Source organism: Lissotriton vulgaris, chromosome 5 (genome assembly GCF_964263255.1).
Source record: "Lissotriton vulgaris chromosome 5, aLisVul1.2, whole genome shotgun sequence".
Lineage (NCBI taxonomy): Eukaryota > Metazoa > Chordata > Amphibia > Caudata > Salamandridae > Lissotriton > Lissotriton vulgaris.
The window spans coordinates 1,771,399,293-1,771,543,471 of NC_141693.1; the positions used below are offsets into that span (position 1 = coordinate 1,771,399,293).

Genomic DNA, 144,179 nt, shown 5'->3' on the forward strand with positions numbered 1-144,179 from the left:
ATTTAGCTAACCAAGCTAAAAAGTATGGTATAGATTGTGCCCAGAGTAATGACTACTGATTTAGATTCATTGAAACATTTGCATCCGTCAGTGGTCCTGGTGGTGATGGTGTGCTCAGACATAGGTCTCCTGCTCGCCGTTCCATGGGGACTGCAGCTGTTCCTTACTGAGGAGGTCCACTGAGGTCAAACCTGGTGTGTTCCTATTCAGTGAGTTACTTCCTGGAAGTCTGCAGAGATGGGGTGGTCTTGCAGTTTGCCAACAATCCATGCAAGTAGGCTCAAGTGAAGGTGCGTATGGTGGTACCGGCTGTCATTAGATTTTGGCATGCATATAAGATGTCCACCATGTAGACATGGGCCTCTTGCTCGCCGTTCCATGGGGACTGAAGCTGCCCCCCACTGAGGCAGTCCACTAAGGTAAAAAACGGTGTGTTCCTATCCAGATTGGGCACGACCTAGCTGCTGGGCTGGATTGTTATTACTGAATCAGGATGAAAGCTAGTTTACCTATGGTTGGTCCCTTTCTCTAATCAGTTGAGCTCAAATTAATTATTAGAGGGTCTGAGCAGTCTGTGCCTTTACATCCATCACTTTTTTGTTGTACAGTGTCTACTCAGCCCGTCGTTACCCTGCACTAGGAGCAATTTTGTACTTTCAGCAAGAAGAAATCTTGGATTTGGACGATTGTCTGTAGGTTTGTTTTGTTGTTTTAAGAGAAAATATCCGGCCATAGAAAGCGTTCATCTCAATATCCATTTCATGTGCTTTTCTGGCTTTTGCTCCCCTATCTCCCACTCCTTTACCCCCCACCTTCCCCACAGTGGGACCCCTAATCTAGAGCCTTGTTTTCTGTTGAAATGTGTGCCCTTGTGTGTAGTGCTCAACCTGCTAACTGGCCTAATCGACACTAAACACAAATCCTAAATAAACATGTAAAATATCAATCGTTGCAGGTCTGCCTTTCATGACTCTGGTCCTATTGCCCATCAAATATATTGCCCTCTTCTTAGCTTTATTTGAATGAAATTCTTTTTACTTTAGTGTATCATTGCTGACATTACATAGTTTATTTGAACTACACTGATGCTGTGTTTTGATCCTTCCACTCCTTAAGAGAAGCCGGCGGTACCCGCGTTAGACTCGCCCTTACAGAAAGTCACGCCAGTGGAGGCTGCTTTCATTCTGGCCCTGCAGCCGCACTTTCTTTATTTTGTTTTTAGGTTTCGACTGGGGAACGGAGGGTAAGCTCCGCCCCCAGAGAAATCTCTAGTCTTCAGTAGGGACTCTTGGAATACGCCCTCTGTCCCATTGGCTAGCTCCATAAATGGAGGCTAGCCATTGGAACAGAGAGGCGTCCGTCATGGCCGGACCAGATTCGGGGGCGTTCCCGAGAATTTTTGGCTTTTGGTACGTCATGCTACGTCAGCCAAAAGCCGGGAACGCCCCCGAATCTGGTCCGGCCGGGCCGTGCTTGCTGCTGTCCTGCCTTCCTCCGTGTCCCTCCTCCCGCCGTCCCCCCTCCCGCTCTCCCCCCTCCCGCTCTCCGTGTCCCCTTCCCCTCCCACAGAAGCAAAACATTACGTTCTCACAACCCTTCCTCCCGCTGTCCGTGCGCCGTTCCCGCCCCCCTCCCGCTGTAAACACGCCCCCGAATCTGAAAAAATTCAGGAGTTGCCGGCCGCCATTTTTTTTGGGTCCCACGACGGAAGATTAGTCACCCGGCTCACGGCAGACAATGGAGTTGCTCGGCCTGCCCTGCTCCCTCCACCCCGCCACCCTCTCCTCACACTGGCTCTCCTAACCCGGGCTGCTGCAGGCACAGTCACCCGGCTCACGGCAGACAATGGAGTTGCTCGGCCTGCCCTGTAAGCCCCGCCGCGACCCGAGCCGCCCTGCCAGCAAAGCTCGCATCGTAAGCCCCGCCGCGACCCGAGCCGCCCTGCCAGCGAGGCTCGCATCGCCCTTGCCCAGCTGCAGCCCCCCCCCCGCCCATGAGCCCGCAGCGTGTGAGCACAGCCGCGGTACGAGCCGCGCTTCCAGCGAGTCTCGCACCGCTCTTTGTCCCCTGGGCGCCCCTGGTACTCTCCGTAGCCTGCGCTCCCTCCTGACGTCCACACCGGACACTCCCTGTATTGGAACCTTCACATCCATCGTCTGCTACCTCATCCTGCCACAACTGGTGAGTCTTGGAGGAATTGTTGTGGAAAATCAATGGTTAGTTGTAAAGTTATTGAGTGAAAATTGCAATTTTCTTTAACATTCCCATCTATTTTTACCCATATTTCTTTTTGGCTAACCGTGTATATTCATGTTCCTTTTGAGTTCTGCTAACAACGAAGTTGAAACTAATAGATTTCCACCTTGATTTAGTTGCTAGGTTTGCATTCGGATACCAGTGACGTTTTAGCTCCGTTATAGGCCTCGTATTATATACCAACACTCATGAAAACATTAGCATTATTGAACAAACATTTTACAGCTGCATTATTTAAGGACATCTCATTCTTTTTAAACTCCTCATTGTGTCTGTGTTCACATAGAGACTAGCCTTGGAGTCACGATAGAGAGCATGGAGACGCCTTAAAAAAATACAATTTTCATTTCTTCCCTTTTTTAGAAATTGTCACTGAAGAGTAAATACATTGTTTTTCATTTTTGTCGCTGTGTAAAATCATTAAAAACAAAAAACCCTGCCCCGTACTATGTGCACGTAACGCCTATGTAGTCAATCCAGTTTCACTTGCGTAGTCCCTACTTCTGCCTCCTGAGTTGGGCAAACTGAATGGCCACTGAGAGAGCCGAAGAGATGGGAAGAGGAGATCTTTTTCCTGACCCTTGTTCTGATGGTTGAGTGATTTGGGAGCCTGGACAAGGCAAATCAGTCTTTCTTACGAAGGGGCAGGTGAGCAGGAATGAAGAGCACTTTTAGTTGGTTTAACAAACATCAGTCAGGAGGAGCGGTGCATCATGGGTAAATGCCTCTCCTCCAGATCACAAATTTCCAGTGATCCCACACCCTTATTAAAGGGGAGCTGGAACACTAGTTCTATTTTACCAGCAGGAAAAGCCATCCAGTAACATTGAGTGAGGTTCAGGTTGAGGCTGCTGGCCCAAAAGCCCCCTTGGATCCCCTCCTCAGGCACACGGGGCAGTGAATGCTTAAAGCAGGTGGTAAATGAGACCGCATTGTTCCCAGAGTGTGGAATCCACATGCAGGCAAGGACTCTCCAAACCGGATCTGCGTGTTATTCCCCATTTTTGGGGAAACGTGTTATTAAATGGGGCAGAGGTACCATTAGCAGCCATGTATGCTAATTCCGAACCCAGTAATTTCAGCATCCTTGCACTGTACAACTCTTAATCATAGCCTTAGTGTTTACAGTGATTGGAATAATATAAAATAAAGAACACAATTGTGAAGGCTTTACTTTTTGTGAGGTCCGAAATGCATGGTAATCAGTGGCGCACCCACTTGGGGCATCATTTCGAGTGGCCTTGGGGATCCCGATGGAGGCGGTATTGAGAGTTACCAACCACATCTGGGTTACAGGGTAGACTAGTTTGAAGAGATACCATGCATTTGTCGTCTTGGCCGTCACCTATATAAGACTATTCTTGGGAGTAGTGGACACATGAATGGAAAGGATTTTGCTGATGAAGTAGTCCAGCAATATTTTGCATTTATTGGGTGAGAGATTTTAGATTGCTTTGGGAGCAGGGGAGATGCTGGCATGAATGGACTGGAATAGTGATCTGGCTGGGTTAGCAGACAGCTGAAAAAGGGACAGTAGAACTATATTTTGCAGCTGAGATGTTCGGCTTGAAAATATTTTTCATACCCTGGAGTTTCATGCAGAGTATGGGATTTGTAGAGTCTCTGTTCACTTTTTTGAGACATTATTGTCCTCTCATGTTTAGATTAGGGAAGAATAGTAGTTTGGAGGGTATTGGACAATGGGGTTTCAATTTCAGGGATGCAACTGTGACCACAGCATAGAAGTTGGCTTTACTGTACATGTCAAGCATGGTCTCATAATTGTATTTTGGAAGAGACCCTGCCCCCTGTTTGTGCCTGTTCCTTAGATGTGCTTGCTTTCCTGCCCCTTGTTCCCTCGTTGTGCTTGCTGCCCCCTGTTCCGTTGTGCTTGCTTTCCTGCCCCCTGTTCCCTTGTGCTTGCTTTCCTGCACCCTGTTCCGTTGTGCTTGATGCCCCCTGTTCCGTTGAGCCAGCTGCAGGCCGTGGGCGCATGGAGGGACCAGACGACCAGCTGCGGGCCGCCACCATGCTGCTCTACACCGTGGAGGAAGGGGCCTTTGTGCTGGCGGAAATAGTCCAGAAGAACACCGACAACCACCGTGAGTACCACTTCCGTCCCCTTTTAGAGTCACACAGCACGACTGAGGGCACAAGCACACTCCTGCCCAGCAAAACTTAAACTGCACATTTTCTTACGAACTGAAAACTAGCAGCTTTGTCTTTTTTGTGCAAAATCTATATTGTGTAGGTAGCAATAGCGTTTATTGGTCCCACAAATGAAGCAAAAAGTTTCTTTTGAAGGTCTAAAGAACGTTATCCAACCTCTGTCAAGTAGAATTCGTCCCTGAAGCACTACAGCTGAATGAGTTGATTAAGTGAAACCATCAACACATTCTTTGACTCACTTATGCAGTGATCAGCGAGCACATACACACTGCATTTATGTTGTCATCAGGCCCTGCTCGGACAGCACACAACACTTAGGCTGTCTGACTAGCACATGGAAAGTCATGCCATGATCACTAGATCTCTTGAAGTTTGACCAACAGAGTCCACCTGCTCAGTTGATTGCCTGGACAAAAACATTTCATGTGCTCGTGATTTGCGCAACCATCCCAATGTATGTCTAAAAAGGTTGTGTTGTAATCATGATTTCTACAGGTGATGTTTTGGGGGAAATGCATAAGAAGGTGGTCTACCTGGCCACACTGCCTTAAATTGCTGGAGACTTGTGCCACCAATTAAATCTTTTGTTTTTGAATGGTGCTATCATTACCACTGCACTAAACAGAGGTTTCAAATGTGTACACAAAGTCTATATTGTTGAACTGCTGCTCCCTAATTTATTTTGCCTCCAATAATTTAGCAAGTAGAGGGCAGTTTGATTCTTGTGATGTCACCTAGTGTTACCCCTTCTTAGTTCTCCTTTCTAAGGCATTCTTTCTCATCTGACTATTCATTTCTGTCCCTCCTTCCTGATTTTTTCCCTTCTGATAATCACCACTTCTAAAATGTCTTGCCTTTCTTCTCTCTGTCCATTCAAACCGTGGCCACTCATTCCTTTCTCTGATTATTTATTTAATTTTTAAATTGCAGGAAGAGTACTTCGGAGGACAGTGTATTCTTTTAACAGCTCTCCCACCATTGTATGTGTTTCAGGAACTTGGCCACTGTATGGCTCTGTGTGTGTGTGTGGCTCTGTGTGTGTGTGTGGCTCTGTGTGTGTGTGTGGCTCTGTGTGTGTGTGTGGCTGTGTGTGTGTGTGTGTGGCTCTGTGTGTGTGTGTGTGTGTGTGTGTGGCTCTGGGTGTGTGTGTGTGTGGCTCTGGGTGTGTGTGGGTGGTGTGGCTCTGGGTGTGTGGGTATGGCTCTGGGTGTGGCTCTGGGTGTGTGTGTGTGGCTCTGGGTGGGTGTGTGTGGCTCTGGGTGTGTGTGTGTGGCTCTGGGTGGGTGTGTGTGGCTCTGGGTGGGTGTGTGTGGCTCTGGGTGGGTGTGTGTGTGTGTGTGGCTCTGGGTGTGTGTGTGTGTGTGTGTGTGTGGCTCTGGGTGTGTGTGGCTCTGTGTGTGTGTGTGTGTGTGGCCCTGGGTATGTGTGGCTCTGTGTGTGTGTGTGTGTGTGGCTCTGAGTGTGTGTGTGTGTGGTAGTAATTGCTGTCTGCTGAGCTCGTCAGTAGGGTACAATAGGTCTTACATTTGCGACAGATTAAGCTAATGGCAATGTAAATGACAATGCCACTAATTTATCTGTTTTCAAAACCAACACATAAATACAAAATTTGTCATTTACAATGCCAATAGCTCTAACTTTTCCAAAGGTGAAACCATTGCATTGTAAATGCTTGTTTAGTTTGAACTTCATCCCACTGTCATTGGCAGAGGCAACAAACCTGACTCCTGTGTTTTGCTTCTGTGTTGGGGGGTGGAGGAGGAGGAACAGGAACTACCAGCTGTTATTTTGTTGTTTGCCGGTGCGAGGGGATGTGTTGAGGACGGGGAGGGCAGAGTCAGGGCAGAGTCAGACCACAGTATTTTGTGTTCGATTAGGAAGCGTGGACGCGGTGAGGACAGCAGAACTCAAGTGGTATATATAATATATATAATAATCCACATTTGTAAAGCGCAAACAATCACCCGTAAGGGTCTCTAGGCGCTGGGGGCCGTCGGGAAGATTAAGCACGCTATTGCCCAGAGTCACATGGTGCTGGGTTAACCTGCCGCCGGGGATTGGACCGTGATCCCCAGATTCCAGCGTCAGACGCCCTGGCCGCGGCGCCACACCTCTCCCCTTCACATTATATATGTGATGTGTAGATTCCTGAGACCCCCCCACACCCTTCCAATGAGTCTCGCTGCGCTACTGCACTGTTAGGACAGTTCAAGGAGAAGAAAGAAACTCTGAGGTGGCCGATACAAAATATAGCACTATGGCTGGCGCTGGTATCCACTGCTCCGCACCTGTGATGCGGGCGCCCACAATAAGGACAATGGCGCAGTGCCATAAATACACAGTACCATCTATAATAAAGACGCACCGCAAAAACCCCAACAACCATGGAAAAGAACGGAATGCCCATTAACCTCACAAGGAAGTCTATAGATGTTGCAGAGGAGCAAAAACTGTGCATAAGATCACAGGCAGGTCCATTTCCTGAAGCCCTATGCAGGTCGTGCCCCACCTCAGCGGACTTGGCGTGAAACCATGATGTTGGGGCTCTTGGCGTGGAAGGTTGTGTCTTTGAAGGCTGAAGAACTTAAGGACCATGCCATGGCGAAGCATAGGTTGTCCCTTTTCTTGATGCATTGGCTGGCATCATGACCCCTTTTGACTTTGCCCAGGCCGATTAGAAGTGGAGGTCTAGTGGACCGTCATCTTCCTCTCTGACCTCCCCATGGCTAGGGGACATGACACATGGTAGTCTCCAAGTAATCTTCTGAGAGATGCAAAGGAGGCGGAGGCTTATATCTTTGAGGTATGGCATGTCCATGTGTTCTTCCCAAACACACTAACAAGGGACGGATACACGCATGCGCACACACACACACACCTTTAAATATCTTGCTTGGACCTTAATTGGCCAGTCTGCTCCAGTTCTATGCCCTTGATGTGTACAAGTGACGGATGTAATTTTCTGATTCACACTTCTGTGGCTTGATTGCGATATGTTATGTCCAAATGCATCTAGTTACGCAAGCAAGGATGTGACCTGAGTGAGAATGTTCCGTATAGTATGTGTACCTTCCACTTTTTGTTAGTGACTCTTAGATAAAAAGAAGCCAGTTCATAGATGTTCAGATCAGTGGTAACGGAAGTACAATAATGTGATGAGTAATTTGATTTGGTATATTATTTGTATAGCGCACATTCACTCCTTGGAGTCTTTTTTCACTGAAGTAACAGCTGCAAACAGAAACTCAGTTAGTCTGGGTTGCAATGACAAGACATCCATTACAAGAGAAGTCAGCAGAATCTGGAAATGTTGAGGACTTTCCTGAAGGTTAGATGATTAGAGGATGTTGCCTAATGGTTAGGGCGGTCAACCTCTAAGCTGGGGAAATGGGTTCGAGTTTAAGTAGGGACCCTCAACATCCTGTGATTCTGGGAAAATCACTTAATCTCCTTGTGCCTAACAAACAAAATGAATGTGTCCGTCTGTAAATCAACTGGTGCTCATGTAAAGCGCTCTGATACCTTCGGATCTGAATACTACAGAGATGTATGTGGCAGAGTTTTTGGCCCAGATGTCTTAATGACCATCCTTCACCTTGAAAGAACTTAAACCATGGGATATACTGAGGAAGAAGAGACCTAGAAGGAAGCAGTGTTCCAGGAGGCACACAGACGTAACAATATGGCCATTCGCAAACATTGGTAATGCATTTACAACTGCATTTACTTTCAAACTTACTCCTGAATGTGCAGGCAAAAAGTGATGCCTAAACAGAAAGTGCACCATTAGTCCATTTTCTTTTTAAACATGGTACGAAAGAATAAATCTTTTTCATTGAAAAATCGTTTCCTATTTCAGAAAACTATGTAACAAGATACATTTTTTTCCCTCTAATTTTCGAATCCTATGATATTTTATCGTGTTTTATAGAGCGCTCAAAAAACACATCATGACACTAGCACCCAGATAATAGAACAGAAAAAAACTACAACGAGGGTGCAATAAGCTAAAAAGACGACCAACAAGCAAGACTATTAAAAGTTAGCAAAATAGATACGTCTTTAATGTCTGATTAAATGGCCAACAAGTGGATAATTGATGAATCCCAAAGGGAGGGGGAATATCTTATTTGTGTTTGCATTCTGTCTTCACTGTACATCTTTATGACTATATGCAACTCTGGTTGTGATGATTCTAAATGGGGTTTGAGCAGTTCAGGTGGATTCTGGTCGCTGCCTGGTTTGGATGATATTACCTCTCCAATAAACTCCAGTATTTCATCTTCTCTGTGTGTGGACTTCTTTGTAACAAACTCCAAAGTTGAGGACCTAACTCCTAGAAAGCTTTCACAACGTGGAACTGTCATCACCAGACTTTCATCAAACTTCAAAGCCACCATATATAACTGCCTCAGGGCCATTTTGAGGTTCATAAGCCTGGTGATGTGTTAATTAAAACTGAGACAGGTCTCGCGACCCACAGTCTTAATGTAGATATCTGTTCATAACTTTAGTTTAACTGTACTGCCTAATCCTGCCAGTTTGTTCCTTTAAGTCTATTTTTGAGGCTTGGTTGGTTGGTAGTTGTGGGCTCTCAATGTTATTTTCTTGAGCCCCTGGCTGAAAACCTCGGTGAGTTACCCCTCCCCCCAGAATTCTGGCTCTAGTCTTGCAGTTTACTGTCAACCCATACAGGAAGACTGGGATGAAAGATGTCTGTGGTGTTACTGGCTTTGTCATAAGCTTGTCGCATGCATACGAAATGTCTGCCATGTAGACACTCCACACACATGTTGTTAAGGAGTAAAAAACACCTACAATCTACGTAGATTAAATACATTCACACACATAACTCTCCCAATTCAGTAGATTTCTCCAATATTTCTCTTTGTGAAATTGGCCAACCAGATGTAAATCTGGGCAATATATGCAGGCACATGCCCAAGCATCTCGAAACGTACGAGTTATTATTTGTAAATCAGATTCAATATGTTGTATTTCCAGAAAGAACACATAAACAATTAAGAATGCGTGAAATTATATTGTCACCAGCGATGTGTTGGAAAATTTCAATCTTTTTCACCTTCATAAAAACTTGTGGTGAATTTAAGTTTAAAACAAAGCTGTTTCAGGGAAATGTTCTTATCAAAAAAGTTTTGCAGGAAAATGTTTGTGCAAAAATGCAGGTTTTACAACATTACTCTGACCTCCCCTCAAACCCGACTTTTTGTGAGACTTCGACATGTTAAGTTGCAAGGCTTAAAAAAACAACCTTAAAAGGCAACTTTGCAAATTACACTCTTGTTTGGAAAATAGATAATAAACAGTGAACCTTTTAGTTAAATGTTGCCTTTCTTTGATAATAATTGGAATTACCTCCACCCAGGAATAGTAAATTTTAAAGCAATTTCTATCCTAACGTTTGTCTTTTTTTCCTCGAATGGAGTCCTCACGATCCATTTGTTCTTGGAAAACAGTAACAGGCACACAGCCTGACCTCTCACCCATATCTCAGAGCTTTGTTGTCTCTTGTCTGTGCAGAGAACTGACATCCTGACGTCATGGCGACGCCCCAGGCTGAGGGAGGAAGCTGTACGTGCAGCAGATGGTGTTGAACTGGACACGTTTTGGCCAAATCTGGAATTTGTTTTTCAGGTGGGGTGTTTCAGTTAGGAACAGTGCATGCAAGGTAGGCATTTGAAAGAAGAATATGTTCCTGGTTGAACAAGTGCAGTGTAATATGTAAGGGGTCGTTTTACGAAGAAAAGTATAATTTTGCAGCAGGTAATAAGGACTCCAAGAGCCCGTCCCGTCGCTAACCCCCCCCCCCCCCCCCCCACACCCACCCCCACCACACACTTAGCTGGCAGTGCCGGATTAAAACCCTGTGGAGGCAGCTAGACAGTCGAAATTTCATAGCCCCCCCTTGCAAATGCTCACCTAATACCCAATGCACCAGAATTGTGTATAAACTGACAGCTGCCAGAGGATGAGCTTTTAAGAGACAAACTGTTAAGTGGATCTGTTGTCTCTTGTTTATGTACTTTAAGTTGTTAATGGATAGTTACATTGATACAATATTTTTCTCTCTAGAGTCTTTAATATAAAGTTTTCGTTTCTCTGATTCATTTTTTCTATCTTTTGGAAACAATATTAAAGAACGCTTGATTGTAATTTTCTTTCAAGATCAAATCAATATTATTTTGATCTTCTGTTGCGGGTCCCCTAAAATGTGTGGGGGCCCTTAGGCCGGTGCCTACTTTGCCTATTCGGTAATCCAGGACTGTTCGCTGGCATGCCCCTGAAACGGACTGTGATGTTGTGGCACCGTCTGGGCCAGTTTTCTTCTGTAGATTTTTAAAAAAAATTCTAAGTATTTTATTAGTTTTATACAAACAAATACAATAGCATTCTATTACGGGTTAGCCAAATGTTGAATGTAAGCGTTGGTTACATGTACTTTAAGATAAGATATCTGTTTTACCTAATCCCCTCTTAAATTGACTTGCTGGGAAAATAGGCAAAGGCTGATAGAAAGAGAGAAACAGGAAAGAAAGAGGTGAAAGAAAGATATGAAAGCATTTTTAGACCCCCCCACAACATCTGGCTCATTGTTGAAGAGGAAGAGCTAATCCCAGTCTGCTGGCTACTGTCAGCCAGGGATAAGTGGAACCATTGGGGTGCCCTGCCACTGATCACACCTGACCCCTGTTGTTCTGTGATCAATTGCTGCTGACAGGTGCAGGAGGATCAGGATTTCTGATTGGCAGGGTAGAGGGAGGTGATCAAGTCCTCTGTAATGCCAGCATCTTCCCCAGACATGGCCGTCCTGTCTGACACATATATTTACACTTTGGCAGATAGACAGTGCCACGAGAACGCTGCACTGTAACGATTGGCCGACAGCCAAAAAACACGCAGTGTTGTTTACCTGCAGCTTAGAGGATTTTTTTCTACCCTTAGGGCATGCATAATCAGATGAAAATAAGAAGATAATTGTCAGTCATTTTCGGATTATCAAGAAAGTAATCCACCTGCTGACATTCCTGCAATCGATTCCAACATAATGAGATTTTAATTCCAAAATCTGGATGCACATTCAGCTCGACGGGAATTATATAATAATAGCATTTATGTGCTTGTGACATACACGACACACATTGTGTGAAAATATTGCAAAGAATGAAGTTGTGTGCTCAGTGAGTGCTATGGGCACTTTTGGCGTGGGAATGTGGCCACCAGAGCCCTCAACTTTTCTAGTTCCATTCGTGAGTATCTCATCCGGTCCAGGTTTTTCTATGCATTTTGGAATTTGTAGTTCTCTTTATTCAATTATGAAATGTGAACTACAAGTGCCAGAATGCAGAGAAAACACACGGATTGGATGAAATTCTCATGTACGGACATGGATCTCTTCAGAGCTCTCGGTAGAGGGCACAGAACACTGCCCGTTTCACTCAAGGTTTTTTTCTGGGAGAACATAAGGCAGGAGCAACAGCCTATCGATGCCAAGGTTTAAGCATACTCTTTATTTTCCCTCACTCTCTCGCTCCATCCCTTAATTTAAGAAAACATAGGTAACATTAAAAAACAAACATTAAAAACAAAAAGGAAATAAGAAACCAATAAATCCCAATAGACACCAATATAGTTCGTTCCACAGTGCAATGGGAAAGACCAAATCACCAAAGATCAGTACCTGACTTAAACCGATATTCTAATAACAGGATCCAGTGCCATCAGTAACCTGTGACCTGGAATTCTCATCAGGGGAGCGCCACGAAACATGCAACTACGTTGGAATACACTTTTACTGTCTGGACTTGTGCATTTTAGATGCAATTAGGTAGTGCTGATTCATTCTGAATGAGGACTGTATTTTTTAAATTCTATGTACATTTATATGGATTGCATGTACTAAGGTTTGATAACTCTTTCAATAAACAGGGTATTTAATTGAGTCTAAAATGCAAAGCTCAAGAAGCAAACATGTCTGATGCACACTTAAAAATAACATTTTCGATAAAGAAACTTATATTAGGAAGAAAGCAAAAGAACTATGAAGACATCCACGATGTTAAAAAAATCGCAAGTTTCCAACAGGGCAGCTTTTTTAAATGTGATGTTCTCTGTTAATCATCTCTTTGTAAGATAAAGTGTTTGTTGGCTTTCCTCGATACTCTTAATTCTAACTGGCCTGGTAACTTGGAACCAGAGCTTTAGTGTTGTTCTTGTAGTACTGTGCTATTATTTTCTGGGCGGTGTTGCTGCATCATAATGATTGCCTTTCAGTTCAGCACAATTCATTACTTCCCCGATGTACATTACATGGCTACACCATTCCTGCTGAGCTGTTGCACCTTTTTTAGGTCGACCCTACTAGCAAGTGAATGACCTGTCTGTTCCGGGGCAGGGTGTGGTTTACCAGGAACATAGAGTGGCTTGGAGCCCGCCTATTCTACCATTGGTTGGCTTTACTGGTCACTTTCACTTGACTGCTTCTCATTTGTGCCGCATCATGTCAATCTTGTGTTTGCTCCCTTCCCCCATGGAGCATTGCCTCTTTACAATTTCTTTTATCCACTACTTGAATATCTGTTACCATTGTTTGCTTTTCAAGTACCACTTTTTCTTTTGTGGTCAGCACTCCAGGAGAGTGCATGTGTTTTCCAGCTGTCCATCTTGTGTACTTCTCTCCCTGTGTTGCTCTCTGTCACCCACGCCCCTTTTGCGCTCGCCTGTGCGCTTCTCACCATTGCCTCTTCCTCACCAGTGCTCTCCGCATTGCTTCCGTCTCCCCTGCCCCTCGTCTTGCTTCTGGATTTGTTAACCCCCTAGCATCCCCGTATTCTTTCAGTCCTTGTTGTTTCTGTTCTGGCCACCATGCTCATTTAAAATAAAAAAAATAAAAACGTATGCCCATTTTTTAATTTTTTTAGTAACTGATTCAACTCAGATCAGCAACTAAAAACAAACAAAAAGTGCCCATGACATTTAAGCATTTATGGTGAGCACGTCTACAAAATGATGTTGTGGGCCTCAATTTTTTTTCTATTTTAAACTTTATCCACGCTGTACAGCATCGGTGATGGTGTGCAGCGTGGCCAAACCCCATTGGCAAAGCTAAAGGTCAAGGTCACACTGGCTAGACTAATGGGTTGTACCAATGCTTGTTACATGCTGTGCCCCTGTCAGCTGAGTATATCGCTGGCATAATCTACCTTTCTTGCTTTGCTTTGTTCATGTTCCACGGTGGTATGTATGCTGTTGCACATGTCTGTAATGCTTCTCCAATATTGCAGAAACTTAAAATGCAAGGATAACCTAACCTAAAAGTCTGGGGTCGCAGAGAGGAAGCAAACCTAGTCGCCCTGCTCCAAAATGGCGGGAGTGCGGTTGAGTCAACAGAGCCAGGAATGTTGTTTTCAAGAGGATTTAGTTCATGGCCGTTGCTCGCTGCCTCCGTTTTTCACAGACAGTGAGGCGTTATTTGTCCACCGAGAGAGCAGGTGCTTCCTTGCAGGTACACAGAGTGGCAATCAATCAAACTCAGGAGACCTGCCATTGTCAAGACGCAGGTTGTTTGCACGAGTTCGACACGACGGAACCCCCGCAGCACAGCACGTACTCTCCCTCTGAAGCAGGCCGAAGTGATAAGGTCAGGTCAAGAACGCCCCAAGGCACATGCCGAGAGTTCATGAGTTGGGTTTTGTCAAAAACACTGTGTCTGGTAAACATGATGTAGCCATGTTGTGCAACACCCTGCACGACTCACTGATCAAGTCAGAGGTAACTAGAAAAATGTTACATTCAGTTTTGTAGGACATTATAATCCTAGGGTACTCCTTCCTTGGACAACCTGAAGTATCCTGGGAGATGCAGTCTTTAATTGCTATCATTGAGTAAATGGACCAGAGCAACTGATAATGGTTTTAACAGAAAAGTTCAATGACCGAAATTATGAATGTGTGTATGCATATATGTGCATATATATGTGTGTGTATATATATATATATATATACTAGCAGCCCGTCCCGACGTTGTTCGGGTATGAATTGCTGCCAGCCAGTAGTATATTGTTTTGTAGGATTTCGTTTTGATAGCATTTCTTATCTGTGCCAGGCCTGTGAAACGCTCCGATTCACAGTGCACTGCTGATGCACTTAAGAGTGCGCGTTCAGTAGTGTGTGAACTCGAGTTTCCCTACTTTATTTTTCCTTTCAATATTATATAGCGTGAACTCGACAACATGGCATGAGCACAATTTACATTACAGAAGAACACATTCATTTGTGTTAGGCACAGGGAGACAAAGCGATTTGCCTGGAATCGCAGGATGTTGAGCTGATGCCGAGATTCGAACGTAGCTCCCCAGCTCTAACGTTCGCAATTCTAGAACTTGTGGCGGGAGGTGTGTCTAAAAGTGTATGAAAGTGCTGGCCATCAATGAGAGAGACCTGTGCATTTTTCAAATGGGTGGTGAAAAAATATGAGTATGTTGCTGGAGATATGGGCCTCCGTGCCACCAAAGTACTTACCGGGGGAGGGTAAACACCCATTATTCCACAAGTTTGTTTCCGCATACCATCACTCCGCATACTTTCATGACGAAAGTTATATGACTCCGCAATGCCATTATAACGCATGGCATTACATTTTATATGCTTTTATCACGCATACATTTACAACAAAATTCGTTGTAAATGCATGAATGGTAAAATCATGTTTTTTTAGGTCTCGCGACCTATCAATGCGCGCAAGCGCATTGAGCGGAGCGAGAATTCATGTCTCGAAAATCCTTGTGAAACCAAGGGCTTCTTGCGCTGCGGTTTTCATTGAGTTCTCATGAATCACGTGACCAAACAAGCACGCTCATTCACGGCCGCACAGCACATCAAAGGGCTTCGCCCAGCGTGCGCTCTGCGGCTTCTCCTCTCCGAATTGAATCATGGCCGGCCGCAGGCCGGCCGTACTTTCAGTTTCCCGCTCTGCATTTTCATGCACGTGTTGTTTTCGCTTGTACTTTCTTTCAGTTTCCCGCTCTGCATTTTCATGTACGTGTTGTTTTCACTTGTACTTTCTTTCAGTTTCCCGCTCTGCATTTTCATGTACATGTTGTTTTCACTTTGTCTCTGTGCGTGTGCATTTTCATGTACATTTTGTTTTCACTTTGTCTCTGTGCGTGCGTCTCCCTCGTGGTTTTCCCCCACCACTCCTCACAGTCCCCGATTCGTGACAAACTAAGTTGTCTTTGCCCGAATTGAAACCGCAACACATTTACTGTCCGATTCGTCTTTCCTTTGTTTCTACGTTTGAAGCGGATTGGTTTGCAATAGGATCTTAATAATGAGGGGGCTAACTTTTATTTGAAAGCACAAAAATTGAGTGTGCACATGCTTTCCATTTTTTTCTGGTAATTTTTTGTGGAAATTACCAGGGCAATGAAACCTCCTTTATGCAAGAGCGTCTTCTAGACTTTCATCACACAGAGACCCTCTCCAGCAGTCTTAGTCAGCAGTAAACAGGCGATCGCTGCATTGTGTTACCACTGGCCGTTGGGCAGAAGTGACGACATTGGATGACTTTTTGAGTCTTGAAACGTTTTTCCGGTCAGTGACGCAGCAGAATTGTGGAACCAGCGTGGTTTTTATCGATCTCAATTTTTTGCTACCTTTTCAGTAATGTTCTTGTGGCAGAAGCACTCCTTCCGCTGGCTTTTAGAATAAACAAACCCTCCACACTCCTAAGCTTCTCGTGCCTGCAGTAAGCACCACCGCCATAATACACAACAATGCTACACTACTAGAAAACAGCACTACAAACCCGCAAATACATGACAACCAAAGCACTGCACCTATTATTCACCAGTTATAATGCTACTGTACTGTCATTACGGCAAAGTTATACCACAATTACAACACGTCATTTACAATACGAAAACTGCAGCAACAACAAATGCATGAGCACAATAATACAAAGACATCACTACAACACCACCTACAATACAGCTACAAAATTACAATTGCAACCTTAAACCAACAGAAACGTTGTTTTACTAACACTACAAGCACTATGACGAAACGTCAACTACAGCAGTACATCAAACCGTTCACCACTAATACAATATTACCACTGCAACACTGCGCCCATAACACTGTGACTGCGCCACTGCATTTACAATGGAGGAAAACAGCTGCAGCAAAGGTGCCTCCCCTTCCAACAGTGAGAGGATTCTGCTGCCCGGAGCCGGGCCGAGCCCATATTCATTCCAATGATGAGAACCACCTACTAAACGTAAAGCATTTGTCAATACTTATTTCCAGACTTGTTTCGCTCACAGGGCCCAGTGGCACTTTTATCAGCGCCGCTCAAGTCATTTTCCCCCACTTGCTCTGCTCCTCGGGCCGGCGCGCGGCTCCTCCCAGTTCCTGCCCAGTGCATGGGGAGGTCGTTGGCTGCGGGCACCGTGCCCTGTGTTCACTCCGCCCCTCCCCATCCCCACGGCTCCCCTCAGCTGCACATCTGTAACTGGTTTTTTCGTGAAAGGAACATCTCCAGCAGCCTTAGTCAGCAGTAAACAGGCGATCGCTGCATTGTGTTATCACTGGCCGTTGGGCGGAAGTGACGACATTGGATGACTTTTTGAGTCTTGAAACGTTTTTATGGTCAGTGACGCAGCAGAATTGTGGAACCAGCGTGGTTTTTACCGATCTCAATTTTTTGCTACCTTTTCAGTAATGTTCTTGTGGCAGAAGCACTCCTTTCGCTGCCTTTTAGAATAAACAAACCCTCCACACTCCTAAGCTTCTCGTGCCTGCAGTAAGCACCACCGCCATAATACACAACAATGCTACACTACTAGAAAACAGCACTACAAACCCGCAAATACATGACAACCAAAGCACTGCACCTATTATTCACCAGTTATAATGCTACTGTACTGTCATTACGGCAAAGTGATACCTCAATTACAACACGTCATTTACAATACGAAAACTGCAGCAACAACAAATGCATGAGCACAATAATACAAAGACATCACTACAACACCACCTACAATACAGCTACAAAATTACAATTGCAACCTTAAATCAACAGAAACGTCGTTTTACTAAAACTACAAGCACTATGACGAAACGTCAACTACAGCAGTACATCAAACCGTTCACCACTAATACAATATTACCGCTGCAACACTGCGCCCATAACACTGTGACTGCGCCACTGCATTTACAATGGAGGAAAACAGCTGCAGCAAAGGTGCCTCCCCTTCCAACAGTGAGAGGATTCTGCTGCCCGGAGCCGGGCCGAGCCCATATTCATTCGAATGATGAGAACCACCTACCAAACGTAAAGCATTTGTCAATACTTATTTCCAGACTTGTTTCGCTCACAGGGCCCAGTGGCACTTTTATCAGCGCCGCTCAAGTCATTTTCCCCCACTTGCTCTGCTCCTCGGGCCTGGCGCGCGGCTCCTCCCAGTTCCTGCCCAGTGCATGGGGAGGTCGTTGGCTGCGGGCACCGATCCCTGTGTTCACTCCGCCCCTCCCCCTCCCCAAGGCTCCCCTCAGCTGCACATCTGTAACTGTTTTTTTCGTGAAAGGAACATCTTTGTGGTACAGAAGGGCTGCGCTGGCACAAACTCTCGCTCTCCGTTCACAGGGACAGAACTTACAACAAGCACTGGCGTTGCCAATAGGTCTCGCAGTAGGAAAGTTGGAGCTATTACAATTGCAAATAACAAAGCCCTTTATGTTTTTAAAATGAAAACAAAAATAAAAGGCATTGTTATTTGCAATTGTAATAGCTCCAACTTTCCTACTGCGAGACCTATTGGCAACGCCAGTGCTTGTTTTAAATGTTTGGATAAGGTAAGTATGGGTATAGGTTTTGGGGTACTGAGGTATATGTTTTGGGGTGTTTGGGTATTTTAAGGGTTCAGATATAGTTTTGGGTTACGCGGTACAGGGGTAGTTTTAGGGTTTAGGGATAGGTATGGGTTTTGGGGTACAGGGGTATTTTTAGGGTTCAGGGCTGGGTTTGGGTTTTGGAGTATAGGGGTATTTTTAGGGTTCAGGGGTAGGTTTGGGTTTTGGGGTACAGGGGTATTTTAAGGGTTCAGGGCTAGGTTTGAGTTTTGGGGTACAGGGGTATTTTTAGGGTTCAGGGCTAGGTTTGGGTTTTGGGGTACAGGGGTATTTTAGGGTTCAGGGGTAGGTTAGGGTTTTGGGGTACAGGGTTATTTTTAGGGTTCAGGGCTAGGTTTGGGTTTTGGGGTACAGGGGTATTTTTAGAGTTCAGGGGTAGGTTTGGGGTACAGGGGTATTTTAAGGGTTCAGGGCTAGGTTTGGGTTTTGGGGTACATGGGTATTTTAGGGTTCAGGGGCAGGTTTGAGTTTTGGGGTATAGTGCTATTTTTAGGGTTCAGGGCTAGGTTTGGGTTTTGGGTACAGGGGTATTTTTAGGGTTCAGGGGTAGGTTTGGGTTTTGAGGTACAGGGGTATTTTTAGGGTTCAGGACTAGGTTTGGGTTTTGGGGTACAGGGGTATTTTTAGGGTTTAGGGATAGGTTTGGGTTTTGGGATACAGGGTATATTTATCGGGTTAAGATGGGTAAGTGTGTAAGGGTGTTGGGGTATTTTAAGGAGTAAGGGTGGGTTATGATTATGGGGAGCAGAGGTATTTAAAGGGAGCAGGGTGGGATTAGCACACAATAGGAGACATGGCATGGAGGGCGGGAAGTACCACATGCCCCCAGCGTTTGTCACGCCCCGAGCACACGTCCACAGCACAACGCAGACACGCCCAGAAGGGACTACATTGCTGGCATGGTTCTTTTACCTTTTAAATGTATATGGTGGGCGTCTGCATAGCCTATGTCCTTCTGCTGCAACTGCCCTTTCCAACGCTGTATTGGGTGTTGTGATTGGTGCTGTGGTTCCTGAGATTACCTGTCCCAAAGGTTTTGGGCTCTCTCTTTACTATATTAGTAAGGATATAAATATATATATATATGTGCATATATCTATATATATCTAAAAACACATACATATATACAGGCACGGCCCGTGCCGGGCGTTAAACTGGGGCGGTGACGCCAGGCAGGGGAGGGTCAGGGTTGGGGGTTGTAAAATGCGGGATATGGACCATTAGAGGTAAGTACCGATAAAAATAAATAAAACAAATTTCGTTGCCCACGCTGCATCACATTTGGCGATGCAGCCTGGGCAACGAAATTTGTTTTATTTAGCAACAAACAGAACCACCATGCAAATGCAGTCCTCTCTTGCTTGCCATGAAATAGAAGCTGAGCTTCTGGAGCTATTTAAAACCGTGGAACATTGACAATCGGTTTTCATCACATAGCATTTGATAAAGGCCTGGTGGCTGAAACGCGTCATGCGAGATGAAATAAATGGTTAAGAAATCAAGCCTGCGTGTGCTCCTGTAACGTTCCTGGGTGAAGGGACAATTGTAAAGAATTAACTACGTGCAAGCCAAATGCACGAAGGAGGCACCCGTCACGTAAGGAGTTCGGCGGTTTGTTTGGCATTTGTATGAACATAATGGAAAACTGCTTGAACCACCCGAGCAAAATGAATGATGTGCCTGCTGACCTGGAGCTTCTGGAGCTATTTAAAACCGTGGAACATTGACAATCGGTTTTCATCACATAGCATTTGATAAAGGCCTGGTGGCTGAAACGCGTCATGCAAGATGAAATAAATGGTTAAGAAATCAAGCCTGCGTGTGCTCCTGTAACGTTCCTGGGTGAAGGGACAATTGTAAAGAATTAACTACGTGCAAGCCAAATGCACGAAGGAGGCACCCGTCACGTAAGGAGTTCGACGGTTTGTTTGGCATTTGTATGAATATATATATATATATATATATATATATATATATATATATATATATATATATATATATATATATAATACCTATCTATATGGGTGTATGAGTGCCTGTACGGATGATTCAGTGGGTGTGTGACTGACTGTATAAGTTAGGGATTAGGTGTCTCAGTGAATGTATGGATGAGTGACTAGTTGGGTGTATTTCTGTATCACTCTGACAGTTGGTGTCTAAGTGGCTGCATGGGTGTGTGAGTGGGTACGTGAGTGGCTGTATTATTGAGTGATTAGTTGCATGGTTTACTGAGTCTCTGTGTAGGTGGGTGAGAGGGTGTGTGACTGCCTGTATGGATGAGTGAGTGGATGTATGGGTTAGTGAGTATGTGTGTGAGGGGCTATATGAGTGAGTGTGAGTATGGCTGTGTAGGTGAGTATGTGGATGTATCTATGGTATATGGGTGAGTAACTGGGTATGTGAAAGGCAGCATAGGTGAGTGATGGGATATATGAGTGACTGTATGGGTGAGTGCCTGAATGTAGGAGTGGCTGTATGGGTGAGTGACTAGGTGTGTGAATAGCTTTATAGTGCTCCTGAACCTGACCTGAGCGGACCCTGCTGGACTGCGTGTAAAGCTTGTTGCCACTTATTCTCGGCACTTTGCTCCTACTTCTCGCCGGACCCGCTGCGCGGATCCCGCTTCGACGAGGGAGTCTCCGGGGGACCTGTCATCTGTGTGGCGGCTGGGGAGTGTTGGGGCTGCACACAGGGCTGAGAGCAGATCGGCAGGGACTCCATATCCCAGGAGTCGCAGACTGGCCAATTGAAAACACCTGGCCTGCTCTCCCTGTTTACCCCGCCCCCTACGCACTCTCCGACTTCTATAATTGACTGCTTCCACGCACTTACGGGATAGTGCTCCTGAACCTGACCTGAGCGGACCATGCTGGACTGCGTGTAAAGCTTGTTGCTACTTATTCTCGGCACTTTGCTCCTACTTCTCGCCGGACCCGCTGCGCGGGTCCCATTTCGACGAGGGAGTCTCCGGGGGACCTGTCATCTGTGTGGCGGCTGGGGAGTGTTGGGGCTGCACACAGGGCTGCGAGCAGATCGGCAGGGACTCCATATCCCAGGAGTCCCTGACTGGCCAATTGAATACACCTGGCCTGCTCTCCCTGTTTGCCCCGCCCCCTCTGCACTCTCCGACTTCTATAATTGACTGCTTCCACGCACTTACGGGATAGTGCTCCTGAACCTGACCTGAGCGGACCCTGCTGGACTGCGTGTAAAGCTTGTTGCTACTTATTCTCGGCACTTTGCTCCTACTTCTCGCCGGACCCGCTGCGCGGGTCCCGCTTCGACGAGGGAGTCTCCGGGGGACCTGTCATCTGTGTGGCGGCTGGGGAGTGTTGGGGCTGCACACAGGGCTGCGAGCAGATCGGCAGGGACTCCATATCCCAGGAGTCCCTGACTGGCCAATTGAATAAACCTGGCCTGCTCTCCCTGTTTGCCCCGCCCCCTCCACACTCTCCAACTTCTATAATTGACTGCTTCCACGCACTTACGGGATAGTGCTCCTGAACCTGACCTGAGCGGACCCTGCTGGACTGCGTGTAAAGCTTGTTGCTACTTATTCTCTGCACTTTGCTCCTACTGCTCGCCGGACCCGCTGTGCGGGTCCCGCTTCGACGAGGGAGTCTCCAGGGGACCTGTCATCTGTGTGGTGGCTGGGGAGTGTTGGGGCTGCACACAGGGCTGCGAGCAGATCGGCAGGGACTCCATATCCCAGGAGTCCCTGACTGGCCAATTGAATACACCTGGCCTGCTCTCCCTGCTTGCCCCGCCCCCTCCGCACTCTCCGACTTCTATAATTGACTGCTTCCACGCACTTACGGGATAGTGCTTCTGAACCTGACCTGAGCGGACCCTGCTGGACTGCGTGTAAAGCTTGTTGCTACTTATTCTCGGCACTTTGCTCCTACTTCTCGCTGGACCCGCTATGCGGGTCCCACTTCGACGAGGGAGTCTCCGGGGGACCTGTCATCTGTGTGGCGGCTGGGGAGTGTTGGGGCTGCACACAGGGCTGCGAGCAGATCGGCAGGGACTCGATATCCCAGGAGTCCCTGACTGGCCAATTGAATACACCTGGCCTGCTCTCCCTGTTTGCCCCGCCCCCTCCACACTCTCCGACTTCTATAATTGACTGCTTCCACGCACTTACGGGATAGTGCTCCTGAACCTGACCTGAGCGGACCCTGCTGGACTGCGTGTAAAGCTTGTTGCTACTTATTCTCGGCACTTTGCTCCTACCTCTCGCCGGACCCGCTGAGCGGGTCCCGCTTCGACAAGGGAGTCTCCAGGGGACCTGTCATCTGTGTGGCGGCTGGGGAGTGTTGGGGCTGCACACAGGGCTGCGAGCAGATCGGCAGGGACTCCATATCCCAGGAGTCCCTGACTGGCCAATTGAATACACCTGGCCTGCTCTCCCTGTTTGCCCCGCCCCCTCCGCACTCTCCGACTTCTATAATTGACTGCTTCCACGCACTTACGGGATAGTGCTCCTGAACCTGACCTGAGGGGACCCTGCTGAACTGCGTGTAAAGCTTGTTGCTACTTATTCTCGTCACTTTGCTCCTACTTCTCGCTGGACCCGCTGCGCGGGTCCCACTTCGACGAGGGAGTCTCCGGGGGACCTGTCATCTGTGTGGCGGCTGGGGAGTGTTGGGGCTGCACACAGGGCTGCGAGCAGATCGGCAGGGACTCCATATCCCAGGAGTCCCTGACTGGCCAATTGAATACACCTTGCCTGCTCTCCCTGTTTGCCCTGCCCCCTCCGCACTCTCCGACTTTTATAATTGACTGCTTCCACGCACTTTAGGGATAGTGCTTCTGAACCTGACGTGAGCGGACCCTGCTGGACTGCGTGTAAAGCTTGTTGCTACTTATTCTCGGCACTTTGCTCCTACTTCTCGCCGGACCCGCTGCGCGGGTCCCGCTTCGACGAGGGAGTCTCCGGGGGACCTGTCATCTGTGTGGCGGTTGGAGAGTGTTGGGGCTGCACACAGGGCTGCGAGCAGATCGTCAGGGACTCCATATCCCAGGAGTCCCTGACTGGCCAATTGAATACACCTGGCCTGCTCTCCCTGTTTGCCCCGCCCCCTCTGCGGCGCTTTACCTACAATAGAAGAACTCATCGCCGCTGCGCGGGAGCGTCCCGGGAGCGTCCCGGGAGAAGCCCGGGACAAGAGCGGGACCGTCTGAGGCCGTCAGAGGCTGAAGCAGGCTGGGCTGGGCCCAGTCCCTTTGGGTTTTTGGTTTTGTGATATTTCCTACTGGTTTTATTCTCTTTTTAGTTAGAGTTTTATGTTACTGTCTTGTCTTCTAGTTGCCCTTCCTTGTAGGAATTTTGTTTGTTTTAAATATGACGGAAAAAAACTTCGCTCAGGTCTAGTATTAGTGGGGAGAACAGGTTCCAAAACAAAATCTAATCCCCTGCGGAACAAAATTAACTCTACTTTACAATTGAAAGGTCAATGTCAATTGTTTAATCTATGGGAAAGGGGAAAAGAGAAAGTGTCATCGGATGTTTGCAATCCTATTGATCTAAGGGGCGTAGCTTCTGAGGTAGCTCCTCTCCCTACTAAAGATATTATTAATTTGTCTGATATTCCATTATCACTGCATCCTGGGAACACTTCCCGTGATGGGGCTTCCGGTGCTAATGATTTAAAATCTAATAACGGTTTATCTATAAAATCACCTGAAGTAACAGAAATTAATCTATTTTTTCCGACTGGTGAGGAACTAAAAGTTTCCCCTGGCCCTTCTCTCTCTAAGTCAATTCTGGAGGGTGACTTTACTTTACCTGATATTGACTTACAGGTGCAAAAGAGGTACTCAAAGTCTGTTCAAGCCAAAGCCACGGTCACTAGAATCGATAATGAAGTCCCCATTACCCCTAGGCTCCATCTCTACAGTAGTACCCCTTCCAGTAAATCAGATCTCTCTCTACCCCAATTAAACCTCTCTTCTAGCCATGGCACTAATTTGAATAACCTCCTTCCCAGTTTTCCGATTGGTAATGGTAATTTAATTTCTAAAACCATGTCTTCTTTAGAATATTTGTTATCTTCCATTCTCAGTTTATTGGAGAAATTTGTTGGAGGCTCTGATTGTGTCCTAGATACGGTTACCCAAATCCTTAGGGTTTTATTACATAAGAAAGGGGGGTCCATTCTTGAGTCACATTCTGAGCCTGACAACTTATTGTTGAATCAAAATAAAGACAATATGTTACTCAAGGAGATGGAAAATTTAGATCTATCCCAAAAGGATATGAAGTCAGTAGCTGATGGGTTGATTGGAAATAATTTAGCAAGTATCCCGGATGATCTCAGTGTCCATAATGTAGTGTCTGCCGGAAGTAATTGTATTGCCATCCTTGATGATGTGATAGAACCCATGATAGATTTAGTTATTACTCAAAATACAGAAATGCCCCCTGTTTTTCCTATATTTACTTCACAGTTAAAGATGGGAAAACAGACACCCACTGAACCCCCAATTAATGATGCCAAGGTAGCCCCTATAAAGCAAAAAAAGAATAGAGCAAAAAAAAGGAAACCTGTTCGAGGATTTTATAAAAAAAGACAGAAGAAACGTAATTTTGAAAACAATTTAGAGTCCTCTTTAGAAAAATCTTGCCAGAAAGAATCATCTTCTAATTCCTTGAATGACTTAACTGGGGTATCTCAAGGGGAGCAGGTGAATACTACTATTGCCCCCAAAGGTCCTTTGAGAAATTTAGAACCTGTTGAACCAAACCTTCCCGTAAATGTTTCACCTCTAATTCTCAATCCTTTGGCTATGCCTTTTCAGGACCTTTGTGCAATTGAGCCTGTCCCCTGTTTGTCCACCCAGGTGAAGGAAAGTGTTGATACTGTCTTCTTGGATTTTTTTCCCCTTTTTGATTCCGATCTTATTTTAAACAGATCGGCACTTATCAAGTGTTTTCAAGATATTGAAAGTCTAAAATTAATTCAAAACTCCGACTTGGACTTGGCAACACTTATGAATTCCGCTATGGGGAAAACAGCCAGAGTCAAGTTTCACTCTAAATTGGTATTAAATCACATCCTTCACTGGGCAGAGGAACTACAAATTAGAGGGATAGATGTTGCCCCCTTCTTCAAGAAGGAACAGGGTAATAAATTGTCCACTAATTTGTTATCCATTCATGGAGTTAAGTCTTCTACTTCAGACTGGTCTTCAGCAAAGACTACGGATTTAAAAATACATGTAGCAAATAATGAACGCCAAGTACTGTACAAAAAATCTCCACTTCCTAAACCAGTCTTGATGAATGATTTATCCAAATGGAGTTGGTTGCCAGGTGTCCTCTCAAGCAAATCCTCTTCTTCCGTTAAACCTGATTTACATTTTTAACATTGATTTGAAGATTATTTCTTGGAACATCACGGGTTATAAGAATAGTCCAGACAAAATTTTATTTTTAGAATCCTTAGAAGCTGATATTATTTGCCTTCAGGAGACTTGGGTGGACGGTAAACTGTTGATGGAAAAAGACTACTTCGTTTTAGATGGTAGCGCACTGCCCTCCAGGAGAGGCCATGCAAAGGGCGGAATAGCATGTTTACTCTCTAATAAAATTAATTGGAAATTCTCTCACTTCCTAGACCCGAATAAATTGTTCCAGGCAATAACTTTGAAAAATCTGGTTAAAGACGGTTCAAATAAATCGTTTGTTCTGATAAATACCTATATTCCCCCTGATACCTGCTTCAATGTTGGCCTAATGTCGCTTTTTTCTTTTATTTCTAAACTTATGAATGATCCTTCCCCTCCTTATGTACTGTTATTGGGTGATTTTAACTGTAAACTTTCTAATTGTGGTCTTGATTTATTCAGGAACAAGTTTAAGGAAGAATCTCTCCATATTCCACAAGCGCTATTCCCGGCGAATATTAGGTCTAACAAAAGAGGGAAATTATTTTTGGATGGTCTTTCAAAAGTGGATTGTATAGTATTAAATGGTAGGCATCCATCTGATACCCCTGCCGCTTTCACTCATAAATCAAAAAATGGAGAATCGATTATTGATTATGTGGTGGCTGTTACTTCCTTTTTCCCATTTATGAAGGATATACTGGTTGTCGATTCTATATTAAGTGATCACAAGGTACTGTCTCTTACAGTCGATCTTAAACCTCCCGTGTCGGATCCTTGGCATAGGGATTCTGAATTAGTGAGTTTTGGGGCTAAGTCAGGGAAATGCTATTGGAACTGTGGGGTTATTAAGAATCTACTGAGCCTTTTGATATCTACCGTGGAGAATTTGTCCCAATGGAACGGGAGGGAACTTTTGGGGTTTTCAGATTTCTTGGCTTTAGTAACCTTAACCGCTAGGAAAGTTCCTCCTATTAAAAAACCTTTAGTCTTTACCAAACCACTTCGACAATTAAACATTGAAATAAATAAACTGTTAAGGGGCAATACCTACTATTTAATAAAGATCGGTATCATCAATTGGTCTTATTAAAAAGAAGGAGATCGAGGTTGAGGGCTAGATTAAAAAGAGACAAGGATGATTCTCTATGGATCAAACTCCGGGAATCCTCTCATAAGGGTCATGCCAGGACATTCTGGTCTCTAATTGCTGAAGGTTGTGGCTCTAGATCCCGCCCCACGCCAATCTCCATTGAAGAGCAGATTTGGGTTCAATATATCAAGCAATTGTATAGTACTAATGGTTTGCACCAGGATATTGATCCTTTGCATGAGGATCATCTCCCTTATGATCCCCTGTCCGAAAAGGATATCGAATTAGCTATTAGGGGTATGCGCTCTTCTGGCGCCATGGGTCCAGATGAGATACCGATTTCTGCTCTAAAACATCATTGCGAACTTTGGAGTAAAATTCTTTATCCAGTGTTCAAATTTTGTTTTATTAGTGGTACTGTTCCTACATCTTGGAAAGGGAGTATACTAGTTCCTCTCTTTAAGAAGGGAGCTAGAGATCTCCCTCAGAACTATCGCCAAATTGCACTTTTAGACGCTATTGGCAAGGTTTTTGCTAGATGTCTCCTTAATTTAATTAACAATTGGGTATCTCTGGCTAAAATCTTGCCCTATGAACAAACTGGCTTTAGGAAGAGGCATGGTACCCTTGATAATTTGACCGCACTCCAAGTTTTAACAGAGAAATATGTCAGGGTTTGTGGAGGGTGTGTTTATGGCGCCTTTATCGATTTCTCCACAGCTTTTGATAAAGTGGATAGATCAGTACTGTGGGGAAAGTTATTCGATTTGAGGATGCCATCTTTTCTCATTAGACTGGTCCGTGCTTTGCATACGGATACCTGGTGCAGAGTGTTGCTGGGGGGGAAAGAGATCTGTCTAAAATTAATGTTACATCCAATGGGTTAAAGCAAGGTTGCTTGTTAGCTCCTTTGCTGTTCTCTTTATATGTAGCGGATTTACCCCAGGCTCTTTCTGCGAGTACCGGTATTGCTCCGAATTTGGGGGGTTCGCCAATTATATGTCTTATGTATGCAGACAACATTTTAATTCTTGATTTAACACCTAAAGGGTTGAATAATCGACTGCATGCATTACATAAATATGCAGGAAAGGACCACTTGACAATAAATATTGCAAAAAGCAAAGTGATGTGTCTATCGGGCAGAAAAAATCCTAAATATGTGAACTTTCTTTGGACTGTGGGGGGCCAAAAACTGGAAACAGTAAAATCTTATACCTTCCTTGGCAAAATTGTTATGAGCAATTTAAGTGAAAAACCCCATATTGCTAATATTATTCGGAAAGCTATTGTCCAAGGAAAGAGCTTGGTGGCCACAGGCAGAAGACACCTCTCGATATTGTTGGAGGTATTTAGAGCAAAAATACCTGCCTCCTTACTATATGGAATGGAATTAATTGATATTAAATGTTGGAATTTTTTTAACTCCAATGAAGTTAAAATCCTACGTAGCCTTCTTTCTGTCAATACAGCCAGTTCAACAGCTGCTCTTAGACAGGAACTTGGTTTACGTAGCAGCTGGGTTCAAGGTTTAGCAGGGTGTGTCCGCTGGGCTTTTAGCCTGATTAAGGGTGAACCAGGCTCGTTACGATATCTTATTAAATCCGAGCTACTGGGGAATCTTAATGAACACTCCTTGATCCTAATTTTTTTTAGATATGCTGTGAACCATTTACAACTAGATGAAGAAGTTTTATTTTCTTTATCGTCATATCAATTGAAATTCCTTCTGAAGTCTGCATCTTGGGAATTAAGGTTTAGATTAGACAGAGAGTTTTGTATTCAGAAAAAGGGTACCACTCCAGTCATTGATTCCTGTATGATTAGGAAAGCGCAACCTTATGTTCATTGGAATATTCCTCACGGAGTTAGGCGTTTGGTGCTTCTATTAAGGCAGGATTTACTCCCTTTGAAATCACTTTTATCAAAATGGTATGGTTTATCAGCCATGTGTGATTTCTGCAATATGAATAATCCGGATTTGACACATGTTATGTTCGTCTGCCCAGCACTAATGTCGCACAGGCGCAAGTGGTTAAGACCGTTTTGTCTCCAGTTGAATATTTTATCTGCTGCTGCCTTCATTGTGGCCATGAACAATCCCCCAAATGAAATGTTTTGTTTTAAATTGTTTAATTTTTTTAAAAGTTTCTTGAATCTGTATTAGGCGAATGTTTTGATGTCCAGTTTTTTCTTTTTGTTTTCATGTATATTTGGAATGTAATATTTTGTCTTTTATGTGGATCTGAAGTGAGTTCCGTAACCATAATAAAAATAAACTTGAAACTTGAGTAGCTGTATGGGTGACTGACTCTGTGTAAATGGCTGTATGGGTGTCTGAGTAGATATGCCAGTGGCTGTATTAGTGACTGAGTGGGTGTATGAGTGGCTGTATGGTTGGGTACATTGATATGTGTGTAGATCTATGAATCAGTGAGTGTTTGTTTAAGTACTGGTATGGGTCTGTGAATGGGTTTGTGAAGGGTTGTGTGGGAGTGGGTGTATGAAAGGTTCTATGGGGGTGTGAGTCCGCGCATCAGTGAGTCTGTGGATGATGTAATGAGTGATGTCATTTGAGATGTCATCAGTGATGTCACTGACCATGTCATGGGTGATGTAATACGTGAGGTCATAGGTTGTGAATTGCAGGGGCTCAAGTTATAGTTAGCTCAGCTTACTATAACTGTTGAATTTCAGTGCTTTTGTACAAGTAAAATCTGAGCCTAACTATAACGTCTCTGTAACCTTTGTTTTTTTCAGTACTTTGCTACGGTTTTTTTAAATGCTAATTCCTAACTACAATGTCCCTGTAACCCTTGTTTTTTTCAGTGAATTTCTATGTTTTTTTTTAAGTAGTTGTCACGTTTGCAGAATGGTGCAGAAAGGGGGCTGGGCAATTGATCAGCTCTTAGGACTCCTACTATGTAAGACTTACAGGAGTTACCAGGAGAGCCTCTTGGCCCCCAAGGTCCCTCAGGAGTAAATTGGAATTCATCTCCCAATCAATAATACGCCAGGAGGCGCGTTTGCAGAGTGATGGAGAAAGACCTCTTAGCAATCCTTTTCTGTGAGACGTACTGAAGGTAAGCAATAGGTAAAAGCAATTCTGCTCCGCTTCTAGTAAGCAAGAGCATTTTCTGCACTTGCTTACTAGAAGTGGAGCAGCGTTTGCTATGGCTTGGCGGAAGCATAGTAAACAGCAATATCCTGGGGGTGGACACTCCGGTATATTGCAGGAGCGGCCCTTGGGGATGGCGTTCCCCAGGACATATAGGACTCCAAGAGTAATCCCCGCAGACTCCGCCCATTTTCATTTTTGCCCCGGGGAGGTAGTGGTCCCGGGCTGGGGAGGAGGGCCGGACGGGCCCCTCGTATATTCCTGGTAATTGCCCAGGGCCTAAGAAAGCAGTATGTTGTTATGCTGGTGCTAAGTGGGATGCGGAACAACAGAAGTGATGAACGTAGGTAGTCAAGGGAGCTAGGTTATACCGTGCGCTGACAAATGACAAGCCCCAAAAAAAGAAAAAAAAGGAAAGGAGAGTAAAAAACACATGCTGTTGAGGGTTCTGGTGATGAGAGTATTTCTTTTTGGATGTCTTGTTATCCTCTCTTCCACCGCCTTATAATGCTACCTCATCTGAGAATTCGAGTGGTGCTGCCGCAAGTAGTGGTGCTGCAGGTGTCATGGCCCCCACAGACCCTAATCAGGTCGTAACAGGAGAGATGCCTTTGATTCATGCCCCTCCAAACTTTTTTAGTGGCTAATGCCTCAGATTAGATAACTACCCCTGTTAAATTGGTCCTGCCGTTACAGCACAACCTAATCTAGAGGATTAAAGGACTATGTTGCAGTCCAGTCCATGATGAACTTTCAAAATACTGCCCATATGCCCTTGACTTTAGGAACAGCCAAAGAATTACCCTTATCGAGACCATGACTGCCCCAACGAAAGCTGGGCCTAAATCCTCAACATTAAGCGCTGTAGGAGCAACCTCTACAGAGGAACTTGCACAGATAACTTGATATTCTTCCATATCTATGTGGAACTCACTACAATGCATCCAAAACAGTAGCTAGCCCTAGGGGAAAAAATGGTGTTTAATACCCCAGTTTCACAAAATGAAACTAGTTCACAAGAAATAGTTGACTCGGCTTGATTCTTTAATGGGTCTCCGGGAAGTGGCGAGGTTGTAGAGCTAAGGGAGGAAGCCAGAATCACAGAGAGAGAAAACCCTGTGGATGTGATCAGGTTGAGACTAAAACTGGACAAACGGATTTCGGGCAATATTGATTTCTCACATATAGACACCTATAGAGAGAGAATGAACTTGTGTATTTTTGTAAGGATTAGAAGTGGGCGGAGCTCGCGGAATTATCTTGAAAAGCTCAGTGAAATTCGACAGAGTTCCGCTTGCGGTCGAATCCCGCCCGGTCACAGTTCCTTTCCTCAGGGGAAAGTGTTTATGTCAGGATGCACAGTCTCATGTAAGCAGAATAGATTTCAGGCTATATGAAAAACATCACTCGGGGCATTTTAAATGAACAGTAAAAGGAAATAAAAAAATGCGGTCATTGGAACGTGAACAGCCTGGGCTAAATGAGAAGAATACCTTAAAAGTGTGCGTGTGAAGTTTTCAGAACACGAAGCCTATGTTCTATTGGATTACACAAAACAGTGAAATGTGCTCATAAAAACAAAGGGGCATATGTACAAGTCCCTATTGCCACCCATTCATTTTGATGCTGCCCCCTATGTACAAGGGTGGCGTACATAGGAGGCAGCACCAACATTGAGACCAGGTAAAACTGTTCTTAAGATGGCGAAACGAGGAGAAATGCATTATTTCTGCTCCTTTTTTCCTTTTCCATGTGTGCTGCCTTGTGCAGCACACATGGAAAAAGCAAAATGCCATTATTTGTTTATGTACAGGAAGGTGTCCATTCCTGTATATAAGCAAACTTTAAACAAGCATTTGCAATGCAATAGGTCTCGCAAGTACGCAACTTTAAGCTATTGGCATTGTAAATTAATATGCCTTTTATTTATGTTTTAAAAACAAAAATAAAAATAAAAGGCATTATCATTTACAATGTCAATAGCTCTAACGCGCGTAAATGCAACCTATTGCATTGCAAATGCTTGTTAGACTTGTCTTGAAAGCCCTTCTCTGGGATGTCTGGGTTAACCCTATCCACAGACTGCTCTCTCACCTATTCGTGCCCTCGTCACTCAGACTAGAGCCTGGTTTCCCTCAAGTCCCAGTTTTCCTCTGTCCCCCTGTTCCCTAACCTGCAGTCTTATCTCCTAAAATCCCAGCTGCTTCACTCTTCCCGGAGTCTCCTCTTTCCCGCCCTCTGCCCTTCTCCCCCCACCCCTATCAAATTCCCCACAATCCACCGCTCACTTCCCCTCCGCCTCCCCTCTCCTCTCCTCCCCAGCTAAGGCAGGTCGTTAAGTAACAGGGGTCCTGAGTCGGGCTGCCCAGAAGGCCCGATAGAAATGACTATATTTTGCCATCAGACATGTGGGCAACGGAGCCTCGGGGGTTTGGCAAGAGATGTGCATGTGATTTTGTTTCCAGCAGTTTATAATAGAGCAGCAAGTCTACCAAGCCTGATGTTCTTTAACCATTTAATCAAATACTTACAAGGAAGTGGGTATGAAAAAAAATCCTAAACCCTAATTCTGGCAGGGGCTATGCCACTCCAGGCCCATGCTCGCCGCCGCTTATCTGTCCCTGTGCCAGAGAGGAAGGTTCAGCATGTACCACATTCAGAATGTGCTCTGCACCGGCTTCTGCTTTTAGCTAGGGACGCTGGATCTGAAGGGATATTATTAGCCTTTAATCAAGGGCACAGGACCTGCGAGAATATTAAAGGGCGATTCCGGTCCAAGGACGAGCTTACATTGGCTTCATTTATCGTCAAAAGAGGCGTGGGAACGCTCCAGAAACAGACCAGGGCACACAAAGCTGGGTAGAAAATAGGGTATTTAAAATCAGACTTTTTATTTCAAGAAATCTTACAAGAATTGTCCTTTTTAGAGCCAAAAGCAACGGTGTTATGCTCCGAAACCTGACATACCACTTTGGCCATATAATTCACAGTGGTGACGTCTGACGAGGGTAAAACTAAAGTTTGTCTCTGGGAGCGTGGAGGTCCAGCTGAGCTTTTTACTCGGCGCTTGTTAGTTTTGTTTGTGTGTGGGAAACTCATTATTGGTCTCTGGCACCACAGCGTGCATTCCTAGTTGTAGCGTACATGCATGTAATCTGGTGCGAGACGTACCAGCGTGGCTCCTCAACCATCTGTGACACACCACTCCCACAGCAGCTTCAAAACAGGTTAATGGATCTGCTGCTAATGAGGCTGACCGGGCCATCAGGGAATTATGTGGGTATGGCGCATGAGGTTTCAGATTGCACAGTCTGGGAGTTGTATGAGACTGCAGTTAGCTGTTTATTCAACCAGAATCTTATTTGCTGTTTGAAGTCAGCATTTTATTTTCAGGCAACATTTGATATAAAATAATGCAAATGTTGTCCATGTTGAGTTGGTACACCACTACCTAATCAAACCGCCTACTTCCTTCAGCAGCTAAACGCACCCAGCCTGAGGGAAAATGAAAGCGTGCTATGTGCGCTGTGTTCACGCGGGGACAGGAGATGTGCACGTGTACGGAGTGCACATTTCCTGTTGATACGCGTGCCATCTCCTGTCTTCAGAGGAGATGCCAGAGAGGAGACGCCATGCGCCTGCACATCGCCTGTCCGTGCGTGCACATGATTTGTCTCCCTTTGTGCACCAAACCCACAACAATAGTTTAGACAAGGCAGAAGCAGCGCATGCGCTGCATTCGCTAGATGAGACCTAAAAACTGCCATTTTGTCACTTTAATGTGTGCTGCAAGAGGCAGCATGCATGAAAGTGACAGAATGGCATTTCTAGGATTGTTTATGTGCCTGAAGGAACCCCTTCCTACACATAAACAACCCTCTTCACGCAGACAACCTTGCACTCAGTTGCCCATTGTGCTATAGGTGATGCACTACAGTGTTCTCAGATTTTGAAAAGTTCGTCTTAATTATTTGTTTTGGGATTTTTTTTGCAGTGTTCTATAGCACAAACTGTACTTTGAATGCATTGGAGTGCTTTACATGAGCAACGGTTAAATTACAAAAGGAAACATTCATTTTTGGTAGGCGCTGGGAGATTAAGTGATTTTCCCAGAATCACAGGATGTTGAGCCAACACCAAGACTCAAACCTGGTTCCCCAGTTACGAAGTCAGAAGCTCTGGCTTGTAAACCACATCATCTCCTATATACCTTTAGGATATAGCTTTTCCTATTCTTAGGAGGCCATGTGAAAAAAGATTTTGTTGGGCATCTGCCATTAATCTAAACCTTGACAGAAGTCGGGCACATTTTCAAACACACAAGACAAGTGAGAAAGTGAATTTGACTGGTGGTATTGTATAACGATTAAAGAACAGCTTTAACAGAGCAGATCCACGTGGAAGCCCCCAAGCAATAAGTTGTGGTGTAAAATGAAATGGCTGAATGAGTTGTTAACTTGCCAATGTTTGACCAGTAATTGACAGGTTGAGTAGACATTTCAGGAGAGAAGCATGGTCCACGATACAATCAAATGCCCAACTCTGTCAGGTTGCCTCCAAACGCAAATCATTCAGGATCTAGTCCACCGTCAGCCCTATGAGTTGTTTTGGTGGTCTCGAGTCAGAATGTGCTCTCTTAAGTAGGTTACTGGATCCAACATAATTTAAAGAAGGATCCTGGATGTTTTGTTGGAATATATTGAGATGAAACCTAAAAGCGAGGAGGTCATCAGCGGATATATTGATTTTGCTTTTCATCAGAAAAACAGAAAACTGTTCAGCCACTTTCTGGATAGGAAAAGTCCCTTCTGATAACCCAATCAAAATAAGCCTAGCAGGGTTTGGACTGGGAACCAAAAACATGCCTGACAAAAGTGCTCTGATACGCCCTGCCTCTTTTGTCTTCTCACTCTAATGCTCTCTTCCCATCCATCCATCCGTTCTCTCTCTCATACTCTTTTCTCCCTCTCTGATCGCTTTCTCTGTGCCCTCCCCCTAACGCGGTCTCTTTCTCTCTCTCTTGAATCCTCCCTGTGCCTGCTGCACCAGGAGTGGCTCTGGAGTTTCAAATTCAGCCTCCAAGAGCTGCAGACCACTGGGGAAATGTCCGGTGTAATAAAAGGCCTCCCCACCCCTGGAGACTAACCTTGCATCTCACCCAAAATGAACATGAAGTTTCAAACAATTGCCAGGCAATGACCTAACATGCAACCGAAACCGGTCCCAGGATGCTTGTTTCCGGTCCAGGGAAGACATGGCTTGGTAGTTCGGGCTGGACTGTTCCCATGAGGCACAGGGTCAGACTGATTTGCATATGGCCATGTCTGAACTGGGGTGGCTGAGTGAGCTAAAGAATGGTGATGGATTAAACCCAGATCAGTTGACTGGGGGTGAGTGTTTGATTTGCTCAAACGCTCCGTCCATCCTCCCCTTTTGTATTGCTAACATGCAACCCAACACTTATACAAGCATTGGACTACATTAATCCATCCAACCCGCACCCTCAAATGCTCAGCACCAAACACAATTAGTTGGTATTGGGATACACCCTGACAGAGAACCCAACACCCAGCTAAGCAACAGGCAATCATTCACAGTCTTGGAACACAGTGAAAGGTTCACTCAACCCGACACATACACATATACGCACTACAAATACTTCACTCAAAATGTGACACAGGTGGCCAAGACTCTGATCCCCCATTAAACTAAAAGTAACCTTTGCTACTACCATCAGGAACAGACCAATCACTGCACAGGCCGGGCACAAGCAATACCTAGCCACCACAACTGTAGTCCATGAGAACACCCAGAAGATTGTGGGAAGGCACTCTTAATAAGTGTTAGCAGGCCATGCAAATAGCAAAAATGCAATATACAAATGTACAACACAACACAAGCTACTTCCTGACCAACCCCTCTTGACGTGAACGTTTTCCTTACCTGTGTTGATTTTTAGTACTCCGCTGTAGTCCGCCTGCGTGGAAAGTTGAAGAATGAATGTCATTGTTTCCAGGCAAAATACCGAAACATGTTGATAAAAAGAAAGACTACATACGGACATCCAGTCTTATGAATGTTGTATATAGACACATCTGTGGGATATTTGCCAACATGCAGATCACAACCAGAATTTACAAGCAATTTGGAAACCACAAGATTCTTGAAAAGAAAGTAACCAGAACGGGATGGGTGCCACGGAGAATGCTTTATACTTAATAGTTGGTAACATGTAAGGGTTGCTATGAGTGACATTCTAACGTTTTCATAGGGATACAAAACCGTGTTTTGCTGGTAGGACGATCACCCTTCTACTCAACCGATCCTTCCTTAGAATTTTTCATAGGTCTCATGAGATTCAAAATTGATCTCCTAAATAATACATAGTATTTTCTGGTCGATGCACTCATTAAAAGTGGCCTGTTAAAACCAGTTCAATTATAGAATTATAAGTCATACTGCTAGCCCTGCAGCTCCACAATTTTCCCCAGGTAAATTGGTAATTCCCAGAACATGTGGATTTTAGTGCGGTGAGCACATAAATCCACTTGTTATACCCCCAAAACTTGTAATAGATGCTATTTATTGCACTCGATAAAATAAGACCCCTAGTTAGTTGGATTTTATAGGATGCGGTAAATATCGACCAAACACCCGGCCACTCGTAATGAGAGCCATAGTGGCCTGGAAATGTAATATTAAAGGGTGCGCTACTGCAATAGCACCATGTCATGGAGGCGCTGCAATAAACCATCCCCATTCATATTGGTGTGGGAAAAGGGCCAATCCTGTGTTTCCTAGGCATGCAGATGTCAGGCACAGATGTGCAAAGGGACATTTTTACACACGTAGGTGGGAGCATGCCCTAACTGCAATTTGTACCTAAAGAAATGGTGTAGGTTTTCAGCAAGAAATACATAAAGAAGTCTACCCCTGTTCGTGACGACTCTCCTCTCCGTTAATGATGCTAGTAAGAGGAGAGGTCCCTTTGCATACATGTCAGTGGCTGTAAAAGTAAGAGGCTATTTTAGATGCAGCTTAAAAGCACACATTTAGAAAACACTTATGTACAGTTTCCTACCCTATGCTTTTAAAACTGCACTGACAATCTGCCACTTGTCTATTCAAGTGGCATTATACATCACTGACCATTTTTAGATGACTTTTGCTTTTAGTTCAAACAATTCTTTAGGAGTTTGAAGGGAACTATGACCCTACACCAACTCATGTGCAGTTATGTGTAACACAAAATTCACTTTAGAGAACCTATTTTGAAAACATGTTAGCTAACAAATATAGAACAGTAACTAAGTACTCTACTTTCTTTCTAAATATGCAAAGTTTAGATCCCTGATAAAAAAGTGACATTCTATATCTATTTTGATGAAAAGTAATCAGATTACAGTTGCAAACCTATAGTAGTAAGTACTGTAAAGAGCCTTCTATCAATGCCACTGATTGTAAACTTGCTTTAACTATACTACAAGATGGCGTCCTGGCTACACCCGCTTTTTCTCCTTCCATCTAAACCAGTGTGATACACAGTAAGGGATAAAGGCTACAGCAGTGAGAGGTTCAGCCATGCTTTTGCAGAAGGCCAATAAATAAAAGAGCAGTTCAGAGTGTGCTGGGAGCTCAATGATGTCGTACAAATGGAGGACCAGTAGAGATGGCACGATGCAGCATAGGCGGAAGGTCAGCTGCCGTTGTTGCTTCCCGTTGCAGCTCTCCCGATAAATCTGAGTGTTGAGCGCTACCCCGAGCCCAAAGAGGACGCCCAGGTTCCTCAGCAGGCCGGCGAAGGGGGTGGTGTCAAAGTGAATCCACTCAGGCTTGGCGCACCACCTGTCGGCCTTGTCCAGTGACCAGTGCAAGTCCACACCAACAGCGTTCAACAGGACGTAGAAACCCAGGGCGAAAAAGAACAGGAAGAGCGTTGTAGAGAAGTATGTCCTTAGGCTCGCCTTGTAGTTTGAATCGATGCGGTCAAACACTTCAGCTACCACCATCCCTAGGAACAAAAAAACAATCTCTTGGTTAATTGCTTCAGTTAAAAGCACAAGAGACCATGGGGCATATTTACAATAACTGGCGCATCCCTGCAAATCAGCAGGGATGCGCCAGTTATTGTGCGCCACAGCTCCGCCTCCATGGATGCGCTACATTTACAATGCGGCGCACCATGGGGCAAAAACGGCACAGATACGTGACGCATCTGTGCCGTAAAAGGGACACATTCCTGGAGTTGCTTCGCAAGCGTGCCGCAGCTTCAGCAATGCTCGGGGGTGCCCTATCCTTAAAATGCTTCAAGCAGGCGCAGGGTTTTGACGCAGCATGGGCCTAAAAGTGACTGAGTGAAATCTTGTAGATTACACTCAGCCACTTTTAGGATGCGTTCCTGCGCCGGAACGACCCCCCCCCCCCCAAACAGGAAAGCCTACATGTGGCGCTGGGCATTACAAGGTGACGCATCTCCCAGATGCGTCACGTTGTAAGTAACCCCGCACCATGGAGCAGGATTTGCGCCGCCGCTGCGTCACAAAAGTGATGCAATGCCGGCGTAAATGAGGCGCAAGGGGCTTGTAAATCTGCCCCCATGTGTCCCCAAATGTGACTAAACTGTCTTATGGACATCAAGTGCACTTTATTCCAGACCTAAGTTTAATGTACATGTGCTGATAGCGCTTGATCACCCTCTGAAGATGTTTTCTGCTGTTTTGAGTATTCTATTGAATTTTATGTCAGCATGAAACAACCAATTAGGCACTCTATGGATTTCCACAGAATTTGTCTGACGATGCATGTTAATAGAACGGCTGTGCTGATCCCACAAGCAGTTCCAACTTCCCAACTCAGATTAAAGTCCAGTGGCTTTGCTGACTGGATAATGGTGCTGACCAATGACCTTTCTACTGGCCTTTTTAGTCTTACAATGGTTCCTCAGGTCAATAACATCCCATTGAGCTAAATGATGCTGACTTCCTTCTTTTGCGCTAAGCTGTTCAGGTCTTAATGTCACCCTTATCATGGCTGTGACCGATGCCTGTATGTCCTATCGATAGAGAGCAGTGACTGAGAACTTGTTACTGACCTGAGATAACTCCAGCAACAACTTGATGTGGAAAGTGAGCAGCCAGGAAAACTCTGGACAAACAAACGCAGACCTGCACCGCCCAGAAGGCCGTCCACATGATGACGCGAAAGCACCTAAAACAATAGGAAAGTCTCATAAATGATATGTAGCAGAGGTGTTTAGTTTGATCATGAAAATCATACATTATACTGAATGGTATTAAACGATGACGTTAAAAGGCCTTTCTAAGTTATTTTGCCCATCTGTCCAATTTGCTGCAATTTATTTATTATATTTTGCTTTTACAGGCCGGATCCTGATCCATCCCTTCCTTTTTGACGCCTTATCCAACCACTCACCCCAGGAGGTTCTAATGGGTGCATGCCTTCTGTTGCCCTTGGGAGATCCTCCCAGTGCACTTCGAAGGTGCAGTGTCTTCAGCAGGCTCCTTCTATTTTCTTTTACCTGGCTATGTACCTTTAATCCTTTCCCTCGTTACATAATTTGCATCTGTGCCTTTCACCACCCACTAAGACTCATCTGCCCATACCTGACCTGCTACCTCCTATTCTCATATCCTTGTCTGTGGTTACACAGTGCCACTGCGTCTCTCTTAGGCTCCAGCACCGCATCATCAGCAAACCGAGCCTAAAGCACTGCAGGGGCAGCTCCTCGTTGGAGTGGAGAAGTGTCGCCCCACCTAAATGCCCCTGGGATGAAAAACAAAATGGTAATTCCTTACAATTTAATTTTTGTCCCGAACAGAGTGTCAGGACGGGGGCGGGGCCACTGCTGAGTAGGAGCAGCAGGGAGCAGGGAGCAGGATGGGCTATCTATGCACTTGTTAAAGTGTGCATGTCTTTTTAGCCTGCTGTCTTACATCGACCCGCCACACATGCGCACTTTAAACATTTCTAACCCAGCTGTCTTAAGACAGCTGGGTATGATAGTTGGATTAGAGCAATTAAAGGCCTCCAGAACGCTGTGGAGCACTGAGTGACACTGTTCTCTCCAGTCAGGGCGCTGCTCTCATGCTGCATAAGAGAAGGAACAGGATTGGCCAAGGGAGTTTCCAGGTGGCCGAGCTGCAGTCGCATTGAGGACATCCAGAGCGATGAGGTCATGTCGAGTTTGGGAAGTATTTTTTTTACATTTATTTATGCTTGCGTGCCTGCCCCCTCCCCGTAGATGCCAGTCGCCGCTTAATTTGTAAAAACTTTAAGTGCCTTAGCCCGTCGTAGGAGAACAGTGTAGCCCGCACCACCCATTACCCCTGCAAGTACTGCTAATAACAGTAAAACACAATTACTAACCATCACACTCCTATACGTGTGAGAATACAGACTACTTTAGGCCATCCAAAGCAATAACAATGGGTGGAATAGTATAAATTGCCATTTTTAATGCATATTGAATTATTAAACACCCTTGTTGTGCTCCTCTCAAAATGTGGCAGACAGCACCACCATGTGGTGGCCTGTGTTAAATGCCGATGTTGAGAATAAAGTGCAGGTGCTGAACACCGGAAACCGCAGGTTCAAATCAAGCACTAGCCTAAAACCACCACAGCGCTGCAGAGGGCCAAAGGCCAAGGAGATACTCAGCATGTGACAAGAGGGATAGTTGGTATGTCAGCAAATTCCCCCTCCCCAGCCCGTTCACTGTCTATGGAAATGGTGGAAAGACTTCAAGTGGATTGTTGGCTTCTGTGAGGGTGTCTGGAGTTAGGGATTTCAGCCTACACTTATATATTAGTCGAGCCTAGTTTGCAGCGGCTAGGATTCCCTGACATACTCTTCTTGGTTGAAAATAGAGTCTGGATGCCACCCTTTTGGCACGCCCTCTCACTACTTCTTTTTAAGATCTCACTTTTGGAACCTGTCCCTCTCCAACCTCTTCAAGCCATGCAAATAAAACAGACTGGGGTTAGAGCTCTGATTTCACAGCCAATTTAGAAAGCATTTTTTGAAAATCATATGCAAAATGTTTTAAAAAATATATTTTTGAAATTGTACGGTGGTTACAAAACCTTGCCAGGAACTGCTTCTTCAATATGCATCAAGTAGGCATGAGAAGGTCAGATTCTAAAGCTAAAGTAGAGGGGATGGAGTGGGCCCGGGAAGGGTTTTTAAATAGGAACTGATTTTTTTTTAATGTACAAACCGAGGTCGGGGCTTTTCACTTCACATGCAGTTAAAAAAGTGTTCTTTACGGGAGATGCACGGGAACCCAGCGGTATATCCTCAAACAGGTGGTAGAGAACCAGAGAATCATAATCCCAGAGATGGTGGACGTATGCAACATTTGCATCATCTCAAATTTGGAATTTAGAGCAACGAATAAAAAAAATTGATTTGGAGACTTGAGCACTGAAATGACATAAAAGCAGGGAGCCTCAACCTCACAGGTGGCTACTGGCATTTTAAAGGAAGTGCAGTGCTACAATAAGAGACGAGAAGGACTTCCTCAAACTCAGAAACCTAGAAGATTTAGAAAATTAAACAATATTTGCTTTTCCTCTGTCTTAATGGAAGCTCATCTCTCTTGTGACTCGGGCAACCACATAATGCCAGAAGAGGGAGTTAGGTTTCAGCAAATTTCACGAAAGTAGTTTTGACACTAGGAGAAAGGGAACGCCTGAAACAAAAAATTAATTTTGCAGGGGTCTCCTAAAATTCTTGCAGCATAGCTGATCTGAATGACATAGGCTCAAAAGGGCATTTATTTCTCTTGAAATTGAATGGATCATCCTTAAGATTCGTATTTCAAAATAGCCCCAACTTAAACGTATGGATTGTGCCCCCCTAAATAACATTGCACTGTTCTACTGAGGCAGAATGTTAATATCTATGGATATTGTGTTCTTTCCACCTTGCATCAAACTAGAAACTAGGACATAGAAACTCCCAAAGTCTCACATTCCTATTGTTTATGCTTACACAAATTTTATTCAATTTTATAATATAAGCATGTACCTTATAAAGTGACATTTGTGGGATATTAAGATTTAGAAGGTATGTCCTACTAAAAGTTGCCAATTCATGAAAGTTGAGAAGTGTGGTTACATGGAAATTGCCTTTGCATTTTGTAGCCCCGTGCCTAGTGAATTGGTCACATTTAGTGATTCTCCGACCTATTTGCAGCCCATCTCGTCGATCCATCCTAGGAGGTTACCTAGAATCTTTTTCTCCACAGAGCCACCTGCCCAGAAAGCCGTAGCGAGACCCACCTGACTAGAATTGGTGTGCTTTGGCCTATCTTACTAGGTGAGAGGTTTCTTTCTTTCAACCTTAGTTATTAGAGATGGTCTACTTGGGGAATCCTGCTTGTCAATGTTCAAATGTGATTGAAGGTTATTTTAAATTTTTTAATGAATGCTTTCATTAGATGATGCATACCTATATATTTTACTCTGCTACATTGTTATGATGTTTAGTTCGTGTCAAATATGTCAAATGTTTTTGCATGTATATTACATAGGCTATATCCGGGGTCTCCAACCGGTCGATCGCGAGCTACCGGTAGCTCGCGGAGACCCCGGGAGTAGCTCGTGTAGCCCTTCAGTAGTATTTGTTGGTATTTTGGGCTATTAGCCTTTTCGGCTCCATTTGCCCGACCTCACCCAAACCAGCCGCTCGGATTGGAGCTAAGCTGGGGTGGGGGCGGGGCGAAGAGGATGACGCTCCTCTCCTGGAACTGCAGACTCCTCTCGTGAGAGTCTGACTCTTGTGGACGTCTCCTGGCATTGGAAGACACGCAGGTAAGCTCAATGGTGGAATTAGGGATCCCTTGGGAGGGATGGCTGACAAAGCGTCAGAGAGCACCGGTTAGGAAGAAAAAACAAATGGAACAGAGGGCAGAAAGGCACAACAAACGAGTGGAATAGAGGGTAGAAGGGCACAAAAACGGAGGAAAAACGAGTGGAACAGAGGGCAGAAAGGTACAAAAGACGAGTGGAACAGAGGGCAGAAGTGTTGAAAGGTCCAGCGAGACTCTTCTGACGTTTCCTCTCGAGCTGCAAGCTCCCAGCTCCCTCAAGGATCAACCAACCCAATCAGGACCTTGACACTGACTGGATTGACTTCTCCCCCAGGGAAAGGGGAAGTGGACAGAGAGACTCACAACAAATTATACAAGATTATATCTACGGTTGTCTCTCTCTCTTGAAAGTGCTCCGGGCCGTGGACCTTCAGTTAGGAAAGTTCTGCGCTGCCTTCACGCAACACTGTGATGCAATATTAACAGCAGTTACACGACTGAAGAACTTAAAACCAACTACTAAAATAACTAAACATTGTGCTTACTGACCATTAATTCGTCTGACCCTTGTTCGCACTTAAAAAGTAGTTTAGCTCTGGCTCTGAGTCTTGACACCTTCAAATAAGCATAACAAGTCAGAATAGCCTTACACTTTTACTGAGAAGACAGGTTAACAAGATTAGTTAGGTTAGTTTCAACTGAACACAGAAACTTCATGCAAGCCCATACCTGAGTCTTTTAGTAATTCTTCTGTAGAAGATTCTGCAGTTGGAAGACAGAAAATAACAGCCTATCCAAATCTCACTTCAAACTAGGTTGCTATTCCTGACAACACTTGTAAATACTCTTATCTTTCTTGCCTACTCAGTTTTAAAGTTATCTTATCTCTACTTGTTCTGATAGATTCAGATTGCCTATTTAACACTTGCCTTTATCAAGGCTTGTTTATATTTTCAGTCCGTTTTTGAACACATAAATCAGAACAAAGTTTGGCTCAGTTCAATTACAGCCTTTTGTCTCTAGAAAGTCTTTTGGGCAACTCTCCGTGAAACTCGCGCTAAATCAACAGTTAGTTAGCTCCTGCTCACTTTCCTGAGTGACTTGCCAATGCTTGTTCAAGAACTGCACTCCTAGACGCGCTAGTCTCTTTAGCGTCAAGAGCGACTTCCTGATAATTCCCCTTGCCACTTTTACACTGACCTCATTAGTTCGTGGCTATTGTTAGAATTATAAAATGTCTTACTGTCCTTTTCTTGCAGTGCAGCGCTGAGTGGACAGGAGACTCGAACTGCCAGCCGGCAGAGGTGAGAGAGTTCACAACCTCCCGACTGACTCAAAGTTATGCCGGGAACCTGTCACGTCGTCTTTGAAGGTTTCACAGCGGCGCTGACAGCCAGGGCTTCCGAGACCTCTCGGAACGGGTTTTCAGGGAAGGAGTTACGGGGCAGGTTTAACCCAGAGGTTAACTGGAGGCTTTTTAAAAGACTGAGGAATTACCAATGCGGGGACAGAAGCTCTCGCTAGAAACAACGAGAGACAAAGCGTTTGGCAGTTGGCTGAAGCATGTATTTATAGCTTCAGCCACGAGACCAGCGCGAGGGTACTTCAACATGACACCAAGCGCGAGGACAGACACGAGCCTGTCTCCAAAGAGCTCACAGTCTAAGAAAACGGCAAATAACAAAATTAAACAACCAACAAGCATTGCTAAAGGCAATTGCCACAGATTACATTACTAAAAGGATTTTAATAAAACTAAACATTAAAATAATACACTAATTAAATCACTAACCTAAATCAACCCTGTTGACTCTAAATATATATACACTGAATCATTCTGGGTCCGAACCTAATTAAGACGGCCGGTAACACCCCTAACAGTTCCTCCCCCCAAAGGTCGTCTTACAGGTCTGGGTTTATCAGGATGCAGAGCATGAAAAGATCTAACAAGTCTAGGAGCATGAACATTTTTTTCAGGTTCCCAAGATCGCTCAGAAGGATCATAACCCTTCCAGTCAACCAAATAAAACAAGGAACCCCGAATCCTTTTGGAATCAAGAATGGATTTAACCTCGTACTCAACATGGTCACCGACAATTACTGGCGGTGGTGGGTTATCAGCACGAGTAGAAGGTTCAAAAGGTTTTAACAGGGAAACATGAAAAACAGGGTGAATGGCATATTCTTCAGGTAAAACTAATTTCACAGATACAGGGTTCAAAACTTTCTTAATTTCAAAAGGTCCAATATATCTAGGCTTCAACTTCCTGGGACCCTCCAACTGAATGTTTCTAGTGGATAACCATACCAACTGACCTTCCTTATACAAAGGAGCAGCTTTACGATGAGAATCAGCAGTCTTTTTCATAGATAACTTACTTTTGACCCATTGTTTTCTAGCCTTATCTTGGATATCCAACAGATGAGTTAACCTATCAGTAACTGCTGGCATAGACAATTGTTCATCAGGTAAGAGTATAGGAATAGATCTTGGATGTTGACCAGTGAGAAAATAAAAAGGAGAACAACCCAAAGCTGAATGAGTCGTGTTATTATAAGAAAATTCAGCCCAAGGTAACACTTCATCCCAAGGGTAAGAGGAGGTAGTTAACAAACATCTTAAACCCTGTTCAACATGCTGATTCAATCTCTCTGTCTGACCATCCGTCTGTGGGTGGAAAGAAGAAGACAGAGCCAACTCGATTCCCAACATTTTACTGAGTTGTGACCAGAATTTAGAAATGAACTGAGGACCCCTATCCGAAATAATTTTTGAGGGCAGACCATGAAGTTTCACAATATTAGATAAAAATACAGTACTGAATTCAGTTGCAGAGGGAATCTTGTGCAACGGAATAAAATGTCCCATTTTAGATAACAAATCCACCACCACAAGAACTGTGGTAAAACCATTAGACTTAGGGAGATCAGTAATAAAGTCTAGACTGATTGTATGCCAGGGATGAGGAGGAATTGTCATAGGACGAAGTAAACCCATTGGAACTTCATGTAAAGCCTTTTGACGAGAACAAACTGGACAGGCTTTCACAAATTGTTGAATCATAGAAATCATTTTTTCCCACCAAAAATGACGTTGACATAAATCCAGGGTTTTGTTAATACCTGGATGTGCAGCAATTGCCAACTCATGATTCCATCGCATGACCTTCTCCTGTAAATCTCTTGTGGGAATAAACAATTTGTCATTGTGATAAAAGAAACCATCTCTAACGGAATTACCTTTTTTAAATAACCATTCGTGAACATCAAAGTTCTTTAATTCCTTTTTAATGGAATCCAAGAAACTTTCTGAATGGATTTCAGCAGCAATTTTTTCTAAAGGCAAAATGCTGGGAGGATCCTTCAAAGAATTTAAATCTTTTTCACAAACTAAACGTGAAAGTGTATCAGACAACAGCTGCTTCTTCCCTGGTCGATACATAATCAAAAAATCAAATTCACTAAAGAATTGCAACCACCTCATTTGTCTAGGAGTGAAAGCCTTAACAGTGGAATAAAATTGTAAATTTTTATGGTCAGAATAAACAGTAATAGTGTGTTTAGCCCCCAAAAGATGATGCCTCCATTCTTGAAACACATCTTTAATGGCTAACAATTCTCGTTCTGCAATAGTATAATTCTGCTCAGCCAAAAGTAATTTCCTAGAGAAAAAGGCGATTGGATGAAGGTGACCAGTATTTGTATCCTTTTGAAGCAACACACCACCAATAGCAGTCTGAGAAGCATCTGCTTCTACAAAGAAAGGCCTGTCAGGATCAGGATGAACCAAAATAGGAGCAGAGGTAAAAGCCTTCTTCAACAATGAAAATGCTAGGTCGGCTTCCTCAGTCCAAGAAAAGACTTTTCCTTTTTTCAATAACTGGGTAATAGGAGTTACAATTTCCGAAAACTTAGAAATGAATCGCCTATAAAAATTAGCAAATCCTAGAATTCTTTGTGTGTCTTTAATTGAAGCAGGAACTGGCCAAGTTAAAATTGCTTCAACTTTCTTTGGATCCATATGAATTCCCTCAGGAGATAAACAATAGCCAAGAAATTCCACTTGAGAAGCATTGAAAACGCATTTTTCCAATTTAGCATAAAGAGAATTATCTCTCAATTTCTGTAATACTAACTGAACATGTTGTATATGCTCTTCCATATTTTTAGAATAAATTAAGATGTCGTCAATATAAACAATACAACAGACATCCAATAGGTCATGCAAGACCTCATTAATAAAGTATTGAAAGGCCGCTGGAGCGTTGCAAAGACCAAAGGGCATAACCGTATACTCAAAAAGACCAAATTTCGTACGAAAAGCGGTCTTCCACTCGTCGCCTTCTTTGACTCTAATTAGATGATATGCTCCTCTAAGATCCAGTTTGGTGTAAACACTAGAACCTTTAATTTGATTAAGAAGCACTGGAATCAAAGGCAACGGATACCTATTCTTAATGGTTGCTTTATTAACCGCTCTATAATCGATACAAGCCCTCAAATCCCCAGACTTCTTCGCAACGAAGAAAAGAGGAGATGAAACAGGAGAAGTAGAATGTCGAATAAAGCCTAATTCCAAAAGCTCATCCAAATAGTTTCTTAGATAAACATTTTCAGGTTCAGTTAAGGCGTAAATTCTACTACACGGTAGAATAGCACCTGGAACTAGATCAATCCTGCAATCGAAAATTCTGTGTGGAGGTAATTTGGTTGCTTCAACAGGATCAAAAACCTTAGAAAAATTCCTGTACTCTACTGGGAGTTTACTATCTTCAGCAGTAAGAGTAGCACAAAAAAGGGGCATCACAGGATCTTGGGTTTCTTGATAACAATGTAACTTACAAAAGGAAGACTCCAAGGTAACAGTCCTCTTAATCCAATCAATCTTGGGATTATGTAATTCCAACCAAGGAATGCCTAAAATGACACCAAAACTTGGTGCATCAATAAGATCAAAAACCACTTTCTCAGTATGACCATTATCTGCTACCAAAGTCAACGGTTCAGTGTTAAATTGAATCATACCAGAAGACAAAACTGAACCATCAACAGCTCTCACAGACTCAGGTTCCTCCTTAGTAACAAATTTCAGATTCAATTTATGGGCAAATCCAATATCGAAAAAATTCCCAGTAGCCCCTGAATCCAAAAGTACAGGAATACTATGTCTTTGAAGAGTGGTTAAGATAAAAACCATCCGAATAGTAAAATGTTTGGGAATATGTGTAGTTACATTGGTGACAAATTTGGAGATCTTAGAAGAAATTTTACTCGAGGAAACGATCTCTGCTTCCCTCGAGAATTTCAGTTTTCCGACGGCTTAATAGGAAGAGTTTCAATAGCTAGAACTTTCTTTTTAGCAGGTTTTACAGAACAATCCTTGGCAAAATGCCCAGGTTTGCCACAATACAAACATAAATTGCCCTTACGTCTCCTTTCTTTCTCTTCAGGAGTTAAAGGCCCTTTGAACCCACTCGGTACAACAGGTTCAACAAAAACATTCTTAACTTCAGACTCTTTTTTCTCAACTTTAACTAGAGGACTTTTAAAATCACTCCTTGTTTTTTCATTTCTACGTTCACCTAATCTGTGATCAAGTCTAACCACAAGATCCTGAAATTCCTTAAACCCATCAGGCAAATTCACTATGTGAGCAAGAGAATCCTTTAAATCGTCTTTTAGACCTCTATAAAATAAAGAAATTCTCTTTTCTTCAGGCCAATGAGTTTCGGACAGAAGTCTATTAAAGGTAGTCATATAGGAGATAAGATCCTTGGTCCCTTGACGAAGACTCAATAACTCATTATCAGAAGACTGAATTAAAGTGTGTTTAGCAAATAAATTGGACATAGCCGATTTAAAATTCTGCAAATTATGAAGCAAAGGGTCATTATTATCAACTAAAGGCATGGCCCAATTCGCAGCCACCCCTCCCAGATAAGAAATAATAAATGCTACCTTAGCAGAATCAGAAGAAAAAATTTGAGGTTTACACATGAAATGCAATTGGCACTGACTAAAAAAGGTTGCAAATCTGCTATTATCACCAGTAAACCTTTCAGGGTTGGCCAAAGGGACAGGAGTAGGAGTAACTACAGTTACTTGAACTGGTTGTTTTTCAGACCGGTCTTCTGAGGTATGAGGCTGAACAACTTCGGCACCAAATCTAGCAGGCGCTAAAACCGGTTTCCTCTCCTTAGAGGAATCCCTCCAAATCGAGAAACCAGCCCTGGTCTCATCTAGCTCCTGACGAAGCGATTGATTCTCCAAACGTAAATTTTCCATTTCCACTGTCAATTTCTGGACTAACTGTGACAACTGAGCAGCATCCATGAGGGTGAGTTTGCAGACTCGAAAGGAAACGATTTAAAATAGGAAAGATTGGCTTTGTCTACTGTTGAAAGGTCCAGCGAGACTCTTCTGACGTTTCCTCTCGAGCTGCAAGCTCCCAGCTCCCTCAAGGATCAACCAACCCAATCAGGACCTTGACACTGACTGGATTGACTTCTCCCCCAGGGAAAGGGGAAGTGGACAGAGAGACTCACAACAAATTATACAAGATTATATCTACGGTTGTCTCTCTCTCTTGAAAGTGCTCCGGGCCGTGGACCTTCAGTTAGGAAAGTTCTGCGCTGCCTTCACGCAACACTGTGATGCAATATTAACAGCAGTTACACGACTGAAGAACTTAAAACCAACTACTAAAATAACTAAACATTGTGCTTACTGACCATTAATTCGTCTGACCCTTGTTCGCACTTAAAAAGTAGTTTAGCTCTGGCTCTGAGTCTTGACACCTTCAAATAAGCATAACAAGTCAGAATAGCCTTACACTTTTACTGAGAAGACAGGTTAACAAGATTAGTTAGGTTAGTTTCAACTGAACACAGAAACTTCATGCAAGCCCATACCTGAGTCTTTTAGTAATTCTTCTGTAGAAGATTCTGCAGTTGGAAGACAGAAAATAACAGCCTATCCAAATCTCACTTCAAACTAGGTTGCTATTCCTGACAACACTTGTAAATACTCTTATCTTTCTTGCCTACTCAGTTTTAAAGTTATCTTATCTCTACTTGTTCTGATAGATTCAGATTGCCTATTTAACACTTGCCTTTATCAAGGCTTGTTTATATTTTCAGTCCGTTTTTGAACACATAAATCAGAACAAAGTTTGGCTCAGTTCAATTACAGCCTTTTGTCTCTAGAAAGTCTTTTGGGCAACTCTCCGTGAAACTCGCGCTAAATCAACAGTTAGTTAGCTCCTGCTCACTTTCCTGAGTGACTTGCCAATGCTTGTTCAAGAACTGCACTCCTAGACGCGCTAGTCTCTTTAGCGTCAAGAGCGACTTCCTGATAATTCCCCTTGCCACTTTTACACTGACCTCATTAGTTCGTGGCTATTGTTAGAATTATAAAATGTCTTACTGTCCTTTTCTTGCAGTGCAGCGCTGAGTGGACAGGAGACTCGAACTGCCAGCCGGCAGAGGTGAGAGAGTTCACAACCTCCCGACTGACTCAAAGTTATGCCGGGAACCTGTCACGTCGTCTTTGAAGGTTTCACAGCGGCGCTGACAGCCAGGGCTTCCGAGACCTCTCGGAACGGGTTTTCAGGGAAGGAGTTACGGGGCAGGTTTAACCCAGAGGTTAACTGGAGGCTTTTTAAAAGACTGAGGAATTACCAATGCGGGGACAGAAGCTCTCGCTAGAAACAACGAGAGACAAAGCGTTTGGCAGTTGGCTGAAGCATGTATTTATAGCTTCAGCCACGAGACCAGCGCGAGGGTACTTCAACATGACACCAAGCGCGAGGACAGACACGAGCCTGTCTCCAAAGAGCTCACAGTCTAAGAAAACGGCAAATAACAAAATTAAACAACCAACAAGCATTGCTAAAGGCAATTGCCACAGATTACATTACTAAAAGGATTTTAATAAAACTAAACATTAAAATAATACACTAATTAAATCACTAACCTAAATCAACCCTGTTGACTCTAAATATATATACACTGAATCATTCTGGGTCCGAACCTAATTAAGACGGCCGGTAACACCCCTAACAAGAAGGGCACAAAAACAAGGGGGAAACGAGAGGAACAGAGCGCAGAAGGGCACAAAAAACGAGTGGAACAGAGGGTAGAAAGACACAAAAAAACGAGTGGAACAAAGGGTAGAAGGGCACAACAAAACAAGGGGAAAACGAGTGGAATAGTGGGCAGAAGGGCACAAAAAATGAAGGAAAAACGAGTGGAACAGAGGGCAGAAAGGCATTAAAAAACGAGTGGAATAGCAGGCAGAAGGGCACAAAAAACGAGTGGAACAGAGGGCAGAAGGGCACAAAAAACGAAGGAAAAACGAGTGGAACAGAGGTCAGAAAGGCACAAAAAATGAGTGGAACAGAGGGCAGAAAGGCACAAAAAACAAGGGGAAAACGAGTGGCACAGAGGGCAGAAGGGCACAAAAAACGAAGAAAAAACAAGTGGAACAGAGGGCAGAAAGGGGCACAAAAATAAGGGAAAAACAAGTGGCACAGAGGGCAGACGGGCACAAAAAAGGAATGGCACAGAGGCAAAATACAGAAATATAGGGGTAGCTAAAACAGAAGGCAGAACGGGCAGAAAGGCACGGGGGCAGGGAGGGGAACAGAAGGGAAAACCGGGCAGAGACACGGGGGAGCGAGGGTACAGAAGGAAAGACCGGGCAGAGAGAGCACGGGGACAGCAAGGGGAACAGAGGGAAGAAGAAGGGGCACGGACCACATACAGGCAGCGGGGGAAGACAGACAACAGCATTTACTGACACAACAATGATAATACAGGCAATACAATGAAAGCAATAAAACGTATTTTGTTCAAACCACAGTATGGGCTCTGATGAAATTAGGCTTAAAGTCAATGAAACTGGGCGTGGGGGGTTTCTCAGAAAAATGCGCAAGTTGCTTCGGGTCCAGTAGCTCACGATGATTTTCTCTGGCCAGAAGTAGCTCTTACTACACAACAGGTTGGAGACCCCTGGGCTATATATTAGGGCAATCTGTTTTATTTTATTTAATTACTGCATTTTCACTTTCTAATGAGAAGGCTTATAAATTTTGTTTTGTACATTTGTGCCTTCTATTTTTTATTCATGTTGGATTATTTGCATGGTTTATGTTTAATAGTAAATAATATACCATATCATTTTGAAGAAGCGAAAAGATAGATTCATCAGATCACCAATCAACAGATCTGACCCGTGCTTTTTTTATGTAGAACACTGAGTTGGATATTGAGACGCCTTTGATGAAGTTGTTGCTTTTCAGACCCTTGGCTAGTGAGGAAGGGATTTGTGAGAAACATGCATTTTAGAATCGTTTAGCAGAAGTAAGGGTGTCTACACAGAGGAAGTTCCAGAGGTGTAGGGGAGACTGTAATTACGGATCTTTATGATTTTTTTAATTATGTTTACAGGTACACAGGGTGAGATTTGCTAAAATGTTGGATGAACACTGAAGACCTCAGGTGAACCGTCTATTTACTCATTCACCGATTCTGAATAGCAATCTTTTGTTGAGTACACAGGTAGTAGAACATGGTGCATCTGCACTGGAGATGAATATTACACATTTCCTTCTCTATCAGCAAGGCTTCAGCTGCTCACCTGCTTAGAAAAGTCTTATTTTTCTGCCTCTTGAGCACACTTGTCAAAATGGCGGTCACCATGACATAGTAGACAGCAGACGAGCCCATTGCATGGCCGGAGGGGCTTCCTATTAGATACAAAAATAAGAATACCATGTAGCCAAGTCACCTGTTGATGGGCAGCACAAGTGTGTACAACTCTCTGTAGAGCGCTTCACAATCTAAACTACGCTGGAACAACAGGTGAAAGAGAAAATGACCCATGAGTTGGTGAAACTGTAGCATGAATAAGATAATTCTTATGTTTACATGGTCAACATATTAAACCATCTCAAGAGTTATTGGATTTCACATCTTAGGAGGACTGACGAATAACCTGAAAGAAAGTGTTTTCCACTGTTCATATTTTGTATACAAAAGACACATAACATCACAACAAAACACTAAAACATCTTTACATGCAGTGTCCTAAAAGGGAACCCAATGGAAACACAGTAGAACAGTGTGGAATGGTAAAAAAAAAAAAAAAAAATATATATATATATATATATATATATATTAATTTGGGAGTTCACTGTAATTTAAAGATTGATTTGAACATGTCAATCAAGACATACAAATGAGCCTTATGCTTTAAACCGGTGTGGAGCCTGAGTATTGAGTAGAGAGTATTGGTGGTATACTTTAATATTGTAGCCAAGATATTGGAACAAAAATACCGTCAAATAAACATGTATAGAATTTCTGTACCTAACTCCACATGTATGAACCTTGACTACATATATATATCTTCAAGGTACATAGATGTGGAGTTAGGAACAGCAAATCTATACTACCCTATTCATACTTACCTTGTGATATATTTGTCTGCATTAATTTGGTTATGATATTACGATTGAATAATATTCCTTACTTGATTTTCCAGACTAAAACCCTATAAACCTTCTTCTGTAATGATAAGGAAAAAGTTACAAAGAAATAAATATAATACAACAGTTCTGTGGAGCATAAGTCAACAGATGCAATGCACAATCAACACATGTTTTGTTCTTGTACCAAACTTCTTTAATGTTAGATTAGCCCAATGCTGTTTATGCTTAATTTAGAGTAGCACTGACGCTGGCTTGCCAAAAGTATTAGACCTAAATAAGCACTCTCAGTGAGAAGGTATGTCCAATATTACTGCTCCAGAGAGTTGGCAGATGTGCACTCCTAGATGTTTGAATGCTGCAAAGATGTTTAATGGAGTCCTTTCAGTCAAAACCCTGCGTTGCGTCCTCTAGGTGGGAAGTATGACAGTGAGGCGGAAGAAAGATATATATTTTGTTTGGTATATCCATTTGTTAAGTCGTGATCATTTCATAATGATGCAGAACACTTGGAACTTATTACAGGATGGAACTAGGAGCAACGTCTGCTACTCGTTGAATCTTGTACTAATTCCAAGTGCTCTCTATGGAATTGTGAAGAAGAGATAAGCAACCTGATTAGGGAACATTTACCATCCACCGTGGCAAGCAGTAAATGTTCCTACCAATTGGTAATTCCTGACCAGAGAGGCATTACATAAAGAAATGCATATCTGCCTGGACCTTAAAATGGCTGAGTAGACAATTTATTGTCCATTCGGGCAGAGGGAAGTAGACAGTGTCTTGCCGCTTTCCTCGAAAAAGGAAAGAGAATCCTCATAGAATTTCTCCAACACCCCAGAGGATCAGAGGACTGGTCTTCTGAGCAGTGTTGCCCCTTTCTGCTACTGGAATTATAATACCAAATATTATCAACCCACCAGTGGTTTACGGGGCAGATTTCATTTGCATTCCACTCGAGCCCTAGCAAATGATGTCTGCCTCGGCATACGCAGTTAGAAACCCGGTTGGGTGCTCCGTCCATTTATTGCTGGAAGAGCATGCTGCCGGGTACAGCCAGCCTTTCTGTAATGAATGGGCGCATGCAAATATATGCTAAATGGGTTCATCACCCAGTGGTCAACTAATCCCATTTATGTAATGCGTTCTTTTTCTTTAAGGTAATGACTTTTGCGTTTCAAATTGAATAAAGTAGGTAGACCTGTGTGAAATAAGCGTAAGTTACAGAGTGCTTAAAAGATGTAGGATTTTCAGAGGTAGGATGGAGTTAGGGGAGTGATAGTTCAATGTATCAATTGGCATGCTCCAGTGTGTCAAGGATATTTTGGATACAATACCACAATAAGTGACATTTAGTGTATGAGAAAAATATATGTACCACACATGAGACATATGTATTCCCACAGGCAGGTACACCAAGTATACTAGTGTGTGGTTTTACCAAGAAAGTCTTCCTAGGATTGTCTAAATAAAAAAAAAAAGTTAGCAAATAGCAATCAAAGGTGTTCAATCCTAGCATATTGGATAGAAAAAGTGTGTTAGCATGACCATCCAGGCAATGGCCAGTGTTGTCTTGCTCTAGGCGGTGTGTTCTCTGACCCTATGAGTACCCTAGAGCTGGGATGGCATTGAGATCACATTATGGGCTCCCAGAAATTTGGAGCCTAAACTGAGATTGAGGTTTCAGGAGCTAAAGTTAAAGGAGTGGGAAGGTAGACAAGTGTAGGGTTCTCAGTAGAGTGCTTTCTAAATTGATTCCTAATTTCCAGGCGTAGTCTGTACAAGATAGGTTCAAGTTATAACGGCAAGGTATCAGTTGTAAGAAGAGGGACTGGGTATTAGGCACATACCAACAATTATCCTACACAGTATAACAGCCAAAACTTGCCCTACTTTTTAATGTATGCAGATATCTTGACCCTATATGGTAGAAACAATTGCTTATTTGTTAGTTAGAACCTTACCCACGCTGTTATTTGCATGCTTCATTATTGGGTTTCATCCTGGTCCCTAAAACCCAGGATGAAGTGTTAGTCCAGAAAAGCCACAAAGCCAGGATGGTTCTTTGTCAAGTTCAGAATGACAACGGGCCAGTCCCAGCAGGCACTGCATGTGGTGGACCATCTTGCACTCTGGCCTTCAGCAGGGAACAGCAAGTCCTTGGGTTGTCTCATGCCTTTAATCATCATAATTATCAAGTTTTCGGGGGTGAGGGGCGTGGGGGCTGTTTGTCACCCTCAGCAGGCCACAACAATCGGAAAGACAAGCTGGCGGTGTCTGCTGCCAGTTTTCTTGTGTAAAAAAACTATGCAGTCACTATGGGATTAAAATTGGGAGTTTCAGTTCAATGAAATTCCACCCATTTGGGAACTGTGGGAGGTGCTGCAGATGTTTCAAGACAAAATGACAAGGGATGATAAAAACGCTAAGGGCCTGATTCACAAAGATAAACTTACACTTTTGTGTAAGTTTACGATTGTTTGCTATTCACAAAGGTATTTTAGTGGTAGTATCTTTACGACTGCAGAGTCTCCACACATAAAAGGATAGGACATTCTTTATCTTTGTGAATCAGGAACTAAACACTCCAAAAGTTTTAAATAACTTCAAACTTAACGAAATGATTAATAGAACCGTAAAAAGTGTGTTTACGTTTTACAGTACTATTGTAGAAATCTCATTCACCATCCGTCCTAAGGAAAAAGTGCAGAGACAAGAGTAGGGAAGAGATAATAAAAAGATGAGAGACTAGAGAGAATGGGAGATGGGAAGAGAGTGGAGAGACAAATGGAGGGGGAAGGGTGCAAAGAGGGAGAAATGACTTAAGGGGAAAAAATAAGAGTGAAGAAAAATTCTGGATAAGCAGAGAAAAAGAGGAAGAAAGGAGATGGAAGTGGTTAAGGAGAAAATAAAGTGAAGGAAGATAGATTGAAGAGAAGGGTAGAATGAGAGATCACTATAGAGGGTGAAGGGTGGGAAGCAAAAGTTGGGAAAAGGGAAACAGCAAGGGAGATAAAAATAGAATAATGATTGACAAACGAAATGAGGGATGGCGATGAGAATGTCAACTAGTTAGTGAGAATAAGGAAAGGATGGTTTGTGTTTCACACACACTCCGTAGTTCTCTGATAGTCCAGCTGTCTATGGCTTGATTTAAAAGTTGTTCGGGTTCCCAGAGAAAGTGCTAAATCCAGAGTAGAATCCATCAGTGGAATTTCCTTCAAGAAAGGGATAGTACGGTAAAATAAATACCGCCAGTGGATTCTCTGGTTTCAACACTTTCTCTAGAAATAGGTGGATTTTTCATCACCAACCATCTCTAAATCAGTCTATTGGTCTGTCCAATACCTGAAGAAGAATATGGCCCCTTCATTGTGGGAAGTTGTCCTTTTTCTCCAAATGTTGAGATTTGGTAAAGCAGGTAGAGACCGAAAACATCAAGGCAATAAACTGGGCACAGAGGAATATAACATGTATAATACAAGACACAATGGGTTAAAGGGAGTTCTGGAAATGAGTGTGTCTGATACGAGAAAACACAATTGAAGGCAGAATATGCAAGACAGGTAATAGAACTGAAGTAATACTCAAGGGCAGACATGGAGAGTGAGGAGAAGGACATGGGAGGTAGAAAAGGAGAAAACCTGCTTACAAGGGAGGGGGGCTTCATTGAGTTAGATAGAAAGGCAAAGAACAAAAGAGCACGGGAAGAGAAATGGGGAAAACACGTGTAATTAGGAGAGAAAGGGCAAAAGAGGTGGAAAACTAGAGAGAGAAGGAAAGGGTCACAGGGAGTATGATAAATGAGGAGTGTAAAATAGACGAGGGGAGATGGAGAATGAAAAGTTGGTATGATAGATGGACAGATATACCGTAGCAACATAATCGATACTCCAATAGATACACTGGCTATAAAGTAAGAGTGGAATGAAATGAGGCTGTAAAGAAATGGCAGAGAGGGATGAGTGCCAGAAAGAGGCGAGAAGGGCTGTTCATACGTACAGGTGAGCGAAATAGAGAGTAAGGGCATAGATATCGCAGAGAAAATGAAATGAAAGGCTGCAGTTGGAGTGATTTCCTCTAGCACATCAAGCAGATTCAGACCATGTCTCTTCAAACAATATATGTATATCATCAAGTACCAAGCTGTGTTACACCTCATCACATGACATGCAAAGAGGCATCCAGGTGGCAACTAAAAGACCTTGCTGTATAAAGGCTGTGATGCCTGAGGTGTATCAGGGAGTTTTCCGACCAACTAAGTGTAGTGAGTAGCCTAAGGGAATATCACAGTGACTACCAAGGGTTTCAGTGTGTGAAATTAAGGAGGAGGTTAAATGGCCTGAGGATGAGCAGGAACCTCATGAGCAGGAGCGTCATCGATAAATGGCCCTGAGAAGGAATTTCTGGACAACTGAGGGGGATCAGAAGCTACAATTAAATGACAGTGAGAAGAATCATTGGGCACCTCACGGGGAGCCCAAGACATTGGGGATGCAGTAGCCTTGTAGACCTGAGAGTGAGCTAACCCTTAGGGAACTGACAAGGCGCAGGAACCTGAGGGTGAGCTGGAGGCTCAGGGACCTAAATAAAGAGTGCTCCTGAAGCCAATACTCACCTCCAATGCTCACTGCGAGGATTGAGGGTGAGTAGTAGCTTTCAGAGATCTGGTGGTGACTATGAGCCTCTTGTCTTTAGGGTGAGCAGTGCAGCAAGGAACCTATGGGGAAATATATGCTTTACAGAATCCTAAGGTGAACATGGTTCTCAGGGAACTGAATGAATCCTTAGGCTTCCAGGTAGGGCAAAAAGGGAAATTATATATAGGAGATGAGATGGAATCCAAAGACTCTTGAGAGTGAGCTAGAGACTCATGGAGGACTGGAGAGTGAAAATGGTCTGAAAGGCCCTATTGGGAAGTGGGTAAACAATGTCAATGTGCCCCATTACAGTGAATGCGCTGTACCCAGGGAAGCCGCAAACTCTCGCTGCCCTGGGGGCAGCGCATTCATATGAAAACAGGGAGCGGCTGCTGGCAGCCGCTCCATGTTTTCACGGTGCAGGCGGAACCCACTTGCACTTTTAAAGGGGATTAGAGATCCCCTTGCAGACGGGTGCAGTCACCTGCAAGGGGATGTCTCGGGGGTCCATAGGATCCTCTTGCTCCCCACCAGAGTGCTGCTCTCAGGCGGCGCACTCATAGTTGGCATATATGGCGTGTCCCCGCACTATAGTGAGTAGCCGAGCAAGACCCCCCCAACCCTGCAGATAGCAGCGTGCTCCCCTATTTTCGGAACAGGTAGGTTTTGAGCTCTGATCTAAAACTGTTCTCCGATGGCTCCAGCCAGAGCTCAACGGGAAGTTCATTCCACTTTCTGGCCGCCAGAAGCCTGAAAGACCTTCCACCCATCCGATCCCTCTTCACTCTTGGGACGAGTACCAGACCCGCTCCACTAGATCTAAGGGACCGTGCGGGCTTATATAGGGTAATGAGGTTTAGGAGATCTCTGGGGCCCCTGCCTTGGACAATGCGGTGGCACATACAGAGCGCTTTAAACATAATTCTCTTCCTGACAGGAAGCCAGTGAAGAGTGTCCAATGCTTTTTTAGAATCAGTCCGCCTTGGCCGTCTTAGCACAAACCGTGCAGCAGCATTTTTGCATCACCTGGAGCCGGTTCAGACTTTTAGCCGTGGCACCCAGATATAAAATGTTGCCATAATCCAGGCGTGACGTAACAAGTGCGTGCACTAGCGTCTTCCTGGCGTCAATCGGGAGGAGATCCATTGTTTTTCGCAGGCTTTTCAGGACACCAAAACACGTTAGGTTGGAGTCTACCCATACACCCAAGTTCTTTGCCAGGGGGCTTGGTGTCGGAGCAGGACCCAAATCCGATGGCCACCATACCGATGACCAAATAGATGGGCCCCCACCCACCACAATCACCTATGTCTTGCTGCCATTCAACTTCAGGCAGTTGTCCGTCATCCAAGTGGCAAGCTCCTGCATACATGCTCTGAAGTTCGATGCATCAACACTCGGCGCCCGCGATAGCGAGATGACCAGCTATGTGTCATCTGCATATGACACAATCCTGACTCCAAAGCCCTCCACTAACCCAGCCACCGGGGATACATATAAATTAAATAAGGTAGGGCTAAGGGCAGAACCCTGTGGCACTCCCTGGTCCAGATTAACAGAATCAGAGTAATGTGAACCTTGCCTGACTTGGAAGCTGCGTCCCATCAAAAATGATTGTATCCACTTGAGAGCAGAACCTGAGACACCACCTCCATTCAGACACTGTAGCAAGGTGAAATGTGCCACAGTGTCAAAGGCGGCACTCTGATCTAAGAGAATGAGCGTCATTGTCTGACCCTCATCTGCTCCCTGCGTAACAGTCTCCATGGCCATAAGCAAGGCTGACTCTGTGGAATGTAATGACCGAAAGCCAAATTGAGTGTGGTGCAGGAGGTTGGCTTCTTCCATAAAAGCTATATGCTGGAAATTAGAAACCTTTTTCTGCCACCTTTTCCATATAAGGTAGCAGTGAGATAGGCCGGACATTGTCCAATTTCTCAGAGCTGATGTTAGGCTTCTTCCGGAGTGGCAGAACCACCGCCTTTTTCCAGCTAACCGGCACCGTGTGAGTGTTGAATGAGACATTTAGGAGGTGCCTAATGTAAGGCTCAAGAATTAGAGCACTTTCCCCCAGCAATTTGGCTGAGGCAAGATCTCTAGGAGAGCCTGATTTTACGGCCCTGCAGATACTACACAGAGCCTCTGGGGGAGGGGGGGTCATAAAGCCATCTAGCCTCAAACCTTCCCCCACCTCTCCCGATTGTTCCCTGAATTCTGCCGCCGTTTTACTGGGGCCCGGAAAGGAGGAGTATATCTTTTCCACTTTATAAGAAAAAAAAGCTGCAATGCGATTGCAAGAATCTACCGAGCCCTCGGCGTCAAAAGTATGCGCTGCTAATGAGGAGATCTCTTTATAGATCTTGAAAAGTTCCTTAGAGGAGCTACCCGCTGCTCCAATTCTAACTGAATAGTGAGTGGCCTTAGCCTGTCTGATGAGCCTTTGATATTTCCTTCTCTGTATTAAATCTCTCAGTTTGGCCTGATTGAGAAAGCCTTTCCTCCATTGTCTCTCCAAATGTTTACACTCAGTCTTGGCTAGGCGAAGGTCATCATTATACCAAGCTGCCGATTTCTGTGCTCCTTTTAGAGTTTTAATCTGCCGCAGTGGGGCAACACTATCCAATGATTCAGTTATGCGTCTGTCTAAGTTAATGGAAGCAGTCTCACTATCGGAGCCCCCTGGTGCCCCACCTGAAGCCAGTGCTGCATTCAATGTGGACCGTGAGAAGCCTACCCACTTGCGACACAGATGGTTAAGTGCTGGTTGTTCCTGGATTTTAGATTCGGAGGTCTTAACCACAAAGGGGATAAAAAAGTGGTCAGACCAGGGTATAGGTAAAGGGATGTTAACATCAATGCCTTGCCAGTTAGCGCATACAGGATCCAACAAATGACCATGTTGGTGTGTGTGAACCTTAAATTTCAGATCTAATTGCAGTGATTTGAGTTCTTGGCATAGATCTGCTGCCCCGCCATTCAGGGAGTCCTCAAAGTGAATGTTAAGGTACCCAACAGAACAAACTTATCATTCCGTATGGCCACGTCTATAATCCCTTCCAGTAAGCTAGGCACAAACCGCGCCTGTGAGCCAGGAGGTCTATATACTAAGAGCCCTTTCAGTGTATCATAGGCGCTGACTCTGATCGTAAATAGGCCTGCCTCACTGTCTGCTATATTCACAGGTTCTAGTGTGCAACCCTGAGGGTGTTTGAACACAATGGCTACCTCACCGCCTCTGCCCGCCGGCCTATCAATCCTGGCTATCATATAGTCAGGAGGGAGGGCCTCAATAATATCTGGCTCTGAGTCGGCATCCAGCCACGTTTCTGTAAGAAACAAGAGGCCAAGTTCCTTATCAGCTAGAAGATCAAAGATATCCAGCTTATGTTTCACCATGGATCTGCAATTAAGCAGGCCAACCCTATTGCCCCTAGCTTTTGTATGCCTGAGGTGTTGTAGCTGAACAGGCAGTGGTTACACCTATTACTCAAATCTGCTTGCATACTGTGCCTGCAGGCACTTCGTACCTTAGGGCGGAGATCATGCAGCTGTCCTGAACTCCATTGCACACGGGATGCACAGGGCCCAGAGTTTCTGGCCCTGGTCCCCGAACGGCCGCGGACGGGCGCAGACGGGCTTGCCTTTGGCGTGCCGGCGGCGCGCCCGCTGTGCGCGTCCGCTCCACGGCCGCTCTCCCATGTGCCTTATATCCTGTGCAGGGCTGCAGCCACTAGACCGCTAACCGTGGAACCGGAAGTGCCTTTGCTCTTTCTTCCATGACCTCCGCGCAACGGCGTTTGTCGCCGCGTCGGACCGGGGCGGGTAGGAGGGACAGACAAGCAAGGCCTCCGGTAAGTTCCTCTGTCACCCCCCAATGACTGGCCTCAAATTAAATTAGGCGCCGGTATTCCGGTAAAAATGCCCACATAAAAAGCACAATTCCAAGTGCATAAACACAGTTAAATACAAAAGCAGTCTTTCCTTTGAAAAGCTAAGCGAACGTTTCAGAACAGGGAGCAGCTCGAGGGCTCTGCCACAGCCCACTCACCACCCACAGACATGCAGAGGCAAGGGAATTCCCTCATTTCCATAGGGCATGTCCCTATGCAAATGAGGGAACACCCCCAGATGGTAGCACTGGTGCTTTAAGTGCTATCTCTATTACTGAAGGGGGCTCACAAGCATCTGCACCCCCTCCGTAATGCTAAAGTGCCCCCGGGGCACGCATAGTGGGCACAAACACCTGTTGCGTCCCCAGGGTACTTATTGTAATGTAATACGGCCCCATGTCATTACCAGTCAGTAGCTTCAGGTAAATATGGACGATATTACAATGGGCCTTTAAGGTTATTGCCAACACTTATTCAACTAAGCAGAGCAGTAAAATGTCTTGCTAACAAATCATTAGGCATTTTTCTGTCAACGGAATCTAAGCTATAGTTTCTTGAAACATAGACTCTGAAGACGCTTCTGATACTATTGCCCTGTCTATAATTGCTACTGTACTTATGTTATATTTTTGGATTGTGATATACCACACAAGTCATTATTTTAGCAAAACTACTGTTTGAATCTTTCTAGTTAGTGCTCGGAGACACTGATTTAATCCCTGCCCTGTAAAATATAAACTATTTCAATAAGAAGGGGGTTTGCCCTCGTACTCCACGCGCACCTGGGCAATATGAGCAGCAAAGAACGAAAGATAGGGTAGCTATTTGATGTGTTTTTTTACTAATATATGCATAGAGATTAGGCCTCTAGATCACAGTTTGGCGTGAGTGTTTCTTTAACAAGATAAATGGTTCGAAGAGAATACGTTCTCCCCTAAAGGATTAAGTTAGGTTTTCTCCAGTTTCTAAAATTGTTTTTTCTGTTAGATTAATTCCGCCTCACTACCTTTCGTTCTTTGCTGTAAAATATAAAGACAAACGAGGGGGGTGCTTGCCACCGGCCGGATGTGAGGCCACAAAAGAAGGTTGTTGTCACACTCTGTCACTTGTTAGGTCTTGCCTAGCGAACGCAGCGCATGTGCTGCTACACCTTGGCGAGACTCTATTGTTGTCGGTTTGGTGCGCGAAGGGAGACAAAACATGTGCGCGCCTGGACAGGAGATGTGCACGCGTAGGGACAGGAGATGTGCACTCCGTACGCGTGCACATCTCCTGTCCCCACGTGAAAACAGTGCGTGCATGGCACGCTTTCACTTTCCCCCTCCCCCAGACGCATAGCATGCTACTTCATGAGAGCGCTTTGATGGGTTGAATTTAGAGTGACACTTCAAATTTAGGCAACACTGTATATAACATTCAGAATATGCATGCAAAAAAAATATTTGGTTTTGATGCAACTGTAGAGAAAATGAAGCAACTGTAACAATTTACATCTTGTGTGTATTTTGAGGCTGTGTTTATTTAAATGTTTGTTGGTTTTGCTGAACTAAACTAAAGTGATCTAAGGTGATATAGTCAACTGAAAAAGTAACTTTCATAATGTTAGTAGGATGTCTAGTTGGCCTTCGCCTGCGCTCACAATTCAGAGAGAATGAGTTTTCGAGTATGTCTCCAACGATATCTACGGATGAATTCAATATTTCCCCTTCAAAAGCTCTGAATAAAACAAAGGTGCACACTATGCATGTTTAAAGAAACTGCGCCTCAGAAACAGATACTCTACACACTCGGCTTCCAGTTGCAATCATAAACCGTGATTTCGTAGCCTCTGCTGCCAATTTGTATCTCTTTTTATTTCCGGCTTATTTCTGGTTGCACCAGCTAAAGAAATGCACAGATTGATCGTGCAGTAAATTAGCAGAGAAGGTTTTGAAAAGAGCATAACCTGCCATAAAAGAACAGGTTGCAACATTCAGACACAGATATTTATGCTTGTTTGACAAATTGAAGGACAGTAATGGATGGGCTGCCTCTGTGTTGTTCATTTTTGTGACAACAAAAAAAGATATTCAAGCCTCATGTAGTCAGTGTATATTATAAATGGAAACCATTTCCAGATTCTCTCATGCTGTTTGTTGATGTAAATATTTTATGTTATTATTAAGGTATTGCCTAAAGTAATTTAATTCATTTTCTTTTTACAGTAAAATGCCATACAATGATTTTTAAAGGGTTTTGTACTATCTAAGCTAACATGTTAACTAAGATATACAGTTGTCTGAACGTTAATACATTTCATCATTTCTGGGTTGGAGTGAAATTAAGGGGTTCCTTTCTGTGATAGATGCCATAATTGCACACTAAACTCTTGAAGTCTGTTTTTAGGTCTCGGCCTAGAGTACACTGAGCAGCAGTCTCGCGCAGCAGAGATTTTATGTTTAGAAGTATGGGGGCTTGAACCCGCCCCTCTTCTCCATTGGCTGGCTTCCTAAACGGAGGCCAGCCATTGGAGGAGAGAAGCATCACTCTGTTCAAGCCCCGTCTTTTTTGGATTCGGGGACGTGTTTTTTGAAGTTTTTAACTCCGTGACGTCATTCGTCACTCAACAGCAAAAACCACGCCCGAATCTGAAAATGGCGGCGCAATTCTGACGCCATTTCTGCCCGACCGCCGTCGGAAGAAGTCGAGAAGCTTCCGAGTCCTCCGGTGAGTGCTCGCTTTTCTTGCCTCTCTTCCCTGATTGTGCCCGTGTTATTGCCTCTGTACCGTCTGTTGAGCATCTGCCCCCTCGTTGTGCTTGCTTTCTAGCCCCCCTCGCTGTGCTTGCTCCCCTGCCCCCTCGTTGCTTGTGCTTGCTCTCCTGCCCCTGCCCCCTTGTTGCTTGTTGAGCCTCTATGCTCTGCTTGTGATACGGTTTTTGTGCCACTGAGCCCAGCTTGTGATACGCTTTTTGTGTCTCTGTGCCCTGCTTATGATTCGGTTTTTGTGCCTCTGTGCCCTGTCCGTGCCTCTGTTTCCTGTTCGTGCCTCTGCGCCCTGCTTGTGATCCGGTTTTTGTGCCTCTGTGCCCCCTCCCCCCTCGTTGCTTGTGCTTGCTCTCCTGCCCCTGTCCCCTCGTTGCTTGTTGTGCCTCTGTCACCCTGCTTGTGATCCGGTTTTTGTGCCTCTGTGCCCCCCTGCTCCCTCGTTGCTTGTGCTTGCTGCACCTTCGTTGCTTGTGTTTGCTCTCCTGCCCCTGCCTCCTTGTTGCTTGTTGTACCTCTGTGCCCTACTTGTGATCCGGTTTTTGTGCCTCTGTGCCCTGCTTGTGATCCGGTTTTTGTGCCTCTGTGCCCTGTTTGTGCCTCTGTTTCCTGTTCGTGCCTATGTTTCCTGTTCGTGCCTCTGTGCCCTGCTTGTGATCCGGTTTTTGGGCCTCTGTGCCCTGCTAGTGATCCGGTTTTTGTGCCTCTGTACCCCCCTGCCCCCTTGTTGCTTGTGCTTGCTGCCCCCTTGTTGCTTGTGCTTGCTGCCCCCTTGTTGCTAGTGCTTGCTGCCCCCTCGTTGCTTGTGCTTGCTCTCCTGCCCCTGTCCCTTCGTTGCTTGTTGTGCCTCTGTGCCCTGCTTGTGATCCGGTTTTTGTGCCTCTGTGCCCTGCTTGTGATCTGGTTTTCGTGCCTCTGTGCCCTGCCCTGTTTGTGATCCGGTTTTCGTGCCTCTGTGCCCTGCCCTGCTTGTGATCCGGGTTTTGTGCCTCTGTGCCCTGCTTGTGATCCAGTTTTTGTGCCTCTGTACCCTGCTTGTGATCCGGTTTTTGTGCCTCTGTGCCCCCCTGCCCCCTCATTGCTTGTGCTTGCTTCCCCCTCATTGCTTGTGCTTGCTCTCCTGCCCCTGCCCATTTGTTGCTTGTTGTGCCTCTGTGCCCTGCTTGTGCCTCTGTTTCCTGCCCTGTTTGTGATCCGGTTTTTGTGCCTCTGTTCCCTGCTTGTGCCTCTGTTCCCTGCTTGTGATCGGTTTTTCGTGCCTCTGTTTCCTGGGGCGTTACTGGGCAGAGAGCTGTGTGTGTAGCTCTGTCTGTGTGTGTGGCTCTGTCTGTGTGTGTGGCTCTGTCTGTGTGTGTGGCTCTGTCTACGTGTGTGTGCCTCTGTGTGTGTGTGTGTGGCTTTGTCCACACCACTGGATTCAAGCAAGCCTGGCTGAAGACGGCTGGAATGCCAGAAACCGGTCCTTGGAAGCTTGTTTCGGGTCCAGGGAAGGCATGGCTTGGCAGATCGGGCTGGAATGTTCCCATGAGGCACAGGGTCAGACTGATTTGCATATGGCCATGTCTGAACTGGGGTGGTGTGGAGTGCAAAAGAACGATGAATTTAGGCCCGGATCTCTGTACTGGGGTGTATGTATGACATTGTTCTGCATTCTGTCCATCAACTGTGGTTTTTGCATTTGTCACCCCGAGTGGGATTGGTATGCTCAGACGTGAGTCCCATGCTCTCCACACCACTGGATTCAAGCAAGCCGGGCTGAAGACGGCTGGAATGCCAGAAACCGGTCCTTGGAAGCTTGTTTCCGGTCCAAAGAAAGGCATGGCTTGGCAGTTCGGGCTGGACTGTTCCCATGAGGCACAGGGTCAGACTGATTTGCATATGGCCATGTCTGAACTGGGGTGGTGTGGAGTGCAAAAAAACGATGGATTTAGGCCCAGATCTCTGTACTGGGGTGAATGTATGACATTGTTCTGCATTCTGTCCATCAACTGTGGTTTTTGCATCTGCCTGTGTGTGTGGCTCTGTGTGTGTGTGTGTGGCTGTGTGTGTGTGTGTGGCTCTGTGTGTGTGTGAGTGGCTCGGTCTGTATATGTGTGTGTGGCTCTGTCTGTGTGTGTGTGGGTCTGTGTGTGTGTGGCTCTGTGTGTGCGGGTGAGTTTGGCTCTGTGTGTGTTTGTGGGTGCATGTGGCTCTGTGTGTGGCTCTGTGTGTGTGTGTGCGGGTGCAAATGCAATAGGTCTCGCATTTGCGAGAGATTAAGCAATTGGCATTGTAAATAACAATGCCATTTATTTATATGTTTTATAAACAAAAAAACAATAGCTCTAACTTTAACAAGACCATTGCATTGTAAATGCTTGTTATAATATATTAGCGATTTAAGCATCACTTCCATTTTTTATACAATCATTGTGTCTCTGGGGATGTTAACATTTGTTTTGCTTTTTTGTCCTGTATTACTGTTGTCTCCTTCATAATTTCATTTTATAAGCACTGAGTGATGAACTGTACACTTTTTCTGTCTTTTGTACTATCCTTCCTGGCTTTGTTTTGGAATATTTTTCCTATTTGCAAAACTTGCAACTGATTTCTTGTTTTTGAATTTTATTGTGGTTCTTAGCTTTTTATAACCATAAAAGCAAATGTTCATTGACAAAAAAAAAAAGCACTCAGTTGTCTGCGAGTGGTATTCGCGACGCTTCTTTGTGGCAAGTTTGGCTTCACAGGAGTTTCAGCCATGCACAATTACGAAACGAGAACTAGTATTTGTGTGAGAGAGACAACTGTAAATGGCTCACAGTCCAAATATCAATATATCAAAGGGATTAATATTACACATTATCCAAATAAACTGGGCATTTATGAACAGAAACTAAGAGAACAAGCATTTGCAATGCAATAGATGTAGCATTTTAAAAACTTTGACCTATTGGTATTGTAAATGACAATGCTTTTTAATATTGCAGTTTTTTAAACACATAAATAAAAGGCATTGACATTTGCAATGCCAATAGCTCAAAATATCGCAATTGCGAGATCTATTGCATTGCAAATGCTTGTTTTTGTAGTAGAGCCCAAAATTCGTCTCTTCTGGGAGACAAATACTCTAGGTCCTATCCGAGGCAAATAAATACCTTTCACTAGAGGTTGAGTGCCTCAAAGAACGTGATCAATACTCATGGCGCCACTAGGTGTCACTGCTGCACCAGTGTCTATCGGCTTTTGCCATTAATTGCGGTTGCAGTTTGATGCAGTGAGTGCTGGCTACTTCAGATATTGAATATTCGTATGAGTCTTCGCCGTTTTTGGTGTACTGGGCCTCGGTACTTAGTAAGTGAGCAAGAGTATTACAAATTAGCAATTATTATTAACGGAAACTGTTGAAACACTATAACGCATAATATTTATTTAATGTTTATATACAACAGTCGTGTGACTGTGTGTGTGTGGTATGAGTTTAACAATTTAAAGGATTTATTGAAAATGCTTTTTCTACGAAAAAATGAGACTGACATTTCCATTTTAGAAAACCTTTCTAGAAAATCGTCCTTTGATGCACTTGAACTGGATTACATGTAATGGCAACACTCACCAGGGCTGGACTGAGAACGAAAAGCAGCCCTGGCAAATTTTGTCAGACCAACGATCGTACGGACGTAGCCAGAGAGTGCATCGAGCGAGCCTGGTCACGGCCAGGGGGGCTTGTGCAGAGGGAAGGCTCTCCCCCAACCCAAAATTTAAAAAATAAAAAAAAAGCAAATTATGTGCGTTTTACAGCACATTTTTCATTATTGAACCCTGTCCAATTATTCGATGGATGGAGAGAGACTTGGCTATTGGCTCAATGTATGAATGAATAGTTGGATGGACGAGTAGTGGGAGGATAAATAAAGACTTTTAGCCTCCTGAAGGAAATGGTCCCAATTCACTCACCAATGACGAACGCTCTGGTTTTCATTTTAGGTGCTGCATTAAAACATCACCCGCCACAAACCAATCCATGCAAATTTAACACAATTACCTGATTTATTGTCATAAAGAATTAAGAGCAAAACATTCCGCTTTCATCTAAAAAGGGAGAAAGACAGAGATAACCTTGTAGTGACGGAACCACACCACAACCGCACCACCTGAAACTAAGAAACCATGTCTGACTTCCACTTGACTACATTGTGAAATTCTAGGCAATTATTTTTCCTTTTCCTCCTTCATCACACAAGAGCCTCTTGAAATACATCAGTTAAGGGTATGAACTGCACATCAACAGAAGACTAAAGTGTTACTCAAAGACAAGGGTTTTGCTTTTCCATTTGTTACTGTCGCCCATCTAGTGCTGTCTCTGCTGTGTTGCAAACACCTATCCTAACTAGGGGTGGGAAATTGAATCTCTAAGCCTGCCAAGTTGAGGCAAGTCAAGGAACTTCACAATTTGGAAAGAAGTGCAAAGTTTACACTGCCCAGTCTCAGAACATAATGCTTACATTCATTTGATGCCCCCCTGATATTTTTATAACTTCAAAACCACGTGTAGACCATCCATCAACAGCCTAGCAGATTCCAAATGGAGATAGATTAGGTTGGAACACCATCAGAAACATATTTCTGTTGTGTACTCTGTAGTAGGCCTGGGTGAAATGTTTTCACTATGCACATTAGGCACATTAAAAATTTTTTTTACGGGTGTACAATAGTGCATAATTTTCTTTAGTGGACCACTAGTTGGAGCAGAAAATGTCTAACAGGAATGGTGAAATTATGACTGCAAGACATTTTCTCATGAAATGAAACTCCAGCTGGTATCTCTTTTGAAATTTGAATGCAAGGTAACCCCTGCATTACATTTTCGCATGAAATATTAGCACGTGCATTTTGCACATTGCTTCACAAGCAAACATTTTGCACATTTGCACACCCCTGTCTCCTAGGTAGCAGAAGTAAACTCGCTTGAAGTAAAGGCAGGGCTATCTTTTTTGCAGAGAGTGGGGGAGGCTGTGCCAGTGATGGTCAGAGGACAGTGCTGCTTACCAGTTGAGCTGTGCCAGTGATGGTAAGAGGGTAGTGCTTACCAGGCGAGGCAGTACCAGTGATGGTACGAGGATAGTGCTTACCAGTTGAGGCTGTACCAGTGATGGTAAGAGGGTAGTGCTTAACAGTTGAGCTGTACCAGTGATGGTAAGAGGGTAGTGCTTACCAGTTGAGGCTGTACCGGTGATGGTAAGAGGGTAGTGCTTACCAGGTGAGGCAGTACCAGTGATGGTACGAGGATAGTGCTTACCAGTTGAGGCTGTACCAGTGATGGTAAGAGGGTAGTGCTTAACAGTTGAGCTGTACCAGTGATGGTAAGAGGGTAGTGCTTAACAGTTGAGGCTGTACCAGTGATGGTAGGAGGGTAGTGCTTACCAGTTGAGGCGGTGCCAGTAATGGTAAGAGGATAGTGCTTACCAGTTGAGGCGGTGCCAGTGATGGTAAGAGGGTAGTGCTTACCGGTTGAGGCTGTACCAGTGATGGTAAGAGGGTAGTGCTTACCAGGTGAGGCAGTACCAGTGATGGTACGAGGATAGTGCTTACCAGTTGAGGCTGTACCAGTGATGGTAAGAGGGTAGTGCTTAACAGTTGAGCTGTACCAGTGATGGTAAGAGGGTAGTGCCTACCAGTTGAGGCTGTACCAGTGATAGTAGGAGGGTAGTGCTTACCAGTTGAGGCGGTGCCAGTAATGGTAAGAGGATAGTGCTTACCAGTTGAGGCGGTGCCAGTGATGGTAAGAGGGTAGTGCTTACCGGTTGAGGCTGTACCAGTGATGGTAAGAGGATAGTGCTTATCGGTTGAGGCTGTACCGGTGATGGTAAGAGGATAGTGCCTACCAGTTGAGGCTGTACCAGTGATGGTAAGAGGATAGTGCTTACCAGTTGAGGCGGTGCCAGTGATGGTAAGGGGGTAGTGCCTACCAGTTGAGGCTGTACCAGTGATGGTAAGAGGATAGTGCTTAGCGGTTGAGGCTGTACAAGTGATGGTAAGAGGGTAGTGTTTACCAGATGAGGCTGTTCAAGTGATAGTAAAAGGATAGTGCTTACCAGTTGAGGCTGTACCAGTGATGGTAAGAGGATAGTGCTTACCAGATGAGGCTGTACCAGTGATGGTAAGAGGGAAGTGCTTACCGGTTGAGGCCGTGCCAGTGATGATAAGAGGGAAGTGGTTACCGGTTGAGGCCATGCCAGTGATGGTAAGAGGGAAGTGGTTACCAGTTGAGGCTGTACAAGTGATGGTAAGATGGTAAGAAGGCAGTGCTTACCAGTTGAGGCTGTACCAGTGATGGTAAGAGGGTAGTGCTTAACAGTCGAGGCTGTACCAGTGATGGTAAGAGGGTAGTGCTTAACAGGTGAGGCTGTACCAGTGATGGTAAGAGGGTAGTGCTTAACAGTTGAGGCTGTACCAGTGTTGGGTAGAGGGAAGTGCTTACCAGTTGAGGCGGTGCCAGTGATGGTAAGAGGGTAGTGCGCACCAGTTGAGGCCGTGCCAGTGATGGTAAGAGGATAGTGCTTACCAGTTGAGGTGGTGCCAGTGATGGTAAGAGGGTAGTGCTTACCGGTTGAGGCTGTACCAGTGATGGTAAGAGGATAGTGCTTATCGGTTGAGGCTGTACCGGTGATGGTAAGAGGATAGTGCTTACCAGTTGAGGCGGTGCCAGTGATGGTAAGGGGGTAGTGCTTACCGGTTGAGGCTGTACCAGTAATGGTAAGGGGGTAGTGCTTACCAGTTGAGGCTGTACCAGTGATCGTAAGAGGATAGTGCTTACCTGTTTAGGCTGTACAAGTGATGGTAAGAGGGTAGTGTTTACCAGATGAGGCTGTTCAAGTGATAGTAAAAGGATAGTGCTTACCAGTTGAGGCTGTACCAGTGATGGTAAGAGGATAGTGCTTACCAGTTGAGGCTGTACCAGTGATGGTAAGAGGATAGTGCTTACCAGATGAGGCTGTACCAGTGATGGTAAGAGGGAAGTGCTTACCGGTTGAGGCCGTGCCAGTGATGATAAGAGGGAAGTGGTTACCGGTTGAGGCCATGCCAGTGATGGTAAGAGGGAAGTGGTTACCAGTGGAGGCTGTACATATGATGTTAGATGGTAAGAAGGCAGTGCTTACCAGGTGAGGCTGTACCAGTGATGGTAAGAGGGTAGTGCTTAACAGTTGAGGCTGTACCAGTGATGGTAAGAGGGTAGTGCTTACTAGTTGAGGCTGTACCAGTGATGGTAAGAGAATAGTGCTTACCAGTTGAGGCGGTGCCAGTGATGGTAAGAGGGTAGTGCTTACCAGTTGAGGCCGTGCCAGTGATGGTAAGAGGATAGTGCTTACCAGTTGAGGTGGTGCCAGTGATGGTAAGAGGGTAGTGCTTACCGGTTGAGGCTGTACCAGTGATGGTAAGAGGGAAGTGCTTACCAGTTGAGGCAGTACACGTGATGTTAAGATGGTAAAAAGGCAGTGCTTACCAGTTGAGGCTGTACCAGTGATGGTAAGAGGGTAGTGCTTAACAGTTGAGGCTGTACCAGTGATGGTAAGAGGGTAGTGCTTACCAGGTGAGCCTGTACCAGTGATGGTAAGAGGGTAGTGCTTAACAGTTGAGGGTGTGCCAGTGATGGTAAGAGGATAGTGCTTACCAGTTGAGGCGGTGCCAGTGATGGTAAGAGGGTAGTGCTTACCAGTTGAGGCTGTACCAGTGATGGTAAGAGGATAGTGCTTACCAGTTCAGGCTGTACCAGTGATGGTAAGAGGATAGTGCTTACCAGTTGAGGCAGTGCCAGGGATGGTAAGAGGGTACTGCTTACCGGTTGAGGCTGTACCAGTGATGGTAAGAGGGAAGTGCTTACCAGTTGAGGCTGTACAAGTGATGGTAAGATGGTAAGAAGGCAGTGCTTAGCAGTTGAGGCTGTACCAGTGATGGTAAGAGGGTAGTGCTTACCAGTTGAGGCTGTACCAGTGATGGTAAGAGGGTAGTGCTTACAATTTGAGGTGGTGCCAGTGATGGTAAGAGGGTAGTGCTTACCAGTTGAGGCTGTACCAGTGATGGTAAGAAGATAGTGCTTACCAGTTGAGGCTGAAAGGAGTGGCACCTGAACAAAAATCTAGAGCAGCTAGACTTATTATTTATATTTTTGCAAATTAAGCACTAAAGAATTTCCCTTTCTGAGATGAAATTTCGGAATGTTACAGAATTTCTGCACTATGTAGTTACACTCTCTGCAGTATCAATTTCTGTACTTTGTATTTACAATCCCTGCAGTATCAGTAATTCTGCTTCTGGAATTTCAGTGCGATTTTCCTGGGTGACTCAGACCGAGGCTCTAAGCTCTATCTAATTTCTGATTAGCAACAGACGAGACCAGGTACTGATGATCATTGCAACCAATGCCACATAGGGAGAAGTATCCTACATTAATAAAATGGCTGGTAGGATGTTGCCAATAATAACTATGCATATTTAGTCTTACATCTAAATAAGTGAACTGTTTCCAGAAGCCTTACCTGGTCCAGTTTCACAGGTGACAGGAAACTGTTCGACGACAGGGACAGAGGTGTTGCCATAGTAATTTGTATCATGGACCCACCAGTAAGGTCGCTGACCAAAAAGAATCCTGTAATGAAAAAGTAAGAAAGTGATTCTCTAGATTGCCCTTCCGGTTGTACAGGCCTGGAAACGTATCTGCTCAGTTAAATTCAGATATAGTTTACTTGATTCTAAAAGACATAAATGTCTGATGTCTATTTGTTTTATGAAGATACAACCAGAGTTCTCGAGCTCCTTTTGTCTTGCGGGAATTTATCCCCTAGTGCCAGTGTTCCATTTGCAGTCCTATAACATGCATTGGGAAAGCCAATAGGCCACACCTACAAGAACAATTGGTTTTGGCAATGTTTTGTAGCTATGCTGTACAGCAGCACAGACTCTTTACCGTGTAGCTACTAATTTCAGAAAGTGCTATTGGCTTTTTTTATATTTTGAAAGTCCATTATCATTGGATCCATCATAGTCTTCGTTTTTATTATCTTGAGCCATGCTGCACTGCACCAAGGCTGCAATACAGCATGGCTATAAATCATTGCCAATGTCGGCAATTCCCATGATGTACAGTATGAACATAAGGCAATGGCAGACCAATAGTCACAAAGGCAAATTCAATTGGCTAATAATATTCATAATAATAATATTCAGATGGATTCTCAAGCCCTAGTCACCAGCAGACTTGACTACGGCAACACACACTCTATGCCAGAATCCCTAACCACCTCCTCCATTGTCTTCATACCATCCAGAACGCCAAATCAAGACTCGTCCTGGTCTTTCACTGCCACCCACATCACCCCTCACCTCAGAGATCGCCACTGGCTGCCGAAATACAAAAGCTGCCAATCCAGACTCTTCACACATGCATACAAGGCACTGCACAACATTGGACCAGCCTACCTCAACCACAGCCTCCACTTTCACCAGCCCACCGGACACCTACACTCTGACTCATTCTTTCTCGTATTACCCACTGCATCTGCAAAAATAGAAGAGAAGGTCTAGCCTTCTCCTACATTGCAACCAAAACATGGAACTACCTCCCGATACACAAAAGGGCCTCATCCTCACTTCTGGAATTTAGCAAGAATCTGAAGACCTGGCTCTTCAACTAACACCCAGCAGACAACCTTCACACCTGCTCCACTGCCTGAATACCCATGGGTGATAAATTGCGCTTTACAAATCCACTTAACATACCAAAATATCTATATAATTTCAAATGAAATATGCTCAAAAGAGCTTTTCGAAATTCTAGGATTAAGTCATATGTTCGAACCAAACACCAATCTAAATATATATATTTTTTTATTGAAATACACTAGTCTAACTAAAATCCTGCAACATTTTGAAAAAACGGATACATATGGGGCAGTTCAAATGTTCTATCCTAATTCCAGTCTAACAAACATTGGGGTAAATGCATACACTAGAGGGAGGGGGCAGATTTACTATGCTAAGTCTAGTCTAACAGACAATGAGGAAAGTACATAGATAGGTGGGGATAAATGTAATATTCTAACCCCAGTCTAGCAATAAAGGAAATAGTTACATTGGGCGGGGGGGGCAGATTTGCTTTTCTAAACACACTACAGCATACTATGGGGAAAGCTCCTGCATTGGGAGTATTGGTTTTTCACGTTTACTATTCTAGCGCCTCCCTAGGAAACATTGGGTAACGTGAAAACATTGGGTAGGAAAAGGAGGGTGACAGAATTATTATTCGAACTCCAACCTAAGAAGCACTGGGGAAGTGCATACATTGAGAGGCTCACATTTCATATTTTAACTCTAGTCTAATAAATATTGTGGAAAAGTGCATACATTGGTGGGGTCAGATATAATATTCTAACTACAGTCCAACAAACATTATTGAGGGGTGCTGATTTACTGTTATAACTCCAACCTAACATAAATTGGTAAAAGTGCAAATATTGGGGGCGTCAGCTTTACGATTTGAACTTCGGTGTAAGGAATGTGGGAGGAAGTGCATACATTGTAAATGTAAATTGATACTTGTATAGCGCACTACTCACCCGCAAGGGTCTCAAAGCGCTTGTACGAATTCCGCTGTGGAACCCGTCCTGGCTTTCCCTGTGAGGCGTCCACTCCTGGGCATCACCAGGGTGAAGGCAAGGCATCCTCAGCGTTGTGGGGGCTGTTGTGAAGATTAAGCAAGCTATTGCCCAGAGTTGCAGAGTGGGACTCTATGATTGGAATAGGCACCGAGGCAAGAATTATCAGGTCTGTGGAATTTTTGAGCCCAAGACCCGCCGAGGCAGGGAATTGAACCCTGGTCCCCGGCTAGACCTCTGCATCAGGGTCTGCCGCTCTAACCATTGTGCCACACTTCTCCACACACTTCTCCACTACATTGGTGGAGCCAGAATGAATATTCTAACTTCTGTCTAACAAACATTGTGGAATTTGCTTACATTGGAATTGGGGGAGGGAACACAAATGTTTTAGTCTAACTTCAATGTAACAAACAGTGGGCAAGTGTGCATATTTGAGAGTAAGGCTCACTATTTAAATTCCAGTCTAACAAACATTGTGGAGAGTGCACACTATTTTAATTGCAGTCTTACAAGCACTAGGGGAAAGTGTATACATTGTCCGCAACAGGAGAGTGGGGGTTGGGGTGTCAGATTTCCTATTCTCACTCCAATATAAGTATGGAAAGTGCATACAATGATGGGAGGGGTCGGGTTTGGGAGTGTTTGAATTACTATTTTATCTCTAGTCTAACAATTGGGGAAGCACATACAGTGACCTCATTTGCAAGGCCATGATTAGTACATTGAATGAGTTATGGTTGTGTAGCTGACCATAAGTTCTATCTTTTAATTTTTTTTAGGTTTTGCATCCATAACCTTCCTTAACCTAAAGTTTAAAGTGGAATTTGTATATTTTATTTTATAAAAAACATCATCTTATGATGTGAGAAAACAACCATAACTTTCCTGTTTCATCTAATGTTTTGAAATGATCATTTTTGTTTTCTTTCTGAATACTGTGGTTCCTACCTGAAGTACCCATTCGGACCCGTGGCCAGCTACATAATGCAGACCCCAAAGCCCACATTCCTTAGCTTTCTGCACATAGAGTCTCACTTTCAGCAAACTCCTCCACCCAGGTTCCAGGTCCTCCAGCACACAGAGGGGCTTATTTACAAGCCCCTTGCGTCGCCAGTGCAACACTTTTAATATGGGGAAAAAGTCACATAGGAGCGGTGCAAGGGGCTAGAAAATAAGCCCCAGAGTGTGCGCAGCACATAATTTGTGCCTTTGCCCTGCAACCAGTCTCAAGTCCTGACGACTAACTGTGCTTAGGCTTTGCCTTTCCCAGTAGGCTCTGTGCACAGGATGTGACCTTCACACGCGTCAAGTGCCTTGTCTGAATGTACTCAGAGTCCACAAGGTACTCCATTCAACCCTGTGGGCTCCAGGGGCAGGCTGTGGTCTTTTAAATGGTTAGGAAAGAATGGGAGGGGGGGGCGGGGGTCAAAGAAAGAGCCCCTCTGTAATCCATCCCTAGGCAGGAAGTTTGAAACATTTAAGGACTGGCTGTAGTTGGATTCAGTAGAAAGGCCTGATGTGACCTGGTCTCTCACACTGGTCCTTAGAAGAAGCCTAAGAGAAACAGGCTCTTGATGGCCAATAAAAGTTTAGCAGAAGAAAAACACCCCACCAGCCACACTGTGCATCACTGAGGAACATCTAAAACTCCCATTTTCTTCTCTGCATGCGTAATGTTTAAGGAAGCGATAGAGAAGCAAACGTAAGTGGCCATATATGATAGTTATGAAAATTTCAGAGAACTTCAAAAAAGAATAAGGAAGGGAAAAATCATCAAGGGGCACCCCGACCCCATGCAAACTGAGCATCTAACAGGCCCTCTGATTATCACAGATTCACTGAGTTTCCTCATACACATCTGATCATTATATTAATTCCTAGATATATGTCACGCATGAGAGCAAAATGTCACTCCAGAAGTGTACATCTCTTAAGATGCTGCACCATCACTGAGACTCTCTGCCTCCATGCACTTGACAAGAGCAGCAAACATGTAGGAGAGGGCCCTCAAGAACCCACGCACATAAACACTGTCCACTTTCCTCACAGAATCAGCAACAGTGTCTTAATTTCCTCAGAGAAAAACAGCGACACGCGTTACGTCAAAGGATACCACTATCCCTCGTGCTGTCTCCAGCAACCAACCGCCTCCAGAAACCAGGAAACACTGAATACAGGAAGAGCTGAATACTCCATCCCTGATCTCCGTTCCCCCTATGTCTGGAGAAAAAGTGTAACAATGCGGGCTAAGTAACCCCAGTGACATTTAAAATTGTGAGGGGCGTGTGATATTTAATGTGCGAGCACCTGCAAAAAATATATTTATTTAAACACTTTTCAGTCTAGGTAGGCAGAAGCACTAGCTCCATGATTGTCACAAGGTGTGAAAAGGAGAAGACTGAAAATTGTAGTCATCAGGTGGCAGGTTAAGGTTTTTTATTTTTTTGAGTTTTATATAGCTTAAACGCGACCCAAAGATATCAGGTATCAGAGCGCTTTAAATGAGCCCCAGTTGTCTTACAGACGGACATATTCATTTATGTTAGGCATGGGGAATTTAAGTGATTTGCTCAGGATCACAGGATGCTAGGCGTCGTTGCCAAGACTCAAACCCGATTCCCCAGCTTTTAGGTTGAATGCTCTAGCTTTTAGGCTGTATCCTTGCGGCGCTGGCCAGTGACGGTAGCAGTAGGCCCAGCTAACGTCGTCGAGAGACAAGGGAGACACACCCTTAGTGATTTGGTGTGGGCAGGAAGTCACGAGTGACCTTCGACCATTTATTTATGCCCCCTGGCCACGCCTGGCCAGAGGGTGATACAAAGTATGCTGATCTGTCCCTGGGTAGCAACCCCCGGGCTACATGCTGTGTCGTGTCGTAATCCGTCTCGGCTCCCGGCTCCCGCTGCTCGGGAGCTTAATTTAGTGGTTCCCCAGTGGCCCGGGGGCAGTTTCCAGCACGCCTCAGAAGCGGAAGGTGCAGCGCTCAGCTGGAGAGCGCTTAGATGCTTCTGGAGATGCAGGATCGTCCCTGGTGCGACCTCGTGTTTGTGAGGCAAAATGGCGGCTGCCGGGCGGCTTTGTTCACCGGATCCTGTCGTGCCAGCGGAGGTTGCCACCTGAAGACCTTGGCCTCCCATGTTACACCAGTACTAGAGGTGAGCCAGGCCCCACCACAACTAACGGGGCGCCCTCACTGCTCTCCTCAGAGAAGCGCTCCAGTCTGCTCTGCCCCGGGGCTTGCCAGACCCCAAGTATATGCGGTTGACCTTTGTACTACCTACCATTCCTATGTGACTCTTAGAGTATATCCAGTCATATCCCTTCCCTATGTATATAGAGATAACTCTAATCACTAGTATATGCAGTAGACCGCTGTGATCTCTACCATTCCTATGCGACCCTTAGAGTATATCCAGTCATATCCCTTCCCTATGTATTTAGAGAAAACTCTAATCACTAGTATATGCAGTTGACCGTTGTGCTCTCTACCATTCCTATGTGACTCTTAGAGTATATCCACTTGTATCCCTTCCCTATGTATATAGAGATAACTCTAATCACTAGTATATGCGGTTGACCTTTGTACTACCTACCATTCCTATGTGACTCTTAGAGTATATCCAGTCATATCCCTTCCCTATGTATATAGAGATAACTCTAATCACTAGTATATGCAGTAGACCGTTGTGATCTCTACCATTCCTATGCGACCCTTAGAGTATATCCAGTCATATCCCTTCCCTATGTATTTAGAGATAACTCTAATCACTAGTATATGCAGTAGACCGTTGTGCTCTCTACCATTCCTATGTGACTCTTAGAGTATATCCACTTGTATCCCTTCCCTATGTATATAGAGATAACTCTAATCACTAGTATATGCGGTTGACCTTTGTACTACCTACCATTCCTATGTGACTCTTAGAGTATATCCAGTCATATCCCTTCCCTATGTATATAGAGATAACTCTAATCACTAGTATATGCAGTAGACCGCTGTGCTCTCTACCATTCCTATGTGACCCTTAGAGTATATCCAGTCATATCCCTTCCCTATGTATATAGAGATAACTCTAATCACTAGTATATGCAGTAGACCGCTGTGCTCTCTATCATTCCTAGGTGACCCTTAGAGTATATCCAGTCATATCCCTTCCCTATGTATATAGAGATAACTCTAATCACTAGTATATGCAGTAGACCGCTGTGCTCTCTACCATTCCTATGTGACCCTTAGAGTATATCCAGTCATATCCCTTCACTATGTATATAGAGATAACTCTAATCACTAGTATATGCAGTAGACCGTTGTGCTCTTTACCATTCCTATGTGACTCTTAGAGTATATCCACTTGTATCCCTTCCCTACGTATATAGAGATAACTCTAATCACTAGTATATGCAGTAGACCTTTGTACTATCTACCATTCCTATGTGACTCTTAGAGTATATCCACTTGTATCCCTTCCCTATGTATATAGAGATAACTCTAATCACTAGTATATGCAGTAGACCTTTGTACTATCTACCATCAGTGATGTCATTTGAGATGTCATCAGTGATGTCATCAGTGATGTCACTGACCATGTCATGAATGATGTAATATGTGACATGATCAGCAGTGGATTGCGGGTGCGCGATATATAGTTAGTGCAACAAACTATATATGCGAATTTCAATGGTTTTGTGTGAGTAAAATAAGGTTTTGTAAATGCTAATTCCTATCTATAGATGGTCTATAACCTATGGTTTTTTCAGTGAATATAGAGATAACTCTAATCACTAGTATATGCAGTAGACCTTTGTACTATCTACCATTCCTATGTGACTCTTAGAGTATATCCATTTGTATCTCCTCCTTGTGTGACTTTACATCTTGTACATTTGCAATTTTTTCAGTTTGTATCCTTTATGTAACGCATGTAATCCTAAATCTTATGTAAAGCGCTCTGGCACCTTCGGGTAAAGTTCGCGCTATATAAAATCGCATAAATAACTAAATAAATAAAAATAAAAAACTAGACCGCTACAATCCTCTCCCAAAGGTTACTGTGCTTCGATCAAGAGCTAGTGAGTTTACCTTATAATTCAAATAAATAAAAAAGTTACATTTGTGTCCTGATTTATTCAGTGTTGCAACTTCAAAACTGTCCTCAGCGAATAACCAGTCTGCACGAGGAAAACCAACATTAAAAAATAGTTTTGTATCAATTTTGAAGGTCAAATCATCTTTACTAATATGATCTGCAAAGATTCCAAGTGGCCATGGTTGGGGTGGTCAATGACGTGCCCGGATTACCTAGGACCTCACTGATTCTACAAGCACTTTAGATCTTTTAGAGATACTGGACTGCTGGGGGACTATAATCTGTACAAAGCACTCCAGATCTAACTCATTTAGGTAAACTATTATTTTATACCTTTAAATTGGCATTAAATATGGATTCCGTGCATGTCAGACACCATTTGTGGGGCCAATGGGCAGACAATGGCTACTGAGCCCCAGTGCTGGTGTTTGAGGTCGTTTGCCGTTGGTGTCCTGGGCCGGTTATAATATGACACCGCAAACTGGGCCAAGTACACCCTTTCTGCACTTGACTCACAGTGAGTGGTCTGAGGCTTCTCAGGGAGGAAGTGGTGGTGATAAAAGCTCAAACTTTCACACTAAAATAACTGACACAATAACGCATTGTCCAGCCGAGTGCTTATCTTTAATTAAAAGAAAGTAATTTAGTCCCACAGCAAAACAAATTACTACACACTCAAAAGATGGTTCAGTTGCAGGATTGTGACCTCACCTATGAGTTCTTGTGAAGCGTGATATCCCTCTCCACTCCTGCTCTTTCTTTACAAAATCACTGTCGATTACCCCTATGGTTAGTTCATAGGACAGTTCAATAGTCTTTATGCCAGTAAAAGTTAGTTTTCTAGCAGCAGAATTGGTGAATCAGGTGAATCAGTTTCTCACCTCATGCAAGTTGAGCCCCATGGTATTTGCTCAACAGCATTGTAGATCAGTGGTACCGGCTGGTGCAGTCAACGACATTGTACCCAGGGCAGGCCGGACTGGCCATAGCGTTCACTGAGCATTTTATCTGGTGGGCCAAAATAGTGGGGGGACAATTTTGCAGCTGTGCCGCAATATCGGCTCCCTGCAACAAAAGCAGCAGCAGCGCTTCTCACTAGCACCTCCCCCCTCACCCTGGGGCCGGTCCCACTGAATAGCCAGGGCTGTTTTGTGTTCCCAGTCCAGCCCTGATTGTACCCCAGGGTTTCAGCAACTGTCTCTTCACTAGGTCACTGGGGTTGAACAGCACATCAGGTGTGCTTGTCAGGAACTCATCTTCTGCAGTTGCGTCCTCTGGGGCGATGGAGGCGGGCGCTCCTTGTAGGCAGCTGTGGCCTCCAGTCTGATGCAGGTGGAAGCTTGTCTTAAGCATTTGCAGCCTCCAAGCTGATAGAGTGTTGGTGCTTCTTTATGGAAGTTGCAGTGACTCTGCACAGTTGAAATCTTCGGTGACAGCGGCAGAACCAGACCTTCTGTGGCTGGCAGTGGAACGCTAGGCAGCATGATGACATTCTAGTGGATAACCTGTCATGCAGTTTACACTTGGAACTGATGGGGAGAATGGGAGACTCATGCTACGGTTTAACAACGGCTTCACTCTCTTCAGGCACTCGGCCCCATCTGGAAGCTCCCCACCCCAAGAAAACGCTGGGCTTCTTCTCCTGGACAGTCTCTCTTCTTGCAGAACCAGGCACTTTATTTCCCCCTCTGTTTAGGCAGATTTATAGGCTCTAAGCATACCCTCATCTTTTCCAACAAGTTGAGGACTTCAGGTAATGTCTTTTCACTTCTGGGAGACTGCAAACACCACCACTGGTCACCTAACAGTCCTTCGAGTACTCTGCAGAGCAATCCCTTCCTTTTTTTTAGAAGAACTTAGAACTAAAACAAAGTGGTGTGGTGTGGTTTGGTTTGGGTCCCACTTTTATAATCCTTTCCCAAACAGGGTATGTGATCCACTAAGGTTTCAACAAGCATTTGCAATGCAATAGGTCTCGCATTAGGAAAGTGTGAGCTATTGGTATTGTAAATGACAATTATTTTTTTAATATGTGTTGGCTTTGAAAATATTTAAATTAATAGCATTGTTATTTACAAAGCCAATAGCTTACACTTTCCTAATGCGAGTCCTATTGGCTGTGGCAATGCTTGTTGTTAGCAAGTATGGACAGTGCTGTTGTGCTGCTGAGTGATGCTGTTGTAGTGCTGAGTGATGGTGTGGTTGGGCTGAGTGATGTGGTGGTGTATTAGAGTGATGTGGTGGAGTCCCAGAGTGATGTGGTGGTGTCCCAGAGTGATGTGGTGCTGTCCCAGAGTGATGTGGTGGTGTCCCAGAGTGATGTGGTGGTGTCCCAGAGTGATGTGGTGGTGTCCCTAAGTGATGTGGTGGTGTCTCTGAGTGATGTGGTGGTGTCTCAGAGTGATGTGGTGGTGTCCCTGAGTGGTGTGGTGGTGTCCCTGAGTGGTGTGGTGGTGTCCATGAGTGATGTGATGGTGTACATCAGTGATGTGGTGGTGTCCCTGAGTGCTGTGGTGGTGTCCCTGAGTGCTGTGGTGGTGCCCCTGAGTGCTGTGTTGGAGTCCCCGAGGGCTGTGGTGGTGTCCCTGAGGGCTGTGGTGGTGTCCCTGAGGGCTGTGGTGGTGTCCCTGAGTGCTGTATTGGTGTCCCTCAGTGCTGTGGTGGTGTCCCTTAGTGCTGTGGTGGTGTCCCTCAATGCTGTGGTGGTGTCCCTCAGTGCTGTGGTGGTGTCCCTGAGTGGTGTGGTGGTGTCCCTGAGTGGCGCGGTGTTGTCCCTGAGTGGTGTGGTGGTGTCCCTGAGTAGTGTGGTGCAGTGGCGTCACTAGGGTTGGCGTCACCCGGTGCGGGTAACTCATGGTGTCACCCCCTCACGACTTATCGCATGGACCTCCTCCGCTCTGAGTCCGCCAGTGGACACAGATGGCAAACTCCCAGAGTACTGACATGACCACCACAGCATTTTCATAAAAAATTACGGCTGGCCAATCAGAACGTCAATTACAGCAGTACCATACCAGGTTTTGCAGTACCCCATTGAATGACTGGAAAAAATGCTCCCTCAGCAAGTAATTTTTAAGTTTTAGTGCATAACGGTCCAGATATCAGTACCTTTTCTGAAAAATGTACCCCTTCATAAGCACACCAAGGACTTATTTCTACAAATATTTCTGTGGCTGGTACCTGTTTCGGGCCCCTACACGGCCTTAGACCTATCCTGGGGTTTTTTGATCCGGCCACACGCCAGCTGATCGTTCAGGCCACCATTCTGTCTCGCATAGACTACGATAACTCACTTTTGTTAGGGGCTATCAAGGCGGATGTGAACCGCTTGCAGAGAGTCCAAAATGCTGCTGCACGGGCCTTGCTTAGGCTCCCTAGATCTTGCCCTACGTCGGACGCCATTAAGCGACTCCATTGGCTGCCCGTGCCGAGAAGGATTAAGTTTGAAGCGCTTTGCTTAGCTTTTAAAATATTTAAACTATCATCCCCTGAAATTTTATCTAAGCTACTGATCCCATATGTTCCCAACCGCCAATTACGTTCTGCGGAGCAGCTGTTGGCTGTGGTCCCTCGTGTAAAACGTGCTAGAGCTGGGGGGAGGTCTTTTGGCCTTTTGGCCGCCAAGCTGTGGAACTCTCTTCCTGCACAAATTCGCCGTCTGGATGGGCTTCTTCCCTTGCGTAGGGCCATCAAAACGTTTCTGTTCCTAATATGATAGTCTTGCTGCCGCTGCTTTTTACCTCCAGCGCCAGGACGCCCCTTTGCTGGGGCAGCTGTGCGCTCTATAAAATTACTTAATAATAATAATAATAATAATAATAATAATAATAATAATACCACCATTTGATAGTGCCCCTCAAGTCTCCATAACCACTATCTCTTAGATTCATTTTGTTTTTTAGCACGCACCACTCATGCCAGTTTAAGATGTCAACATTTTTTACATCACACATGCATTGCACAGGGACAATCATCGCTGTGAAAATCAGTATATAGGAAATGTTACATAAGACAGAGATCTGCAAGGGGTGGGAGTCACATGTCATCTATACTGGTAGGCAGTATAGTTTAAGAGTCCTTGGACTGGAAAAGCACGAATTCAGAATTTAAAATTTAAAACCATTGTTAGGGGTTTTCATTAATAAAAAGTAGTGATTTTTACCCAAATGACACCCTTTTGCAATATTAGGACAAAGAAAGTCTGGGCAAAAATGATATTGCTTTAATATTGCAGTTTGCCTGCAGCCTGTGATGACAGTTAATAGCTCAGTGCTCTATATTAAGATTTTAACTTATAAACTGAAAGTAAGAAAAGGATCTCAGACCAAACTGGTAACCCATTGACCTATTTTTTTATTATATGCACTTTTGATGTTAATGGGATACGCACTTTGCAGCAGGCATGTTAAACCTCTGCCCTACGATCTGTCAATACTTTCAGTAGAAAAGGCTCCGGATTCTCTCCAGGAAGAACATTAATCACTGGAGTCGTCATTTTTATTGCAGGGACAAACTAAGTATGCGGCATCCGGTGCTTTTAAAGTGTTGAACATGGTGCCCCACACCGAGTCAGCGCTGGAGCCAGGCAGCATAATTAACCAGTTTGGTGTCACCCCATGATGGGGTGACACCCGGTGCGGTCCGCACCCCCCGCACCCCCCTAGTGACGCCACTGGTGTGGTGGTGTCCCTGAGTGATTATGTGGTGGTATCCCTGAGTGATGTAGTGGTGTCCCTGAGTGATGTGGTGGTGTCCCTGAGTGGTGTGGTGATGTCCCTGAGTGGTGTGGTGGTGTCCCTTAATATTTAACACAGAAACTGTAGGAATGGCCCGGACTAGTGCTTTAAAGGCTAAAACAAACCCATTTATTAGATTAATTACGATTTAATACTTGCTGTTTGACAGCTGAGTTTACTGGACTTAATATGTAATGTTAGTGTTGCTGGGGCTGTTATTGAATTGTTCCTTGTAATATTAGCAGAGATCCTATTAACAGCATGGATATAGTTTGGGAACAACCTTTACAACGCAACTTTTACAAGGCACTACCATTACAACAAAACTTTTACAAAACTTTTACAACTCAACATCCATTACAACGCATGCCATTACAACGCAACCATTACAACGCATAACACTACAACGCATACCACTACAACGCATGTCATTACAACGCATACCATTACAACGCATACCATCACAACACATAGTACCCTTACACTATCCAACACTTACCCTACTGTTACACCCCCTGGAGTTAGAATAGTAATTTTTACCCCTACACTATCCAAAACGTACCCTACTGTTGCACCCCCCTGGTGTTAGAATAGTAAATGTTACCCTTACACTATCCAATACTTACCATAAATGCAATATAATGGTATGCCTTGTAATGGTATGCGTTGTAAAGGTAGTATGCGTTGTAATGGAATGTGTTGTAAAGGTAGTTTTTAGAAATGCGTTGTAATGGAATGCGTTGTAATGGATGTTGCGTTGTAAAAAATTAGTTGTAATGGCATGTATTGTAAAAGTATGCGTTGTGTAACGTCATATAACCACATAGTTCACACTGACGATTTACATGTATGCATTAGTGGTGCAGCAGGCGCAGTGACACTAAGACGCATAGGGGCAAGGGGCCTGGCCAACAGTGTTTTAAGTAAAGCTAATGTTTTTATGTACATCTTTTTTGGGTGATGTATTTTACGGCTTTTGAAGGAGTTTCCTGGGTCCATTCTCTTTGTAAAACATAGGCAAACATGACATTTGTATTTATCTTGACGACTTCAAAGTAATAGCATTTTCCGTGCATTTAAACGTATGCGAAGGGGGAGTTGTATTTTTACCCCTTACTTCAGCAGTGACTTCCATTTCTTTTTTCCGGAGCTTAGCTTCCTGCTGTTAGTTGATTTGCATCTCACAGATGCTGCCAGGCAACAGATTACAATCTTTACGACGCAGCTTAAAGCACTAAAGTATCCTGTTCTTGTTTCGTTTCCAACTGGTGAAAACATGTGATGTTTCACACTCTTGCAGACTTTCGGTCTGTGTTATTTGTCTGAACTAGAACTAAATGGCAATGCATTACAATAGCTTAGCCTAGTTACAAAATGAACGGACGCAAATTTGTTTATTTAAATTGTTTAAAGCTTATAGCATAAAACATATTGCTTTTTTCTGAACACAAAACTGCTTTTTTTCTTTCTTTACACGTTTAAAAAAGTAGCTACAAATGTTTTTATTAGTACTGATTTTGTCAAGAGAAAAAAGTGCCTAGGTTCTAAATATTTTGCAGCTTAACACAATGTTTTCAGCTTCATGGATTATATTCCTTTGGTTAGTTTATGTTATGGAGTGCATATAAAGTATACATAATGTGGTTTTAATTAAAATTAAAATGTTGTTACAATGTTGGCTGAAACTACAACTAAATAATGTCTTTGTTCCATTTGTTTTTATAGTGCTTAATTTGTAGCTATAGTGGTGCAGGGGCTAATATAAAAAGCCAGTCTTTGACAGTGTATTTGTAATAGGTCTTGCATTAGGAAAGTTTGAGCTATTTGTATTGTAAATGACACATTTTTTATTTATGTGTTGGTTTTGAAAATAGCGAAATTAATAGCTTTTTCATTTACAATGCCAATAGTTTTTACTTTCGCAAACGTGACACCTATAGCATTTGTACTGCAATATGTGTTGTATTTACGTGGCTTAGATCTATTGATATTACAAATAACAATGGCTTTTATTTTTTTTAAATAATTAATACCTAAATAGAAGTTATTGTAATTTATGGCAATAGCTTAAACTTTTGTAAATAACTTCTCTGAAGATTATGTTTAGTGTATTTTATTGTGACGAAAATCCAAGAACAGAAGTGAAATATTAACATCTTTTTGTGACATTTGTAATAAAGCTTGAAACATTGAGAGAACATATTTGAACAAGTTGTTGTTGAATGGTTGCACAGAGTGATGCTATGGCGTTCAGTGGTGCTGAGTGATGCTGTAGCGTTCAGTGGTGCTGAGTGATGCTGTGGCGTTCAGTGGTGCTGAGTGATGCTGTGGTGTTGAGTGATACTGTGGCGTTGAGTGGTGCTGTGGCGTTGAGTGGTGCTGTGGCAATGTAAAATGTAGCAGGGCGAGAGCTGGAGGGGCCTTGTGAGGAACCAGAAACATTTGAAGCTAACGAGGATGGCAGAGAGCTGATGAAAGGGATGCTTGTGGATGCCTGACTCTTGTGGATGTCTGATGTTTGTGGATGTCTGATGCCTGATGCTTGTGGATGTCTGACGCGTGTGGATGTCTGACGATTGTGGGTGCCTGATGCTTGTGGATGCTGATGCTTGTGGATGCCTGATGCCTGTGGATGTCTGATGCTTGTGGATGCCTGACGCTTGTGGATGTCTGATGTCTGATGTTTGTGGATGTCTGATGCTTGTGGATGCCTGACACTTGTGGGTGCCTGACGCTTGTGGGTGCCTGACGCTTGTGGATGCCTGACGCTTGTGGATGTCTGACGCTTGTGGATGCCTGACGCTTGTGAATGCCTGACGCTTGTGCATGCCAGATCCTTTTTGGATGCCTGATGCTTGTGGATGTCTGATGGGTGATGCTTGTGGATGTCTGATGCTTGTGGATGTCTGATGCCTGATGCTTGTGGATGTCTGATGCCTGTGGATGTCTGATGCCTGTGGATGCCTGATGCTTGTGGATGCCTGATGCTTGTGGATGCCTGATGCTTGTGGATGTCTGATGTTTGTGGATGTCTGATGTTTGTGGATGTCTGATGCTTGTGGATGTCTGACACTGCACTGACGGCTGGTGGTGTGTGCTTGGTGGAAGCATGCAATTATAGCTGGTGGTGTGTATGTTTGGTGAATATATGCACTGACGGCTGGACAAGTCTGCCTGTTAAAACGTGCAATGACAGTTGGCGTTGTGTGTCTGTCTGGTGAAAGCGTGCACTAACGGATGGTGATGTGTGCCTGATGGAAGCGTGCACTAACGGCTAGTGGTGTGTTTGCATGATGGAAGTATGCACTGACTGGTGATGATAGCTGGTGGTGTGTGTCTATAGGAAGCGTGCACTAATGGCTAGTGGTGTGTGTGCCTGGTGAAAGCGTGCACTGATGGCTGGGGATGTGTGTGTGCCTGTTGGAATTGTGCACTGATGGCTGGTGGTGTGTATGCTTGGTGATGGTGTACACTGACGGTTGGAGAAGTGTGTTGGTTAAAACGTGCACCGACAACTGCTGTTGTGTGTTTGCCTGGTGAAAGCGTGCACTGACGGCTGGTAATGTGTGTGCCTGGTGAAAGTGTGCACTAATGGCTGGTGGTGTGTCTGCCTGGTGGAAGCGTGTACTGGCAGCTGGTGGTGTATGCCTGGCGAAAGTGTGCACTGACGGCTGGTAATGTGTGTGCCAAAGAAAAATTGTGAAACAAAAATAACAAGTGTAAAATAAAAATGTAGAGTGTGAGACAAAGAGACCAAAGATTTGAGAGCAATTTTAATTTCCATTCAAGATACATAATGGAAAGGTATATACCTTTTGCGCTAATGTAACAGAAAAAAAAGGAAGAGAAACAATCATCTAGTGTACTGTGTAAACTTACAATAAGGTACACATGTCGTTTAAGCAAAATAATACAAAACCTCCTTGACATTGCCTGTGACTAACAAATACATTTTTTGGGGAAAAAAAACTTACATTGGCTAAAAGCCCAAACATATTGCTAACATGGGGAAATACTTAGATGCGCCCATCATAGTGCCGTTCCAATTTTACCACAAACACATAACTGTTTAAGATACTATATATTTCTAAAAAAAGAGAACCATTTGTATGTTAGGAGTTACGTGTAAAATAACTCAGCTCCCAGAGGAAACAACACTAAAGGAGGATGTCTGGATGTCTCCGTGTGGCTTGAGCTCTGCTGGCGCCTCGGGCATGTTTGATGTTTTCACATGCAAATGCAAATCCATTAATCAAGCAGGATGGCAGGATTCTGCATTCCAAAGGAGCTCATATGTTTGCGCAGCGCGAAAATGCCCGTTAGTGCAGTTGATAATAAAGTGAATTTGCATGCCAGCAATGCCGGATGCTGTGTTTAGAAAAGACATCTCTTGAGTCAGTGCGGTGTTTTAAGAAAGTGCCTCTCGGGTAAAAAGAGATAAAACATTTCTTGAGTCAGTGCAGTATTAAAGGAAATAGCTGTGTGAAACCATGATTAACCACATCGCTGCTGATGGAATTCCCCTCCTGTGCTGGAACTTTTTGAATTCCATTGTTTCATGACGAGCTCAGCTCGTCATAAGCACACGACCAGTGTACTGCATGACGAGCTGAGCTCGTCATGAGCAGGGAAGGGGTTAAGGAGATGCTGCATTAGTAACAAGCTCTTGGCATTGCTGTGGAGGGGCGGGGCGGGAGCGCATTGCCTTGAAGTCTGATGCGGGGTAGCAGCTTGGGAGCGCATTCCATTGAAGTCTGGTGCGAGGCTGATGGGTTTGACGGGCACGCGTGCATTACACACGACTGCATCACATAAACTGGACGTAATCAGCAGTTGGTAGAGATTTTGTTTTGCCCATTATATACTCGCCTATTTATCCCTGCGGGATATAATAGGCGAGACCTAAAAATGGTTTGGGTTGGTTCTTTTTCAAATATAATTTTCTCAGACAAAACAGGTAGCAATTTTTTGCTTTTTTTCAAGTGCAAACTGTTACTAACAGAACATCCTGTTGGTGAGACAATCCCAAAAAAAAGCACAGGATCACATTACCTTGGAAACAATCATGACTTCAGATTATTTTTGGAGGTGGTGAAGTCACAGTGGGAATGAAAGAGTTCATAGAAACACAACCAGATAGGAAAAGGACTGTTCTATAGATCTGCCAAACTGAATACTTGAGATTGCATCCAACGTGGTGTTTGAAGAACATAAAGATCTAGAAGGATGGCTAAAAAGCTATCTTATTTCTCAAATAAAGAAGGCTTTACTGATGAAACACATTCGAAGCAAAACAAGACATCTTAAACATTCACACTTGAGTATGACAGCCAATGCAAATCTATCGGGTGGTTGTAGATGTGAGCTCATCTGGGGAAGACAGGGAATCACAGAGCATGCTGAATTTTAAACAGCCTGTAACTTCAGCCGTACATTTTTGGAAATACCCAAATACGGGGAAATTCCATAATCAAGTTGCAAAATAATTAACGCTTGTGTAACCTCTTACCACAGTCAATGGCAGGCACAGATATAGTTTTCTAAGCATCCTTAAGAGCAAAGCATGTGGATGCACTTGTGTAACTTGGAGAGCTCCTGTTCTCTTGGGAAACCAAGATTCCTGACTGGGGCAACCAGAGTAGTGATAGGACACAACTCTTAAGGCTACCAAGTAAGGTTCAAATCGAAACATAGGAAAGCATGAAAAACATCAGTATTTTCGTTAAATTGGACTTTTTCATTCATCCTCATAGATGCTGCTGTTATGCCAATAACAAAGTTTGTGTTTAATGTCAGAAATTCCTTTGACATAGCACAATAATATGGGTATCGTCTGTGTATGAAGCTCGGTTAATACCAAAAGACTGAACATATTTTGTCGAAGGAGATCTGTATACTTTGAAAAGCAAAGGCCTCGGGAATGTGCCCAGCGATACCCAACAGATTATAGTTTGAAAGGATGATTGAAAAGGAGAGGAGGGATACAGCACAGGAAAAGTCTGACAATAATAAACCAATCCATTTAATGGTCAAATTATTAATACAAACTGCCTGAAGCCGTGCTATTGCAGTGTCAAGAGACAAAGTATCGAAAGTGGCTGATAGGCCAAATAGAACCAAGGTTGTCAAGCCTGGTTGTCAAGCCTAAACTCGGCCCACTATCATTCCCACATCATCAATTGCTGCCACTAAAGCTGACTCCATACTGTGTTTTTTGCTAAATCAAGACTGAGAGTTCCAGGGCCCTGGCTAGGAGGTCACTGCAGCTTGCACCACCCATTGCCCATCCTTGCTTTCAATGATGATATAAAAACAACTCTTTCGCCTATAAGTGCAACAGTTCAGATTACTCAAGATCCCCAAAACAATAGGAAGGCTGGGGAGGTAGGTATTAGTATTTTTAATGTATATTGTATTCATCAGCAACTGTTGTTCTCAGCCGTGGGCCATGTAGGTGACAGCGGTGGGGCCAGGTTGGGGGGGATTTCGAGTGATGATGCAGAGTGAAAATTAAATAAATAAATAATTTTCCCTCGTCATTGTCCATCAGAATCCCCCACACCTGGCCCCACCACTGTTACCTGCACAAGCTGAGGCTGGTTGTTCTGCTCCTCTCGAAATTAGATGAGCAGCGCCACCATGTGGCAGACTGTCATACCTCTGTTGTTGACAATTAAGTGCCAGTGCCCAGCACAATAAACCACTGGCTCAAATTAACTACTGCTTCAGCAATAGATTAGATTCCAAACACTCCGAAATCTGCTTGCTAACAAATGTTTCAAAAAGTTGGCATGGAGTTGTTGATAAAGAGATTGGCTGATAATTGGCAAGCACTAAAGGAATTTCTGCAGTTTTTATAAGGGGGATTAATTGATCTTGCTTCCATCTGGTGGGGAGTGCAGCCTGAGAGAGAGATATTACTTACATAACATGGTCAAGGAGGTGATATGTGTAAAAAAGGCCACATATAAATGGCCCGGAAAATGTGCCCTGAATTTAACAGAAGTTAGGACCAATAGTGTGTCAGTTTCCAGTAATGGCTCAAACACTTTTCAAGAGCAAACAGCTCATACAGGATAATGTGGATTCCTAAAATTACTGTATACATCGACAATTTTCTCTTCAAAGAAACTAGACACATTTTACATAGTTCCTAGGTCGGTTCAATTGCTGTAATCATAGCTTTAGGATTCATGAAGTGATTAACAATTTTAAAGGTTTCTCAGGTAGAATAATGCTTACTCAAAGCTGGGGTATACAAAACAAGGGCACGATAAGGTCTCAACACCTGACTGTCATCAGTCTTCCTGAAGCAGTAATCAGGAACTGACAAAAGCATAGACTGTGCCTAGAAACCTACTTCCCTTGACCAGAAGCCCTAGTACCACCCCTCACACCTACCATGTATCAAATGACAGAGCTCAGGGGGAACTAATCAGCACCCCTTTACTAACAAGGTCATCACTGAATTTCCAAGGGTAGCCCTGTTTCCATTCTCATTCACCCTCCAGCTACAGGCAAGCAGCCAATGCACCTCCCCTATCTGAGAAAGTTGTATCACCCTCCATTTTGTGCCAAGCTAAACCAGAGACCATTGAAAATGCATCCCGCTGGTCGCAATACTCAGATTTTCCCCTCACACGAGTCCTATTACCAGACATGCACTACACCCTTATAACACATACACACACTTGGCACACACAGAATGCCAGTGCAAGGCCTGGGTTCACATTAAACCAGAACTTTACACAGGAGGGTGAGTAGATGCAGCTGTCACCTGTCACTGAGAGAAGTGTCTGGTTATATAAAATAGACATAAAAACACTGTATACTGCAAGCAGCACTTAATCTTACTTAACTAAGGACATGGGCAGTAGCCCTATGCCTGTTCAGATTGCACACCTCGTGCACCCTTCCAGGCCACTAAACAGTTCTGGACCCTGTGTTACCAAGGACAGGCCTACGCTTCTGTGCAAACGCTCGATAAGCATGCTGCTAGGACCAACAAAAAGTCAGTATACCATACATGCGGTCGGACAAGCTGGTCAGCGGTGCCCGTTGTTCACCATTGAGGGGACATTCCCATCCTAACAGAGCAGAACTTTATTTAAAGAAAACAGTAGAAATGTGTGCCTATGAAGGTGGACTGAATAGCTTGTTCATCTACATTTTGTGGCTGCTTGATTCATGTTTACTTACTTGAGTCTAAGTAATAAACTGGTCACTTGGCATGCCTGCTTCTTTACAAAAGTAGACACCTTGCATGTGCACTAATAGATGTGTGTGCCAGTTACCCACTAATTGAATGCAGCTGGTGCTGCCAGGGAATGTTGAAATACAACATTCATGTGGGAGAGTCCCAATTTTTGAAGGAAACATTTCTTATTTGTCACTGTCTTCCAACTGAAATTGCCTCTGATTTAAGAGAAGTCAATGAAGATAATGCACTCCGCCGATTTTTTTTACAAAATCTCCCAGTTTCCAGGTTTGAAATGTTGGCATGTATGCTGGTGGACTGCCAGAATGGCTCCTCTCAGGAATAGGATCAGGTATGCAGGCACAGCTGTGTGCTCCTCGGTGGTAGAATATTAGGGGCTTTGCAACCACAAATAAAGGATTAGCTGCACAGGCAAAGCTGTGGCGGTACTATTAGAGGTGTACTGGCAGGGGTGTGTGTATTCCCACTGGTGGAACAATTAGGGTTGCTCAATGACAGGTTGAGGTGTATACAAACAGTTTTGTGGCTGGAGTCAATGCGTCTGTTGGAAATTACAGTACACATAAAATAGTATTCAGCATTTTGGATCTAGTCGTATTTTGGAAAAATTGGTTTGGGCACTAGGCTGGTTAATATAATCAGAAAGAAAGATTGTGGGGGAATGTTACGTAGCAGGCCCAGCCTGATGTATTAGAGCATTTTCTGAACTCTTTCTAAAAATCTTCTAGGCAATGTTGTTCGAAGACTGCGCTACAAAATGTGCCCTTTATCGTAATTGTTTCCAGGGCATTCTTGTGGAGGATAGCCAAGCACAACTTCCTCCTCTCAATCTCCACTGAGATTGAGTTGGGCGTTCTCGATAAATCTGCTTGCTCTGTGCGATATTCAGCTGGTATTTTAACTCCACCTGTTTGAAAGTTCACCAGCTGCCACTGCTACAAACCATCGCGGGCAAGGGCTTGGGCTGCATCATCTGCAACAAATGAGCAGTCCCTCCTGTTTGTCTTTGATTTCCACCCACGGAGCAGGGACCAAGTACTGTATCTTTATGCTTTGGTTGTTCACTTTTATGCTTTGGTTGTTTATCTGTCTTTGGGAGACTATTGTTTTCTTGGTTTTCTGCTTGTGTTACTGTTTGCCTGTGTTCAGCTTTGGCCCCCAAAGCTGCTTGCATTTTTATGCAGCATTCCAACAGTAATCCACGGAAGCTCATGTTCTGTGACCTTGGAGCTAGCAGCGGCATTGCCAGTGTTTTACAGAAACTATGAAAAGCATCCTGGTTTCTGTGGGATGTGTCAGTTTACATGGCTTCCACCTCCTCGCCCAATTGTTCTTTTGTTGCCTCCATGCTGACTGCGCCAGGCTCCTCTTCTGCTGAGAGCGCTGGCTGACGAAAGCACTGGCGCTGACGGGCAAGGAATAGCTGTTTTATGTACCACCCTGATAACGGATTGTTGCAGAAAGTTTGAATAATAGAAAATGTAATTGGATTTGAAATCGAAATGATAGCTTTTCTTAAACTGGCTCACGCCTGAGCAAATTATCACCAGCACGTCCTCACTATATTTAAAGGCTGTAAAAGAGTTGACCTTTTGAAATGTTAATAAATTTACAATTCATTCTAGGGAAGCTGAAATAAAGACTCCAGCATCCCTAACTGCCCGTCTTCGGGAACACACAAAGTAAGGATGTCAGTAAGGGCGATATTTAGGCCCGAGCTTTGTTGCTTGGAGATGCGTTTTTTTATTCGCTGTTTTTTGTGATGCTGGAACAGGATAGCAGCTTTTTGTGTAACTAAATTCACACATTAAAAATAATCAATGAGGAACATCGGCATATCACCCTTGATTACATGCAAGACTCATTTCAAGTGAAATATTGTCTTGAGTGTATTGTTGTTAAGGTAGCTTTGTAACATTGGAGAATGGATTCTTCTAAGTCATATGTAACTGTAGGCACTAAAAATTATTCAAATGAAGCCTGATTTCATACAAGGTAGGAAATAGGCTATTTATAGTTCTGCTGATACAGTGGTCAGTCACATCACAATTAAGCACTCTCTCGAAGGCTGTAGAAATTTGCATAGACCAAGCAGCTGCCAAATATTCATTTACAGAGTTACTGCGAGCCATAGCTGACCAGGGGTCAATGTGGAGTCATTGGATTACCATGAAGGGTCCTGTGTGCCAGCTAACCACACCGGCAGACAGGTTCCATGCACACCACAACAAACAGGTACCCGAGGGGACGGTACCTCTTAAACCAAGGGAGCAGCCAGAAAATGAAAATACCCCCACTTTGTACCAACTTTTTTATGACACCAAGCAAACGAAGCAAGTCGTCGTCACGACCCTCCCCAGACAACATTTTTTGTCTCTTCCATCCAAACGTTATGTTATGTTATGTTAGGAGTATTTATTCAGCGCACAGCTGCTCCAGCGAAGGAGCGTCCTGGCGCTTGACAAGGTATCCAACACAACACAACCAAGGAACCATAGACTAAGAAAGGGCAGGCTCAGGGAAATAACAAAGTCTTGATAGCTCTGCGAAATAAAAAGAGATTATCAGATGCACGTATCTCTAAGGGAAGAGAGTTCCACAGGACAGCAGCCCGAACTCGAAAGGAGCGGCCTCCAGCTCGGCTGAGTTTAAACCGAGGAACCACAGCCAAATCCTGACCCAGAGATCTCGGGGAGCGGGCAGGAACATAGGGCATCAAGAGATTCCTGAGAATTGGGGCCGAGAGGCCCTTGAGAATTTTGTAGGACAGACAAAGCACTTTAAATTGGATCCTCTGCTTGACTGGAAGGCAGTGGAGGGAACGTAGGGTATTGGCAACGGGGCAGAACCTGGGCAAGCCCACCACAGCTCTGGCTGCCGCGTTCTGGACACGTTGCAGACGTATAATTTCCGCTTGGTTCACCCCTACCAGTAGAGAGCTGGCGTAGTCAAGCCGAGAGATCACCGTCGCCTGCAACACCAGCTGCCTGGTAGCGGCATCAAAAAGTTTCAGTGCTGGTCTTAGTCCTCGCAAAATGCCAAAACAACTGGTGGCAGTTTTTTTGGTATGGGTAACAAAACTAAGGGCAGGGTCTAACCAGACTCCAAGATTTTTAATCTCTGTTACCGGACTCAGGGTAGGTCCCAGTTCCGGAGGCCACCATTTGTCGCCCCAAAGTTCCGGTTTCTTGCCGATGGTCATTATCTCAGTCTTTTTTGGGTTCAGCTGGAGATAGTTGGAATTCATCCAGCTAGCAAGCGCCCTCAACCCATTCTGGAACCTAGGGGCCTCCAAATCAGAGTCCCCGCTGAGCGTGACCGCCAGCTGAGTGTCGTCTGCGTATGAGACCATAGTCAGGCCCCATTCCTTGACGACATCAGCCAGCGGCCTCATATACAGATTAAATAACGTGGGACTCAGCGAAGATCCTTGGGGGACCCCCTGGTCCAGCGGATGGAATTTGGACTGATGGGGAGGGATGGCTACGCAAAAAGATCGATCGGCAAGAAAACAACGGAACCACTGGAGGGCAGTCCCAGAAATACCAGCTTCTTCCAGGCACTGGAGGAGAATAGTGTGGGAGACGGTGTAAAAGGCAGCGCTCAGATCTAATAAAACAAGCGCTGCCGTTTGACCCGAATCTAACCCCATGCGCAGATGTTCCACCACGTAAAGAAGGGCTGTCTCCGTGCTATGGTCAGCACGGAAACCATTCTGCGTAGGGTCTAGGATGTTTGCCCGCAAGAGGTGATCCGAGAGGACTCGATTTACGTGTGCCTCTGCTACTTTTGTAGGCCATGGAAGAAGTGATATCGGCCGGTGATTCTCTGGTTTAAGAGAATCTAAACCTGGCTTCTTCAAAATTGGCCTAACCACCGCATGCTTCCAGCTGGCAGGAACCATACCAGTGGAGAGCGAAAGGTTGATCAAAGAACACACCGGTAAAAAGTCCAGAGACAACGGGTCCCTGAAAAGAGCCGGTCTCAGTGGATCTGCTGGAGAACCGGACTTAATATGTTGGGCCAGTTGATTATACCCCTCAGGCGATAGGCAGGGAAAGATGTGCAGGCCCGTGTGTTCCTCGGGCCTGAGAGACGGTCCGGCGTCCTGGATGGGCGTAGAAAATGAATGACGGATGGCTTGGACCTTCTCCAAAAAGAAGTTCGCCAATGCCTCACAATGTGAGATAGAGGCCGTGTCATTAGTGGGGGCCTTTTTTGCCATAAGATCTTTGAGGGCCTTAAAAATAGTTTTGGAGGGGTTAGAGCTAACAAACATCTATCCATTTATCCTTCCACCCACCTGCTGATATCCACAATTTCACCTTTACTTTCTGTCATCCATCTATCATTCAGCCTTTCACCATTCCGTCCATCCATCCGGCCATATTCAAACCTATCAACACATAGTAGCCCAGAACACTTTAAGCACAATCTATTACAATCAATAAGTCAAAGAGAGTTTGATTTCACGAACAAGCCGATGTTTTCAGTTTCAGATGTTCTTTATTGTTCAATCTTTAAAAACTTTTGACAGCATCACTTTTGGAACCGCCAACGTGTTTCGTCCCAACCATGGACTTCTTCAGGGCTTGAACAATCAATATAGTCAATTCTGGTTGACAATTTCTTATCAGTTCTTTGTTGACAGTTTCTTATGAATTGTTAATGGTGATAAGGTATTTTAGAAAAAGAGGTATTCTATTTGGTGACCCTTTGTCGTTTCTTCATCTGGTTAAAGCATCATATTTGATAGTCGGAAGGTCAATTATACAAAATAGCAACCCGGATATGGTAGTTCGGGTCCGTAAGGAGGGTCCTCGATCGTCTCCGCTCCAACAGGAATCACCACGATGATATTCAAACCTATGCATGCATATCCAAACCTATTCATCAATCTATCCATCCACTCTTTCACTCATCTATCTCTACATCCACCCTTTGACTAATCCACTAATCCTTACTATCATTCATCCATCCATCCATCCATCCACCCTTTCACTACATCAATTCACCATTTCAGTCTATCCAGCCATCCTTGCACTCTGTTGATCCATCTTCCCTTTCACTCACTCATACATCCATCCTTTCACTCAGCCATACAATCATCTATCCTTTCACCCATCTTTCCACCTAAACACTCATACATCCATTTACCCTTTCAATCATCTATCCACCCACTCAGTCATCTACCCATGCTTTCACACATTCATCCATCCACCCTTTCATTCAGCCACCCTCCCTTTTCATATATTCTTTCACTCATCCATCCTCCCATTTACCCTCCCCTTCATTTGCCCATCCATTCTTTCACTCATTCATCCTTTCACCCATCCATCAATCCTTTCACTCATCCATCAATCCTTTCACTCATGCATCCATCCTTTTGCTCATGTATCCACCCTTTCATTCCCTGCATCCATCTACCCTTTCACACCATGTGTCTCCCCATCCTCCCTTTTACTGATCTCATCTATCAATCCATCCACCCTCCCTTTCACTCATCCAGCCATACTTTCACTCATCCATCCATCCACTCTTTAACCTAGCCATCCTTTAAGTCATTCTTCAATCCATCTACCATCTTTTCAAACACCCATCCATCTACCCTTTCACTCACGCATCCATCTATCTATCCTTTCACTCACTAACTCCCCGTTGTCTGCCAAGTTGCATACCGAATAGGACCCTCAAGAACTCACACCCTGCTGTGGCTTTTAAAGCCACACATCCATCCATCCTTCCATCCATCCATCCATTTATCCATCCATCCATCCATCCATCCATCTATCTATCCTTTTGTTTATTGATCTAGCCACCCTTTTATTCCATCCATCTATCCACACTTTCACTCCACTCATCCATCCAACCTTTGCTGATCCCGCCATCCTTTTTCATCATCCATCCACAGTTTCACTCATCCATCCATTCACCTTTCATCCATCCACCCATCCTCTTCCTTTCATCCAATCATTATTTCACTTATCCATCTATCCACATATGTCCCCATTCACCCAACCTCAATTTCATGTATCCTTTCATTCTTGCACTCATCCATTCTTACACCCATATTTCACTCATTCATCCATGCACCCATCCACCCATCTAACCTTTCACCCACATACACCTATCCATCAGTCCTTTTACTCATTCAACCAACCAACCATCCTCCTTTCGCGTTATTTAAGAGCCTTTGTCTGTGAGCTGCAGACAGAAGAGGCCCATCAAGAACTCCACCCCTGCTTAATCTGCTATAGGGGGAGGGTGGGGTGGGAGGGTTTCACAAAGTCTCTGTCTTAAATGCTATCCTCGACTTTGAGGTGGAATCTCCTGTTGATGCAACTCAAGCGCGTGTAGTTTTATAAGCCCTTTTTCATTTGCATTCTTGGATTTAAAACAGGAAAAATTCAAATTCAAATAGCATTGTTTTGCTGCCAAGTAACCGCAGGACGTCACACTTTCAGCCAAATCCTGAGTTTGTTGTTGCCCAACAGCACTTGTTGTTACTGCCTTTGTCCACGCCCGCTGAAAGCTTGCCTGGTGCATTTTCACTAGCGTTGCTTGTAAATGATATTTGGTGGATGCAGCCTTGCCGGTGAAAGGGTGATGAGACTGGCTTCTTCTGTGTTAATCAATAAGCAGCCAAGGAAGTAGTGGTAAACAATGTGTGGGAGCAATCTAGAACAGCTCCTCTCTTGAGTTTTTCAGCAGTTTTTGTTCTGAAGTGAAAGGAACAACTCCTAATTTGCTTGTGCTCATCTTCAAAGTAACTTTATGGTTTAAAATATAGTATCAACAGTATTTCTCAATTTTGTACATTTTACACATTTTTGCTTAATCATTGTGATTGTTTAGTTTTTAATGGTTTAGGGTTTTGGGTATTTCATATGACATGGTTTAACAAGCCTTTGTTATATCTTATTTCACTAATGCTCTTTTTTCCTCATTATCGCATATAAAAGCATTTCCAGATGTATAAGTGCTATAATGTGCCTATTAATTTCAAAGCTTCTTGGTTAAAAGAATACACTTTTTGAGTTTTGAAGAGGCTTTATCATATTTTCATTAAATAGCACGGAAGCCCATTCTTGGGTGTATGTGGGCACTCACCAGTGAAGGAACAGTAGATGTTGTAGCACCCAGGATAATGTGCTACCTGGCTAAGTACTTATAAGGTCGCAAAGACTTATCCTATTGGCTTGTGCCATTGCTTGTATCGTATCTGGATTTGGGTGAGGTTAGGAGACATTAATAAACAACTGTTATTTTGCTCATCTCTACTGAAGATAAATAGTGGCACCTCTGCTAGACTGTAATAAGCCCAGGTGCAGAGAATTAAGTGCTGGTGTCACCACCGGAACCACCGGCTCAAATTAGCCACTGCTAGTTCATCTTTTCTAAGTCAAGTATTAGCCAACCTGCTGTGTTTTAAACCCACTGAAGCTTTCTGGTTTGGCTCTGCGCTAGTTTGTTGTACAAGTTGTTGCTGCAGTCTCAAATCAGGAGCTGTCTAGGGGCCCACCAACCACGGTTCAGTGTATTTCCAGTACAACTCCCCAGTTCTGTTTTTTTAGATTCTCTGCAAAGTCTATAGTATAGGATTATTATTGGCCTTCTGGCTGTCTGTTGTCTTCACAAGAGTTCCCATATTTCTGATCTTATTGGCCAATGAACAGTCTTAGCCCCGAGGTGAGTTACATTAATTTCATATGCATCCAACACCAGGGTGGGGAACTCTTCAGACACCTGTGGAGGCAGCTATTGTTACCCCTATCCATAATTATTCTCTGAGATCACTCCCTATCACCTCCCTGAAGTGGTGATCAAGAATTATTGCTATTTACTTGTTTACACATCAGTGGCCGAAATGACAATAAACAGGGGCCTGCCTACAAGTCCCAGGATGCAAAGTGCTGCTAACTGCCAAGCTTGGACTGGCTGAATTTGATTCTGATCATAAAAGGGCCCATCTGTAAAATTTTCAAGTTTTACTAATTTGCACAACCCACGCACACACATTTCAATGTGAATTTAAGCCTTTCTTTTGAAATTCTGCTTGGTATCCATTTTTCCAACTACTGTAAATACGTTTTTAGGTCTCGCCTATGAAGAGCGCAAGTCCTGCTTTGGGGAACCTTTAGCCATCGCTCATTACTTTTGCCTAAACACATGCATGTTTTCCATTAGTTTGTATTGCAACTTGTGCACGTTTGGCGTTTCCCTTGCAGGAGCGAGCAGCAGCACCATCTGTTTATAATTATCTTGATAGTGCTTTCAAAACAGATGGCGCCGCTGCTCGCTCCCGCAAGGAAGCACCAAACGTGCACGAGTGGCAAAACAACCCAATACAAAACATGCACGCTTTTAAGCAAAAGTAAATGCTGTGCATGTCTGGTCCCTGTTACCATGTAGAGATTGCTTGTTGTTTCTAATATTTGACCTCTTTCTGCTCTCCCATGTGCCCCCTTCGAGATCCTCCTCTCCTTCCGCATTCTGCCAGCACCCTCCTACCCAATAGTCGTCCACCACCACCACCTCCACCACCACCACCACATCCACCACCACCACATCCACTACCATGTCCACCACCACCAACACCACCATATCCACCACCACTACCACGTCCACCACCATGTCCAGCACCACGATGTCCACCACCACATCCACCACCACCACGTCCACCACCACCACATCCACCACCACCACCACGTCCACCACGTCCACCACCACCACATCCACCACCACCACCACATCCACCACCACCACCTCCACCACCACCACCTCCACCACCACGTCCACCACCAAATCCACCACCACGTCCACCACCATGTCCACCACCACCACCACCATGTCCACCACCACCATATCTCCCACCACCACCACCACGTCCACCACCACCATGTCCACCACCACCACGTCAACCACCACCACACCCACCACCACCACGTCCACCACCACCATGTCCACCACCACCACGTCCACCACCACCACATCCACCACATCCACCACCATGTCCACCACCACCACGTCCACCACCACCACCGCCATGTCAGTTCAAATCAGTTCCGTAGGAACTTGAAAACCTGGCTCTTCCCTAAGGCATAAGCCTAGCTCCTCCATCCTGCTCTGCTGCGACCTTGTGTTATTCTGGTCTAAGTCTGTAGTCTGAAGCGCCAGGATACCCATAGGGTGACAGTATGCACTATATAAGATCCTAATCAAATCAAATGTCTACCACTACTATGTCCACCACCACGTCCACCACCAACACATCCACCACCAGCACATCCACCACGTCCACCTCCATCACCATGTTCACCACCACCACCACCACCACATCCACCACCGACCACCACTTCCACCCCCACCACGTCCGCCACGTCCACCACCACCACCACTTCCACCCCCACCACGTCCACCACCACCACATCCACCACATCCACACCACCACGTCCACCACCACCACCATGTCCACCTCCACCACCACCACCACATCCACCACCACCACATGCACCTTGTCCACCACCACGTCCACCACCACGTCCACCACGACCACCACGGCCACACCCACCACCACCGCGTCCACCACCACCACATCCATCACATCCACCACCACATTCACTATCACCACCACCACGTCCACCACCACATCCACAATGTCCACCACCACCACTACCTCCATCACCACATCCACCACCACCATGTCCACCACCAAGTCCACCACCACCACATCCACCACGTCCACCACCACCACCACGTCCACCACCACCACCACGTCCACCACCACCCCATGTCCTCCACCAGCACCACTTCCACCACATCCACCATCACCACATGCACCTTGTCCACCAGCACCACGTCCACCACCACGTCCACCACGACCACCACGCCCACACCCACCACCAGCACGTCCACCACCACCACATCCATCACATCCACCACCACATCCACAATGTCCACCACCACCTCCACCACCACATCCACCACCACCACCACCACGTCCACCACCACCCCATGTCCTCCACTAGCATCCACTTCCACCACCACCACCATGTCTACCACCACCACCACCACGTCCACCATGTCCACACACCACCACCTTGTCCACCACCACCACCACCACCACCATGTCTACCACCAGGACGTTCACCACCACGTCCACCCCCACCACCACATCCACCACCACCACTAGTACATCCACCACCAGCACATCCACCATGTCTACCTCCACCACCATGTCGACCACCACCACGTCCACCACGTCCACCACATCCACCACATCCACCACATCCACCACCACCAACACATCCACCACCACCACCACGTCCACCACCACCACATCCACCACCACCATGTACACCACCAACACCACCACCACCACATCCATCACCATGTTCACCACCACCACATCCACCACAACGTCCACCACCACATCTACCACCACATCCACCACCACCACATCCACCTTGTCCACCACCACCACGGCCACCACCACCACCACGTTCACCACCACCACCACGTCCACCACCATCACACCCAACACCACCATGTCCACCACCACCACATCCATCACATCCACCACCACAATCACCCTCACCACCACCACGTCCACCACCACCACACCCACCATGTCCACCACCACCACTACGTCCACCACCACCATGTCCATCACCACCACCACAACCACCACATCCACCACCACTACCACATCCACCACCATGTCCACGACCACCACCACCACGTCCACCACCACCACCATGTCCACCACCACCACCAGATCCACCACCACATCCACCACATCCACCCCCACCACATCCACCACCACCACATCCACCATCACGTCTACCACATCCACCACCACCTCCATCACCACATCCACCACTACCACTGCCTCCACCACCATGTCCACCACAACATCCACCACCACCACCACCACATCCACCACTACGTCCACCACCACACCACATCCACAATCACGTCCACCACATCGACCACTACCACATCCACCACCATAACCATGTCCACCACCACTACCATGTCCACCACGTCCACCATGTCCACACACCACCACCATGTCCACCACCACCACCACGTCCACCACCACCATGTCTACCACCACGATGTTCACCACCACGTCCACCCCCACCACCACATCCACCACCACCACCAGCACATCCACCACCAGCACATCCACCACGTCTACCTCCACCACCATGTTCACCACCACCATGTTCACCACCACCACATCACCACCACCACCATGTCGACCACCACCACGTCCACCACGTCCACCACGTCCACCACCACCACGTCCACCACCACCACCACGTCCACCACCACCACTTCCACCACCACCATGTCCACCACCACCAGGTCCACCACCACCACATCCACCACAATGTCCACCACCACATCCACCACATCCACCACCACCACATCCACCTTGTCCACCACCACCAAGTCCACCACCACCACACCCGCCATGTCCACCATGACCACCACACCCACACCCACCACCCCCACATCCACCAACACCACATCCATCACATCCACCACATTCACTATCACCACCACCACGTCCACCACCACATCCACAATATCCACCACCACCACTACCTCCACCACCACATCCACCACATCCACCAACAGCACATCCACCACCACCACCATGTCACCCACCAAGTCCACCACCACCACATCCACCACATCCACCACCACCACCACCACGTCCACCACCACCCCCATGTCCTCCACCAGCACCACTTCCACCACCACCACCATGTCTACCACCACCACCACCACCACGTCCACCATGTCCACACACCACCGCCTTGTCCACCACCACCACCACGTCCACCACCACCATGTCCACCACCACAACGTTCACCACCACGTCCACCCCCACCACAACATCCACCACCACCACCAGTACATCCACCACCAGCACATCCACCACGTCTACCTCCACCACCATGTTCACCACCACCACGTCCACCACCACCACATCCACCACCACCACCATGTCGACCACCACCACGTCCACCACGTCCACCACATCCACCACGTCCACCACCACCACCACGTCCTCCACCACCACCACATCCACCACCACCATGTCCACCACCAACACCACGACCACCACATCCATCACCATCATCACCACCACCACATCCACCACAATGTCCACCACCACATCCAACACATCTACCACCACATCCACAACCACCACATCCACCTTGTCCACCACCACCAAGTCCACCACCACCACGCCCACCACCACCACCACGTCCACCACCACCACGTCCACCACCATCACACCCACCACCACCACGTCCACCACCACCACATCCATCACATCCACCACCACAATCACCCTCACCACCATCCAGTCCACCACCACCACACCCACCATGTCCACCACCACCACTACGTCCACCACCACCATGTCCATCACCACCACCACATCCACTACATCCACCACCACCACCACATCCACCACCACGTCCACCACCACCACCACGTCCACCACCACCACCATGTCCACCACCACCACCAGATCCACCACCACATCCACCACCACCACATCCACCATCACGTCCACCACATCCACCACAACCTCCATCACCACATCCACCACTACCACCGCCTCCACCACCACGTCCACCACAATATCCACCACCACCACCACATCACCACTATGTCCACCACCACACCACATCTACAATCACGTCCACCACATCGACCACTACCACATCCACCACCATAACCATGTCCACCACCACTACCATGTCCACCACCGCCACCACGTCCACCATGTCCACACACCACCGCCATGTCCACCACCACCACCACGTCCACCACCACCACCATGTCTACCACCACAACATTCACCACCACGTCCACCCCTACCCCCACCACCACATCCACCCCCACCACCAGCACATCCACCACCAGCACATCCACCACATCTACCTCCACCACCATATTCACCACCACCATGTCCACCACCACCACATCACCACCATGTCGACCACCACCACGTCCACCACGTCCACCACATCCACCACCACCACGTCCACCACCACGTCCACCACCACCATGTCCACCACTACCAGGTCCACCCCCACCATGTCCACCACATCCACCACCACCACATCCACCTTGTTCACCACCACCAAGGCCACCACCAAGTCCACCACTACCACGTCCACCACCACCACCAAGTCCACCACCACCACCACCACATCCACCACCATCACACCCACCACCACCACCACCACATCCATCACATCCACCACCACATTCACCCTCACCACCACCACGTCCACCACCACCACACCCGCCATGCCCACCACCACCACTATGTCCACCACCACCATGTCCACCACCACCACCACATCCACCACATCCACCACCACCACCACATCCACCACCACCACCACGTCCACCACCACCACCACCATGTCCACCACCACCACCACCACAATCACCACATCCACCACCACCACATCCAGCACCACCACATCCACCACCACGTCCACCACATCCAGCACCACGTCCACCACCACCTCCATCACCACATCCATCACTACCACCACCACCACCACCATGATCACCACCACAACATCCACCACCACATCCACCACTACGCCCACCACCACACCACATCCACCATCACGTCCACCACATCCACATCCACCACCATAACCATATCCACCACCACTACCATGTCCCCCACCAGCACCACACCACCACGCCCACCACCATCAACACGTCCACCACATCCACCACCACCACCTCCACCACAACCACGTCCACCACCACCACCACCTCCACCACCACCACTTCCATCCACCACCACATCCACCACCATGTCCACCATGTCCACCACCAACACCACGTCCACCACCACCATGTTCACCACCACCAGCATGTCCACCACCATCACCACATCCACCACCATGTTCACCACCACCACGTCCACCACCACATCCACCATCACCACCACATTCACCACCACCACCATGTCCACCGCCACCACGTCCACCACCACCACCTCATCCACCACGTACACCACCACCACGTACACCACCGCCCTTGACCGGTAAAGTCTCATAGGAGGTCAGGGGTAATAGGAGTGTCAACCCCGGCTGTACATGGGACATTTAAGGATGCATTGGGTGCGAGAATATGGGAATAGGGACTGGAAGTATTACATCAGACCCAAGATACATTTTGAAGAGGTGCAATGTCACAGGAGCTCCTGTAAAAGCACTCGCAGCATCTCTACCTTACAGTGGCATACCTGCACGAGCCACTCAATTAAAACCAGCACTGGCATAGCCAATAGGTCTCGCTTTTGGGACCTTATAAGTGTTTAGTCATGCAACACTTGATGTTGTTGCACCAATGATATTGTGCTGGATAACTAAACACTAATGATGTCCCAAAGGCGAGACCTATTGGCTATGCCAATGCTTGTTTTCTTAGTACTTTGCAGAAATATATCTGTTTGTAACGTTTGCTGCCTGTGTCACTGGTTTTAAGCAGGACCATAGCAGCCAAGGCAAAAATACTCAAACCAGTCCTGTTCTCCTCATCTTCTCGCTCTATCACTCTTTTTCCATCCATCCTTCCATTCTCGCTCTCTCTCTCTTTGGCCTTTACTCCTTCTATTTTTGCTTTCTCTCTAACGTCTCCTTCCCTCCCTCTCATGAAGTCCCGTGTGCCTACTGCAGTTAACCTCAGGGAGCTGGGGAGAGTGACAGAGGCACCAGGAGGTTCCCAGCGTTCAAAAACTGCAGCCCACTGGGGAAATGCCCGGTGTAGGAAAAGGTCCGTCCGGCCCTACTTTTAGGGTAGGAATGAGTTACAGGTCTGGGTTTGTTACTAATGTGGGGGCGGGAAGGATTAGCAATGTAGGCCCTGTCGTGGTCTCTACCTCAGTGGTTCCAGGACGCACTCTTCTGACCTCATTTTCCAGCCTCCTACCTTAGTCAGCCATTTGCTGATACTGTAAGTGACCAAGGTCCCATGTACAGTGCTACTGCCCATTAATAGTCAAATATATGGAGAAGTGGCTAAAACCCTGTAATAAGACACCCCTTCAGTGCACTGATGTGCGTGTACGCATAACACAAGTCATGGTTTACAATGCAGTCAGTGTTGTGCTGTGGGGTGACGGATGTCCGTAGCCTGAAAAGTGCTGTCTTAATAAAATGAAAGTACGTCAAATTCGGTGGAGTGTTGTTCTGCATTTTCCCAGTTCCCTCTGACAAACTCCAGCTGCCCGTCGTGACCATCTGCACGTTCTGTTTTTCTCTCAAGGCCATTGTGCCTCCTGTCCCTCTATTATTGACCAGAGATCAAACTCAGCCTGTTGGGAAACCTCAGCGTGCAAAAGCTGAAGAACTAAACAAATAAAACGAGCCTGAGCAAAGAAGAACAGAAGCAGAGGAGGGGTCTTGGTGACAAACCTGGAAGGGGGAGGGGGTGGGGGGCAGAATAAGAGAGTGGGAAGAAAGTCAATGAGACAGTGTGTATAGAACCCCCTATGCAGATTTAAAATTCCAAAACAGATGGACATTTACTTGCTCTCGGCTGCATAGAATTGTTCTTTAATTTTGTGTTTCAGACTCGCAAATTTCCAATATATATACCACTTTATAAAAGTGTAAGGTGGGTTAATACAATGCATTGTTTTTTACCCGTATCTGTATTGAGCTGCGCTTCAAAATGGTTCGTAATGTATGTGTGCGTGTTGTAAGACGCAAGACTATGCGATACAACGCTCTCATTTCATATGCACCAATCTTACAGCTTGAAGGAATCTGAGTTTTTCAATTCTGCATTCCAAGTCCAATTGTGGCAAAAAACATATATGTAATTTTCAGCCTAAAATACAAACAGAACTGACATTTCTGTGGACAGTCTGGTTTCTCACATTAAAATGACTTGGTATTTTTTGGGAAATTAAATATTGTCAGGTTAGCTGCCGGAGAATCCAGCCAAAGTGAGCTTTTATCATCAGAAATCCATGGCAATTGTTCCCCAAAAATGGAATTCTGGTAGAGTTACCCACGCAGTTTAGAATGGTAACACATGCCTGGAATTACAGCAAAATTTAGTTTCGGTGGCTTGGCTACTTTCATTGATGCAACATCCGGTCAACCATGAAGCTTGTGGTGGTGGCCAGTTCAAGGGTCGAAAAATATGCACTGCGTCCAACAAGTGCTCCCTGACCGGTGAACCCATCACCTTCGACTCTGAGATCTAAATTTATTAATTGTTTGCTCAGTTTCTACTTGCGCCTCTGATGAAAAAATTACGCCCAATTTGTTTCTAGAGGTGTCCTCTTTCTATGCCTCACAACATCCCACTTTTCACAGTTCAAGTATTGAGAGGTTAACACTACTACCTAATCTTTTTGGTCTATGTATTGAGAGGTAAAGTAAGGCTGGAGAAGCCCCTTGAAGTTCACCCACCAAACTCCAGCATTGTTGGCCAACTTCCCTACTCACCATTTGAAGACGAGGTTGAGCCAGTCTCCGATGATGGCCACCCAGATGAGCTTGATGCCCACCGCCTCGCACAGGTGGAACCAGATGGGGAAGAAGACTGCGAAGGTGTTGCGGTGGTCTGCGGCAAAGGAGATGAAGATGAACCAGTCCTGGGAGCTCTTGTAGTTCACCTGGAGGTACTGCACCACCTGGATGCCCGCGCTGTGCAGATGGTCCATGGAGGCCACGGGCGGTTCGCCTCTCCAACAGCCTTCCCAACAGGCGGAAAACTATAACTGACAGCGTCTGAGCTCCTGTGTTGGCTTATATTTCAGTTTGGGCCCCGGTCACTCATTTCATGAAGCAAGCGAACTTTGGACCTTCCAGTTCCTCTGACCCAAAAATATTGACAGAGCAACCGGCATGAAACAGACCAACTAGCAGGTAAAAGCTTCCCTCGCTGGGCCCCGGGGTCAGTGTGCCACAGGTTTCGCGTATCACATTACTTCGAGCTCATGCTCCCCGGAGCCACCATAGAATGTGTGAATAATGCTAAAATGCCAAATATTTGCCTTTCTTAGGAGAGTGGGTTTGCAAAAGCTTTAATGAATATGTGCAGGAAGATGGTTTGTATCCATAAAGTTGACTTTAAGGTTAAAAACCTATCTATGAAAAAGCCCAATTTTAGTATGTATGTTAGTGATTTGTAGTGACCCCAAATATTTACCTGCCTACTCCTTCAGTGCAGTAGCCAGCTTGGCAAACAGGAAGCAGGTACAGGCACTGGTCGAGCTGACACCGGATGTCCAATTTGTGGGTTCAGTCCCCGAGTATGTGGACCACCCCAGAACTCATAGTCTATAGAGAGGAAAGAAGGGAATTTATGCTGATACCGGGTGCCGCAAAAATCCCCTGGTTTGCTTACATTAAACACACCTTAATCAACATGGGGTTGGGTGACTGGTGGCTTGACCCTGCCCAAGCCTGCTTCGAATTGTCGAGGAAAGAGTTGAAGACTAGATACGAGGATTCTAGAATGGCTCAACTCAGCTACCGCCCCAATACTGGCAAGCCCACTTTAGCCTTCCTAGAAATAAAAGAGAAATCCTGCTATGAGGCAGTTCTAGATTTCATTACTTCTGTGGAGGCAAGAAAGCTTTTTCTACAATTTAGGTATGGGGTCTTACCGCTCAAATGTTTTACAGTCAAATGGAAAAATCAGACCATGACCCACTGCTCCGCGTGTGATTTTCCTGTGGAAACGGTGCTACACGTTTTCTTTGCTTGTACTGGCTACCAAAAAGCCAGGAAAAGGTGGCTAGCACCGATCTGTAGGAATATAGGTAGGAGACATTATATGGACGCCTTTCGGATACTGAAGTCAGATTTAAGCATTCCGATTGTCTTCTCTGTAGCAGGATTTTTGCTCTCTATGTGGAATACTAGAAGGTCTCTCTTGAAACTTGTCAGGGAGGCAGATGGGGCCCTCAGGAACAATGTTATCTCATAATCTGTATAACCTGCCGTGATTAAGGGTTTTGTTATTAGCACATGGAAGGGTTCTATTATCTTTTTTCTCAGGAACTTTGTAACTTAAAATATTTATTTATTATACCATTGCACTAGGCACCAAGCACTTTATGAAATCTATTGTGCAATCACTTTTTTGAAAAAAATATAAGATATTTTATCATGTTTAGATGCAGCAGTGGGGTCAACTCCTATCTCCTATTTTTTTGTGTATGTTCTTATGAAATGTTTTTATGCTTTTCCTCTGCACATTTTAATGTATGTTTTATGAATTTGTGCTTTTAAGGCTGCTTCGACCGAAATAAAGTTTTTCTGAACTGAGGCTCCTTGATATACACCGATGATGAAAACCAAGTTCCACCCCCCAAAAGTGAGTGCTGGTGCCAGCCTGCTTCACCCACCAGCCAGGATTAGGCATTGCATGTTCATCCTTTTAAAAGGTAGGCATAAGCTGTGTTTGACCTCTCTCTGCCAAGTTCTGACATGTGTTCCTCTGTAGAGCTTTTAAACATGGCCTGGTGTGACTGGTGACAGCCAGAGCCCTGCTGAGCTGCTGGCGATATCAGAAGGGTAGGAAACGTTCAAAAAAACCTTTACTTTGGAAGAGTGGCGTAGCAAAAAATATTGCACGTCCCCCCACCACCCCCGCAAATGTGACGAGGGGCCCATGAGTTTCCCATATATCACCGATATTCATTGACCTTGGGTTGAATAGTGACCCCTCACGGATTAGGGTCTTCTGCAGAGTTTGGGGCCCTAGTCCTGCAGGGGCCAGCGTTACACCCATGTTTTGGAATGTAATTTTACCCACTTCACTGAGTATGGAGTCAGTGTAGGAGTTGCTTCCCTTGTGGGCATTTCTAAGGTATACTGTGTGCATTAAAGTTACATTTGGCCTATCAAGGATATTTAGGAGCTTGGCGGGCATTTCTTGACTATATAAGGCCTTTGTAGGAATTGTAGTGACTGTTGGGACAGCATAAGGCCTGAAGTACCTTAATAGAATGTACATTTCTAAGCACTCTACATCCGAAGTTAATGATACAACATGTGAAATGATCTTATCGCCTCTCCTAGGACCAAACAAGCTCTGGGAAAGCAATAGGTCTGGCATTAATGTGCTAATGCATGTAAAAAACATGCTTTAAAAAATACTGTGTACATGTGTTGTATGAAAAAAAATGCTTTATATCGCATTAAAGCCTGCACTGTTGGCTTTGGTAATGCTGAAAAAAAGTAGTAAAAAAGGATTTCTTTCGGAGTAGAATATATATTGGAGCCAAATAATTGAGCTTTACAATATGGGGACGAGTCTACTTCTCAGATATAGACTTTCTGGAAGTATGAATGGTACGCAAAATAGGCAATATCACGAGGTGAGAGAGTAATATTCCTCTAGGTGGACTCATTGACAACTCTATGCATAATTTACAAAATGGCAGCAGTAGGTGACGTAGATAGCTGCACAGAGACCAGACCTAAACAGAGGCTAAGCTAAGCTCAACCATTCCCAATATAGCATCCAGGTACCTCTGCAGTGATACATGTTCAGCTTAGAATGAGTCATCAGTAATGCACTCGATATTTCCTTTTGCAATTCTAGGCCCAAATATATGTTTGAACAGAGAAGCTGACTGACGTGCAGGTCATAGGTTTGGATACCAGCCTTTCGGCTTATGAAGTTGATGAGTACAAATGAGTTGTGCAGCTATAACATCATCTTTCTCTTTTACCTTGTGGGAAATGTATGGTTTATTATTTTGTATCATCTCAGAGGTTGACTATTTGTGCGCGTATGCTAAGAAAGTTTGGGAGCCGCCATTTTGGCTTGCCGATCTTCCTCCAGGCGAGCAAGTAAGGACAGCTAGGTCAGTGGAGGGAATAAAGAAGAGATTGGGGAGTGTTATGAGATGTAGGGAAAGAAGACATGTTGGAGAGATGCAAACAGGGAGACTTGTAGACCAAAACATTGGATAACAATATTACATGTGTGGAATAAGTGGGGTAGGTGAGGAGGCCAGTAGGACAGTGTTGTGAATGGGCAGTAACAAACCTATGAGGGGGAGTGCAAAAGGGTTAGCAATCTGTTATTCAGTGCCAAGATACCCTTTCTTGGTGACCATGCACTTTACAAATATATGTTATGTTATGTTAGCCACTACATCAAAGGAGACTTATACTGTGAACTTGTTGTGGAAATGTGAAGGATTGGTCTGTGCCACAGCACTGACCAGAGGAGGGATAACCAGGGAATAATTCACTGGTTATCAGGGTTTTGAGGCAGCCAGGGTTTCTACAATAGGCTGAGACATGGGTCTGTTTCTCAAGTATCCAGAAGATGGGTGGAGCATGGGGCTGCTCAACCTGGCAGACAAGAGTTGGCAGGGTTAGTGTTGAAAAGTGTCAGTATCAGAAAGAACATAAAAGTGGCCCAAGCAGAGGGATGGAGAAAAGGCTGGGCTCAGAGTAAAAGTAGTGCAGGCAGAGAATTGGTAGATTCTTCAGCAAGCTGTAGTGTCTGGGCCTCGGCAGAATTAGAAACAAACTGACTGGCAGGCGGGCAGAGGACAGAGAAACAGTAAGAATATAGTGCTGGGAGACATCAGGACAGGGAGGAGCAGGTAGATTGGTAGGCATGATGGGCACATGGGAGCAGAACGCAAGGGCAGATATAGAATCAGGTTGCTGCGCAGGGTTGTAGGTGGTGTGTTTAGACTAACACAGGAAGACATGCAATGAGATTGTGTTTAGGCAATGTAACCATCAATGTGACAGGTGAGTTTAGGTTTAAATGTAGAAGCCTGGACTACACAGGGTGGAAATGTTGTAACCCCTAGTTCTTGATGAAGGAGCATACAGGTAGATCTCCTAAGCCTCAAGAGGCCTTTAGAGTGAAGGAGAATGGGCAGGTATCTTTCATTCCTTACCACAACGCGTTGCGCTCATATGAACAAGGAGTGTGAGGAGTCAGAAAACCCTGTCAGGGTAACTCTCATCTGCAGAGGGAGTGTTGTATAGAGATACGTAACCCCAGCCCTGGACCCTAGAACTAGTAGACACACACAGTTGCTGGGATTTTACAATAATAGTTAATTTATTATGCACTGTTTGTACATAAATCTTATGTATCAGATTGATGGTAAATATTACGGTAATCTCATCAGTCATAATGTAAAACAAGGTGAATTTAAGAAATCGCTCAGACACTGTGCATCTCACATCCCTATTCAGTGGTAGCTCCTCTGCTAAGGCGGAGTAGCGTTGCCCTCAATGCTTTGTTGTTGTGAAACAAAGGGAAAATAAAATGATAATTTATGATCATTTATTTTCTCCTACTTCTGCCTGCTGTACGTGACGGGGTGGGGGCAGGGATGGAGTGGTAGCACCCTCCTTTAGCGTGCAGTGACTGCTTGGTGGGCCCTCTCGGACCGCTCAAAACAGTCTTGCGCACCTCTAATGTTATCCATGCTGGCTGCATTACAGCCTATGTGGAGAACAAGCCCAGGCCTCCAGTCAGCGTCTGAGCACCGACACACAGCGCTCAGACCAATCACAAAGTTGCTAATCAGATTTGTGATTGGCAGACGGGTCGCCTGGGTGTGCTTCCGTTAAGGCCGAGGGAGGACTATGGAGGCGAGGAAGCCGCAAGAAGGTAATTTTTTTATAATTCTCTATTTCCTCCGTCCTCCCCTCCTCCTGCCCCACACCCCTACTCCCAATCAGTACCAGCCGCCGCTGTCCCTACTGCGTCCATTGTATTAGTCTAGCTCCAACCCAATATTCACATATGCACTATCAGTCTCATGGTTATTCTACTTCCTGAATGGTTATTGGAAATCCCTAACTATTTATATATATTTAAACGGTAAAACAATATAAGTATCAACAGATCATTTTTGATTCTAGAGTGTTGTATCATTTTACCAACATAAAGCCCAAAGCCACTGTGCTACCTTTTGCTTTTAGAACTCTGAGAGGTAAGCTGTTATGTCCTAGTTATGAGCATTTACTTAAGGTAATGAAGAAAAAGATGATTCCCTCTCTAGTGAATAGGTCAGTAATCTTTCGAGGTAAAGACTCCAAAGTCCTTGATAATCTAAAAATAAAATAAAAGTTTTCTTTAGAGTTCCGAGAAATGAGGAGCATGCTAAGGTTACACTGGAATTTGGCCTGAAAAGTCAATCCCAAGTGAGACAATCAGTGTTTTTAAAATGTTTATATTATTTTTTTTCGGCAGACCCTCGCACTCTTGCAAATCAGTGCTGGCAGGAAGTAATGAAATATGAGTATGCAAGTGCTTGGAGAACTTATCTAACAGAGTCTAAGCACTTTTACGTCCCTGCCTTTTGAACATATGGATAGAAATAAAGCTGCTTTTATACAGATACTAGCAGCCCGTCCCAACGTTGTCCGGGTATGAATTACTGCCGACCAGTAGTATATTGTTTTGCAGGATTTCGTTTTGATAGCATTTCTTATCTGTGACAGGCCTGTGAAACGCTCCGATTCACAGTGCACTGCTGATGCACTTAAGAGTGCGCGTTCAGTAGTGTGTGAACTCGAGTTTCCCTACTTTATTTTTCCTTGCAATATTATATAGCGCCAACTCGACAACATGGCATGAGCACAATTTACATTACAGAAGAACACATTCATTTGTGATAGGCACGGGGAGACAAAGCAATTTGCCTGGAATCACAGCATGTTGAGCTGATGCCGAGATTCGAACGTAGCTCCCCAGCTCTAAAGTTCGCAATTCTAGAACTTGTGGCGGGAGGTGTGTCTAAAAGTGTATGTCGAAGCGAGAGACCTGTGCATTTTTCAAATCAGTGGCGAAAAAATATGAGTATGTTGCTGGAGATGTGGGCCGGCGTACCACCAATGTACTTACCGGGGGAGGGTAAACACCCATTATTCCGCAACTTTCTTTCCGCATACCATCACTCTGCATACTTTCATTACGAAAGTACCATGACTCCTCAATGCCATTATAACGCATGGTATTACATTTTATATGCTTTTACCACGCATACATTTACAACGAAATTCGTTGTAAATGCATGAATGGTAAAAGCATTTTGGATAAGGTAAGTATGGGTATAGGGGTATATGTTTTGGGGTACTGAGGTATATGTTTTGGGGTGTTTGGGTATTTTAAGGGGTTAGATATAGTTTTGGGTTATGGGGTACAGGGGTAGTTTTAGGGTTAGGGATAGGTATGGGTTTTGGGGTACAGGGGTATTTTTAGGGCTCAGGGCTAAGTTTGGGTTTTGGGGTATAGGGGTATTTTTAGGGGTCAGGGGTAGGTTTGGGTTTTGGGGTACAGGGGGTATTTTAAGGGTTCAGGGCTAGGTTTGGGTTTTGGGGTACAGGGGTATTTTTAGGGTTCAGGGCTAGGTTTGGGTTTTGGGGTACAGGGGTATTTTAGGGTTCAGGGGTAGGTTTGGGCTTTGAGGTACAGGGTTATTTTTATGGTTCAGGGCTAGGTTTGGGTTTTGGGGTACAGGGGTATTTTTAGGGTTCAGGGGTAGGTTTGGGATTTGGGGTACAGGGGTATTTTAAGGGTTCAGGGCTAGGTTTTGGGGTACAGGGGTATTTTAGGGTTCAGGGCTAGGTTTGGCTTTTGGGGTACAGGGGTATGTTTAGGGTTCAGGGGTAGGTTTGGGTTATGAGGTACAGGGGTATTTATAGGGTTCAGGGCTAGGTTTGGGTTTTGGGGTACAGGGGTATTTTTAGGGTTTAGGGATTGGTTTGGGTTTTGGGGTATAGGGTATATTTATAGGGTTAAGATGGGTTAGTGTTTAAGGGTGTTGGGGTATTTTAAGGAGTAAGGGTGGGTTATGATTATGGGGTGCAGGGGTATTTAAAGGGAGTAGGGTGGACACCCGGAGCTGGAATGTACAGAACCTGGGAAGAAAAAAAACAATTTTTTTCCCATAATCCCGCGCCCCGCACACGCCCACGCCCCCAGCACAGGCCCACAGCACACAATATGAGACATGGCATGAAGGGCGCCCCAGCGTTTGCCACGCCCCCAGCACCCCCCCACAGCACAACGCAAACACGCTCACAAGGGACTACTTTACTGGCACGGTTCTTTTACCTTTTAAATGTATATGGTGGGCGTCTGCATAGCCTATGTCCTTCTGCTGCAACTGCTCTTTCCAACGCTGTATTGGGTGTTGTGATTGGTGCTGTGGTTCCTGAGATTACCCGCCTCAAAGGTTTGGGCTCTCTCTTTATTATATTAGTATAGATTAAGTCAATCAGCAAATGTCTTATCGGCTATATTGGATAAGGAGGAGGTTTGCAAAACAAATGCATGCCTGGTCGGTCATTAATTCAGTTAATGAGATGCAGCCACAACTATATTTTATCTCCTATTTAAAACCGTTGTTAAGGGATACATTTCTCATGCTAAGATATGGCCGTTATTCCACAAAAGACGGAACTCCAAGATGGTCACAAAATTGGCCAACATATTGTTGTAGTTTATGTGGTTTTCATAATGAAACGTTAGTACATATGGTATGCATTTGCCCCCAATTTCGTCAGGAGAAGCAAGCGTTGTTAAAACCCACCTTTAAGGAAAACGGGGTGAGAACATGTTGCCAAGCAATTATATCCTGCCTTCCTGGAACACTACTCACCTATCAATCTAATTTGTAAAGTTTATTCCCATAGTAGAAAAAAAGTTAAACTAGGAGTGTACCCCAGATAGAAATGGTAAGCAATTATGACCAGCAATCTGTCCATACTGTTATTTTTAAATGCTTTTTGGAGTTGTGATACTCTAATAGATCTAGTTTAGATTTGAGAAGAAGTTTCCCAAGTGCTGCAGTTAAACTGCTATGAAATTATAAGCCCCATTACATAAGACCCAATAGATTTAGCCCAGCCTTGAGAAGAATCACTAAGGCATTTTATAGATCAAATATGATTTTTTTTATTTCTCATGAAATATGACTCTAGTAAAAGTAATACAGTTTGAATGAAAAGCACACTAGTACTTTAATATGGAAAAGTGCAATGAAACAAAGTGATGACTGTCTGTACGGAAGATTTGACTAGTATATAGATGAGCTTGTTTAATAAGCTATGTCTCAATAATGAAATTTAATGTAAAAATATGGCATGAAATCTATAGATCAGAACAAAGTGTTCTTTTAGTGATGGGTTTTGTGATATCAACGATCGAGTATGACATGATATTCCTCGAACTACCTCAATAATAGTAATATTTTGGTTCTGAATTTGATGATTGAAGAAATTAACACTGCTTCTCTAAGTACTTTTAACTAGATTTTTAAACAATTTAGTGCATTTTATATATTCTCTGATAGTAATGATTTTTATTATTTGACAATAAAGATTTACTTACGTGTTTATATGCCAACCCCGTTAATATCTCCACATGCCTCAGAAAGCCATTGAGTTGGCAGTCGAATAGCGCTACTTCCTCATGTCACCTTAAGAATCAGTCCTCGTGTCTTCGCCACCCAAATCCTCTGTACTCTTTAGAGCTACGATCCCAATGATTTTCTGTATAGAGGTGACACAGCTTCTAATATCATAGCTGTTGAAAACTAGCAATGTCTCTGTTGCAGAAGCCAATGAAAATCAGGCAAATGTTGCCATTTACATTGTATTCTGAATCTTATCTGTGCAAGGCTGGGTGCCCTAACAGATCTATTTATTTCACATAGTACAGCAGCTCTCAGAGAATAGAAAATGTCAGCTCTTTTGTTTTGTAAGCACAAGTAGTCAACTCACCACTTGGAGGCACAAGCTGCAAAAGCCTTTTCGTCAGTCTGCGGTCTGAAAAAATTTAACAAAGAATTCCGCGACATGTCACATAGACCCATGTTAAAAGCATTTGAAGCTATAATCCCCCGCTAGTTCTGTATGGTGCAGAAGTGCTCTATTTGAGTAGCAAAAGGGTGTGGGATCGTGAAGTAGGAAAGATTTTTAAAATGCTGCTGTCTTTACCAAATAGTACCATGATTCAAGCAATCAGAATGAAGGTAGGACTAATAGCCTGGAATGTAAAGACCCAATTGTCCCTACTAAGATTCTGGAAACGCCAGGAGCCAGATGGCGTGCAAAAGGTTTCAACAAGGTGTAGAGAGGAATTCTTAACGAGCAGCCTTGGTTGGGCACGGGATGTTAGGAAAACCCTCAAGACCGTAGCTGCGTATCTAAAGTTGAGCCTTTCGCAGCCATCCCTGGACATAGTCTTTACTAAGAGTGCTTAGAGAACAAGGGCTCCAGTACTCTAGATCACAAGACCTTGACTATTTGAAGGAGAAAAGATCAGTTAACTGGGTAAGGAGCGCATGGGAAAGGGATTAACATAACTTTCACATAATAAACAATAGTTTTCAATGGATGACACACCTATCAAATACAAGGGTGCAGCTACCTCTGGTGCAGCACGTGCAGTGACCCGGGCATGAAAGGGACCCGCTGCGATTCAATGATGGCTTCTTTTACCACCAGACCAAGGATGGGAGGGCATATTCCTTACTTACATTGTGGCCCTTGGCACCTTTGCTTTGCCACTTCAAGGAGACAATAAATAAATTATATACATATTGATAAAAAAGAAAAAATTATATGTATTCATTCATAAAGTTAAATTGGGAGTTAGAGTACTCCAGAAATAGAGCGGATTTCATGCAGAAGGAAACTATTTTCATTGGTAATTAATTCTGGCTAACAAACCATCTGGGTAGGGCGTATCCACGAAGAGAACATGGGAAGCAGTTCAATTGAGTAAAAACTTTATCTTACTTTTTCAAATGATACAGGTAGACAAACTAAAGATGTGACAGAGATATGGTTTTAAGCATAGTATTTTGATTCCTGAAAATGTGGAAGGGCCACCTACAATACAAATTTTTTTGGGCCCAGGAAATCCCCCAGATAATTTGCCGGCTTTGAGAAGGATGATGGAAGAGGCCATGTGTACTAAGGAATGGGAGCAGATAAAGAAGTAACAGATGCTGCATCACTACAGTCTCGGTACAACGTGACAGAGCTCAGAGACTGTGACTGAGACGTGTAGCTTTTTTCAATGAAAACGGCATAAAAATCACTCCGCGTGATGAGGGTAACACAAAGTGTTTATGAACTTTTGAGCATGTTGAGGCACTTTCGAGAAAAGTTTAATTATATGTTACTGTAGCTGCATAAAGATTTAATTCTAGGGAAGACAGTATTGAAGTGGCGGTTCCTATGCCAAAGAGGAGGAGCGTCACCTCACTGCTCTTAGAGCTGTGAAAGAGGGAAAAATAAAACGATAATAACTGAACGTTATCATTTTAATTTTGGTTGCTGCGAGGCTGGGTTAGGGCGGGCGGACTGGTGGCTCAAGGAGGAGTGGACTATGTGCACTAAGGGACTGATTACAATGTCGGTCGGAAAGGCAGACTTGGAACCAATTCTGAACAACCGATTCCAAAGGAAAGGTAACCGTTTGGTCTTTTCGAGACAGTTATGACTGGCCTTCGGAGACTCCGAGTCGTTCTGAGCCGAATCGTACAGGTCTATGGACCGCGTTACCGACCGACCTTTTAAGATGTCGGATTCGGACAGCCTTTCCGAATCGGTCTGTCCAACACGAAACAGCTGACGGAAACTGACTTTGGGGGCACATAGCAGGCCCCCTTTCACCCTGAGGCCTCTAGTAGGGGCCTGTGGGGTTACTCATGGGACCCCTCTTTACAACCATGTACAGTGTGGCAGGTACCATAGGGTGCCCGCCACAGGGTGCACGTTTTTTTGCAACCATCCCTTTTTTCAATGGGAGCCTGTGTTGTCGGTTGGAACATAACAGTGACCCATTCAAGACAATGGTACTCCGACTGAAAATTTGTTCAGAAACATCGTAATCGGTTGGTTGGACTCCCCAAACCAGAGTCGGTCGGAAACGATTCCATGAGGCCCTAAGTGTGCATGACTGCTTGGCCGGCTGTTTTGGCACACTTTGCATATTCCCCACTAGGCTGTAATTGAGAGTCTGGTGAGGAATATGACGAGGCTCCCTGTCCCGATCTGAGCGCTGATCCATGGCGCTCAGACCAGTCACAACGCTGCATTGCAGCATTGTGATTGGTCCAGGGGAGCCTGTGTGCCCGGGTGCATCCTGCAGCTTCTTCCAGACTGGAGTCAGGAAGAGCAGAGAAGTGGAGGAGAGATGCAACCTGCAGAAAAGATAAGTGCGTTTAAAAAATATTTTACTCCTCCACCCGAATTCCCTACTAGCCGCCACTGCAGTGTTGTGTAGATTAGTCGCCGTAGGAATCAAAGTACACACTGACTGGCCCCTTTAAAGTTTTTTCCAGTGCTGACAATGATGTGTGCAGCAAATATACATTTTCTGAATGGTTGTCCCAGTTGTTTTGCTTTTTTCTGGAACTTATTTTTAATAGTATTTGGATTCTGAGCTCTGTGACAGAACTTTTCATGACTACAGCATGTGTTTTCTGATACTAAAATATAATTTGTAAAATTGATTTTACCCAATTGGTTGTTTAACCTTCCTCTAGGACCATAATAGATGGGACAGAAAATACACCAATGGCATGGAAGCTAAATGTCATATGTGGCTGCAGTGTCTATTTATGCCACCATCATGGCAAACATATACGCCTGTCTAGCTCTTGCTACGCTACAGTTTAAAGGCACTGGAGTAACACATGGTATAGAAAACATAAGTGGCTTTGCCATGTAGGAAAACATATATTTATATATTAATAAGTCAGCCCTGGAGTGTACCTTGTAAGCCATAAGGCAGGCTTTCTGATATATAAAATGTGGAATACTGTACATTTCCAAAGTGTGCCCTCACAGATATAGAAGGCCTAAAAGTTATTTCACTTTTTAGGTACAGCTACATATTGCCTAGGACAGGACCATATTAATTAGGATATTTGTTACTTATCTCTGTCTGGTGAAATGCTGGTAAAGTCCTTCAAAGTTATTTCCGACATAGGGCCTGATTACTAGTTTAGGTTTTCTTTATTGCAGATGATAAATAACAATACCACAGGGTATGTTATGTGTAGTGTGCAATAAATAACACCTATTATGAGTCTGTGGTCCATAACAGGTGGATTTTGTCTTTAACTCACGAAAACCCGCCCGATACGGTAAATACTGTACAACTTTCCCTGTTAAATTTTGGCAAGTTTGCCCTACCAAAATTTAAGGAAGGTTGAGTTATTGAACACATTCTATAATTATTGTATGCGTTAAATAAAACAAAAAATCATAATTACGACCAGCTCATAAACAGGGGTATATGCATGGGTCAGATTTAACCAGACCACTTGTAATCACGCCCTGGATCTTCAAAACCTCGGTCCAGGCCAGCACTCTCCCCAGCAGCTCCGCTTCCTCCTCCGCATCGCCCAGGCCCAGAGCACCTCCCCAGAGCAGGGTTTGCACACGCAGCCCGCTCATTTGCAGAGTTGAACAGAAGTACTCCCTTTGCTACTTGCTGCTTTCTTCTGCCTGCCTTTTTTAGTTTCCCTCCCGCTGCTCACAGGTATCATTCCCCTGGTGTATTTAACTTTATTTTAGTTCCCTGCAACCTGCCGGTTTTCCCGCCGCTGCTCCCCTGCGGCCCCTCCCCATGACACAGCCCCCGCTCCCACCTCCCTACCGCCAGTCCCGCCCCCCCTCCCCTACTTAATCGCGGACGCTGCAGCAGAGCGTGTGTGACCCTAGACCTCTGTCCAGGCAAGCATCTCCCCAGCAGCTCCGCTTCCACCGCCGCATCGCCCGAGCCCAGAGTGCCTCCCCAGAGCAGGGTTCGCAACCGCAGCCCGCTCCTTTGCAGAGGTGAACAGAAATGCTTCCTCTGCTACTTGCTGCCTTCTTCTGCCTGCCTTTTTTGGTTTCCCTCCGCTGCCCACAGGTGTCATTCCCCTGGTGTATTTAACTTTATTTTTATTTCCCTGCAACCCGCTGGTTCTCCTGCTGACCCTCCCTTGCCGCCCCTCCCCTTGACACCCCCCGCTCCTGCCTCCGCCTCCCTACCTCCAGTCCCACCCTCCTCCTCTACTTAATGTAGGTGGCGCCGCTGGTGCGTCGCTGGCATGCCTAAGGTAAGCCTGTCTGCGCCCGTCCGTGACCTGACCGCGGCCAGCTCCAGGAATCCTGGTTCTCCGAAACCCCGCTGATACATCTCTGCCACCTTCCACACACTCAACCCCTGAAGACACAATGACTGCTACAGAGTGTCTCTGAACACCACCCAAGGACAGTTCTCCTGCAGACACTGACGACGATCCTTCACCATCGACCGCACCCCCAAGACCGCTGAAAATTCGCTGGATGCCCACACCACCGGAGACCTCACATGCATCCTCCTCAACATACCCTCCCATCACCTCTACTTTCAGATCCAGAACAACCTCAGGACCATGCTACGGGGCACCCTCGCATACAGACCCCCGGACCGCATACAGACCCGAAGACCTCAATTTCCAACTCGACAACCGCAGCGACCCTGACTACATCACCTGAAGCAGATCGTCACCACCCCCACTCATAGAGTAGGACACACCCTCTAACCCATTTTCGCAGGCGAGACGAACATCCAGTTCAGCCATACCTCACAGCCCCCTGAACGGACCACCACTGCGTCCATTTCCCCTTCAACACTTCCACCGGACCCAACCCCCCACACGCCCACCTCGTAGGAACTGGAGCAAGATCACAGAGGAGCACCTTAACCCCTTTGAAGCGTCGAACGTTCAGCGTTCAGTGCTGAACGTTCGAATAACGGGTGCGGTCCCGTCGGCCAACGGTCGTGCGCAGCACTGGCAAGGTAGTGCTCGTGACGGCCGTTGGCTGACGGCAGCGCTTAAGGGGTTAATACCACCCTCCTCCTAGACCCACCCTGTGCCATGACTGACACCAACTCCGCAGCCAAGGAATTTCACTGCTAGATCTCCAGCTCCACTGACAAGCTCGTACCCCTCCGCCACCCCGGCAAACAATGACCCCTGAAAGCCAGCTGGTTCACCACTGAACTCCAAGAAGCCAGGTGCTCCTGCAGACGACTTGAGAAAACCTGGTGAAACCAGAAAACCATGGAAGACCTGAACAGCTACCAGGATGCCCTGAAGGAATACCACCAGCGCTCAACCCCTTCGCTGCTCATGACGAGCTCAGCTCGTCATGCAGTACACTGGTCGTGTGCTCATGACGAGCTCAGCTCGTCATGAACAATGGGAATCCTGGAGTAACAGCTCTCCAGGGGAATTCCCTTAGCACTGATGTGGTTAAGAGACAACAAGTGGATTTTCATCAAGAACAAGATCCACACCAACGCGACCAACACTAAAGAACTATTCAACGTCGTAAAGCAATTCACCGAATCCCCCAGCGATGCCACAGACATCACACCATCCCAGGAACTCTGCAACCTGCTCAGCTCCGACTTCCATCTGAAGATCAAGGCCCTCTATGACAACTTCAGCGAACAGACCCCGGAAACCCCCCTCTCGCCACCAGCCCTGACACAGAACTGATCATCACAACCTGGAATCTGGCCATCGTCAAACACACCACCGTGACCATGAAGAAAACCCACTCGGGAGCCCCCATGGACCCATGCTCACCGCACATCTACCACAGGGCCACCGTCGCTATCGCACCCGAACTAGGACATACCATCAGTGCCTCATTCGAATCCGGCATCTTCCCCGATGACTGGAAGCGGATCAAACCCCTCTTCAAGGAGCCCACGGCTGACCCGACAGACCTGAAAAACTACCGCCCCATCTCCCTCCTCCGCTTCGCAGCCAAAGTCACCAAGAGTCTCATACACACCCAGCTGACCGCCTTAATCGAAGAGAACTTCATCCTAGACGCCTCCCAGTCCGGATTCCCCAGCAACCACAGCACTGAGATGGCCCACCTTGCTGCCACCGACAACATCTGCATGCTACTAGACCAGGGACACACCGCAGCCCTCATCCTACTAGACCTCTAAGCAGCCTTCAACACTGTCTCACATCGCACTCTCGAAGCCAGACTCCACGATGCTGGGATACGAGGAACCACCCTCTCCTGGATCCAATCCTTCCTTTCCAGCAGAACACAGAGAATCAGACTCCCTCTGTTCATCTCCGAACCCACACAGATCAACTGCGGAGTACCCCAAGGATCATCGCTCAGCCCCACGCTCTTCAACAGATTCATGGCCCCCCTCGCCGCCATCATCAGACAACACGGGCTCAGCATAGTATCATATGTCGATGACACCCAACTTATCCTCCCCCTCACAAATAACCCTGAAGACACCAGACACTGCTTCCAGGAAGGAATAAGGGATGTAGCCGCCTTGATGAAAAGCAGCTGCCTGAAGTTCAACTCGGAGAAGACAGAGGTCCTCATCCTCGGACCCTCCACCTCCGCCTTGGACAACACCTGGTGGCCCTCCACCCTCGGGTGTCCGTCCACCCCGACAGATCACGCCCGGGACCTCTGCATCATCCTCGACTCCTCCCTCACCATGACCCGCCAGAACAACTCCATTGCCTCCCCCAGCTTCAACTGCCTTTGGATCCTCCGCAAGACCTTCAAATTGATACCCCCAGAAAGCAGAAAAACCATCACCCACGCTCTCATAACCAGCATAATGGACTACGGCATCTCCTTCTACGCCAGATCAAACAAAACCCTTCGCCACAAGCTCCAAACCATTCAGAACGCCCCAGCCAGACTCGTCCTCTGAACCCCATGGCACAAACACATGACCCAACACCTACGTAACCTCCACTGGCTCCCCGTCGAGAAGAGAGTAACCTTCAAACTGCTCACCCACACCGACCATCACTCCAAAACATCGGACCCAAATACCATAACGACGGAGTCTCCTTCCACGTACCCAAGTGGAACCTTTGTTCCGCAGACCTCGCCCTCGCAGAAAGCCCACGCATCCGCAGAACCAGAGCAGGCAGTAGAGCTTTCTCCTACATCGCAGCCAAAGCCTGGAACGAGCTCCCTGTCAACATCAGATGCTCCCCCACCCTCCACACCTTCAGGAAGAACCTTAAGACCTGGCTCTTTGACTGATTCAGAGCTGCATCCCTCCCCCACCCCCATCCAAGTGCCTTGAGACCCTCACGGGTGAGTAGCATGCTTTATAAATCCCTGATTGATTATAAATCCCTGATTTATTGAATGTCTGATTTAATGGAGAAATTTACATTTTTGATAACTTAAGTTGATAAGTAACTTTAGAAAAATGTACTTTGGGCTGCCTGAGAAGGAACTAGCTTAAAACAGGTTCTGCCACTCATTACCCCTCGAGAGATGAAATAAACCTTCTTAGCTGCGTGATCTAATGACTTTGGCTGTGAAGACAGTGACCTGCCTTTAAGCCTAGGAAGGATACAGAAGTGTTAACTGCTGTCCACATAGCAGAGTTCATATATCTGGGAGTGGACAGGAACAGTTGGCAGAACAAAGGAAGGACAGCCTTAGCATTTCTTCTTTTAACATGTAGATACAAGGGAGGGCTTCTACCAATTCATCCCATTGACCATCCTAGACAGTCAGGCTCTAGTCACAGTGAGGGACAGAACCAGTGTGGACCCTGTCAGGTGGAATGGAAGGTCATATAAATAGGGGAGTGGTTTAGGAGCTGAAGACGGGCCTGCCTGGTGCCAGAAAGGTTCTGCCATATTGAAACGGGTATCCTGAGTAATTTTACAATAAGACAATGAGTAAGCTCTGCAAAAAGTGATGTGGGACTACTACAACACAGGTAGGATTAGTTCTCCAATCACTGGCTAATGCACCAGATAAATGTGGCACCTCAACAATCACCTCATCAGAACTCTCCTGTACCTGGGAAGACTCTAGCTGAAGAGGGGGGTGAAGAGTGTGGTAGAAAGAGGCTCCTAACTCCTGATAGAAGAAGATGACTTTTCCAAGGACTCCTAAACTCCTGCTGGCATCCACAGACTGGAATTACTCTACATGGGCCATCTGGCTAGCTTTTCGGTTTGCCCACTTTAGGGATGCAAAAAGCCAAAGGACTCCTGACTCCAGGAAATGTCCATCTGATACAGAGGACTAGACCTTCAAGGGGACCTGGTGGAAGAGAGAGAGCAAGACCTGATGCCTAGAAGCTTGCCCAGGAAGGTTGCAAATCAGCCTTGTACCACTTTGAGCTTTTAGAAATTCTGAAAACAGGTTCAGTGAGACCTCTCAGTAAAGGCATTAAGCCTCACGGAGCCCTGCCCGTCTGCACCTTTAAGCCTTGCACAACTGGAGAATTTTGAGTTCCACAAAAACTCAAAATGAAATTGTCGCTTGTTAGTAGGACACTATCAGACTTGCACAAACGCAGTGCTTAATTTGTAAAAAAAAATAAGTGCCAGGGCCCTAGTCAGAAGGCCAATGTAGCTTGCACCACGTATTGCCTGTGACAGTGATGCCAATGACAGTACAAGCACAACTAATAACCATCACACTCTCACAAGTTTGACACTTCAGACTATTCCAGGCCCACAAAGCTATAAGGATTTTATTTTTTTTCATTCATTTTTTTATTTACTTGAGTTTTACATAGCACTGGCTAGACCCAGAGGTATCAGAGAGCTTTACATGAGTAGAGTTACATAGGTCAAGTCAAATCAAGTCAAGTCAAAATTTATATAGCGCACTACATACCCAGAGGGTCTCAAGGCGCTTGAGGAAGGGGGGGGAGGTTTACTTATCGAATATCCAGGTTTTAAGCTGTTTTCTGAAGGCTAGGTGGTTTTGAGTAAGGCGGAGGTGGGTGGGAAGGGAATTGCAGGTTTTGGCCGCTAAGTAGGAGAAGGATCTTCCCCCCATGGTGGCTTTGTGGATGCGCGGCACAGCGGCGAGGGCTTGGTTGGACGAACGCAGCTGGCGGGTGGGGGTGTAAAAGGAAAGGCGCGTGTTGAGACAATCAGGTCCAAGTTCGTATAGGGCTTTGTGTGCATGGGTGAGGAGGCGGAACGTTATCCTCTTGTTGACGGGGAGCCAGTGAAGGTCTTTCAGGTGAACGGAAATGTGGTCTGTGCGGGGGATGTCTAGTATGAGTCTGGCTGAAGCATTTTGGATGCGTTGGAGTTTTTTCTGCAGTTTTGCGGTGGTACCGGCGTAAAGGGTGTTTCCGTAGTCCAGACGGCTTGTAACCAGTGCGTGGGTGACCGTTTTTCTTGTTTCGGTGGGGAACCAGCAAAATGTTTTTTTGAGCATGCGTAGGATGTTGAAGCATGATGATGAGACAGCGTTGACTTGTCTGGTCATCGAGAGTGAGGAGTCCAGGAAGATGCCCAGGTTCCGTGCGTGGTCCGTCGGTATGGGGGCTTTTCCAAGGGCTGTTGGCCACCAAGAGTCGTCCCAGGTGGAAGGGGGTGCGCCTAAGATGAGGACTTCCGTTTTGTCCGAGTTCAGTTTTTGACGGCTGTGCTTCATCCACTCGGCTACTTCTTTCATCCCTTCATGTAGGTTGGTTTTGGCGGAGATTGGGTCTTTGGTGAGTGAGAGGATCAGCTGAGTGTCATCAGCGTAGGAGATGATGTTGAGGTTGTGTTGACGTGCGATGGTTGCGAGGGGGCTCATGTAGACGTTGAAGAGGGTGGGGCTGAGTGATGATCCTTGCGGGACGCCGCAGATGACTTCGGTGGCCTCTGACTTAAAAGGGGGGAGGCGGACTCTCTGAGTTCTTGCAGCGAGGAACGAGATGATCCAATCTAATGCTTTTCCTTGAATTCCGATGTTTCTGAGACGTTGTATCAGGGTGCTATGGCAGACTGTGTCGAAGGCTGCAGAGAGGTCAAGGAGGATGAGGGCTACTGTGTCTCCGTTGTCCAGTAGTGTTCGAATGTCGTCTGTTGCTGCGATGAGGGCGGTCTCGGTGCTGTGTTTGGCTCGGAAGCCAGACTGTGAGGAGTCGAGTGATTTGTTGGTTTCGAGGAAGGCGGCGAGCTGATTGTTGATGGCTTTCTCAATGACTTTGGCAGGGAATGGGAGGAGCGAGATGCAGCGGTAATTTTTGAGTTCGGTGGGGTCAGATGTGGGCTTCTTCAGAAGGGCGCTGCGTACGGCGTGTTTCCAGCTTTCTGGGAATGTGGCGGAGTTGAGGGAGCAGTTGATGACGTCTCGGAGATGGGGTGCGAATGGAGTTTGCTTTGTTGAAGATGTGATGGGGGCATGGGTCAGTAGGGGATCCTGAGTGGATGGAGTTCATTAGGCGAATGGTGTCTTCTGTGGTGATTGGGTTCCAGTCGAAAAGGTTATTCGGAGGAGTTACAGGTTCGAAGGTAAGTGAGGTTGACTGGTTTACGGGATGGTTGTCAAAGCTGTTATGAATGTCGGCGATTTTGTCATGGAAGAATGAGGCGAGGGAGTCGCAGAGGACTTGAGAGGGGGTGATGTCGTTTGAGCTGGCGGTGGGGTTGGTGAATTCTTTGATGATGTTGAAAAGTTCCTTGCTGTTGAGAGCGTTGTTGTCTAGTAGGTCTTTGAGTGCTGATTTCTTGGCTGTCCGGATTAGTTGGTGGTGTTTGCGGGTGGCGTTTTTGAAGGCGGCTTGGGTGATAGTGTTTGGGTCTGTTTTCCAAGTTTTCTCAAGGGAACGACAGAGCTTCTTGGATTTCTTAAGGTCATCGTTGAACCAGGGGGCGTTCTTGCTGCCTTGTTTGATTTTATGTTTTTTCAAGGGAGCTAGTTTGTCGGCGGTTTGGGTTAACCATTGTGTGAGGTTGATGGCGGCTTGGTTAGGGTTCGTTGAGTAGGCCGGGGGTTTTTGAAGAAGCGATGTGGAAATCTGGTCGATGGTGATTTTGTTCCAATTTCTTCGCTGAGTTGGTTGAGGGTGGTTGTGGATCGTGTTCTTATTGTAAATGAAGTGGATGCAACTGTGGTCCGTCCAGTGGAGGGGTGTGGTGTGCGTGAAGGAGATATGCTTGCTGGAAGTGAAGATATGGTCGAGTGTGTGTCCTGCATAGTGTGTGGGGGTGTTAACAAGTTGTTTGAGTCCGAGATTGGCGAGGTTGTCCAGAAGGGTGGTAGTGTTACTGTCGTTGCTCTTTTCCAGGTGGAAATTGAGGTCTCCCAGTAGAATGTATTCTTCCGAGGGGAGGGCGTGTGGGGTGATGAAGTCAGTGATGTCTTCGCTGAATCTAGTGCGGGGTCCTGGTGGCCTGTAGAGGAGGGTGCCTCTAAGTGTGGTCTTGGGGTCGGTGTGGATCGGGAAGTGAAGGTGTTCGGCGATAGCGAGGTTGTCTTCTGAGCTGGTTGAGACGTGGATGGTGTTCTTGTGGACGATGGCGATGCCTCCTCCTATTTGGATGGTGCGGTCCTTACGGATGATCTTGTAGCCGTCCGGGATGGCTATGGCGATGTCTGGAGCTGAAGAGGCATTCATCCAGGTTTCTGTTAGGAAGGCGATGTCCGGAGAAATGGTGTCGAGTAGATTCCAAAGGTCGGTGGCGTGTTTGTGAACCGAGCGGGTGTTGAGAAGGATGCATTTAAGGTGGTTGGTATTGGATCTTTGTTTGATGTTTGAGGGTTTGGTGTGGGTCTTGATGCAGGTGAATTTGCAGGAGTGGCAGGTGAAGGGTCCATGGGTGTGTCCTGGTGCTGCTAGGGCGCAGTTTGGGAGTCGGCCGGGGTTAAGTGCTAAGAGGGTGGAGGCGTCGTATGTAATGCGGGAGGGGTGGGTGATGCGGGGACCAGGGGGACTGGCGCTGGGCGCGGTCCAGGCGCGGACGGGCGTAGACAGGCTTACCTTTGGCGCACCTTCGGCGCGACCGCTGCACGTTGCGCTGCGCGAAAGTCCATCTGTCTCAAATGGATAGTGGAGGGGGGTGGAGCGTGGGAGGGGCAGCTGGGAGGTGGGAGCGAGGTGCAGGGAGGGTCTGGGACGGGCCGAAAACAAACACAAAATGGCAGTCAGGTAAACAAATGCTGCGAGGGGCCCCAACAACATAGCTATAATGATAATGGAGCGCTATGGGGGCAAGGTTATTTCAGGCCAGCAGAGGAAAGCGCTATACCAAGTAAAGCCAGAAAGCGCTGTACAGAGCAAATTACGAAGCACACCACAATCAAAATACAATTGTAATACACAGCAAGGCACAGCAGCGTTACAGAGCGCGGCGCAGCTAGGTATTTAAATAATGTTAATTGCGAGGCAGAAATCAGCGATTTGGTACGATACCAGGAGAGGAGAGGAGGTGGGGGAGCGACCGCTTCTGGAAGCAGCAGGGCAGTCACAGCTCTCCACGAGGGCGTGCGCAGCCTGTATCTCTGTGGGTGGGAGGGGCAGCTGGGAAGCGGGAGCGAGGTGCAGGGAGGGTCTGGGACGGGCCGAAAACAAACACAAAATGGCAGTCCGGTAAACAAATGCTGCGAGGGTCCCCAACAACAAAGCTATAATGATAATGGAGCGCTATGGGGGTTACAAGTTACACATTGTTACAGAAGGTACGTCAATTACAAATTACATCTGTTGGTTCAAGGTGTGTAGATGGTATGGGGGTAATGTAAAAGAGCGACAGGTAGGGAGATTAAGTGGAGAATTGGCACAAGGAAAACCAGAGCAAGTAGTGTGAGAGAGATTCAGGGGGGACAGGAAAGGAGTTCGGGAGGCAAGCCAAGAATGACTGAGGGAAGGGGCAGGGGGTAGGAGACACAGGGAGGAGACGAGGAAGTAACTGTGGCTGGGTGGGAGATGGTAAAGGGATCATTTCTAGTCTTCCATTTTGTGTGATTCCCCTGTCACGGTGGACTCTCTCAGCGGGGTCTCTGAGACTCCAGGGCATAGATGCTGGATCCCTCCCCAACATGGGGAGAGGAGTGCTTTGGTCATGGGCACACTTAGAAGAATGAAGGAGGGAGGAGGAGAGGGGGTAGAAAACCCAGCGTGAACACAGTGTTCGACTTCCGGCAGGATAGGAGACGGTTTCCAGTGGTAAGGGGATCAATCCCAGACCTCCGCTATGTGAGATCCCTTGTCACTGTGGACTCTCTCAGAAGGGTCTCTGAGACTCCAGGGCAAAAATACTGGATCCATCCCCAACAAGGGGAGTAGGAGTGCTTTCGACAAGGGCATACTAGAGGGGGCCATAATAGGGTTTCAGGCTGGTAGGGTTGCATAGGTTACAAATTACACATTATTACAGAAGGTACGTCAATTATGAGTTACATCCATTTGTTCAAGGCATGTAAAAGGGTAAGGGGATAATGTAAAAGGGCGACAGTGAGGGAGATTGAGAGGAGCATAGGCATGAGGATAAACAAAGCAGGTAGGGGGAAAGAGATTCAGGGGAGAGAGGGAAGGAATAGGGGAGGCAAGCAAAGAATGAAGGAGGGAAGAGGTGGGGGAGTGGAAAGGAGACACAGCGAGGAGACGAGGAAGTCCAGGCAAGATCCGGAGGTATCAGAGCGCTTTATATGAGGATTAAGGCGTGTTACAGCGTTAAATCAATTGCAGTTACATTACAGTTAGATCCGTTGCTTAAGTATTCAATAAACAAAGAAAAACAAGGTAAGGAAGAAAACAATGTCTGATGTCCAGTCTGCCCCTCTGCTCACCTTTGGGGACCACACGGGGCGTAGACCTGGAATCGCCTGACCAGCGCCATTTTGAAGATAGGTGACATCACCCAGTATGTGATATTGGGCAAACATAGCAGGGACCAGGAGTGTGAGTATAGGTAAAGTGAATGACCACTCCAAGATGGCCACCATAGTTTGTGAAGGGAGCAGGCCCATTTCTATTTCCATGCTCAGCAGATCATCGAGACCTGGGAAAGGAGCAGGCCCGTTTCTATTTCCATGCTCCTCCAGATCAGGGAAGGGGGCCTACTTCGGGATCAGCGGTAGGAGGACGACCCATAAACATACTAAATGGGCGCTCACAAATGCAAACTTCAGCCCAAAAGAAGTCTTATATGCAGGGACACCAGAGTCAATGATGATGCTTGTTATTGTACCCAGATAATGAATGGGCAGCTGGCAAGCGATAAGTTATGGATCTGGTACGAGTGAGGTAAAGCGTTAATTCCCCTAGACGTGGACACAAATGATAAAGAACTGTCCAGCCAATCAAATTGGGCTATTGAAGATAGGAAATAAAAGGGGACCTTGAATAAAAAATTGGCCTGAGAGTCAATCTTTTTAGGGGAGCAGCGGCTCGGGAAGGCGCCTCTTAACAAGCAGTAAAGCAGTGAGCCAGCTCCTGACCCGCATCTCCGTCCCAAGGAGCCGCCGTCTTGGGGTCAGGCAGCCGGGATTACCCATTCTTCAAGTACGATCCTTCCTTCAAAAGAGCAAGGCGGTAAATATTGCAGTGCAGATGGCTTGGGCGGCCAGTAATAGTCATTTTTAATGCATATTGTATTAATAATTGACTATTGTTGTGGTCATCTCAGACAGCACCACCTTGTGGCAGACTGTCACAAACGCTGGTGGGTGAAAATTAAGTGCTGGTGCAGAGCACTGGAAACCACCTGCTTAAATTAAGCACTGGACAAAAGCAACATTTTAAAGTCGGGGTTCTGAAATCAATACTTTCCCAGCTCTTCCACCCAAATAAAGATCACAAAATTGATAGAATATGGCAACACAAAACCTACCCTTCCCGACCGCACACAGCAGAGCTATACATTTTTTGTTCACTTTTGGTGTTCACTTGATGTTTGGTCTCCTGTATTTGGATACCGGGGTAGAGGTGAGCTCAGTGGTCCTCACCGCGAATAGTTCATAGAAGTTTGCCTACTGTACAGGAACTGAGAGACAATTGCTTCTACTGCTTGGTTTATAGTATTCCTATGTGTAAAGGGTAAAATATGACCAATAGTTTATGGAATACAATGCTGGAGGCATTGCTAACACTTCTCTTCTTAGAGACTCTGAATCCTGTTGTGAGATACACTTCATTCAGAAGCACCCAATATGAGGGTGAAGAACCCTCCTCAAACTCTATTGCTTTAAGTGCGTGGTGACATTATGTGTCTTCATAACGTGTGATATTTAAGTAGTACCGGGAACCACTGTCTCTTATTATTTTAAACTCTCTTGGTGCTTGTCAACACCTCATTTTTTTTCCATTCCCTGGCTCAAGTCACCGCCCACTTTTCTGGTCCAAGCACCCCCTGTCAGGCCATCGAGCGGGAATTAGAGCTCACCTACCTCATTCCCCCCACAAAACCCCCTACAGAATTGTTGCAGTGAAGAAGGGATGACATGGCCCAGTTTCCAAGATCTGGTGGTAAATTCCTTGGCAGAATTGGGAATTTTTGTTGCTCTTTGATACACACAGTCGGCTGCCTTTGTAGCCACCTGTTATGTGTGCCTCAGTCATGACCCCCCTGAAATGTGGGTGTAGCTATGTAGTACCAAGACAACACAGGAGGCAAAAAAGGTAGCTTGTATATGTGGAAGCCAGCCAATAACTGAGGGATTACTGAAGAGAAGGAGTCTGGGCAGGGTACGTTGTGGTGCTGCAGGAGAGATTTTCCCTGGGGTAGTTGTTTGAGAGAGAACAGATTGACTTAAACAGTAGAGACTGTGGATGAGAGGGCTGGGCAGTGCTTAATTTCAGCTGGTGGTTTCCAGTGCTCAGCACCAGCACTTAATTGTCAACACCAGAGCTTGGATGGGAAACATCTATTACAATGCAGTCATTACAATGCACTACCTTTACAACGCAACTGTTACAGCGCAGAAGCCTTTACATCTCATGCCATTACAATGCATCCATTACAACGCAAGTCACAGTGCATGTCACTACAATGCATGCCATTACAACGCATTATAAGGTAAATAATGGGAATTTTTACAGTTTTAGGGTGGGTATGGGTTTTGGGGTACATGGGAATAGTACGTTTTACCCCTACACTATCCAACACTTACCCTACTGTTGCACTCAGTGGAGTGGGAATAGTAATTTTTACCCCTACACTATCCAACCCTTACCCTACTGTTATCCCTAACAGTATTATGCGTTGTAATGGTATGCGTTGTAATGGTATGTGTTGTAATGGAATGCGTTGTAAATGTAGTTTCTAAAAATGCGTTGTGATGGCATGCATTGTAAAATCATGCATTGTAAAGGATGTTGCGTTGTAAAAACCGCGTTGTAAAAGCATGCGTTGTAAATGTGTGATTTGTAACGTGTCCTATTCAACAGTCTGCCACATGGTAGCGCTGTCTGCCTAATTTAAAGATGGGACAAGTAATTTAAGTAATAATAATCTTTATTCGGTTTTTTAGCATTTGCAAAACCATAAAAGATGACATTCAAACATTCACAGTAAAAATTTGCAGTTGAATATACATTTAAAAGAAGAGAAAGTGCCTAGAATGTACGTGACATATAGAATTATCTTTTTAGTTTAAAGATTGTTTCTATGTCTCATAATGCACTTTAAAAAGTTCAACACATGATACACAATGGTTTCAGAGTCCAGAGATTGAAGTGCTAGCATAGCTGGACGACATTGTCTATAACCCCATTTTTTTAGTAAGGGGATAAGCCATATTTTTCGGTGGGTGTGAAAGAACTTGCAAAACAGTATTGTATGCATGGTGGACTGTTGAGAAAGATCATCGCAAGGACACAGGTCCAGCTGAGTTTTCCAGTTATTTTTTTCCGGAAATGTCACAAGTCTGAAGAAGAGGTTCATTCTGAACCTTGTTAAAAGCATTTTTTCGTATGCGGTGATCTCTAAAGTCAAATAGAGCTGGATTTTTGGAGACTGCTGTGTTAAAATCGCATGCATGGTAGATTTTTTTGAGATCAATGAAGACAGTCTCAAAGATTCCAAATGGCTCAATGCAGTCTGTTTCAGTTCTTTTTTGGATATGTCCTGTAGGTCTTCTGGTTTATGATAATATTGTTGTAGACCCATGTCGGAAAAGAAGTGTCTTACATAGGAGAGCCAAGCTATTTTGTGGGCGTGGTCCAACTCCATAATGTCCTGTACGATGTTTTTGGTCAGAGTATTCTTTTCCGACAGCCAGACTCGCCTCCAAAGTAAAAGAGGTTGGATTTTAATTAAATCCTCAATGTATGATATTCCCAGTTCTATATGTGAGGCATAGGTGGAGGTGCCTCGTGGTGTTGATAGAAGGAATCTTATGAAAATGTTTTCCTCTTTTTGAATAGAGCCAGTAGGAGTATGACCCCAGATCCCTGCGCCGTATAATGCGATGGATTGGCATTTCGCAGCATAGATCTGTAGTAGTTCTACCTGGGGTTTTTTTCCAAGCTTGTTTGAGAATTTCATTAATGCCATAATTGCACGTTTAAATAAATGTCTCCTAGTCTCAACCGCCGCTTTCCAATTTAGGGCGTCATCAATCATAACCCCTAGATAGGGATATTGTGAGGTCTTTTCTATTTTTTGTTTTTTCAAGTAAATGGATTTAGGAGCTTTTCTTGGTCCACCGACCACCATGACGAAAGTTTTTTTAATGTTGATGTGCAAGTCCAGAGCACCCATGAAATCTGCATATTTAGATAAGGACTTCTGCAGTTCAATGGGGGTACGCGCTAGTATGACAGCGTCGTCCGCGTATAATAGGGCGGGGATCAGGCGGTCTTTTGCTCTAGGGAGGTCCCTTCCTCCTCTCAACATGGTCTCTTCTAATCCATTGGTGTACAAGGAGAAGAGGAAGGGGGCCAAAACACAGCCTTGCCTCACTCCCCGCTCTATTTTGAATGGCCTCGTTAGTTCGCCTCTTGTCCCAAACCTCACTTTCGCCGTGGCTTCACTGTACAGCTCTCTTAAAAAGTCCAGAAGAGGGGGATCTACCCCCATTTCGCTCAACAGTGACCAAAGCTTAGCATGCGAGACACAGTCGAATGCGGAGGACAAATCTACATAAACCATGTAGATGGCACCAGGTTTGGCGTGGGTGTACTTTGATGTTAACAAGCTTAGATTTAAGGCCTGTTCGATGGTTCCAAAACCCTCTCTGAACCCGAACTGCAGGTCCGAGAGGATCTTTTTATCTTCTGCCCAGTCTTGTAGTTTTTCAAGGAGGACTCGGCCCACAACTTTGCCCAAAGAGTCAAGAAGCGATATTGGTCGATAGCATTTAGGATCTTGTCGGTCCCCCTTCTTAAAAATTGGTACCATGATAGAGGAGGACCATGAATCTAACAGACCAAGTTTGGTTGTTGCCATGCAAACTCTTGTAATTAGCGGTACCCAGAGGTCAGGAAGATGCTTGAATAGATCGACTGGGACCCCATCAGGGCCGGGGGCTTTCTTGGTCTTGCTTAGGGATAGCGCCAGTTCAAAGTCGTGGAAATCCACTTCCAGTGGTATAGGATAGGTTACTACAGTGGTGGTATACTGGGATTCTTCAGTGCTAGATGTCAAGTTGAAGATTTTCGAGAAATAATTCACCCACGTGTCCTCATCGATAGCCACGTCGATTTTTGGGCCGTTGGAATCGGTTAGGAATGGGGTTTTAACTATTTTCCAGAATGCCTGGCTGTCTTTCGTGAGTGCACTCCGGTGCAAAGCATTCCACAAGGATTGTTTAAGCTCTTTTTTCCTTGTTTTTCTGACGGAGTTATACTCCAGTCGAAGTGATTGGATATTTAACTTGTCTCTGTTTGGTTTTCCGAGAGCTTTCCTCAAATTAGTATGCGCTTTGGTACAGTCTCGGTTAAACCATCCTGCGGAACTATTTCGGTTAGATGTTTTAGTTAAAAAGTTTTTAATTTGTTCTATTATAATATTGAAGTTTTCCAATATTTGTTTTGGTTCCGCACAGGGATCGAGACAGATCATTATGTTATCATATGCAGATGTTATTAATTGCTTTGTCAAGATGTTAGGGTCCACTTTTTCCCATCTTATGGTAAATCCGTTCCTTTTGCCCAATTCAAGCCGATTCTGGGTTAGTGCGGATGCCATGGTTGTCATCAATGTTATTGATTGGTTTATTTCTAGGTTTAGGCTTATGGCGGAATGGTCGCTGAGGTTGTTTTCCAGCATTTTGAAATTGTTAATTTGAGCTTTCAAAGCTTCTGTGCCTATTACATAGTCCACGGTAGTCTTATGGCCCCTTCCTCTGTACGTTGGTTTCAGTGTGTTATTTGGTTGATGGATAGGATTTAAAATTTGCAAATCCAAATCAGACAGTATTTTATTCATGGCTGTCCCTGCTCCTGAGTGGATAAAGTGGACTAGGGGGTTGTCGTGCTCATCCACCAGACCACAGGTATCGTTGTTGGGGCAAGGATGTAGATTAAAATCTCCTCCCCATAATATGTGGGCATTTTCCGTTTTCTGTTTAGAGTGACAGTGTTCGGTTATTTTTTCCTGTATTATAGGAAGAATACGCAAAAAGTTTTCGTCCTCCAAATTATTGTATATGTTGATTATAGAAATAGAGAGTTTTTTCCCCAGCATGGCAGTGAGGATCTGGAAGTTCGATAGTAAGTCTACCTTGAGAATCTTCATATCTGGGATTGTATTTGCCAGGTAGATTACCAGACCCCCTTTTGGTCTGCCTGAAATGCTGGGAAGGGCGGGAGATGTAAAAGTCCTGTACCCTACAAGGTGGAGGGACGCCGTTGCCCAGGTTTCTTGTAGGCAAATGATTTGGGTGTCCTTTAGGAAGCCAGCGGCCGTACCATCCTCGATCTTGTTTCGGAGGCCGGCCACGTTCCAGAAGATCACAGAAAGCTGGGTGGACATATTTTCTGAAGCTGTGTTTTCCATTTGTGGGGGGACTGTGGTAAGGACGGGGGAGGTCACAGTTGTTTGTGGGGGCTCCGGGGGTATAATTGTTGGTCAATCGACCATTTCCAGGCCGCTAAACCTGTTCGAGGTTGGTATGCCCATCCAGTTTTGTCCGTAGATGTTATCTCTGTAACTGGGTCCATAAGGTTGGTGGGGTGGTCTCTCCCATTGTTCCCAGTTTCTGAATCTATTTTGTGGGCCGATGAACTGCCATGGGGCCTCTCTCTGCTGATGGTTCTGATTTACTGGCCACCAGGAGTTATTCGGGTCATTGAGTTGTGGTGGTAGTTTGGGACCAATAAAGTCTAGCTCCCATGGCTGTGGGATTGGTTTCCGCCAGATGTTATCATTATCACGTAGGTAGTTGTTATTGTTAAATCTTTTTGGATAAAAATACGACAGAGATCTTGTTGCAATCCCTCCTGAGGAGTTATTACATTCCCAGGAGCAAATATAATCGGCTATGCTGGGGTCCTCAAACGTGATAACTATGCAATCCCCCCGGATGGTTTTTTTCCTGTGACCTACCCACGAGGTACGGGATACTGATGCTATTTTACTTTTCCAGGGTGGTGGGACGGGGCGGTTTGTATTCAACCAATACTGGACTTTGTTCTTTAACGACCAGTTAGGTTCTGTCCCCTCACCTGTAAGTTCGGGGACCCCCGTCATAACTACCACAAATGGGGATGCCTCAGGGGGCAAGTTTAAAATAGGTCTGTGATCAGTAATCCCCCCCTGTTGACCTTTTGTTTTTGGAGCATTTGCATTTGTTGTAGCGGGAGTTTTAGGAACAGTTGTATTTATTGTTGGGGTATTTACTGTTGGTGTCGGGTGGGAATTGGTTTGTGAGGGAATGGTCAGAGGCTTTGGGATTGTTTTTTGTGCAGTGGGAGGGTTTGTTACTGTGGGAACTTTTACTGCAGTTTGTTTTTTGGTCTGTGGTGAAGGTAAAGTTGCGGGTTTCTTATGTACGGGAAGTGTGGTCGTGGGATTTGGGGCTGGTTTAGGCTGGGGTTGTGGGAGTATTGGTTTGAGGGAGCCAGAGATTTTTATTAATTGGCTCTCAATATTGCTGAGTCTGGTTTCTAGAGGGCGAATGTAGGAATTTAGGAGGGAGGCTATCTCCTTAATTAGCCTCGCTGATTCCCTGTCTCTGCCTGATTGGTGTGGTATAAGGGGTTCTGGTATTAAGGAGTCTTGGAAATCTTGTGGTACATGATGGATTGTTACAATATTATTGTTTTGGGGAACCGTGGGGTGGGATAAAGTTGCCGGGTTTGTATCACCGACCAAAACTATGTGTTCGGACGGTTTGAGATTTTCAGTGTGCTCTGGAGTTTTCCTAGTTTTCCTTTTCTTTATGGCGCCCTCCCGCTTCCCTCTCTTTTGCCTTATTTCTTCTGGGGTTGGGTCAGGGAAGATGTCAGGGGTTTTCTCTAAGTCGCTCTCTGTAAAAGTTATGGATAGTTGAGAAGCTGAAAGGTTTACATTATTTGGGAGGCTGAGTCTATTTGCAGTCGCCGAGGTTTGGTTTGGCGCTGACTGTAGTTCTGGGGTTCTTGCGGTTGCTAGTAGCCCCATTGAGGAGCGGCGTGCTATTGCAAGTTCGGATGAAACTCTTCCCTCCATTAGACTTATGCTTTGGTCTATGAAGGAATTTGCTTTAGCTAGAAAGTCATCCATTGGACCTAACAGTTTTTCTCCTATCCCGTTCTTTTTAGATTTTTTCTGCTTGCTAGATCTCGTATTCATTTTTCTGAGTTATGTTGCTAGGAGATCTTTCTAAGCTGTCTGACAGGGTTATTGTAGAGGTCAAAGAGATGATGGTTGTCTGTGTCGGGATGACCAATATATAGTGCTTAGGGATGTGGGCCGGACCGGACTCTCACGATCTCGAACGGCCTCAAACGGCCCGCTCTTTGCCCGGTCTTCGCCCCGGCCTGCGTCCCGCGTGCGTCCCGCGTTGCGGGATGGGCCCCTCTTCCTTTACGCTAGAAGGCTGGGGGCGTGGCCGCCGGGGGAAGAGGCAGCAGCTGTGGTGAGCTAAGGCTGCTGGTACTCGCAGTCCCCCGGTAGGCTTGCCGCTCTCTTGACCTCCGCTGTACTCAACCTGGGAGCGAAGATGGCTTACCACCGACTGTGGGCGCTCACACCAGGGAGAACGGAGGCAGGCAGGTGATGAGCGGCACCCGCGAAGCGGGTGTCGCGAAAGGTCAGCGTTGTATGCAGGCAGCAGGTTGTCCTTGCAATGGGAGTCAGATTATGGCCAGGAACACACCACTCTGTGTGCGCAGCTCAGCGCTTCAAGAGGCCGAAGGCTGGGGGCGTGGCCGCCGGGGGAAGAGGCAGCAGCTGTGGTGAGCTAAGGCTGCTGGTACTCGCAGTCCCCCGGTAGGCTTGCCGCTCTCTTGACCTCCGCTGTACTCAACCTGGGAGCGAAGATGGCTTACCACCGACTGTGGGCGCTCACACCAGGGAGAACGGAGGCAGGCAGGTGATGAGCGGCACCCGCAAAGCGGGTGTCGCGAAAGGTCAGCGTTGTATGCAGGCAGCAGGTTGTCCTTGCAATGGGAGTCAGATTATGGCCAGGAACACACCACTCTGTGTGCGCAGCTCAGCGCTTCAAGAGGCCGAAGGCTGGGGGCGTGGCCGCCGGGGGAAGAGGCAGCAGCTGTGGTGAGCTAAGGCTGCTGGTACTCGCAGTCCCCCGGTAGGCTTGCCGCTCTCTTGACCTCCGCTGTACTCAACCTGGGAGCGAAGATGGCTTACCACCGACTGTGGGCGCTCACACCAGGGAGAACGGAGGCAGGCAGGTGATGAGCGGCACCCGCAAAGCGGGTGTCGCGAAAGGTCAGCGTTGTATGCAGGCAGCAGGTTGTCCTTGCAATGGGAGTCAGATTATGGCCAGGAACACACCACTCTGTGTGCGCAGCTCAGCGCTTCAAGAGGCCGAAGGCTGGGGGCGTGGCCGCCGGGGGAAGAGGCAGCAGCTGTGGTGAGCTAAGGCTGCTGGTACTCGCAGTCCCCCGGTAGGCTTGCCGCTCTCTTGACCTCCGCTGTACTCAACCTGGGAGCGAAGATGGCTTACCACCGACTGTGGGCGCTCACACCAGGGAGAACGGAGGCAGGCAGGCGATGAGCGGCACCCGCGAAGCGGGTGTCGCGAAAGGTCAGCGTTGTATGCAGGCAGCAGGTTGTCCTTGCAATGGGAGTCAGATTATGGCCAGGAACACACCCCAAGATGGGACAACAGTTGTTTATCAATTCAATATATTTTCAAAATGACTACTGCCTGATGCCCAATCCATTCTTATAGCTGTGGGGGCCTGGAGTAGACTGAATTATCACAATTATTTGAGTGTGATGGTTAGAAAATTTGTTAGTCATGCCATTGGCAGCACTGGGAGGGGCAATGTGGGGTGCAAACTGGAGTAGCCTCCTGAGAGGGCCTTGGGCCTTGGCACATATTTGTTTTGCAAATTAAACACTGGGGTTGAGTGGGAAATTGATCAGTGAGGTTGAATGAGGGACCACGTGGTCCGAGAAAGTTCAAATGGAGACTGAGGCCGAGGGTTTGGAGCTGGAGGGGTGAGGGGCTCTGAAGCCTAAGAGTGGGAGGGCGTTGAGGTGTTTATTGGAGGGAGGTGCTAGCACACATTAGAGCCTTTATGAGTTTGTTGTTTGTAGCCCCTATGTTTTCCACCATTAAATGAAACCTTTCTTTCACTAAACTCCAGCATCTGTCTCTGTCTCAGACTGTGCTGCTGGAATATGAACAGACATTTTCAGCCGTCTTTTGAAAACCTTTCGTGCCCCAAACCCACCTTCGATTTTTCGGTGCTTTCAGCTTTACGTTTATCCTGGCCATTAACCTTTGACCTTTAACTTCCTCGAACTTTGTCTGTGACCAATAAGCACATGGTAACATACAGGCGCAGACTGGTTCACTGCGCCCCCGCTTGGAAGGGAGACAACACCCCGTCAGAGCCGTCACCAGCCAATGAGCCCCCAGCGCTGGTAGAAGATAACCTATCAGGTGAGAAACGGGGCAGGTGAAGACAAACACACGTCTGCGCCTTATCTCGCCTGCTAATCGCCCTGGGAGTGTCTGAGTTAAGAAGAGTGCAGACTTGGAAGTAAACACGAAGGTAGCAGAGGGTCTGGAGTAGTACAATCTGTAAAGAATCTGATGTTTTGTTGTTTTGCTTCAGAGTCGGGGGGACCTCCGTGAAAAGCAGGAGGTTTTCAGAACAACTGGCCGTTCCTTACCTCTTGGTACCTCTGAGGGTGGAAATGCATTTAACCTCTTATTCAGTCGACTGGATTTGTATTCTGTGAGGTCGACAAAAAAAGACAGGTGGCCTTGAGGCAACTAACAGTAGACTCATGAAATCTAGTAGATTCGTGGGTCAGCAGACGAGGCACACACAAGTAATCGGGTCATGGGGCAAAATACCTTATTGGCCTAACTATTTGAGTTTATTGCTCTGCTGCACACGTGCTCCTGATAGGGCTCTGGGTGTGGCTAGATTAACAACCTAGCCACCACGGCTACCTGATTAAGAACTGCACAAGCCACAGAAACAGGCAGAAACAGGAGCAATGGGGAAGGAAACGTTCAGACAAGGAAAGGGGAGCACAGGGGCTAATGCAGGAAAACATGGGCACTGGGAAAGGGAACACAGGCTCCTGGCCCACGAGTCACAGACGCTGGTGTAGGAAAACATGGACCCTGGCATACGGTCATGAACGCAGCACAATAAACTCGTAGAAACCACAGCAGTTTGGGATCATACCCGAGGAAGAAGTGCTCTCCACAAAACACAAATACGACTGGATAAGAGCAACTTCCGCTCACAGGCCTGAGTCTTCCAAGGTCTCATATAGCTTAAGTTTTTCTTTTAGCTTTAGTATTACCTCTCGATTAATTCAGAGTACTACTTTTTTGTTTTTTAATGCGATTTTATATAGCGCGAACATTACCCGAAGGTGTCGGAGCGCTTTACAAAATAACCAGTTGCGTTACATAAGGACTTTGGATTACATGAGTTACATAAGAGATATAAACAGGAACATTTTTTGCAAATGTACAAGTGGAGCGAAAGGAGGGAAAAATTCAAAATGTACAAGTTGTATCTCCTCCTTGAGTGACTCTAC

General features: G+C 45.5%; 1 protein-coding gene across 1 annotated transcript; it reads right to left on the minus strand.

Annotated features, from left to right (window-relative positions):
- Nucleotides 1-36,142: 36,142 nt before the first annotated feature.
- On the minus strand, nt 36,143-110,029 carry LOC147717128 (glucose-6-phosphatase catalytic subunit 1-like). The gene is made up of 5 exons (XM_086924067.1): nt 109,741-110,029; nt 73,062-73,171; nt 52,425-52,533; nt 39,045-39,160; nt 36,143-37,964 (listed from the first exon to the last, which is right to left on the minus strand). The coding sequence occupies exons 1-5, from the start codon at nt 109,956-109,958 to the stop codon at nt 37,453-37,455; spliced, it is 1,065 nt and encodes a 354-aa protein (XP_086780193.1). The 5' UTR covers nt 109,959-110,029; the 3' UTR covers nt 36,143-37,452.
- Between the last annotated feature and the right edge of the window lie 34,150 nt (nt 110,030-144,179).

Coding starts and splice junctions, on each gene's coding strand:
- LOC147717128 (XM_086924067.1), bottom strand. CDS start 109,958: ATGGACCATCTGCACAGCGCGGGCATCCAGGTGGTGCAGTACCTCCAG. Junction 73,172..109,740: donor CTCAACCTCGTCTTCAAATG/GTGAGTAGGGAA, acceptor TTTTCATTACAG/GATTCTTTTTGGTCAGCGAC. Junction 39,161..52,424: donor AATAAGACTTTTCTAAGCAG/GTGAGCAGCTGA, acceptor CTATTGTTTTAG/GTGCTTTCGCGTCATCATGT.